At 38.2% G+C, this 137766-nt stretch overlaps 2 protein-coding genes and 1 long non-coding RNA gene across 4 annotated transcripts; 1 reads left to right on the forward strand and 2 right to left on the reverse strand.

Annotated features, from left to right (window-relative positions):
- Positions 1–4397: 4397 nt before the first annotated feature.
- Positions 4398–45022, reverse strand: LOC140529761 (dimethylaniline monooxygenase [N-oxide-forming] 2-like). Its single transcript, XM_072648667.1, has 9 exons — positions 44928–45022; positions 44428–44565; positions 21153–21341; positions 14389–14551; positions 11284–11426; positions 10955–11154; positions 9946–10298; positions 8101–8173; positions 4398–6398 (listed from the first exon to the last, which is right to left on the reverse strand). Exons 2-9 carry the CDS (start codon positions 44557–44559, stop codon positions 6053–6055), a joined length of 1599 nt encoding a protein of 532 aa, XP_072504768.1. The 5' UTR covers positions 44560–44565; positions 44928–45022; the 3' UTR covers positions 4398–6052.
- On the forward strand, positions 10208–67230 carry LOC140529764 (uncharacterized). Of its 2 annotated transcripts, XR_011975669.1 has the most exons (4): positions 10208–10294; positions 10965–21357; positions 36817–43364; positions 58724–67230. It is a non-coding gene; the product is annotated as an uncharacterized lncRNA (long non-coding RNA). The 2 variants fall into 2 exon arrangements; XR_011975668.1 differs by lacking the exons at positions 36817–43364; positions 58724–67230 and adding an exon at positions 25430–26359.
- A 13530-nt stretch (positions 67231–80760) lies between these two features.
- On the reverse strand, positions 80761–111140 carry LOC140529762 (putative dimethylaniline monooxygenase [N-oxide-forming] 6). Its single transcript, XM_072648668.1, has 8 exons — positions 110807–111140; positions 106825–107013; positions 102886–103048; positions 96416–96558; positions 93399–93598; positions 89185–89540; positions 86296–86368; positions 80761–83700 (listed from the first exon to the last, which is right to left on the reverse strand). Exons 1-8 carry the CDS (start codon positions 110936–110938, stop codon positions 83358–83360), a joined length of 1599 nt encoding a protein of 532 aa, XP_072504769.1. The 5' UTR covers positions 110939–111140; the 3' UTR covers positions 80761–83357.
- Between the last annotated feature and the right edge of the window lie 26626 nt (positions 111141–137766).

The raw sequence follows: 137766 nt of genomic DNA on the forward strand, positions 1-137766 counted from the left end.
CTTCCACCTGCTCCATTCTAATTTTTAAAGAACTATTTTCTTCAGTGAGGTTTTGAATCTCCTTTTCCATTTGGCTAATTCTGCTTTTTAAAGCATTCTTCTCTTCATTGGTTTTTTTGGGTCTCTTTTGCCATTTGAATTAGTCTATTTTTAAAGGTGTTATTTTCTTCAGCATTTTTTGGGGTCTCCTTTAGCGAGTTGTTGACTTGCTTTTCATGATTTTCATGTATCACTCTCATTTCTCTTCCCAGTTTTTCCTCCACCTTTCTTACTTGATTTTCAAAATCCTTTTTGAGCTCTTCCATGGCCTGAGACCATTGCATATTTATTTGGGAGGTTTTGGATGCAGAAGCCTTGACTTTTATGTCTTCCTCTGATGGTATCCATTGTTCTTCCAAAAGGATGGAAGAAAATACCTGTTCACCAAGATAGTAACCTTCTATAGTCTAATTTTTTCCCCCTTTTTGGGCATTTTCCCAGCCAGTTACTTGACTTTTGAGTCCTTTGTCAGGAAGAAGGTATACTCTGGGGACCTGTAAGTTCTCAGTTCCTCCAAGGTGGCACAATCAAGGGAGAGGAGTTTACTCCTCTCCTGGCTTGTGCTCTGGACTGGGAGCTACCAAAGCTTTTCTGCCCAGGATCTACAAATAGAATTCCCTTTCCAGTGCCTCCACCAGCTCCACTATGCCAGCACTCTTCCTCACCCCAGGACCTCCACTCAGGGCTGAGACTCAGATCAGCAGCTCAATTCCCCCAGGGTCTTTAGTCTGGCAGCTCCAAAATGGACATTCCTGCTGCTTCTGCCTGGGGCTAGAGCTAGCAGAAAACCCTCCTCCCTTCTCACCCAGGTGTAAAAGCTTTCTTACTGACCTTTGAAGCTGTCTTTGGCATTTGTGGGTTGATGGATCTGGGAACTGCAGCCACTGCCAAGGATTCCACCATGAGACCTGCTCTGGTCCTCTTCCTGATGGTGCTGCGCCACCAAGTCTGGGCTAGGCTCCAGGGTCTGTGGTCTGCTCCCAGTGTGATAGACCTTTCCTATCAGCTTTCCAGGCTGCCTTGGGCTGGAAATCTCTTTCATTCAGTCATTTTGCAATTTCTGCTGCTCTAGAATTTGTGTAGAGTCATTTTTTACAGATATTTTATGGGCTGTGGGGAAAGAGCTGTAGTAGATGCATCTTTCTACTGTGCCATCTTGGCGCCCCCCCCCCCCCCCAAACTTTTTGCTTTTATCATTGTTGTATTGTTCCATTTTGGGATATTTTCATAGTTCCTTGTGGTGGTGGGGAGCTGTACCCTTGTAAGTTTAATGTAAAGCTAATGGTGGATGAAGGGAAGAGTTAAAGATCTTCCCCATCCACTAATAGGCCTTAGATATCTTTTGTTAATTTCTAATGAGGCACAGGTCAAGATGGTTGTGTTCTCCAGCCCTAAAAATGAGTATATATATGCTGAGATGAAATTTTGCCTTGGGGCTTACCATTTTAAAGCCCCCTGACTTTAAAAACCCAGATGTTGGTGCTTCTCTCTCTGGTAATAATGTATGTATTGTCTATGATTAGACAATTGGAAGTAAGTCTTTCTGTTTGTGATTTCTGCTTGCAATTTCTGTTTGTATTTTCTCTGAAGTTCTGGGTGCTGACTTTTTCCTCTGAACTAAGTGAATGGTACATGTGCTTAATTAAAATAGATTGTTGAACCCTCAAAAGTTGCTTTCCTCTTAGAAAAACAGATATAAGAACTTGTACAACAAGCCCTTCTGTGTATGCCAGGGTCCTTGCTATTACAACCCTATGTTTCTTTTCACTCCCCCATCTTTTTAGGATTCCAAATACAGGTAAACACAGCCTATTGGGGCTCCTACCCAGAGTTCCTTGACCTCCTAAGAATACAAGGCAGGATGTGTACATGTGTGTGTGCATGCACACACATGCCAGTCACAAATGGCTTGGTCAAATAAGAGATAGAAATTTACTTAATAGGTCATTTAGAGAGATGGACCTCGGCCTACTTAATAAGACACTGCATGTTGAGAATTTCCTAGTATATATGGTACTTCCTGTCTCATTGTTACAACTCTGAAATTGTGCTAAGTTCTTATTCTTCAATAACTTTTTCATAAAGATTCTGATTGGCAGTTTGTTTTTGATCTACAGTATCAGAAGAATCTTTGACCCTGATTCAATTAGACTCTGGTTGACTGGCCCCAGCAGGGTTGGCAGCTGAGAACAACATGATTATACTGCACCTCTTGTATGCAATGTAAATCTTGCATTTCCTTTTGCTAAGTGGCCACACTTACAGGAACATATGTTAAAAGCTGAAAGGGACCTATCAGTAATTTGGTCCAACTCCTTTACAGACAAGGAAACTAAGGCCCCAAAAGGTGAAGTCTGTTGTTTAGATAAGTTGCAGAGTAATATTTGTACATAAGTTTTCTGACTCCAAACCCAACACCCTTCCTATTGTCTTTCCATGTTGAACCTTCCCAGTTCTGAAGACTGGTTTCAAAGTAACCCTGGTAGATTGTAAGCTGCTTGAGGAAAGAGAGTGTCTTTTGCCTTTCTTTGTATCTCCAGTGATTAGCACAGTGTCTGACATATAGGAGACACTTATTGAATGACTAAATAGACTTGAATTTGTTTACTTCTTATTGGGTCCTATATCCAGGAACTGTGGGATATATCCTTGTTATCTGCTACTATGAATTCTTGCCAGTTTCTGTAGCCACCAAGGTCTGGATCAGTGATTATTTCTTCAGGCTTCCAGTCTCTTACTTTCTCATCCCTGCATATACCACACAATACCATATGAGGCTTATGCCCCCCAAATCCCAGATCTGCTCCATTTTCTACTTGCCTCCTTAGGCAATATGGTAGCCATCTGTTCCTGGGGGCTCACTATATTAATACTGAACTTAGTATAGGCACCTGATCAATTCACTCTATTACCACTTAAAACTCTTGAATTCGAGATCCTCTATCCTCTGCCACTCAGAAACTGGGATTACAACATGTACCACTATGACCAGTGGTATTGATTTAATCTTTAAATGTTCTTTTATGATAAGAAGAAGCTTGTTTTCTTTTCTCCTCTGCAGACTTGTGATGTTGGTAAATGTGGGGACCTTAAGTGTCTTTCCAAGGTTCACAAGGCCAGAATATTTCAGAAGCACATTTCCTAAGATCCAAGGTGGGTTTCCACTATACCACAATGTATCTCAAAATAGCCTAGAGCTGGATTTGTTATTTCATTGATATAGGGAACTCCCTGATGAGAAGTCATCCTCTACCAATACAGATCTCTACCTTCTCTGTGATTTATGGTCTTGAAGAGTTACTGAAGCCTGTAAAAGTTTATTGACTTCCTTGTCCATAGACAGTCTGAAGACACTAGCAACACCTCAGACTGCAAGAAATGGGAGTTAGCTATAAGAATGAATTTGGCATTGAGGGTTAGAAAAGATGACTGAAGAATTTGTGGACTCATTTTTTCATTAACAGGGGGAAAAAAATCTACCTGGCATGGTTTGGGAATTGGTGTTATCATAAGATAGGGAGATAGAAACTTAGGAGAGGCAGCATTCTGTAATGCATAGAGGGCTGGATTTGGTGTCATGAAGATTTGATGTCACTTAGCATTTTTGTGACTGTAAGCAAATCATTCAACCACTGGGGATAAGATCTGTAGCATTTCCAGGGTTAGCATGGAGCTGCAAAATGTAATCTTACACATAATCAAATATTATATGGCATCAGCCAAGTTATTGTTAAATGGACCTTAGGCCTATCAATTTTTGTATCATATAAAAACAGGGCTGTTTTCCAGAAATAAAGCCCCTGTGCTTTGCAAAACGCCATGTATTCCACATGCTTGGAAAGATTTTTAAGGATTTCTCTCTCTTCCTGAAAGATTTCTGGAAGAGAAAGTTTGATTAGGTTGAGTGAATGGCATTCTTTCTGAAATATGCATTTCCTTTCTTTTCTTGTCCTATTAATACTGTGTCAAAATGTCAGCACTTAATTGCAGTATATGTTGAACATGAACATTAATAGGATTTATATTTAATAATTGGCCAAGCAGTTTTTCGTCAAGAAACAACCACATATACCATTTGCACTTTTCCCCACATGTCCAAATATCCAGTCTCACCTCTTCTGCATGCCAAAATGTTGCAAAAAAAGGATCTCTCTCTGAATAATCAAAAATACATATACACAGCTGCTTTGAAGCCTCAACAGAAGAAGCCCAGGTCAAAATTATGAATAATTTCAACCAAAGCTTTGGTGAACTGAAGAGAGAGTTTTGCTCTGACCTCAGACATCTCTATGCTTTAACCCGTCTTGGAAGTATTTCTATGAATGGCTCTAAAAATAAGTCATAGATGACGACAACAATTTAATATTTTCAAGTTTATTGACACGTGAAACCTACAAAAAGCATTGGAGGCATGATTGCAAATATAATTAAGTGCTCTGTTGATCAAATTATTTTTTAACAAAGTGCTCCATTAACAATAGTGAGGTTTATTAATGGTGATTGTCAATACCTTCTTCTCCCCCAATAATTAAATACTTATTAGGTACCAGCAGACACTGTGCTAAGTGCTGGGAATACAGATACAAGTAGAAAGAAAAATTATCTGTGCCTTCAAATAGTTTACATTCTGATGGAGGAAGACAAAACAAAAAGAAGGTTAAAAGGAAGAGACAAAAAGGTGCCCAAGGGGGCTGGGAAAGGAAGTCTAGAGTGGAGCCTGGAGAAGAATGAGACATAACTGGCCTGAGTGCCCTCTGGTAAGAGCTATCCCATCAGAGGGAGAGGCTACAGTGACAGAAGGCACTTCCAATTTGGGAATTCCAGGGGTGGAACATAGTTTCAAGATGAAGAGCTGGGGCATGGTAGAGGAAGTCTAGAATGCATAGCATCATAGATTTAGACCTGGAAGGAACTTGAGAGATAATTTCATCTGACCCCTCATTATATTATATTTGAAGAAACAGAGACCCAGGAAGATTAATGTAGGTATGCCCCAGGTAAGACATAGCAGAACTGGCTTCTGAGCCCCAATCTTATGATCCCCATTCAGTTCTCTTTTGATTGTACTCTGCCTATTCATGTGTGCTGCTAAATGACATATAAAAAACAGCAGGTATTCTTGCGCCCGAAATTGAAAGAATGTGATGATTTATTAAACATTAAAGATTAGGTGAAAAGATGAAATGGGTCCTTCTCATCGATTTCTGTTCATCTGTATAGTCTCTGTTCAAATATTTCCCTTCACTGTTTTAGAGACTTTGCCCAGAACTTGATTTTGGCTTCAGAACAGAGAGGAATTTATCAGATGGGCACCAGATTGGAAGGCTGTCAAGAATGTGACCGAAGAGAAATTGTTGCTAAATAATCTTCTACTCTTTTGATTATCTTACAACTTAGAATTAAGGGATGTGTATGATCTATGGCTTTTTCTCCTATAACCACTACATGCTCATGGCTGGAAATAATAGCTATTATGCTCTATGCTAAAAAAAAGGATAACATTTTAAACTTTTGTCACTCACTGTGGGAAGGATGGAATGGTAAAATATTTCTATGTTATAATTAGTTTTTAATATATTATCTATAAAGCTGGTTTATAAAAATAACTCACTAATTTTCCTCATCATCATTTTTACATATCTTTTATCATGATAAAATTGGGTATATAGTCAGAAAGTTTTCAAGCATTTTTTCCACATATATATTTATGCATGTATATCTATATAGATATATATTTGTCTTCAATTCGACAACAAATATTTGTTAAACTACAAGCTCTTTGAGAACAAGGACTGCCATTTGCCTTTCTTTATCTCCTCAGTCCTCAGAAAATTGACTCGCATACAGTAGGTGCTTAATAAATACTTGTTAAGCTGATTTGACTTGATATTAGGCACTTGGTTGAGAAAGATAAAAAAAAACACAGAATAGTACTTATCCTCAAGGAACTTATATTCTTTCTACTAAAATCCAGCAATCTGCCTCCCCCACCTTTCATAACTAGGGCCCAGACTTAATGAATATTGAAAAAAATGGCCAACAGAACAGTAATTAGGGCCAGGACTTTCAGCAAAGAAGCAATAGAAGCCATGGAAGAATCCTTCACCACGCGAGTCTTCAGAGGTTTCAAAATCCTCTTCTCCTGGGTAAAGATGGCATTTCTGGCTTCCTTCCACTTCCCAGGGCCATCAAGGCGATACTGATATGGATTACAGGGTCCAAAGTAAATTTTCAGGGCCAGTTTAGGGTCTTTCATAAAGAGTGAGAGAATGTCAGGTTTGACTCCTATCTCTGTGGCAAGTTCATCCAAGTAGTCTATGTGATTGGTTTGCAACGTCTGGCTCAGGCTTTTTCCAAACCTTAATGCAGAATAAAAAAAATACAAGTATCATAGGTTATATTCAGAAGTATCCAAAAAGATTTCACTCTTTGAATTATTAATTTCCTTTTTTTCATACCCAATAGAAGGTATGAGGCTCTTACATAGTTACATCACATAATCGATACCTTTCATTGATGACTCTAAGGGAAAGCAGCTATTTCTATGAAATAATTAATTTGGTAGCCATGAATCAATTCAATTAAAAATCACTTAACCTGCATTTATTAGGCACTTACCTATGTGTCAGGTAACAACATTTATTAAGCAACGTTCAGTGCTAGGCACTTGGAGAAACAAAAAACAAAATGAAAAACATTGCTTTTTTCTAAAGATTTGGCCACAACCTTCATCTTGTGGGATTATTTAATGGTGTAGAATTATTAGTCATTCATATGATTCTCATTCACCATAGTCATTACCCTTAAAGACCTCCTTGTACTGCACCTTTCATATTGTGTCTACTCAGTTTCTTTTCTTGGTCTCAGAAATGTGACATGGAAAATTTGCATCTAAACATTCTTTTGAATAGCTTATCATAAGGTCAGGATCTGTTTACTTTGTTCCCTCAACTTTTTAAATCTCTTTATGAGGACACAAGGGTTTCCAAAGCATTACATCCCAAAGTGCCATATCCAATAGAATGTAAGCTCCTCGAGGGAATAATTTCTTTTTTGTCTTTGTCTTCCTAGTGTTCAGCACATTTCCTGGCTCAGTGATGTGCTCAATAAATACTTATTGATTGTATTGTATTGTATGGTACTGTATTACATTCTATTGTATTGTATTGTACTCTAGAGTAGGGATGATTACTGGAACCTCTGTTTGGCTTGATACGTTTTCTGGCCACGTAGGATTACAGGACATGGACCTTTGTTAAATTGCAAAACCTCTCTTGGAATGGGATGTGGAACAGGCTGCTCCTGGCTGAAAGACATGAACCCTTCTCATTGGTTCCTAGTTACTAGAGCTATCTCTTCATGGTAGAGTTGTGGAGAAGAAAGAGATCTGCCTGCCCCCTTTCCATTTTGGATAACGTCACCAGAGAAAACCAAGTTAAGTCCTTAATAATTGAAAACTTCAGAAAGAGGTAGCCATCTTATTTTCCTGTATCAAGAAGGGGTATGGCTCATCTTAAGTCAGCTGATCATTAGGAGTCCCATCAGTTGTCTTGTGTCCCATCAGTTGTCTTGGTCCCAAACCTATAATCTCCTCAGTTTGGTTGGGGAAACTCTTTCCCAGACAATTATAATGGCTGATACCATATATTCTTTGATCAGGGACTCCCATGATCCACCCTTTTCACTTGTATCATATGCAAATTTTAAGGACAGTCACCTTTCAATGGAGTCTCAAGGACCATAGAGCATTTTTTGTAAGCAACAAAATTCTTGCCAAAAAAGGCAAAGATGATCATGTTACTTGAAAGTTGAATCCAAAAGCCTAAAATATCTGACCCCAGCCCTCTACTCTTAATTCCTCATGACACCCAAAGGCATATTTCCTAGAAACTTTACTTTAGCCTAACCTCCCTCCACTCCCCAAAACTCTATGAAACTTTCTCCAATTTAAGCTTCAAGCATCAGAGGTAAGGGAATTGAAGGAAAGCTTTCATTCTCAACAGGAGTTAACATCTCTAAGCCAAATGGACTTTAATTGATTAGTCACATGCTATTCCTTACAGTTCAATTCTTTTTTCATTTCTCTTCTCAATGCTTGTCCTCATAGCGCTTTCTGAGGGTAGTGTACACAGCCCTAGAACAGAAAAGGTAGATTTGTGATGATTTGATCCCGTAAAGATACTTACTGTGCAAGTTGGTCATACTTAAATCTTTTTGTAGTCACAAGTTAGGAATGTAGGTTCATAGTGACAGAGGACCACAATGTACCTGCCGAATTTCTCTCATCTAAAGAGATGCACCAGCAGTGACACTTCAGAATGTCTGAAAGCCAAGTTAAACTGGGCCAATAGTCAGAAATGTCTGATGACAAAAACTTTTAATTCTACAGAAACAATATACAACCAATATTATAATTAAAGGGCAGCTGAGTGGCACATCAGATAGAATTCTGGGCCTGGAATCAGGAAGAATCATCTTTCTGAGTTCAAATCTGACCCTAGACATTTACTAGCTGTGTGGCTCTGAGCAAGTAATTTAACCCTGTTTACCTCAGTTTCCTCAGCTATAAGATGAGCTAGAGAAATGGCAAACTACTTCAGTATCTTTGCCAGGAAAACCCCAAGTGGGGTCACGAAGAATTGAAGATAACTGAAAACAACTAAGCAAAAATACAACTAATCAATGTGACAAATCCTCTCATGGGGCTTTCATAGGTAGTTGAGTGAGATTGTAATAGCGAATACCTCCTGCAGAATGGAGTGAATTCTGTGGCTATTTTCTGGGTGACCATTGAACCTTTATACAATAGTGGCTGGGCTTCAAATGGATGACTATCTCAAAAAGCAAGAAGTCAAGAATGGCCATACTCCTGGATCTCTTGATTCTAAGATAATCCAAAGAATTTGCAGAAATCAAAGAGCCCAGATTTTGAGATTCAAATGATAATTCTTGTCAACTGGAATCCTAGGCTTTCATAGTACACCTGAATGGATTCTATGCTCCTTCTGATGATTTCCCCTTTTGAAAGGAATGATGATAGCTGAGTTACAGAGCAATAAGTGGTTATCGAACTGACCTCTAAGCCTCTATGCAAATCCCCCCCCCCCCCCCCCCCCCCGCTCCTTACCATGCCCAAGTCCCTCAATTTCTCAGAGCCCCAAGCCTCTCTCTAAGACCAGGCGTGTCAAACTGGAGGCAAGCAGGCCCCCAGGGCCTACAAAATTCCCAAAGAAATGCTTAACAAAAATCAATAAAAATACAGGGCAACACAGATAATGTTAATTTGTGGTTTTCTAAGCCAATATGCAGCCCACAAATATAATTTCTACTAGGGTTTGATACCATTGGCTAAGGTTCCTTTGCAGAGAAAGTGTTGACTTTCAGGAGTTCCATACATCAATGATCCTATGGCTCCATTCCCTCTCTCCAATTATAACGGACATTTCTAGAGTGACGTGCAGTTTAAAACTACTTTGCAGAAATTATCTCATTTGAGTTTTATAACCACCATGAGGCAAGTATGAGAGTTACTAATATGCTCATCTTACAGATTAGGAAATTGAGTCTCAGACTCAAGTTCAAACAAACAACTAGTAAGTGTCATCCATGGAATATGACCCCAAATTTTCCTTATTCCAAGTCCAATACTTTATCTTCTATGAAACACTATCTCCCTCACAATTGTAGCGATAGCATCTCTACTGGGGCCAGCAAAAAAACACATGAGTTTTCCTGTAAGTGATAAGTACAGACACAGCAATAATGCACAGCATGATATTCCTTCTTGTGGGTTGTTCAGGTAGGCAGAAATGCACCTTTATGGTGCCCACCTATTAAGCAATGTTTTTGCTTTTTACTTTTAATTTCTGGATTTTAATTCCTAACCACAATTGTATGCTCATTCACCTTTGAAAACTCTTGTCACCCAGCGAGCTTGGAGTTCAGAGGTTGGGAAGATGGATCCCAGGGGCTGGATGAGGCCAATGAATGCTAGAGTTGGTTTCTCCAGGTCCGGAGGGAAAATGTATTTGTACAGTTTCACCTGGTTGTGCTCCACTTTGAAAATGGACTCATCAAGGAAAGGAAAAGAAATCTGATATCCTGTGGCAAAGACAATCACATCAATGTCTTCTGTACTTCCATCCTCAAAGATGGCAGAGGTTTCTGTGAGCTCCTTTACTGTGGTTTTTACTTTGATGTCCCCATAGAGGATTCGGCTGGGAAGATCATCATTCAACACTGGCTCTTTCATCAGGTACCTAAAGCACACCGAACAAAACACAACAAAACAGGATAGTTTATTTGCTGAAATGGTTCAAGCTCATTTTATCTTATAGGAGATAGGCCCTGAAAAAGTTTTCTCGAAAATCCCTAAAACTCTTTATAATTTGCTCAGTTTCCACCAGCCCTTATGATCTAGTTCAAGTTGTGTCCCATGTGCCCTGTGCTTCTGCTCCATTAAAAGGGGGTGATAAAGAGGATAAAAAAAATAAATTATTTTTAATAAAATGAAAAATAATAAAATTGTATAAATAATACATAAATGTTTTATATATTATCTATACTTGTATATAGATTATATATTTATATAAAAATAAATTTAAATTAAAAGCAAAACAAATAACAAAAATAAAATAAAAGAGGATAAATAAAGAAAAATGATGGCTATAAATATCAGGACAAATTTATCCCCTGAAAGTACTGAGGAAGAATGCCAGTGTATACTCTTGATTATCAGTTTGGGAGTAATTGAAGTACTTATGTGCTACCCTTCCTTCTGATGCCTGCCTCTGCAAGGAACAGAAGCCTCTAAAGGCTAGCATCTGGGAGAGGGTCATTGGTGCTCTTTATCCTACAGATACTAGTGTGTTTGCCTGTCAGGGAACTTATCAAAGGAAAGTAAAAATCACTCTACTTGTTTTCAGGTACCAAGCCATAGTTTTCATGGTCAAACCACCGATTCATCTGCGTCTCCATCATCCATTTCACAATCTTCAGTGGGAGGGTATTTCTGAGCATGGTGCTGAATCTGGTGTGGAACACCATGTCCCAAGGATAGCCATGGTCAGAAATTCGGCTCATGACCCATGAGCCATGCCTGGTACTCATAAATACCTGAAAAGCAATACCAAGTAGGGCTGAACATAGGCCAATTTGGTCTGTACCACTCAGGTGACAAATCCCAAATTAGGTTTTGCCTCCAGATTTTCACTGAGACAAATAAGGTTATCTAAAACATCACACCTGATCAGCCTTCTCACATAGCTCAACTGCAATATCTGAGCCTGAATTTCCAGATCCAATCACCAGAATTCTCTTTCCCTCGAATCCTTCTGGATTCTTGTATTGGCGGCTATGGAAATACTGGCCTTTAAACCTCTCAATACCTGTAAGGGAAGGAAAAGAAAAAAATATGAATCTCTTGGTAGTCCAATTAGGTCAATGTGATATCATTTTCTTGTAAACCAATTTCCATTTCTGTTTTTGCCTTCTAGGTTCAGTAAGCATTCTCTCCCTCACCCCCTCTCCCTCCCCGTATCTGTTCTTCAAGTTAAAACTTCAACAATGCCAACAGACAAATGCAAAGAGTTAACCCCAGAGCCAATATTTGAGCCTGAGGTGTGTTTGCCCTTTTGAATCTCTGGACTTTTAACTTGTGTCCTGGGGAACACAGAGTCAGAACTCAAGGACTGAGGTTTATATTTTTACTAGGAATAAGCAAACATTCTTAATCTGAGGCCAAAATCAAATCCTTGCTCTGTACATTAAACTCAGCCTGTTCTCAATTGGCCTGCTACTTAAACTTATCCCTTAAATGTTTCAGAGCCCTCTCTAAAATGGGATCCCATTTAATACAATATTCTTGTGAAATAGGAAATTGAGCAGATGCTATTACTATTCTCATTTTGCATGAGGGAAAAAACTCAGGAACAGAGAGGTCACATGATTATCTCAAGCTCATGCAGAAAATTAGTGACAAAGTAGTGAGGTCAGGTGAGCTCCTTGAGGGCAGAGACTGTGTGTTGTTTTGCCTTTCTATGTCCAGAATTGTAGTGTACTAGATAAAGATCTGACCTTAAGAAATCAGCTGGCCTCAGAAAAGTAAGAACCCTGGCTTCAAGTTCTATTTCTAATACCTTCTGAGTGTATGACGCTAATAAAATCATTTGTTGTTCAGTTTTATTTTTTCAGTCCTGTCTAACTCTTCCTGACCCATTTTGGGGTTTTCTTGGCAAAGATATTGGAAGTAGTGTACCATTTCCTTCTGCAGCTCATTTTACAGATGAGAAAACTGAGGCAAACAGGGTAAAGTGACTTGCCCATGGTCATACAGCTAGTAAGTATCTGAGATCACATTTGAACTCAGAAAGATGACTTTTCTTGATTCTAAGCTCAGTATGCTGTGCTCTATGGTGACACCTGGATGCTAAATAAAATTGTAGGTCCTGTAAGGCTTAAAAAAAATCACCAGTATTAGAAACCATATAATGTCTTACACAAAGGACCATACATTTAGAGTAAGAAGGGATCTTAGAAGTAATTTAGCCCTACCTCTCTCATTTTACAGGTGACAAGACTGAGAGGCGGGAATGATTTACCAATCTAGGTAGGATGCAGTAGAACAAGGATTTGAATCTAGGTACCCTGAATCTAAATCTAGTGCTCTTTCCATGGTCCCATGAAAATAGGAGGGAGCTGCTTACTAAATATTTATCAAATTGGATTAAAGATGCCTTTCCTTTTGCCATCCATCAGTGTGGTAGTTGTTCAGTCATTTATAGTTGTGTCTGATTCTTCCTGACCCCATTTGGAGTTTTCTTGGGAAAGATACTGGAGTGGTTTCCCATTCCTTCTCCAGTTCATTTTATAAATAAGGAAACTGAAGCAAACAGGGTAAAGTGACTTGCTTAGGGTCACACAGCTGGTAAGTATATGAGACAAGATTTGGATGAGCCTTCCTAACTCCAGACCCAGCTCTGTATCGATCTACTGTGCCACTTACTTACTTCTCGGTATCAGAGTAGAATCCTATAAAATACAGATTTCTTTGATGGTTATTCACTGTTTCTCTGAAGAGAGTAGAAATCAGCTCCTTGAGGACAGGTTTTCCATCAGTTATATCTTTATAATTCCCTGTACCTTGCACTTAATAGGTTATTAACATTTAAAATGTTTTTTTTTTAAACTTGAAAAGCTGAATGAGACCATTTTAGATTATATCTAGTTATTTCCCTGATAGCCCACAGGAATCCTATGAACTGTTGGAAGAAAATGGTGGAAAGTAATGATAGCCAGCTGTCAGCAGCAATTATCCTCCCTCTCTCTGACATTACATAATATCACCCTCAGTCCCTAATCCTCTCCTCTTTCAGGAGTCTCTTCTAGAAATTCGACTTCTTCCCAGCCTGAGTATATTCCCATGGGCAGAGGTTGTGCTTGCTCTCTTCCCTTCTCTAAAGAACCCATTAGACTGTCAAGTACTTATGCATGTTTTTGGGGAGAAGGAGAAAGGTCAGAAAAACACATGGTTCAAAAGATAACCACATTTCAAAATTGACATAGGAGAGGGATCTTAGAGCCCTTAGGGATGCTTTTTGGCCTTGGATAAAGGCTGCTGGTGAAATGTCTTACCACTTGATGACTCAGTGAAATCTGATGACCCAGACGTTTCAACTGAACTACATGAAGAGTTTATAGTGGTAAATCATTGAGCGGAAACCACTGAATCACACATAAAATCAAGTAGCCTGGAGGAATTTCAGTGGGTTAGGAAAATCAAATCCTTCTTTGTGTTTTCCCCCTTGAACAACAAGGGGATTGGAACTTTCTTGTACCTTTCTGTGCTTATCCCTAACTCCAACATGATTCCTGTAATGGCTAAGGTCCAAAAGCTGCTTGTCCATATCCATGTCAGAGTTTAAAAAAACAACAACAAATAGGTCCCAGGAAAATCTCTTTACATGATTAAGTACTTTCTCCTTGTATGTTCAGGACTCAAGTAAGCAAAAAGAAAGAAAGCTAGAAAATTGAAAATGTTTTATATGATCTACAGAAGTCCAATGATGAAGTTGACAACTTATCTATAAAAGAAGAGAAATCCCATAAATAATATCCTAGGGAGTGGTCTGAAGCATTATGGAGATTAAGTGACTTTCCTCAGGGTCCAACACTAACTTCACAGGTTCAATACCTCACAGGTAGGATTCAAACCAAGGACTTCTTTATGCACTAAACAACATCCCATGCTACCTTTTCCAGCTTTAACATTGTGAGGTTTATCTGTTGCCCCAAACACAAACCAGTTGCACATATATACTTGAAAAGAGTTTTAGAAAATTCAAGGCTCACCTGGAAATGAGCTTAGTGGTATGTTGGAGAGTATGTGATGACCGCTACATACCATAACTGCATCAAAGGTAGTTGACTCCTCCTTCCCATTTCTCTCAGTAATAACATCCCATTTGCCAGTAGAAGAAAAATTGTTGTGTTTTTTTACATTACGCACAGTAGTCTGGAATAAACAGAAAAAAAAAGTTCTGTTATTCACCAGTTCTCTAGACAAGGGGACAAATCTAGCCTACAGCCTGTTTTTGTGTGATCCACTTCCTGTTTTAGTATTACCCACATACTTAGAATGGTTTTTACATTTAAAAATAAAGTTTATTGGGAGCCAAGATGGCAAAGTACAAGTAGCAACACAGCAAACTGTCCTAATATTTCCCTTCAAACAACTTTATAATAACTCTTCACATCAAATTTTGGAGCAGCAGAGCCAAAAAAAGGTCAGAGTAAGACATTTTTCCAGCCTAAGACAATGTAGGAAGTTTACAAGAAAGGTCTATGACACCAGGGCAGGATCTTGCCTGAGGTGAGGCAGGAGCACCAATGGTGGGCCTTGTAAGTGGCTCAGAAAATGGCAAAGGCAGCAGCAGCAGTAGCAACAGTTTTGGAACTCTCAGCCTAGAGAAAGTAAGGGGGTCAGACAACTGGTCAGAAAGTGATTTGCCCAAAGGGACCCTTTGCTGGCACTGAATACAAGTGGTGATGATTGGCAACTGTATTGCCCATACATAATTCTAGGTTGCAGTTTTAGGGCAGAGAGGAATGCCTTTTGCTGATCACAAGGGAATAGGGGCTCTGGTCACAGTTCCAGGGCCAAGAAAAGTGCTAGTGTTTGTGGCTACAGAGGGGTAGGATCCCTTCCTGGGTAAAGACCGGAGTACAGACCCGGAAAGCAGTGACCTCACTTCTCCTTGGAACACACATTGGAAGCATCAAAAATTTGAAAACTTGAATTATCTCTGAAAACAGCAGCATGAAAAAAGCCTAAAACTTGGGACAGTGCCTCCCCGTCACCAGGTGAGCTGAGTCCAACTTTAACATAAAGCTCAAAGTCAAGAAATAGGCTGGAAAAATAAGCGAACAACAACAGAAGAACTTGATCATAAAAAGCTACTATGATGTCAGGGGAGACCAAGACATAAACTCAGAAGATGATGATAATGTGAAAAGAGCAACAAACAAAGCCTCAAAGAAAAATGCCAGTTGGACCAAAGCCCAACAATAATTCCTGGAAGCATTAAAGAGTTAAGAATAGTAGAGGAACAATTGGGAAAGAAAATCATGCAAGAGAATTTTGAAAAGGGAATTTACAGCTTGGTAAAATAGGCACAAAAAAATACTTTAGGCAAGAACACCTTAAAAAATGGAATTAGCCTATTGGTAAAAGTGGCACAAAAATTAACTGAGGAAAAGAACTCCTTAAAAGCAGAATCAGCCAAATGGAAGAGGAGATATAAAAACTCATGGAAGGAAAGAACTAATTAAATAAGCAGAATTTGCTAAATAGAAAAAAAAAGGTACAAAAACTCACTGACAAAATTTCCTTCAATATTAGAGTTGGGCAATCAGAAGCTAATATTCCAAAAGACATCAAAAAACAATTAAACAAAGTCAAAAGAATAAGAAAATAGAAGAAAATGTGAACTATTTCATGGGCAAAACAACTGACCTGGAAAATAGATGGAAGAGAAATAATTTAAAAATTATTGGACTTCCTAAAAGCCATGATCAAAAAAAAAAAAAAAAGAGCATAGGTATCATATTTCAAGACATTATAAAGGAAAATGTCCTAGTATCTTACATCCAGAGATTATTATAGAAATTTAAAGAATCCACCCATCACTTCCTAAAAGAGATCCCCAAATGAAAACTTCCAGGAACATTATAGTTAAATTCTGGAGCTCCCAGGCCAAGGAGATAATATTACAAACAGTTTGAAAAAATTCAAATATTGTGGAATCATAGTGAGGATCACACAAGATTTAGCAGCTTCTACGTTAAAGGAGGAGAGGGCTTAGAATATGATATTCTAGAAGGTAAAGAAGCTAAGATTATAACCAAGAATAACTTACCCAGGAAACTGAATATAATCCAGAGGAAAAAAAAATAGATCATCAATGAAATAGAGGACTTTCAAGCATTCCTAATGAAAATGCCAGAGCTGAATAGAAAATATAGCATTCAAACTCAAGACTCAGAAGAATACAAAGGTAAATGTGAAAGAGAAAATCTTAAGAGACTCAATAAAGTTTAATTGTTTATATTTCTACAGGGGAATATTATATTTGTAACTCCTAAGAACTTTATCATTATTAAGTTAGTTAGAAGAAGTCTATATCAACAGAGGGTATGAGTGTCAATAAATTATGTTGGGATGATCTTAAGAAACATGAGGAGGTGAGAAAGAAGGATGCCTTGGGAGAAGGGGGAAAGGAAAAGGAGAACAGGGAAAATTATTTCACATAAAAGAGGCACAAAAGGAAGAATGTTTACAATGAAGAGGAAAATAGGAAGTTGGGGGGCATTGCTTGAACTTCACTGCCCTCAGAATTGGTTCAAAAGAGATAGCCCCCTGGAAGAACTGGCACCTTAGGGTAGACAGAAAAAGACAGTGGGACTGGATTTGGCTCCCGAGCTATGGCTTGCCAACCTCTGCTCTAGACCAATATCTATATGGTTTATTATAATAACGCTTTCACCAGTCTCTCTGACTCTAGTTTTCTCTGATGCCAACAATCCTTCACAAATTACTCAAAAGACTGTTTCTTTTATCTATTTTCCCAAGGCCTATCATGATATCTGGCACATATTAAGTGCTTAATAAATGCTTGTTGATTGATTAATGCACAGGGTCATAAACTAAGAGGCTGTAAGGATTTTAGATGTGCTTATTTTACATATGAGAAAACTAACGCCTAGGAAGTGATTGTCATACAAGGAGCAGGTATCAGAACCAAGCTTCAGACCCAGATCCAGATTTCAAATATAGTACTCTTTCTTCCATACTATGTTGTATCTAACTGGTTGGTTCCTTCTAGAATGTCCATTCTAAGGAAAACACTCAGGCTAGGCATATCTTCATTCTTCTCTAGGCTCCACTCCTGACTTTCTGGACTTTCTCCACCAGCTCACAGAAACCTCCTCACCCTGGAAGTTCTTTCCTACCCCATGGTCCCTTTTTCTGATTGGCTGGTTCCTCCTAGAGTGTTCATCTTAAGGAGAGTACACAGGTTAGTCATATCTTCTTTCTTCTCCAGGCTCCACTTCTATGTCTCTCTAGTACCTTCTCCCTCCCTTCCATTCCCCCCAAATTTAACTTTCTAGGTATTCAATTATGAGAGGCAATACGGACTGAGTTACCTTTTCAATTACCTTCCCTTTATGCATTATCTTTCCCCATTAGAAGGTATTGAGGGCAAGGACTTTATTTGTATTGTATTTTCATCTCTTAGCACAGTGTATAGCACACCACAATACTTAATAAATACTTGTTGATCACTTTTATTGCACTATTGCCCTGCTTAACAATCTTCAATGGTTCCCTCTGGCACGCAGGATCAAAACAAACTTCATAGCCTGTCTTTTAAGACCTTTTCTAGCTTTATCTCACACTATTCCCCTTAATTCATTCCGTGTTCCAGACAGACTAGACCACTAGATGCTGTGTGATCTCATCCTACCCTCTATGACCTTTTAGCATTCACAAACGATGCACCCCATGCCTAATACGTCTCCTTCTACACCTTCCATTAGTTGAAATCTTTCTCTTCCTGCTGAGACCAGCTCTTCCAGGGGACATTCTCACATTAAGTCAACAGCTACTATTTACCAGGTACTGTGCTAAGTCCTGGGGATGCAAAGAGCCAAAAGCATGGTCTCTGACCTCAAGAGTCCACCTTCTAATGGGTGTGACAATATGCAAACAGTCATGTTACATACGGATAGGGTAAATTTGAGGCAATATCAGAAGAAAGGCAGGGAGAAGGGAAAAAAAGTAAGGGGAACCAGAGATGACTACTTCTTCCTTAGAAGGAGTCTGAATCTCTCCATTTCTCCATTACATTCTACCTTTATTTGTAAGGACTTGGATATATGTCTTATCCCTACTAGTCTGTAACTTTATAATGACAAGAACCATGCTATTTTTCATCTTTGCATCCTCAGTGCCTAGCATAATTCATGTACATATTGGGTAATTAATAAGTTTGCTGAATTGTCCCACATCCTATTCTGGCAGGAGGGAGAGATATAAAGCTCTGATGGCTTTTTATCTGAGTCAGTTTCAGATTGATTAGAAAAGAGACCAATGAGTGAACTCTCCTCAGTTCTTAAAATATTAGAGCAGGCAGGGATTTCAGAGAACATCCTATGGAGAGATTCTTAATTGGAGGATCCATGAACTTTTTTTTTATTAAAAAATTGACAACTATTTAAACACAACTGGTTTTGTTTGTTATTGTGTTTTATTTTATTCATTTAGAAGTGTCATTCTGAGAAGGTGCGCGTAGGCTTTACTAGACTATCAAAGTAGTTCACGACCCCCAAAAGCTAAAGAACTCCTACTCTAGTTGGACCCTTCACTTTAACCTTGAAGAAAGACAAGCAAAGAGTGGTGAAATTATTTGCCAAAGGGGTCATAGCGTACTGAACCAACAGTAAGGTCATCAAATATACATCATTTGTTAGATAAAAGAGACCAGTATTTTGCAATACTTCAACAAATAGTGTTGCAGCAGGAATTACTCTTTTAATCTACAGTTAATGACTGTCCAGTGTTTGCAGGATACTATATTAAGACCTGGGGGAGTAGTAAATGTAAGAAAGTAATAGCTTATTCCTTTAGGAGATTACATTCTGGTTGGAGAGACAGTAGCAATCAGTCAACAATGGCCAGCCCTATGACTGGTGCTATAGGCAAGGAGACTTTTAAAGAGCAAAAAGCAGGTGAAATGCTACTTAAATGAGCTTGATAAGAAATAATTGCTACACTGTACACACATCTCATTAAAATAGTGCTACTTTCTTCAAAAGAGTCATGGTTTCATTGGTATGAGCATGCTCTTTACTGATGGAGATTAGAGATGGTGGGGAGAGAGGGAAGGAGAGAGAGAGACAGACAGTGTGAGAGGGAGAGAGAGAGAGAGAAGAGGAAAGGGAGTAAGAGCTTTTTTTTTCCTGGTTATTGGTTTAAAGCTTTGAGGAAGGGTTATAAAAACTGCATGTCTTATAGTGATATTGGGAGCACTAAATATTTATAAATAACTATACATCTGTTATGGCAGATATTTACAAAGTATTATATAGCCCTTCCAAGCTTGCCTCCAACCTGAACTGACTCCTGGCCCTACCACAGGATTTAGAGCTAGAAGAAACCTCAGAAACCATTGAGGCCAATCTGCTCATTTGCAGATGAAGGAAATGGGTACCTGAGAGATTCAATCACTTGTTAAGTCCACTTAGGTAGTTGTTAATGGCCAAGTGGGAGTCTACTTTGATCTGGAGTCAGTGTTTCTTAGGTGTCTAAGGAGTTTTAGGTGTCTAAGTAGTGATTCTTATAATTAAAAAATCTTCCTTGTGTTGCTAATATGGTTGTGTATGTATGTTTGTGTATGTGTGCATATATGGATATTCTGCCAATTTATTAGTCATTACTGTAACTTAAATTGTTACCTTCCTTACAGGATGGTTGGGATGAAAAGCTTTGTTAAACCTTAAAGTACTTCAGAAATGAGAGCCATTAGTATTATGATTCCTTGAATGAGGACAAACCACTTAACTTTCTAGAACATCAGTTTTCTCATCCATAAAATGGGGATGATAAGCATGCTTATAACATCTCCCTTATAGAGGTCTTGTGGAGAAGGTATATTGCAAAGTGTTCTAAAAAGTCATCATATTATGCCAATATGAACAATGATTAAAGAATGGATTTAGTCATCAGATTTCTAAGACACCACCTGTATGTCAGGATTTCATGGAAAATGCAAAAAAATGGCCCATTCATGTGATTTTTAAAATAGTTACCTTCAGTGAAAGTCAAGCTAAAATCTTTTGGTGGGAACATCGGTAATAACCTGAACAATATTGGTTTAAATAAAAATGATGTTTGTAGAGTAATTTACAGCTTCCCCATAATAATTTCCTAGTTTGATCTTCACAGCAATCTTGTGAAGTAGATAGTGAAAGCATTATTCCCATTTAACAGATGAGGAAATGGAGCCCCAAGAAGGAAAATATCATGAAGTTAGGAAGTAATGGAGAAAAGACTAGTCTTCTGAGTCCTAGTCTTGCTCAAGCCACCATATACTATTGTCTCCTACAATGGGAACTGTAATTAAATGAATAGCCTTACTTTTCACTTCCTTTCTTCCTCTCTCAGGATTTAGTTCTAGCATCTCTCCTGAGCTCCTATCCCGCATTGTCAATGGCCTTTTGGATATTTTCAGTTGGATGCCTTACAGACCTTGCAAACTCATTATGTTCAAAATGGAATTCATTATGCTTTCTTCCTAATTTTTGCATTTTTCTTACAGACATCAATATCTTTTTAGACTTCCAGTTGTACTACAATAGAGATGAAATGAGTTCTGTATGGGTACACATGTAGACAGTGGCTGATCTAGGCTTCAAATCTGACATCTTTTATTCTTAGTTCAGGATTTTTTCCCTTTGTTCTATTCCCTTGTAGAATCCTTAATATAGAACATAGCTCTATTTAAATAGGAACAGAGCTTAAATATATAAGACATTCCTTCCAATATGTAGGGTACCTGAAACTGAATATATTTCAGGAGATCAAACTTCTGAGCAAAAATCCGGAAATATTCCAAGAGCTTAGAGTTGGGTAGGAAGTTTGGAAAATCATCAGGCATTGGAAAGTCACTGAAACAGGACATTTCTTTGCAGGTGTTGGTGATAACAGACTTATAGATGCTAGCACGGCCTTCCTCCACTTCTTCCTATAGACAAAAAAAAGTGAGTATGATTAAAATAAATACGAAACATTCAGAACATTGATAAATTGTTTTAAATAATGGTAGGCCCCAATTATATGGTAATTTAGAGTCAGTACAGCATTGTGGATAGACTACTGAACATAACATCCATAAATTAGTCAATCAATAAACATTTATTAAATACCTTGTATGTGCCATGTACTGTGCTAAGTGCTGGGGACAGAAAAAGAGATAAATTACAATCCCTTCCCTCAAGGAGTTTACCCTTCACTGGGAGACAACATGCAAATAGGTATATACAAAGCAATCTATATACAGGATAAATAGGAAATTATTATCAGAGGAAAGGCAGGAAGATCCAGGTCTGATTCTTGTCTCTTAAACCTAAATATCTATGTGATCATGGAGCAATGAACAATGAACCATATAAACTCTCTGGACTCCAGTTTCCTAATCTCCAAATGAGGATACTGATACTACAGTTCTGACCTCATAGGGATTTTTCCTCCCATTTTTACAAATGAGGAAACCGAGGGACACAGTGCAGCTACATGATTTATAGAATCATAGATTCATAGCCCTTTAGAGTCAAAGGAAGCCTTAGAGATCATCCCGTCTAAACTTTTCATTATATATGTGCTCTTAGAGGCAGTAAGTAGGAATCAGAAGTCCTAGATTCAAATCCCATCTTCAGCACTTAACTATTCATGTAACAGATCACCCAAGATTACACATCCAGAAGGTGACGTACTAGACTTAAAGTCAGGTCTGCCAAATAATTGTGATGTTTCTTGAAAAAAAATTAAAACTTAAAGGTCAACCAAAGAGACACTTATCAACAAGACCCAAATAGTTTTCCTAGCAGTCCCTACCCCAAAATGTAGCGCGCCAAAAGTTTATTGATGTTATTAGAAAGGAAGCATGAATGTTTTGATTTTGATAGTATAACGTTGACCATGGTTTTATTGCCTTTATGAATCGATTTTATTTGCATTGTTATAGTTCTTGTGTATTTTTCATAATCTGATTTCTTTATTCCAAAACTTTTTATAACAACATGCAATCTCCCTAGTTTTGTTTTATTTTTTATTAAGAAAGAAATGTGATTTGTTGACCTAGGACTCCATGCTTGGTCCATTATGCTTTCTTCTACATAGAAGGATCCTGAGGGACATGGTTCACTCATAAACCAAAAGTCTATTCTACATTCAGTTGATAAAACAGCCATTTCTAGGTACCTTGACTTGTTGTTGCTGTTGAGAATTCAGTTGTATCTGACTTTTAGTGACTCCATGGACCATAGCGTAACAGTTTCTTCTATCCTCCATCATTTCCCAAAGTCTGCCCAAGCTCACGTTTGCTGCTTCTACTACACCATCCATCTCATCCTCTGTTATCCCCTTTTCCTTTTGCAATTAATCTTTCCTCTCATCAGGGGCTTTTCCCATCTTCTCATTATGTGGCCAAAGTATTTAAACTTCAGTTTCAGCATTTGACCTTCCAGTGAATAGTCTGAATTAATTTCTTTAAGTATTGATTAAGTTAGCCTCTTTGTTGTTCAAGGGACTCTCAAGTGTCTTCTCCAGCACCACAATTCAAAAAGAGTTGATTCTGCAGTGCTCAGCTATCCTTATAGTCCAACTCTTACAGTTATACGTTGCTACTGAAAAAAAACATATCTTTTACTCTATGGACCTTTGTCAGTAAGGTATATCTTTATGTCTCTGCTTTTTCAGTATGCTGCCCAAATTTGCCATGGCTGCCCTTCCAAGGAACAAGTATTTTTTAATTTCATGGCTACAGTTACCATCTGCAATGATCTTTGAGCCCAAGAATATCAACTCTGCATATCTTCCATTTCTTCTTATATTTGCCAGGAAGTGATGGGACCTGTTGCCAAGATCTTAGTTTTTTGATGTTAAACTTCAAGCCAGCTTTACACTCTCTTCCTCTTTCACCCACATCAAGAGGCTTGTTAATCTCAACTTTCTGCCTTCAGAATCATCTGCATCTGACATTGTTGATATTTCTTTTGATAACCTTAATTCTAGCTTTTGATTTACCTAGTCTGGCGTTTTGTATCATGTACTTTACGTAAACATTAAATAAATAGGGTAACAATATGCAGCCTTATCATACTCCTTAAAGTTGTTCCATGTTCAGTTGTAACTGTTGCTTCTTGGTCCATATACAGGTTCCTCAGGAGTCAATTAAGATGATCACTGTCTCTTTGAAGTTCTGCCACTTTTTTTGTGATCCACACAGTCAAAGGCTCTAGTGTAGTCAATGAAGTAGAAAGAGTTTGGTAATTTGAACATTCCTTGGTGTTGTTCCTCTTTAGGAGCAATCCAGTGGCCACTGCCAAGTTGTCCAAATTTACTGGAATACTGAGTACAGCCTTTAACAGCATCATCTTTTAGTATTTTAAACAGCTCAGCTCTAATGCCATCACCTCCACTAAACTTATTGTTATCAAAGCTTCCTAAGGCCTCCTTGATTTCATTTTCCAGGATGTCTGACTCTAGATTAGTAACCACACCATGATGGTCATCAGCAATGTTAAGATTTTTCTTGTATAGTTCTTTTGTATATTATTGCCACGTATTCTTAATTTCTTCTGCTTCCGTTGTCTCTAGGTTTCATCTTCCATATTACGAGGAACAATTTTTTTAAAAGTAGTTTGATAAGACTTCTAGAATTTATGTTTTTATGGCATAGACTTAGGGAACCCAGAATCACTTTTGCATCACTACTGGGCATTGCACTAGGACTTTAAGGAAGGTTCCTGGTCTCTGTAAGGAAAGCAATCACTCATCTATTTATTCAATAATTTGTAATGGATGACTGACCAATGAGGCCCCAATCCTTAAAGTATATACTTGTTATCATCTTGCTTGCAATCCAGTCCCAAGGAATTCTGGGGAGCCTTCTTTAGGTCCTGAAGCATAGAGGGGCAGGTGATATGTCAATGTGAAGAGTTTTCCCTCCAACCTCTCCTGCCCCCCATTTATTCTATTCTCTCTTTTGACCTTGCCCCTCCCCAAAAGTATTTACTTGTAATTGTTCCTTCCTCCCACTTGCCCTCTCTTCTACCATCCCTCCCCACTTATCCCTTTCTCCTCTACTTTCCTGTAGTGTAAAATAGATTTTCATACCAGATTGAGTGTGCATTTTATTCCCTCCTTAAGCCAAATGTGATGAGAGTAAGCTCCACTTTTCCCCTCTCACCTTACCCCTTCTCCCCTCCATTGAAAAAACTTTCTCTTGCCCCTTTTATGAGAGATAATTTGCCCCATTCCCTTTCTCCTTCCAATATATTTCTCTCTCACCCCTTAATTTTATTTTTTTAGATATCATCCCTTCTTATTCAACTCACCCTGTGCCCTCTGTCTATATATATGTATACAATCCCTCCAACTACCCAAATACTAAGAAAAGTCTCAAGAGTTACAAATATTATCTTTTCATGTAGGAATGTAAACAGTTCCACTTTAGTAAGTCCCTTATGATTTCTCTTTCCTGTTTACCTTTTCATTCTTCTCTTGATTCTTGTGTTTGAAAGTCAGATTTTCTATTCAGCTCTAGTTGTTTCATCAAGAATGCTTGACAGTCTTCTATTCCATTGAATGACCATTTTTTCCCCTGAAATATTATACTCAGTTTTGCTGGGTAGGTGATTCTTGGTTTTAATCCTATCTCCTTTGACCTCTGGAATATCATATTTGAAGCCCTTTGATCCCCTAGTGTAGAAGCTGCCAAATCCTGATTGTATTTCCACAATATTCAAATTGTGTTTTTCTGGCTGCTTGCCATATTTGCTCTTTGACTTGGGAACTCTGGAATTTGGCTACAAATTCCTAGGAGTTTTTCTTTTCAGATCTCTTTCAGGAAGTAATCAGTGAATTCTTTCAATATTTATTTTACTGTGTGTGTTTCTTAAATGGTGTAGGTTACATCCATTCAAAGGCCAAGGTCCTATAATCTCTCAAGTTAATTAAGGAATTCCTTTCAAACTGCTGAGTTTGAATCATTGAAGAACACCTTAATGCCTCTTTCACACTGTTTTATATATACTTTATGATTATATTTAGACCTTCTGTGACTTCATAAGCTGAATTGGCAGGCAGAGGAGGGACTCATACCCTGAACAAAAGGAGGAATCTGAGAAGTCATTGTTGAGAACTTATTCCCACCTCCAAACTACACAGAAGATAATTGCCTTGGAGATGCACATTCTAGGTCAGTTTGGAAACAACATCCTTTCTGGAATCTCATTTGGATGCATGAATTCTCTTTTTGTACTCTTCCTGATTTCTCTTCATTTGGATGCTGGTTTACTATATAATTACTCATTTTGAGAGCCATTTATCTTCAAACGTGGGAATTAACACGCATAGAAGAACTTGATTAAGTCTTTTGTTCATTTTTAAAGGAAAAAAATTCCACAAACCTAGAAAACAGTACTATTTTACTCAGATAGTCAATCAACAAGCACTTAGTAAGCACACTGTGCTACAAAGAACAAACAATTAGTATTATCAAATCCTTTACATTTTAATGGGGGATATAACTCAGCCTTGGACTCTTACTAGCTGTGTGATCCTGGACCAGTCACCTAACTTCTGTCTATCTCAATTCATCATCTGTAAAATAGGGATAATAATAGCACTTACCATCCAGGATTGTTGGGAAGATAAAATGAGATAATATTTGTAAAGTGCTTTGCAAATCTCTTATCATCATCTTCATTATTATTATCATCATTATTTTATGTGTTTTAAAAATAAATAAAATGCAGATAAATACAGGTATGAAATTCCACATGAACAGACTTTCTGGCAAGAAGTCATATTATTTCTAATGGGGCATAATTAAACAGTACATTCTGAATTTAATCACCAAAAAAATGGGTACTTTCATAAGTCAAATAGAAAAACAATATCATACGCAAAACTAAATTTCTATTGTATAGCTTGCATTTCTTTTCAAATGCATAATAAATTCAATATGTAACTTTTAAAGCTGTCTGCTTATTTGTGCTTTCTTCTGGCCTTTGTTTTTTTTCTCTGTGCATTTTAAAAAGAGGCATTATCATTTTTGACTCATCATAGTAAGTAGAAAGGGGGAAGTGGGGAAGGAAGGAGGAGTAAGAAAAGGTTGCCTACAGGGTTCTGAAGACCTCATTTGGGCAATGCTTTTCACACTTGAGGTCGTCTTCAAAGAAGTGTGAAGCTTGTTCTTATGTACAACGTTCACCATGGACCTTACCTTTTTTTATGATTTAAATCCAATATTGACTGTGAATAATCTAAATTATTTTAGAGCAGAAGTCTTCTGTTTATTATTTTATTATTTATTTATTTTGAACAGAAGTCTTAAAAAACTTAGCTTGTTTTTTAAAAAATATGTTCATAATTGTGTATCGATGTAATTGTCTTCCTTTGCAATCCTGTATATTTTATTCTTGAAGGGATGCTCTAGAATGCTCAAGTATTTCATGATACTGAAAAGGTTAAGAACCCTCCTTCTAGATAAAGGTACTTGGTTACTGAGACTGGGTGATCTATGTGCATATGGACTTTAGAAAATAAATCTCAATTGCATTTGACTATTAACAACCACATTTTGGGGGTTTTCTTGGCAAAGATCCTGGAATGGTTTGTCATTTCCTTCTCCCACTCATTTCGCAGGTGAGGACACTGAGGCAAACAGGGTTAAGTGACTTTCCCAGGTCCACACATCTAGTAAGCATCTGAGGACAGATTTGAATGCATGGAGATGAGTCTTCCTGATTCCAAGCATAGTGTTCTATCCACTGGTTTATTTGCCCTCAAGTAAATCTGGGGACAGATCTACAAAGAGCGAATTATGTACACTGTCAGATGTGGTCTTGGTGTGAAATATTTTTTGTTGGATTGTTTCTTTGTCACAAGAGAGAATTCAATCTTGTCGGGTGGAGAATGGGAAACAACTATGGTGTACAGATAAAAGGCATCATTAAATTGTAGTTCTAAAGAAGTAAGCCTGATGAATCCAACATGTCTCTCCTTCCACTGGAACAATGGTTCATGTTATTTTGACCTCACAGTGTGATACACCAATTCACAAGCATTCCCAAGAGGACTTCTCAAACCTAGAAGAATGTCGACTCACTATTTCTCACTCAGAAACTTCCTTTTTTAGTATAGAAATGGCATTCACTGACAATGGTTAGGACCACAGCTGGCTAGGTCTCCATATAACCTAATCAGTGTCATCCCTTGGTTATTTGTCTACAAGCTTTTCATGCTGCTTAGAACAACAAACAGAATCTTAGCTCAAAACTGGCCTGAGTTTGCAGTCACTTTCCAAAACAAACAGAGTCATAAAATGATTGTTTTCCCCTGAACTGAGTTATGAAACTTCATTTCTACCCACAGCTGCATGTTCTTATCCATTATTTCTTGCCTTTGTCCCACTTTCCACTGAGGCTGCTCCAAGCCCCATCTCTCCTAAAGGCTCCATTACCTTTCCCTTATTCCTGTCTCTCAGCACATAGTCTCTTATCCTATTTTCCTAACGAAGTTGAAGCCATTGGTTGCATGCATATTTTTCCAAGGGCAATGTGACTGGGATTATCTGCTAGGATGTCGAAATTTAGAGGGTATTGATAGCAGCCCTTACCTGTCTTAGCACCTAGTCAGCAAAAATTGTCCATTCAAATAGGAAGCCCCAAGAGCTTTCACCCTCCTAGAGGCCATTTCTGGCCCCAGTCCATCCTCACCTCCCGCCAAATAATCTCAAAGTGGCCTGGGGTCATTTCTTGACTCGCTACCACTCTCCCCCACCAACTTTGGCACTTTTAAATATTTTCTTCTCCCTTGTTTTCTCCTATCACCCTTCCTATCTGTCTGATGGATTCTTGGAATATTTTTCTCATTTATTATCCTTCTTCTGTTCCCAAGTATTGGTATTCTCCAAGGCATCTTCCTGAGCTCTCTTATCTTTATCCTCTCCATTTGTTATATATGCCTAAATTTCTCTCAACTCCAGTTTCACATCTATAACTGTCTGCAGCATTTGTTATTTAGTTGTTTTAAGTCATGTCTGAGTGTTCATGACCCCTTTTATGGAGTTTTCTTGGCAAAGATACTGGAGTAGTTTTGCCATTTCCTTTTCTAGTTCATTTTACTGGTGAGGAAACTGAGGCAGAGTTAAGAGACTTGTCCAGGGTCTCACAGCTAATAAGTGTCTGAAGCTAGATTTGAACTCAAGTCTTTCCAACTCCAGTCCTGGTGCTCTATCTAGCTGCCCTAGCCTGTAGCAGAGCATAGTGGATAGAGACTGCAGCTGGAGCCAAGGAGACATGGGTTCATATCCTACTTCAGATATTTACTAGTTATGGGACCATGGACATGGTCCTGGCACGCAGTTACCTCATTTGAGGGGGTTGGATTTAGTGTCCTTTAATACCCCACAGAGCTCTCAAATTCAACAGGTACAAAATGAATTTCTCAGATTTTCTCCTAATCTTGTTCTTTGTAACTTCCCTATTGATGATACTAAAATAATGGTTTGGAGCTAGTTGTGATTCTTTCTTCTCCTTCACAATCATATCTAATCAGTTGCCATATTATCTCCATTTGTATGGCCGTCATACTTGTTTAAGCTCTCATCACCTCTCATTTGGCATATTGCAATAATCTCCTGATTGACTTCCCTATTTCCAGTTTCTTTTTCCAATTCATCCTAAATACTGCTACCAAATTAACCTTCCTAAGGCACAGGACAGACCATGTCATTTCTTTCACCTAAACCTATGGTAGTTCCTTATTGATTTATTCATATTAAGAAACATCATTATGTTTAATAATGTTATTACAACATTTAATTGGTGGCATCTACTAACAATAATAAATCAATATTTATTAATATTAATATATATTGACTTATTAATCAATAAAATCATTGAGTACCTTATCCTGGGACTCAATCAACCAACAAATGTTAATTAAGCACCTACTACATGCCAGTCACTGTACTGGATGCTTGGAACACAAAGACACGAGTTCTCTGCCCTCAAAGAGCTTACATGCTACAAAAGGAGAGAAATGTGCATAGAAATGAACACAAAACATTGAGGAGAGAGGAAGTAGGCACTAGCATTGGGGGAGTCAGGAAAGGCTTTATATAGAAGATGGTACAGGAGATATATCTAGGAGAAACTAGGAATTCTAAGAAGCAGAGGTGAGGAAGATACATTCCAGGCATGGGGGCTGAGGGGAGTGTTGTGTATGAGACAGTCAGAGAAAAGGCCAGTTTGACTGGACCACAGAGTGTATGAAGGTGAGTTAATATATTATAAGGAAGGGTAAATCTTCTTTTCTTTCAAAGCTAATTTTATTTAGATGTGACCTTCTCCACAAAGTCTCCCCAATGGCTCCTATTGAAAGTACTCACTTCCTCTACCAATTTTCCTGAAGATCTTTATCTGGCTGTCTCCAATGTCTCTATCACTTCCTACCTCAAATTGTACTTAATCTATATATGATATATGTATATATATATATGTACAATTCTCTTTCCCCCTAGTGCTTGTAGAATGTGAAAGTTCCTTTGTGGGCAGAGATGTACTTGTTTAAATGTTTGTATCCCCAGAACCTAGTAAATGTCTTGACTTAATAAATATTTGTTAAATGTGTGAATTCCATGAACAATAACTTCTTTGAACTTTGCCAAGGTTTAGTATGACAGTAAAGCCACATGAAATCCTCAGTACATTGTAATATAAATAATAAAATGATGACATTGTTTTCCAGGTGGTGGGAATCTAGTGTTCTTGTGAGGTATGTTCAGGTATTAGAGTCTGAAGGAAAGTGACAGCCATGCTGAAGGATAGCAGTTGGACTCTGAATGAACCAAATGTGATGTTTTAAAGTTTGTACTCTGCTAAGCTAAAATGTTATTTGTAAATGAAATCTTTTCTGTTGAGCAAGAATCACCAGCAACTATGCCCTTGGCAAAGTTGAGGTGGGAGTTACTTACATAACCTATCTTCCCAAAATGGAAATATTTCATGAAGAGCAAAAATTCTTGTCTCTTCAAGTCCTGATAATTTTTACTGAGCTAAAATGATTTATTATTCTCATTATATTTTAAATTACCTTTAAAGAGGATGGTAGAAATGGGAGCAACCTCCTGTAGTAATTGACAGTCCTCCCTTTCCCCACTTTTTTTAAACAAAGCAGAAGAATCATTGTTTAAAAGGGAAAGAGACACTCTCTCCCTTTCCTCTATTTTTCTCCTTTGCCTTCATAGAGGAAAGCTGATAGAATGGCATTACCTCACCCTAAGTGAGTACCTGAATAGACCTTGGCCTAAAGGGGCCAAGGTCTCCCATTGATTCCTGGGTCATCTCTAGTTATCCTGATGAATATCTATCTGGTCACTGGATTCACATGGCTTCAGAGGATAAGTGAGGCTGGTGACCTTGCATAGACCTCCCTCACTCAAAACAAAGCCAAGTACAAGTCATGTCATCATTTCTCTGATGGCATGGTCTTCTTCGGCAATGAAGGATGAACACAGCATATGAAGTGGCAGATTTAATAAGTATATTGATAGTAAATGTCATACTAATATGACATATATAAAAATAATATATGGCAGCAAATAATATTTATTTTACCAACTTCACATAATTTCTGTATCAAACGGGATAATAGATGTGAATGGGATTTAAAAGTATAAAGCATTCTATGTACACGAAATTAAAAAAAAAAGTTTTTATTTATTTCTTGCGACCAAGAGATACAAAAGTCATTTATCATGACTTATTTTCTGCCCTTTATTAGCTGAAGGATAAAATCAGTTTCCGCAGTGATCTGGCCAGGAGTGTTTTATTTTCCATCATCCAATTTGGGGAATTCTATTGCCTTAAAAATTTCTGAGCTAAAATATCCTTTTTGGAACCCTTGCCATAAAATCTTATGCAACTTTTAGTGTAACAAGTGGCTGTGAGGAGTACAGCCTCTCAATTCAGCCAATCAAAAGAGAGAGTCTCAAACATTTGTGTTTTCAATTGCAAGTTTCTGAAAACAAACACTTCTCTGAATCCTTCCAAGGACAAAAACATTTGATGTTTATAACTGTTTATAATCTTTTTATTATTTTTAATTTGTTTGTCTTTAACAAGTGAACAGTCTAAGAACTCTTGAGGACAGTGCTAGTATTTATCAAGGGATCTTGAAGAGGTTGGCCAGACAAGTCTATTACTATGGAGGGGTCCTAAATCCCATAAAATAAATCTCCAGAATCCCTGTACTTAAATTTTATGTTCCAGTGCCCTAAACAATTCTTTTTAAGACTATAATTTGCAGGGATGATGCCCACCTGCTTTGGTAGAGGGAATTTGCTGTATCAAAGAAATCATAGTTTCTATTCTTATTTATTCCCATTTATTCCCATACATTCCTGTTGTCTGTCTCCCCCATTGGAATGTAAGGTCCTTGAGAATAGAATTTATTTCATTCTTTGTATCTGTATTCCCAGTGCATGGGACAAAACAGGTAATTTAGTAAATGCTTATAGATTATCTCTTACATGTGGTATGTATAGTAGTAGCAGTAGTAGTGGTAGTAGTGGTGGTGGTGCTGATGGTGGTGTAGGGATTTTCTTTAAGGGAGAGATTTTCTTTAAAAAGAATCATATAGTTCATTCCAAAGGTAAGGATTTGGATTATCCCTGTCCAATGTTTATTCAATTATACTGGATAATTGAGAGCTGATTGTATATGTTTTTAATGGTGAAACTGGATCTACAAAAGAATACTATTTACAAATAACTGGACAAAACATTTTGGGGGCTCATATAGGTTATCATTCAGGCTTCTATCCTCTCCTGGCTATAGTTCTAAAATCCCAGAGAACTTTGACCTAAGGGCATGGAGAAGGGTAAGAATCTATTCAGATGAAATTTTTGATATGCAGTAAGTTTCCACATGAAAAAGAATGTTTTGAGACTTCCTTTAGTGTAAAAATTTTGTTCTTTGATTTCTCCAATATCATATAAGGTTGGGGTAGCTAGGTGGTGAAGTGGATAGAGCACCAGTGCAGGAGTCAGGAGGACCTGAGTTCAAATCTCATCTCAGACACTTGACACTCACTAGCTGTGTGATCTTGGGCAAGTCACTTAACCCCAATTGCCTCATCCTGGGTCATCTCCAGTCATCCTTATGAATATCTGGTCACTGGATTCAGATGGCACTGCAGGAGAAGTGAGGCTGGTGACCTGCACGGTCTTCCCTCATGCAAAGCAAAAGCCAAGTGCAAGTCATGTCATCATTTCTGTGATGGCATGGTCTTCTTTGGCAACGAAGGATGAACACACACACACCATATAAGGTTAATTATCATGGGACAGTTACTCAAAAGGATATCATGGCTTAAAGGGGACTGCTATGTGCAGGTACAGAATTCTTTTTTTAAAGGTATTTTTCAATGCTGCAAGGTCTATGAATTTATTATTGTGGATACTCCTTTGCCAATGCAAATCAAAACTCCTCAATGCCTTTTTAGATAGCCTTTGTGAGTTAAGATAGTCTACAAATTCATTTTCCTGCTGCTGATGACCCTTCTCTGATTGAAGCTTGCCTGTTCAAGATAGAAATCTGTAGCCTGGCTCATACTCAGAGCCATTCCAGGTAGGTAGGATTTGTAAGAGTAGGTGCTCTGCTGGAATATCCTTCAAGCACCTAGGGATCACTACATGGTAAACCCTAGGACTTTAGTGGGAGCTGTTTTTAAAAAAAAAGGATGTTATTTTTATAAATCATGAAAAATTTGGGGAATGTGTCACAGATGGCTTTGACATTTTAAAAAATACTGGTATATTTGAATGTCAAAGTGGCATAGTGATTAGAGAATTGATCTCAGAACCATGAAGACCTGTTTTCAAGTATTGCCTCCTACCCATATTGGTTGAGCCTGGGAAAGTAAGTTGACTTTTCAGTGCTCTGGACAACCCTTAAAAACTATAGATTGTCCAGGAAGTGATTGGCAGAAGGAGTTCTCTCACCTAGAATTTGTCAAATAGGGTAGGACAAAATTGTATAGTGGGTGCATCATCTTGCTTTGAATTTCTATTGACAGCTGGGATGTGAATATAACATACGAGTCCAAATAAATCTGATGTACGAGGTGACATCCTAGACTCTTAGATTTAGAATGGACCTCAGAAGCCACCTAGTCTAATCCATGCTAAAAAAGGAATTCCCCCAATGAGATTATCTGCTTGACATCTTCAGTGATGGGGAAACTACCACCTCTTGAAGTCACACATATGAGTAGATCCTAAAAAAGTAACACTTTTTATAGGTTGCATTTAGGTTTAATAAAAGTCAGAATTGGGAGTAATATGTGCCCCAAATTTGGATCAAGATGATAAATTGCACACTTCTGAAATCTGAAGATGACACAAGGTTGAGAAAGATAATGTCTTAAATAGAGATTCAGGATGTGGAAAGACTTCAACAGACTAGGACAATGAGTCAGATTTAACAAAATGAAATTGAATAGTAATAGATTATAAAGTCCTGCACTACCTAAGTACAGAGAATAAGACAGAGGAGATCTACCATGGCATATATGTATCGTATATATGTGTGTGTATGTGTGTGTAACTGTATCTGTCACTATTTAATTTTGTTAGATTTGGTATATACATACACATGTATATATGTGAATACCCCCACATAGATGAGGGTATATCTGCGTGAGTGCGTGTGTGTGTGTATATGAATGTGTGTGTATGTGTGTGTGCACGTATGTTTGTGTATAAATAAAAAAAATCTGGGCTTTTTGTTTTCTTTGTAAAATGTAATCTCAGTACAGAGCAATGTGAAATTGCTTCCAAAAAACCTTAAGAGTTTCTCAGGCTATATTAATTACAATTTAGCATCTAAATCAAGGCAAACCATAATCCCACAATATGCAAGTAAAACCCCTAGATTTTAAGGTCCTTATTGGAGCTAATTCACTAAGTTCTCCTGGACACTGTAAATATTTATCAAATGAATGAATGAACCAACAAATGGACACCATGTTTCAAGAGGTACTTGGTTCACATTCACAAAATTGAACCAGTTCAGAAGAGGAAAACCAAGATCACAGAGGGAGGGTAGCTAAAACCATTTCATATAAGGGAAAGCTGAAGGAGCTGGAAGTATTTCACTTAGAGAAGTATCAGATAGAGCATTAGTGTCTTCTTCAAGTATCTGAAAGTCTGTTATCTAAAAGAATTAGGCTTGGTCCATGTATTTCTAGATGAAGTAACTAGGATTAGTGGATGGAATTTATAAGGAAGTAAATTTTGACTCAGGAGATACAATAACTTTGTTATAATTATAATGGTTATTACAAGACTTAACCTTCTATAGGAAGCTTTTTCCTAACCCTTCTTAATTGTAGTACCTTCCCTCTATTATTTCCACTTTGTCCTAGATTTAGCTTGCTTTGTGTATATTTATTTGCATGTTGTCACCTGAGTTAGGCTGTAAGTTCTTTGAGGGCAGGGCTGTTTTTCGCTTCTCTTTGTATCCCTAGCACTTAGCTCAATGCCTGACACATTGTAGGAGTTAATAAATGTTTATTGATTGATTTAAATAAAATTACATATAATTATAGCAATAATTATAGTCACTAGACCTGCCTAACAAATGGAATGATTTTGTTTTTAACTGACTATCCTCGTCTTTCCCGGGTTAGAAGGGTAGGGACTAATAATGGCTTTGATTTTATTTCTTATCAGTGTGAAGCTCTGTTTCTGACCTGGTTTGGTTTAACTGTCCTTAGGAAACCTGCAACAGAATCCCCCCTGCAACACACACACACACACACACACACACACACACACACACACACACACACTCCTAGAGGCAATTGGTGGCACAATGGGCCTGGAATCAGGAAGACTTGAGTTCAAATTCAGCCTCAGACACTTCCTACCTGTATGACCCTGGACAAATCACTTAACTTGCCTACCGCAATTTCTTGAACTACAAAATGGGAGTTCACCCCATGAATGCGGAACTTAGTGCAGATGCCCAACTGGCTTAGCCAATCTCAGAACTCCCGAGCTCAAGAGATCAGCCAGCCTCAGTCTCCTAATAACTAGGATTATAGGTGTACCACCACACCCTACTACAAATAGAATAGTTTGATAAGCCTCTGGTCACTAAAAGTATTTAAGTGGAGGCTCCTACTTCCGGAGTGATATAGAAGGTATTGCTTAGCTGGTTAGAAACTGAGCTAGATGACTGCCACTTAAGTTCCCTTTAAGTATTAAGACTCTTTCTAAGCAGACACAACAAACCGAGCTTCTATAAGTAATTATTTTTAATGAGATTACACACTTAATAATATTATGTGTCAGGTGGAGGCTGTGTTTTATGCTCTAAATAGATCAAATGATTAGGTGCTTCTTACTCAATACTCACTATTTCCCCTGCTTGAATGCTGTCCCTCCTGCACTCTGCCTCCTGTCTCCCTTCAAGGCTCAACCCACATCCGACCTTCTTCTGCAAGAGACCTTTCTCAGTTCCCAAGACTGCTAGTGCCTTCCCTTTGAGATTACATTCTATTTATTGTATTTATTTTGTATGTACGGTTATTTGCATTGCTATTCAAATGTGAGATCCTTCAGGGAAGGGAATGCATTTTTACCTTTTTTTGTACCCCTAGTGTTTAGTAATAATAATAATAAAATTTATTTAATGATAATTAGAAATAGTAATTATTAGTAATAATAAACTTAAATAATAAGTACTTGTTAATTAACTGAAGTCACTTCAGTTTCCTCATAAAGCGCAATATATTGTTCAGTCATTCAGTTGTATCCAATTTGTCATGACTTGTGGACCATAGCATGCCAAACCCTTCTGCCCTCTACTATCTCCCAAAGTCTATCCAAGCTCATGTCTATTGCTTCCATGACACTCTCTCTCCATCTCAACTTCTGCCATTCCCTTTTCCTTTTGCCTTCAAGTTTTCCCTACATCAAGGTCTTTTCCAAAATGTCTTGTTTTCTTAATATGCGACCAAAATATTTAAACTTCAGTTTCAGTATTTGACCTTCCAATGAATAGTTTGAATTAAAATTTTCAAATGTTGACTGATTTGATCTCCTTACTGTCCAAGGAACTCTCAAAAGGTCTTCTCCAGAACCATAATTCAAAAGCATTGATTCGGTGGTGCTCAACTTTCCTCGTAGTCCAAATCTCACAGTCATACGTTACCAGTGGAAAACCCTAGCTTTGACCATATGGACCTTTGAAAGCAAGATGATATCCCTGCTTTTTAGTGTCCTGTCCAGATCTGCCATAGCTTTCGTTCTAAGGAGCAAGAGTCTTTTAATTTCTTGTCCATAGTCACTGTTTACCCTGATTTTTGAGCCCATGAGTATAAAATCTTCTGCTTCCATTTCTTATCCCTTTATTTTCCAGGAAGTAATGGGATAAGTTGCCATAATCTTTGTTAAACTTCAAGCCACCTTTTATGCACTCCTCTTTCACCCTCATCAAGAGACTTCTGAATTCTTCTTCACTTTCTGCCGTCAGAGTGGTATCCTCTGAATATCGAAGATGGTTGATACTTCTTCCAGCAACTTTAATCCATCTTTGGATTCATCCAGCCTGGAATTTCACAAAATGTACTCTACATATAAGTTAAGTAAATAAGATGACAATACAGTCTTGTGGTATTCCTTTTCCAATCTTGAACCAATCAGTTATTCCATATTGGGTTCTAACTGTTGCTTCTTGGCCAGATAGTTTCCTCAGGAGACAAAGAAGATGATATGATACTCCCATCTCTTTGAGAACTTGCTACACTTTATTGTGGTCCATACAGTTAAAAACTTTTTTAATGAATTGAAGGCCATAGCTTAAATACCAGCTATTACTGAATTCAGTTTCATGACATACCACAGGATTGACATTACTATGGAAAGAATCTCTAAGATGTCATATGCAGATCATTTGAAAGGACTAGGAATGTTTAATGTGGAGAAGCAAAGATTTAAGGGGAACATGAAGAGTCTTTTGTAATATCTGGAGGACTGCCAGGTGGAAGAATGATTCAGTTTATTCTGTGTGATCCCAGTGGGGGAAAACACAGGCCAATCAATCTGAAAACATTTATTAAGCATGAATATGTTCCAGTGGGGTGGTGAGGTGGTGTAGGGGGTAGAGCACTGGACCTGGAAGCAGGAGGACCTGAGTTCAAATTCAGGCTCAGACACTCGCTGGGTGATTCTGGGCTTTTTAACTAAACTTTAACTTAACCCTTTTTGCCTCAGTTTTCTCATCTGTCAAATGAACTGGAGAAAGAAATGGCAAATGGGGTCATGAAGAGTCAGACATGACTGAAAATGACTAAACAACCACAACATGTGCTAGGTGTGAACCCCAGATGGAAGCTATAAGAAGTTTAAAAACAAGGAAATACTGAATAACAGTTAATACTTTTCTGAGTCAGAGGATCATGGGTTTAGGGGGAGGTCAGTTAGTCTATGCCCCTCATTTTACAGATGAGAAAATTGAGGATCAGCGAGTTCATTGACTTGCCCAAGGTCACACAGATAGTATGAGTAAGGGTGGGGCAAAGATTTGACCCCCCGTCCCTCGGACTTCAAACCTAGCGTTCTTTCCAAAGGACTCGTTAAGTAGTATTTAAGCAATGGTTTGATTAGCTGGTGATGCTATAGATGGGGTTTATGCTTCAATTAGAAGTTGGACTAGATCATTTCTAAGGTAACTTCTGCTTCTAATTCTCTAACCAACTATGAATTTCACAAACTCTAGTAGCCTCATATCACTTGTTTGAATCTTAAAAATGAAAACTAATCAGGTTGGGGGCCATGAAAGAAAAGGGTCAACGCACTAACAAGCCCAAGAACCCTGAATTTGGAATCAGAAGACATGAGTCTACATGCTGTCTCTGGGACTTTTCTATATGACCTGCACTTCTCTGAAACTCAGTTTTGTCCTCTGTAAAATGGGAAACTTGGATTCTATTTATTCCTCTATAGCCCTTTCCAGAGTGAAATCCTATAAATGGTTCTGTCAGCTGCTTATTTTTGGTCAAGATCTGCACAGCCAAGAGAAAGGGTAAGTCATGGTTAACTTTCCTAGAAGCCTTGGGTACCAGCCGTAAGTTGGTGAGCTAGTATGAGATGGAGTATGGGAATATAGATACTAAGTACTGTACTGTGCATAAATTCTGCTCTCTGAGGTACATACAATACCAAAATTCACTAGGAGGTGCCAGAGAGCCACGAAGGAGATCTCTCAGTTTGAGTTTGAGACATTTTTTTTTTTTTGGTTTGAGGTGTTTTCATGATTAAAATGTTGAGTGTTCCAGAAATACATACATACATACTTACATACATACATATATATTTTAAATAAATGAATACTATCTATTAAGTGTCAATGCTGGAAACCCCTGTCCCCATATTTTTACAAAGCATATTATAGATTAAGAGCATGTTCCTAGTATCAGCATTTGGAAAAGGTTACAGAAGCATTATTTGCCAACATTTTGGAAAAGGGAATAGATAACAAGGAGTTAAGGGACTTGCTCACAGTCACAAAGGCACCTAGGTGATGCCCTAGAACATAGAACTCTGGGTCTTAGTTCAAATTTGACCTCAGACACTTACTAGCTGGGTGACCCTTGTTAAGCTTGTTTGGCTCAGTTTCCTCATCTGTCACATGAGCTGGAGAAGGAAATGGCAAACCACTCTAGTATCTTTGCCAAGAAAACCTCCAATGGGGTCATGAAGATTTGGACACAACAGAACAACTTAAATAAACATAGATATAAAAGCAGAAAGTGGCAGATAGAATGGGAGACATTTCCAATGGTGGCATTTCAAACCTCAGGGACAGGCTAATAGAGAAAACAATGTAGAGAAGAAAGGCCTGCCCAGCACCCCTCAAATTAGATCATGAAGATGAAGGCTTGCATACGTTATTGGTTTTGTCTGCTCTCTTGAAAGCCCATTCATGATGAAAATTTAATTTACTGAATATTTGAAATGTTATTGAAATATATGAAAATCATAATGAAAATTTAATAAAATTTAATTAAAACTTTTTGTTTGAACTTGATCGGAAGGCAACAGATGGTGCAATGGGCCGTGTTGGACCTAACATATGGAAGAATCAAGTTCAAATCCTGCCTCAGATACCTGCCATCTGACTCTGGGGAAGTCATTTATCTTGTCTGCCTCAGTTTCCTTACCTGTAAAATGGGGATAACAATTGTACCTTCCTCCTAGGATTGTTGTTAAGATCTAATAAGAATACTTTTAAAGTGCTTCCCAGACTTTAAATAAATGCTAGCTATTATCATTACTCTTGATCCTTTCAAGCCAGTTAATAATTTAGCAAGTAAATAAGTATTTCTTAAGCACCTGCTTTGTGCCAGGCACTGTGCTAAATGCTGGGGATACACAAAGAGGCAAGAAACTCAGGATCCAATGGAGGAGATGACAAGAAAATACACAAACAAGCTATATATGGAAATAATTAACAGAGGAAGGCACTGTCATTAACAGAAGTTTGGGAAGGTTTCCTGTAGAAGGTGGGATTTTAGTTGGGACTTAAAAGAAGACAGGGAGGTCAGTAGGTGGAGATGAAGGAGAGTGTTCCAGGCATGGAGGACAACCAGTGAACATGCTCAGAGCTGTCTTGTTCATGGAACAGCTAGAAGGCCCTTGTCACTAGATCAAAGAATGTGTTGTAGGGAATGAGTTAAAAGAAGGCTGGAAAAGGGGTGGTGGTGGAAGAGGTTATGAAAGGCTTTGAATGACAAACAGTGAACTTTGTATTTGATCCTGAAGTAGAATGGAAGCTATTATTGGTGTTTATTGTCTAGAGGGTGACAAGGGCAGGCCTGAACTTTAGGAAAATCACTTTAGTGATTGAATGTAGACTGGATTGGAATGGGAAGAGACTTGAGGCAGGTAGACCCACTAGCAGGATATTGCAGTAATCAAGATGTGGTAGCCATGTCAGAGGAGAGAAAGGGGCTTCTTCCAGAGATGGTCTAAAGGTGAAAGTGACAGACTTTGGCAGCAGCTTAGAAATGGGGGGAGTGGTAGAAGTTAGTGAGGAGTTGGAGATGACACCAAGGTAAGCATGGAGGAGCTCATAACCAGAAGGTCACTCATCGGATGGCTCATCTTTTTTCGCCACAGCTACTAGTGAACATAATCTACTAAGATGTAAAGAGGGTAGACTGTGCTAATGAAGGACATACCCATACCAATGACATCTCACATCTTTTGAAATGAATCATTTGAGTTGCTGGAAAACTAACAAGCTTTGTCCCTGTTCCTCCTGCCTGAGGAAGCCTAGGGAAGCCCTGAGCTGACCCAAGTTTTGAAGTCTAGAAACTGTAGGACTATTAAGCTGGTGTCCAGGGAACGCTGAAGGCACAGTGTCCACCAAGCTAGTTTTTGAGGGCCGGGGCAAGCAGGACAGTTAGCCTTTCCTCCCCACTCCCTTCTTCATGTTTTTAGAGAAAAGAAGTATAAATTCTCTTTTCCACTTAAGCCAAACTTTAAGAAATGGAATGTCTAGTCAAAAGACTCTTATTACATGAGAAAATTGGGGTGAGGTGGGGGATAGTTCATCCTATCTTCCATGATGAATGTAGGAGGCTTCACATCCTCCTGAGAAATGTTAGAGAAGGAATGAGAGTGGAGAAGAGACTTCACTCTCAGAAGAGATGGTTTTCCAGCCAAGGTGGGGCTCCCTTCTCCTTCCCCCATTTTCCCCTCCAAAATACTGTTTCTAGCCTTGACCTGCTCTCTGTGCTAGGCATGCAACGATCAGCTCAGTGACCTCAGGCTCCCTCCCTGGGGATCATGAAACATTTTAAAGGGAGGATCTCTCCTTATGCTATTGATCAGCCAGGCTCTGCCCTGCCTGTTCTGGTCTTGTTCTTCACTCAAGGTAAGGTTCTGTCCCAAATGCTGCAAGGGCTCCCACTCACTCTTTTATTCCATTCAGGTGACCCATGCTCTGTCATGGTTCCCCCTTCATGGCACAACTGGACCCTAAGGTGGGATGATTCCTTCTTTATATACTCACTGCATCATCCCTAACCAGAAATATCTTGGCAGCCATGGCTATAGTTAATGAGAGTCTAAATAAATGTGTGTATTTGGAAAAAAAGAGACAGTAATAAAAAAATTTGGAGGTTTGGATCTATTGATTGTAGGTTTTGTACCGGATATCCAGTTTGAGATGTCTGAAAGGAAGTTAGAAATGCAAGACTTGGGGTCAGCAGAGAGGTTAGAATAATATAGATAGATGTGAGAATCATCATCATAGAGATGGTAATTAAATCCATGGCAAGTGACAAGATCACTAAGTAGAGTAGTATAAAGGGGGAAGAGGAGAGGACGGAACCCTGGGGGACACCTATGGTTAGAGGAGGTGACCTGGATGAGGAACCACCGAAAGGGACGGTTCTGCCCTTTGACACTCTTTCACTCTAACCCCCCAAAAGAAAGCTCACTGAATTATAAAACAGGTAATAATAAAACACACCAGTGTGTGTGTGTGTGTGTGTGTGTGTGTGTGTGTTTGTCCTTCATTGCCAAAGAAGACCATGCCATTAGAGAAATGATGACATGACTTGCACTTAACTTTGTTTTGAGTGAGGTAGGGCTGTGCAGGTCACCAGCCTCACTTCTCTTCCACAGCCACCTAATCCAGTGACCAGATATTCATCAGGATGACTAGAGATGACCCAGGATGAGGCTATTGGGGTTAAGTGACTTGCCCAAGGTCACACAGCTAGTGAGTGTCAAGTGTCTGAGGTGAGATTTGAACTCAGGTCCTGCACTGGTGCTCTATCCACTGTACCACCTAACTGCCCCAAACACACACACACACACACACACACACACACACACACACACACACACACACACATACTGATGCATCATTATCAAGTCCATATTTCATAATGAAATTTATTGGGGTCAAGAATGATCCTGACTGGATTCTCTGGCCTTATGCAGGTCAAGAAGAAGGATTATACTTTCACATAGATGGTCCAAGTATTAAAACAGGGGTGATGATCATATTCCCAGTCTTCCTAATACTTGACCAAGAACAGTCACAACTTTGAGGCAGTTGTTTGGCAAGCCAATACCATGTGGAAATAAAAAACAAAAGCAATTGACTGAAATCTCTGGAGAACAAGGAATGAAATATACTTCCTTCCTGGGTGGTGCAGTAGATAGAGCACTGGGCCTAGAACCAGGAAGACCTGAATTCAAATCTGACTTGAAACACTAGCTATGTGACCCTGGGCAAGTCACTTAACCCTATTTGCCTTGGTAAAATGAGCTGGAGAAGGAAATGGCAAGCCACTCCTGGATCTTTGCTAAGAAGACCCTAAATGGGGTCACACAGAGTGAGACACAATTGAAAAACAAGTGAACAGCAACTTATCAGAGCCTCAGTGTCAATTGGAGTTATACTGAATAATCCCTAAGGTTTCTCCCAACATTAAATCATATGATTTATCAGAGAAAAGGCCCAATAACAAGAACAATATACTGTTCAACTGTGTAAAAGTATTTGTTAGTGATTTTTCTGGACAAGAGAAAAGTTTAAAATAATCATTGTAATTTTGGTTGAATAGAAGCCATTTGTATTCCAGTGAAGTTGTATAAAGACTTTGTAATTACAAGTTCTTAGAGAGGTATGTTGGTAAAACAACAGGCTATCCCAGTATAACATCCTCTTAAGTTTGATCTTCATTATTAACTTTTCATCCATCACTTTCTTTCTCTCTCTCTTTTTTTTTTGGAGGGGGAAGCAGTTGGAGTTAAGTGATTTGTCCAAGTTTACACAGCTAATGTCTGAGGCTGGATTTGAACTCAGGTCTTCCCGACTCTAGGGACAGCGATCGATTCACTTCACCACCTAGTTCACCCTCAACTCCATCACTTTCTTCAATCTAGGTAATCAATAAAACAATAAATTATGTCTTGATTTGTAGCATGTGCTGATTTCTGAGCTGTGAGTGTTCACACTGAAAATTTACTAATCAAGTCTCAAGACATAGTTCTAATTCATTTTAATACTTCTGGCTGGGAGGGACTTTTGGTCCAACTCATACTTGATCCGAAATTTATTCCACAAAATATTCAAAAGGTGGCTGTCCAGCTTTCACTTAACCCTATTAGCTCCTCAGATAGCACATTTCTCTTACAAACAGCTTCGGTTATTAAGTCTTGTCCCTTATATCTAGCTGAAATCTGTATCTCATCAGCTTGCACCCACTCATCCTAGTACCATCCTCTGCAACCAAGCAAAATAAATCTTCAAATACAAGCAGAGAGTTTTCAGATTTCCTTTGTTTATTCTCTTATCCAAATAAATATCCCTAAGATCTTTTAACCTCATCTGGTCAAAAAAGGAAATTTGATTAGTGTGCAACATGAGCTGTTCATAATGAAACCATCTGACTATTAATGATTGCCAGTTTCTGGTTAAACTGCTACCTGAAACAAACATTCATTTCTTCTCCAACACGACTAATGATTGTCTGAGGCATTGATCTGTTAGGTGACGTCTTTAAATAATATTCAGGATGTCAGAAGTGGCTCTTGAACTCTAGTCTTCTTGATTGTTAGGCGTCATCTATCTGGCCACCATTCCATAGATATAATGATTCTTCACTTTGTAGCTGAGGAAACTGAGGCATGGAGAGGTCAAATCATAATAAAAAAATATAACTTGCTACTTGAAAACTTAGCAGGAATTGGAAACTCACTACTTTTTAAACTTAAGTCCAAGTCAGATGTAGGTTGTGGTCTGCTGCTGGACTTAAGTCCTTTGCTAACTTGTCTTACCTAGGTAAGGTGACTGAAAACTTATTAAAATATGCCGATATGACTTGTGGCTCATGGAAGTACTGGAAAGACATCTGCTTGAAACCACCTTTCAAAATCTTTTATTAGGGCTAATCAGCCTACAAACAAACAACCTACCACACTTAGTAAGCTAGGAGATGCCACTTACTTTGAACCTCCACAGACCCCCTATGTCTTCTGTTCTCTCGAAGCAAGTGGGCTGAAGTCCTTCATCCAGGCAGCACTTCAGAGAGATCAGCCCACTGACCCCAGCTCCGATGATGGCCACGTTCTTCGCCATAGTCTCCTGTGTCAACAGGTGGATTAAGGAGAGCCTCTTAACTGTGGGGAAATGCTTCAATGGGATGCTTTAGATGTTGAGATTTTAGTATCCCAAATGTCCAATATAATCCCTCCTTCAGCCCAAACCTGAGCTCCCTTTGGAGAAGCATATTTCCTAAACTAAGCTGGAAATCTTTTGTTTTAAGCATTGTCTGGAGGACCTGGGCTTAATGTTGAGTAGTACTGCCAAACCATTCATTAGCATGAATAGGAACAGAAGCCAAGTTGCCAGAGTCTTGTTTTGTATTTCTTCTTCCACCTCCCTCCACCCGCACTTCCTCCACACCCATCCACATTCTTGCTTTGAGAAATGGGTATCATTCTTACCTCTTGTCTTTATCTTTCCTCACTCTGGTTGGAATGAGCTGCTCTCTCCTTCGCCCAGAATGTCAGATGAAAGGCAGACGGAATCATTTTAAAAGTATGAGCAGCATTTGAGAAATGGGAGGAGCTTCTCTCTCCTCCTCCAGCATCTTGCTGACCAGGCTCTGCCTCCTAGAATTAGGCAAGGGGCTGGTGACCTAAGATGAGAGGGCATTAAAACCTACTATGGGATAAAGTCCTCAGGTCAGGTTCATAGTATGCATTTAAATTTTTTATGTATTTAATTTTTAATTTATAGGGTACAACAAGCATTTCCATAACGTAGTATACTAAAAAAAAAAAAAAAAGATTGCCCATGAAACTGCATATCTATTATGTGTTTTCTATTCCTTTTAAATATTTAATAAAGTTACCCTGTATATTTCTTTTTTTTCTCCCTCCCTTCCCCTTGGAGATGGCTTCCATTAGACACAAATACATATGTATGTGTGTATATAGAAAGATAAAATCATTCTATCCATATTACTACTTATCAGTTCTTTCTTTGTATAGAAAGCATCTTCCTTCATATGCCCTTTGTAATTAGAGTATTTATAATAGTCAAAAACAACTTATTTGCTCAAAGTTGTTCTTAAAACAATGTTGTTGTTACCGTACTTTGCTCTTCAATATTTCATGCAAGTCATAGTACTCATTTAAATGCTTAGAGACCAATGATAACTGCACATTTTATGTGTTTTCCAGTTTGCCAAATGCTTTCACATTGACTGCTTCATGTGATCACAACATGTGGGCTTGGTAGATGTGTGTGTATGTATATGTATATTGTGCATGTGTGTAGACAAACAAGGATCATATAGATTTATACATATATACATAAATATATCTCTGAGGGCATCTGTGATTTCATCCATGTAGGGAGTCCCTCATGCGGTAACTCCTTTCTCTGATGCAGATAAACACCTGCTCTCCAACTTTGACTCTTAGAAAGTTGCCCAAGGCACTAGGATGTTTAAACACCAGCTCAGGGTTGGTCACATAGCCAGTGTGTGTGTGTGCCACAGGTAAGACTTGAACACAGGTGTCCTGACTCTGAGGCTATCTATCCACTAGATAAGGGGAAGTATTATTTCTCATTTTATATCTGAGGAAACTGAGACTTGAGGAGGATTAATCATAATAATCATATTTACATAGTGCCTTAAGGTTTGCACAGTGCTTTACAAATAGTAGCTCATTTGATCCTCACAACAGCCCTCTGAAGTAGGAGCTATTGTTATCCCCATTTTACAGTTGAGGGAACTGAGGTCGGTAGAAGTTGAATGACTTGCTTAGTTAGTAAATGTCTCAGGCATGATTTGAACTTAGGTCTTCTTGACTCCTAGTCCGGAGCTCTATCCATGGAGTCATCTAATTAATAATAAGACAAAATATTAGTGGCTGGACTCAAAGCATCATTGTTAATGTTTTATTGTTTACATGGTAGAAGAACCTCAATGGAGTAAGTACCCCAAGCATTTTTGTTTTCTTGTTTTTCAATCATTTCAGTCATGTCTGACTCTTAATGTTATTTAGGATTTTCTTGGTGAAGATACTGGAGTGATTTGCCATTTCTTTCTTCAGCTTCTTTTATAGATGAGGAAACTGAGGCAAACTTGCTCAGGGTCACACAGCTATTAAATATCTGAGGCTGGATTTGAATTTAGGTCTTCCTGACTCCAGGCTTGATCCTCTAACTAATGTACCACCTAGCTGTTTGACCCTGGGTTTTTTAGCATTTTAACTGATGACTTGGATAAGGAAACAGACCTTATATTCATCAGCTTTGCACATAACAGAAAACTGGGATGGATATTTAACACATTGGCTAACAAAATCTGAATCCAAAAATATTAGATCAGGGTATAACATTGGGCTGAATGAAAAAAGATGAAATTCAATACAGATAAATGTTGACTTGGGTATAAAAAAAGCAATTTGATAATTACAAAATTGGAGGACATATGGCTAGACGAAGAAGAAAGATCTGCAGTGTGTAGCGGGCTTTAAGATCAATAGGAGTCAGTAATATCAGCAATGATACACAGAAAGTTAATACAAAAAAGTTAATGCCAGCTTAGGATTCATTAAGATAGCTTCCAGAAATGAGAGAGAGAGAGAGAGAGAGAGAGAGAGAGAGAGAGAGAGAGAGAGAGAGAGAGAGAGAGAGAGAGAGGAGAATAATTGTCTCACTGTTGTCTTCTCTTCTCAGATCTCAAATAGAGTATTATATTCAATTCTTAGCCGCACCGTAAAAGACAGAAATTGATCAGTCTTCCGCTGTTGTCCTTCCAGACCAGTGGTATGTAGTCTTCAGCTGTTCATCGTCCTGAGCTGAGAGCTTGCCTGTGAGCCAAAGGGCCAAGAAGAGAAAGGGCCAAGTGAGATAAATTCTAAGTTTCATTGTTTTCATCTTAAAAAGAAAAAGACATTCCATTCCATGCCTTGGTCCTGTATCTTCTGTCTTGGAAAGAGCCTTGAGTAAAAAACAAATCTCATGCTAATGTGAAGCTTTTCACATGTAGGAAAAGTTCTTGAGGCTGTGTCTGAGTGTTGTAACTTTAATCAGCTACTTAATGAGATTTACGTGTTATAGAGAGAAAGCGCAACTGGTTGGTTGTTCCTGGGAGGGCTTGGTTATTAGTACTAAGGCTAAAATAATTACTGACAGCCTGGATTGCCAGGCAGATTGGGAGTAGGGAAATTAGGGATACAAGGTAATAAAGATAAGGATAACTAGACCCTACTTTTTAGACCTTCAGCAAATCAGAAGTAATTAATTCATCACCATCAGAGGCTACTCCATTTCATAATATTAATGAAGTGGTTTCCCATATCTGTTGAGTTATTAAGGTTCTTTGTGGAGAACTAATTAATAATAATTGAATTGCCTGGTCATTAAAGGAATGGCCTAGTAATTGAAAACTCATTTTTACCCTTATTCCAACATTTTCAAAGTATTAATGAAGTGACTTCCCATATTTATTTGGGTTGTCAATCCTCTACAGAGAACTAAATAATAGTGATTGAAATATCTGATCATTAAAGGGATGGCCTGTTAATTAAAAACTGATATTATATTTAGGGGTAGGTGGGAGTGACAGTTGATCAAGACTTGGAACAGTAAAGGATAGAGGCCATTGTTCTTTTATTTTACAGCATTTTTTGTATTACATAAATCCATATTAGACTTTAAGTCCTCTCGAAGGCAGAATGTTTGTCTGTGTCATTCTTTGTATCTTGGCATGGTGCCCAGCGCTGTGACTTTCTTACTAAAGGTGTTCAATAAATGTTGAGTCTTCCTGAAAAGAAAAAGAAAAAAAAGACATTGATAAACTAGGCAGTGTTCAAAGGATAGTAGTCAGGATGATAAAAGGGTTTGAGTCTGTGAGGATTGACTGAAGGAACTGAACACATGTAATCTAGAAAAGACTTTGGGAGTGGGTGGGACATGATAATTTGGTTCAAGTTGAAGGGTTTTCATTTGGAAGGGGGACTACATTTGTTGAATTTGACCTTAGAGACCAGAACTAGGAGCTATGGGTGGAAGTTACAAAGAAATAAATTTAAACTAGATATCAGGAAAAATTTCCTGACAAAACTGTCTACAAGTGAAATGGACTATCTGAAGAAGTGGGGGGTGGACTCCCCCTTCTTGGTGGTCTTCAAAAAGAGACTGGATGACCACTTATTGGGTACGTAATAGTGGAGGATTTTTGAGTATGAATTTTATTAGGTGGTCAATGGAATCCTTTCCAATTGATATATATTGTGATAATATTGATTATTATGGAAAGAAGTGGAAAGAAGATTGGATCTAGTAGGGATCTGGTCAGTAGGGATCTGGTTTTATATTTTAATTCTGACACTAACAGTATGACCATTGGCAAGTCAATTAAATTCTATAGACCTCATTCTTCATCTGTAAAATCAAAATAATAATACCTGTAATAACTAGCACATAGGATTTGGTGAGGATCAAACGAGTTAATGTATTTTATAAACTTTGGAACTATACAAGAGGATAGAGTCAAGATGGTGGAGTAAAGGCAGGGACTTACTTGAGCACTCCCAAATTCCCCTCCTAACACTGTCTCAAATCAAATTCTGGTGTGGAAGAAGTCAAGGTAAACAATTTTCCAGCCAAAAACAACTTAGTCAGCAAGACAGGTTTGTCTCTTGGGGTGGTAGTCAACCCTGGAGTATAAAGCATCTGAGGCTGAACCCGGCAAGCCAGCAGCAGGATGTGGGGGCAGCTACATTGGAGGTGGCTTCTGGAGCTCTCAATCTATACATGGTAAGAGAGTCAGATAACTGGTCAGAAGGAGATTACAGATCATCTTTTGCTGGTGCTGGGTGCAGGATTCTGCTGCATTGCCCATAAGCAGTTCTGGATCTCAGATTCAGGGCAAGGAGGAACACTAGGATACCAGAGTTTGCAGCTGCAGGGGGTCACAATTCCAGGGTGGAGAAGAGTGCTTGTAATCACTCACAGGGAGCTGGGGGAGGAGTGTTAAAGAGCACTGATGTTTGTAACCTCAGGAAAGCAGGAATCTGAGTCATAGTTCCAGAGTCATAAGGAATGAAAGCACTTGCAGCCATAGGGGAGCAGAGGCCATGGCCACAGATTTGTGGCTACTCACAGAAAGAGCACAGACCAGGAGAACAGTGACCACACCTCTTTTTATATCATCCCATCTTGTACCCCCAGAACTAACCCTGAAAACAACAGCATGAAAAACCTGAAGCTTGGGGTAATATACCCTGTATCCAAGGAGGAGAGCCCAATTTTAATATAAAATTAAAAATCAAGAAATAGGCTGGAAAAATGACCAAACAACATCAACATCAACAAATTTCACCATAGAAAGTTCCTGTTGTCATAGGGAAGATCAAGACACAAACTCAGAAGGCAATGCAATCAAAACAATTACAAGCAAAGCTTCAAAGAAATATGTGACTTGGTCACAGACCCAAAAAAGAATTCCCAGAAGAGCTCAGAAAGGATTTAAAAATTGAATAAGAGAGGTAGAGGAAACATTGGGAAAAGAAATGAGCATGATGCATGACAATTATGAAAAGAGAGCCAACAGCTTGATGAAGGACACACAAAAATTACTGAAGAAAATAATACTGTAAAAAACAGAATTGACCTAATGGTAAAAGAGGCACAAAAATCCACTGAAGAGAAAAAGATAAAAAAACTCTTTACAAAGCAGAACTGGCCAAATGGGGAAAAGGTACAAAAACTCACTACGGAAAATAATTCCTTAAAAATTAGAATGGAGCAAGTGGAAACTAATGACTCTATGAGATATCAAAAAACAATAAAACCAGTCAAAAGAATGAAAAAATAGAAGAAAATATGAAATAACTCATTGAAAAACAACTGCTCTGGAAAATAGATTGAAGAGAGGTAATTTGAAAATTACTGGACTACTTAAAAGCCATGATCAAAAAAAGGACCTAGACATCATATTTCAAGAAATTTTCAAGGAAATTAATTTACTTATTCAATGACATTCCAGTCAACCAATCAAAGGACTACCTGATAGAACTAGAGAAAATAATAAAATTCACGTGGAGGAAAAAAAGGCCAAGAATCAAAAGAGAAATAATGATGTGAAGAGAACATCTGCTGTGATGTTGTAGAACCAGAGAAATTGAAACAGAAATTGAAGGAATTCAGTGTACCTCCTGAAAGAGATCCCAAAATCTCAGGTTAAAAGAAGATGAAATAGAATAATTAAATACCCCTCTCTTAGAAAAAAGAAGTTGAACAAGCCATAAATGAGCTGCCTAAGAAAAGACCACAGGACCAGATGGATTCACAAGTGAATTCTACCAAACATTTAAAGAACAATTAATCCTAATGTTATATAAACTATTTGAAAAAATAGACAACAAATGAGTTCTACAAAATTACTTTTATAGCACAAGAATTGTGCTGATACCCAAACCAGAAAGAAAATTATAGACCATTTTCTCTAATAAATGTTGGCACAAAAATTGAAAACAAAATGATACTAAGGAGATTACAGCAATATATCACAAAGACCATGTATTATGACCTGGTGGGATTTATATCAGGAATGCAGGGCTGATTCAGTATTAGAAAAACTATCAATTTTATTGATTATATTAATAACAAAACCAACAGAAATCATATGAATATATCAATATATGCAGAAAATTTTTTTGACAAAATGCAATACATTCTTATTATAAACATGAGAAAGCACAGAATTGGAGCTTTCCTTAAAATGATAAGTACTATCTATCTAAAATTATTAGGAAGCATTATTTGTAATGGGGATAAGCTACAAGTCTTTCCAATGAAATCAGGAAAGAAGCTAGGATTCTCATGATCACAACTATTATTTAATATTGTATAAGAAATGCTAGCTATAGCACTAAGAGAGGAAGAAATTGAAGAAATTAGGATAGGCAATGAGGAAAGAAAGCTATCACGCTACAGATGACATGATGGTTTGCTTGGTGAATCCTAAACAATTAGCTGAAATAATGAACAACTTTCAAACAGTTTCAGGATATAAAGTAAACCCATAGAAACCATCAGAATTTCTGTATATTACTAACAAAGTACAGCAGCAAGAAACAGAAATAGAAATTCCCATTAAAATAACTGTAGATAATATAAAATACTTGGATGTCTACCTGCCAAGACAAACCCTGAAAATACAAAACCACTTGTCATGCAAATAAAGTCATATTTAACAATTGAAGAATATTAATTGGTCTTGGGTTTTTGTTTTTTTTTGTGGTGGTTGTTTAGTTGTTTTTCAGTCGTGTCCAAATCTCTGTGGCCCCATTTGGGGTTTTCTTGGCAAAGACTCTGGGGTGGTTTGCCATATCCTTATCTAGTTCATTTTACAGATGAGGAAACTGAAGTAAATAGGTTTAAGGTACTTGCCCTGGGTCACATAGCTAGAAAGTGTGTGAATCCAGATTTGAACTCAGGAAGATGGGTCTTCCTGACTCCAGGCCAGGCAGTCCGTCCACTGCACCACCTAGCTATTCAGTCATGAGTAGGCTGAGCTGATATAATAAAAATTACAATTCCACTTATATTAATTTATTTAATGCCATGCCAATTAAACTACCAAAAATTATTTTATAGAGCTAGAAAAATAATAACAAAAAATTTCATCTGGGAGAACAAAAGATCAAGAATTTCAAGAGAATTGATGAAAAAAAAAAGTGTGGAGGATGGTGACCTAGCAACATCAGATCTTAAACTGCATTAAAAAGTGCTAATCTCTCCAATTGATAAATGGTCAAAGGATATGAACAGGCAATTTTCAGAGGAAGAAATTAAAGCTATCGATAGTCCTATGAAAAAATGTTCTAAATCACTATTGATTAGAGAAATGCAGATCAAAACAACTCTGAGGTACCACATCACACCTATCAGATTGGCTAACATGACAAAACAGGAAGATGATATATGTTAGAGAAGATGTGGGAGAACTGGAACACTAATTCGTTGTTGGTGGAGCTGTGAGCTGATCCAACCATTCTGGAGAGCAGTTTGGAACTAGGCCCAAAGGGCTACAAAAATGTGCATATCGTTTGACCCAGCAATGTTGCTTTTAGGACTGTATCCCAAAGAGATCATAAAAATGGGGAAAGGTCCCATATGTACAAAAATATTTATAGCAACTCTCTTTGTGGTGGCCAAGAACTGGAAATTGAGGGGATGCCCATCAATTGGGGAATAGCTGAACAAGTTGTGGTATATGAATGTAATGGAATACTACTGTGCTACAAGAAATGATGAACAGGAAGACTTCAGAGAGGCCTGGAAGGACTTATATGAACTGATGCTGAGTGAAAGGAGCAGAACCAGGAGAATATTTACACAGTAACAGTCACAGTGTGTGAGGACTGTTTGTGATAGATTTAGCCCTTCACAGAAATGCAAGGACCTAAAATTACCAAAGGACTCATGAGGCAAAATGTCATCCACATCCAGAGAAAGAACTATGGAATCAGAAAGCAAAATGAAGCAGAATATTTTCTCTTGTGTTATGTTTTGCTTTGGTTTGGTTTTTCTCATTGTTTCTTCTATTCATTTAAATTCTTCTATGCAACATGACTAATGTGAAAGTGTGGTTAATGAGAATGTATGTGTAGAACCCCTATAAGACTGCATGGCATCTTGGGGGGGGGGAAGGGAAGGGGAGAAAATCTAAGATTCATGGAAATGATTGTAGAAAACTGAAAACAAATTAATTAAAAAATAATTTTTTTTTAAAAAGTGATAATCATTAAAACAGGGCAGCTAGAGCTAAAGAAGGAAATGGGAAACCACTCTAATATCTTTGCCAAGAAAAACTCAAATGGGGACACAAAGTGTGGGACAAGATTGGAAAATAACTGAAAAACAGCAACGTCTCAAAACAATCTGACACTGGCTAAAAAAAAAAAAAATAGAGTCATGGATCAGTGGGATAGATTAGGTACATAATAAACAGTAGCAAGTGACCGTAGTAATCTAGGGTTTAATAAACACAAAGATCCAGGCTTTTAGGACTAGAACTCATTAATTGACAAAAATGCCTGGGAAAACTGGAAAGCAGTTTGACAAAAGCTAGGTATAGACCAACATTTAATACTGTATACCAAGATAAGGTCAAAATCGGTACCTGATGTAGACAGAAAAGGTGATATAAGCAAATTAGGGGAGCATGGAATATTTTACCTGTCAACTTTATGGATAAGGGAAGAATTTAGGACCAAACAAGAGATATAGAGCTTTGCAGAATGTAAAGTGGATAATTTTGATTACATGAAGTTTTGCACAAACAAAACCAGTGCAGCCAAGATTAGAAGGAAAGCACAACACTGGAGAAAAATTTTTACAGCAAGTTTTTCTGATAGAGGAACCATTTCTCAAATATATAGAGAACTGAGTTGTTTATAAAAATATGAGTGGTTCCCCAACTGATAGATGGTCAAACAATACGAACAGGCAGTTTTCAGACAAAGAAATCAAATCTATATGGTCATATTAAAAATGTGCTAAATCACTATTGATTAGAAACATGCAAATTAAAACAACTCTGAGGGGGGGGCGGAACCAAGATGGCGGAGTAGAAAGACGCACATACACATAGCTCCGAACCCACAACCCACAACCCACAGAACGGCTAGAGGGGACCAACTCACTGTGAATTCTGCACCCAGAGGCCACGGAATATTGGAGCGAGGGAGATTTCTGTTCCGGAGAGACCTGCAAACCTCTCGCAGGGGGTCCTTCGCGCTGTGGACTGGGCGCCGGGACTGGGAGCTGAGTGCAGCCCTGCAGCGGCCGCGACACCGTGAGAAAAGATCCGAGCGGGCTACGGGGACGGGATCTCCAGCGGCCACGCGGGTCCCTCCACCCACAGAGGAACCTGCAAACCTCTCGCAAAAGGTCCGTCGCGCTGCCGACGCGGAGCCCAGCCCAGACCTGTGGCGGCCGCGGCTCTGAGAGGTACAGATCCGAGCAGGCTTCAGGAATGGGATCTCCAGCAGTGGCACAAGCCCCTCCACCCACAGGTGACGGGGGTCGGTGAGAGAGTCTCTTTGGCGGGTTGAGAGGGGAGTGGGGTTCCCCCATGGCTCGGGCCCCCCGGGAGATAGAAGCTGAGAGGCGGTTGCAGACAGGGGCTTCCCAAGCGGGCGGGAGCCTGGATCCATTGTGGAAGGTCTCTGCATAAACCCCCTGAGGGAACGGAGCCTGAGAGGCGGCCCTGCCCCACCTGACCATCTGAACTTAATTCTCACACTGAATAACAGCCCTGCCCCCACCAAAAGCCCTAAGGCGGGAAGCAGCATTTGAATCCCAGTCCCCAAACGCTGGCTGGGAGGACCAGGAGGTGAGGTGGGTGTGAGGAGAATATTCAGAGGTCAAGTCACTGGCTGGGGAGAATGTCCAGAAAAGGGAAAAGAAATAAAACTATTGATGGCTACTTTCTTGGAGAACAGACATTTCCTCCCTTCCTTTCTGATGAGGAAGAACAATGCTTACCATCAGACAAAGACACAGAAATCAAGGATTCTGTGTCCCAGCCCACCCAATGGGCTCAGGCCATGGAAGAGCTCAAAAAGAATTTTGAAAATCAAGTTAGAGAGGTGGAGGAAAAACTGGGAAGAGAAATGAGAGGGATGAAAGAGAAGCATGAAAAGCAGATCAGCTCCCTGCTAAAGGAGAACCAAAAAAATGTTGAAGAAATTAACACCTTGAAAACTAGCCTAACTCAATTGGCAAAAGAGGTTCAAAAAGCCAATGAGGAGAAGAATGCTTTCAAAAGCAGAATTAGCCAAATGGAAAAGCAGATTCAAAAGCTCACTGAAGAAAATAGTTCTTTCAAAACTAGAATGGCACAGATGGACGCTAAGGACTTTATGAGAAAGACAGATATCACAGAACATAGCGAGAAGATTAGAAAAATGGAAGATAATGTGAAATATCTTATTGGAAAAACAACTGACCTGGAAAATAGATTCAGGAGAGACAATGTAAAAATTCTGGGACTACCTGAAAACCATAATCAAAAGAAGAGCCTAGACATCATCTTGCATGAAATTATCAAGGAAAACTGCCCTGAGATTCTAGAACCAGAGGGCAAAATAAATATTCAAGGAATCCACAGAACACCGCATGAAAGAGATCCAAAAAGAGAAACTCCTAGGAACATTGTGGCCAAATTCCAGAATTCCCAGGTGAAAGAGAAAATATTGCAAGCAGCTAGAAAGAAACAATTCAAGTATTGTGGAAATACAATCAGGATAACACAAGATCGAGCACCCTCTACATTAAGGGATCAAAGGGAATGGAATAGGATATTGCAGAAGTCAAAGGAACTAGGACTAAAACCAAGAATCACCTACCCAGCAAAACTGAGTATAATACTTCAGGAGAAAAAATGGTCTTTCAATGAAATGGAGGATTTTCAGGTTTTCTTGATGAAAAGACCAGAGCTGAAAAGAAAATTTGACTTCCAAACACAAGAATGAAGAGAAGCATAAAAAGGTGAACAGCAAAGAGAAGTCATAAGGGACTTAATAAAGTTGAACTGTTTACATTCCTACATGGAAAGACAATATTTGTAACTCTTGAAACTTTTCAGTATCTGGGTACTGGGTGGGATTATACACACACACATGCACACATGCACAAATACATAGAGACAGAGTGCACAGAGTGAATTGAAGAGGATGGAATCATATCTTAAAAAAAAATGAAATCAAGCAGTGAGAGAGAAATATATTGGGAGGAGAAAGAGAGAAATTGAATGGGGCAAATTATCTCTCATAAAAGAGGCAAGCAAAGATTTATTAGTGGAGGGATAAAGGGGGGAGGCGAGAGAAAATCATGAAGTCTACTCTGATCACATTCCACTAAAGGAAAGAACAAAATGCACACTCATTTTGATAGGAAAATCTATCTCACAATACAGGAGAGTGGGGGACAAGGGCATAAGCAGGGTGGGGGGGAGGATAGAAGGGAGGGCATGGGGAGGAGAATGCAATCCGAGGTCGACACTCATGGGGAGGGAAAGGATCATAAGAGAACAGAAGTAATGGGGGACAGGATAGGATGGAGGGAAATATAGTTAGTCCTATACAACACAACTAGTATGGAAATCATTTGCAAAACTACACAGATTTGGCCTATATTGAATTGCTTGTCCTCCAAAGGGAAGGGGTGGAGAGGGAGGGAGCTAAAGAAGTTGGAACTCAAAGTGTTAGGATCAAATGTAATGTTCTTACCACTAGGAAATAAGAAATACAGGTTAAGGGGTAAAGAAAGCTATCTGGCCCTACAGGACAAAAGAGAAGACGGAGACAAGGGCAGAGAGGGATGATAGAAGAGAGAGCAGATTGGTCACAGGGGCAATTAGAATGCTTGGGTTTGGGGGGGGGAGGTGATAAAAGGGGAGAAAATTTGTAACCCAAAACTTTGTGAAAATAAATGTTAAAAGTTAAAAAAAAAACCAAAAAAAACCAACTCTGAGGTACTATCTGACACAGATTGGTTAATATGGCGGAAAAGGAAAATGGTACAGGTTAGAAGGGATGTGGATACATTGAGACACTAAGGCACTTTTGGTGAAATATGCTGATTCGAGACCATTCTGTAGAGAAATTTGGAACTATGCCCAAAGGGCTATAAAACTGTGTATAATCTTTGATATAGAAATACCAGTACCTGGTCTATATCCCGAAGAAATTTTCTTTTTAAAAAAGGAAAAGGATCTATATGTACAAAAATATTTACAGTACTTCTTTTTGTGGTGGCAAAGAATCAGAAATTGAGGGGATGCCCTCAGTTGGGGAATGACTGAACAAACTGTGGAATATTCTTATGATGGAACACTATTGTGCAATGAAGAGTAGAATGGTTTCAGGAAAACATGGAAAGACTAATATGAATTGATTGAAAGTGAAGTGAGCAGGACCAGGAGAAGTGGCACACAGGAAAGACAATACTGTATGATGCTCAGCTATGAAGCACTTAGTTATTCTCAGCAACACAAAGATCCAAGATAATATCAAAGGACTTATGATAGAAAATGCTAGCCATCTGCAGAGAAAGAACTGATAGAGTTTGAATATAGATCAAAGCACGCTTTTAAAAATTTTCTGTTTTGTTTTTTTTTCTGTCTACATAGCTAATATGGAAATATGTTTTCCACTCAAGGAGGGGAAGAGGAAGAAGGGAGGGAATTTGGAACTCAAAATTTAAGAAAACAAATATTAAAAAATTGTTTTTACATGTAAGTGGAAAAAATATAAAAATTTTCAAAAAAAAGTATACAAATGTGAGGCATTATTAGTAGAACAGTTAGTTAGTGCAGGTCCAGAGTCAGGAAGACCCAAGTTCAAATTCAGCTTCAAATACCTTACTAGCCATATGACCTTGGGAAAATCACTTAAACCTCTGCCTCAGTTTCCTCATCTGTAATTGGGGATAATAGCACCTGTTTCACAGAGTTATTTTGAGGATCAAATAAGATAATAATGGCAAAGCACTTAGTACAATGTAGGCACTACATGAATGCTGGCTATTATTAAGTGGGGGCAATAATACTTACCTTGAGAGTTGTTGGAAGGTACATTTGAGACTGGGTTAGGAATAGAGACTAGCTTTGTGATTTCATCGGTAGAAGCAATTCCCAGATGAGGAGACTACTCCAACCAATAAAGATCAGAAACTTTTGGTAATTTGTAGTCTTAGGGGTCTGCCTACAGCATTGAGATGTCAGACTTACCCAGGGTCACACACAAGGTAAGACTTGAACTCACATCTTAGATTCAAGGTTGGCTCACTGTTTCCTGTACCATGGAGACAAAATAAAGTGATTCTAAAACTTTAAAGCATTACAGAAATATCAGCTATAATCATATCATATTAAGATATACATATTAGATATAATGTTATACATATCATATTACTACGTTCCAATCTATAGTATAATTGTTGGTGTATATGTCTGTGTGTATATGTCTTATCTCTGAGGGTAGGGATTAGTTCTTGTATCTTTTTCCCCTCTACACCTCAGACCAAAATTCTAGCAAGGTGCTTTATGGGAAGGAAGAAACTTCTACTAGTGTGATCACAAAGAAATATTTCAGTGAGCAGAAAAGAGTGATTTCTAACTAGATTATCAGTTATTTCATGTAAATGAAACAAATGTTGATATGTTAGAGTGCTAAAGTGTCTGACTGCATTTTTTTCTCTTAAATAGATAAAATGTTTATCTGAAAATTCTGCCACTTACACCTCTGCCCAGTCTCTCCTCCATCCAAGGCATATTCAGTGAATGCAGGGACAATGTCATTTTTCTTTGTCATCGGAGTACTTAACACAGTACCTAGCACGTAGCAGGTGCTTAATTAGAACTTGTTGGTTGATTTATTGATTGAAACTTTAAAAAAAATAAAGCTTAAAAAACTACATTTAACCCTTGGTTCCTGATTAGTGGGTATTATATTAATGAAAGTTTACTGTATTTTCAAAGCTCCTTTTGAGAATGTTGTCTAATGTCTAATAAACTATGATTACACTATCTGGACTTTTTCAGATATTCTTGAATGTTTGAATGACCAACAATTCACAAAACACATCCTTTGTGGATATTTTTGACATTATTTCCATATATACTTATCTATAGTATCCCAATTCTCTTACTTTGATCTTCATAAAGTTTATTATAACATCCTCATTAAATACATGTTCTTTGCCATATCAGTACTCCCTTATGAATATCAACCTCCATAAATTGATATGATTTATTCAAACCCCATTCTCATATCTTCACAATATTTTCCCACAATGCAAGTAGTTACCCAACCACCAAAGAACAAGAGGAAAATTGACCAAACCATTTGACCACTTCCAACAAGTTATTAGAATTAGAAATAGTCACAACAGCAACAGTTATCACCAGGATATAGAAATTACAATGGTGTTTCTGAGGCATAGGAATGATAATCTTTCTGATAAAAATGCTTAAAATATCACGCTTGAATAATAATATGGGCAACTCTACTTCAGAAGAAGCCAAATGAAAGAAGAAGGAAAAACTAAAACTTTATTATAGGATTTAATTTAAACTCCCAAGCAGAGGGAACAAATGGAAAGAAAAAAATTAATCTGAGATGAGATTCCCAATTTGTAACACCTCCATGGAGTGTCAGAGGATGGACTCTTTGCCAGAATTTGTATTTATATCTATCTCTAACTGCTGGCCTCTTTGAAGTTGAGACAAAATTCAGTTTAAGGTAAATATTTGGGTTATGAAATAGAATATAATATTAGATATATAATGTTTATGGCTGAACAGCACTGGGAGGGGAAGTTGGGGAAAGATCAGAGCTTTATCTTAACTTGGGTGGGGTTGAGTAAATGTTACCCTACCCTTGTCCATCATGGAATGTTACAAGCAGGAGAGGTCTTAGAAATCACCTAGTCAAACTTCCTCATTTTTATAGATGTAGAAACTAAATCACAGAAAAGTATGATTAGAGAAATCTAAATTAGGGAAATCTGAATTAGAAAATGTTAGAAGCATTTAAAAAAAAGAAATGTGATTTACTTATTTTGTATATTTTCGTGTACTTGCATGCTGACTTCCCTAATAGAATATAATCTCCTTGAGGACAGGGACTTTTCATCTTGTCTTTTTCCCCGCATAATTTAGTATTAACGCCTAGCACTTGGTATTGGTGCCTGATATATACTAACTGATGGATTGTTTGTTGCTGGGAAAGAGTTTGTAATTAGAATTAGTACCTTAGTTCATATCATTGCTTTCTTCCTTACTAATCGTGTTACGATATGCAAGTTACTAAGACTTCCAGGTTTCCAAATTCTTTATTTGTAAGATAAAGGGGTTGAATCAGATCAAAAAGATCCTGGCAGCCTTTAAAGTCTTTTAACCACGACTTAAACAAACAAACTTTAACCTGAAGGATGCTAACAAATTGTTGCCTAGTAGAAGTCTTTTGGGATATGCTTAGTGAATGAATGAAAGTTATGTGTATCAGCATAGTAGCTATCAAAGTGTGGTCTCTTTGATAGCCTAATCTGTTTGGTAAAGTTTGGATTCAGTCAAAGAGCCTCACTTGAGGACCTTGAGGACAACATGTGGCCTCAAGGCCATAGGTTCCTCACCCTGGCCTACATACTCATCCTACAGTCCTAGATACTAATACCCACAGCAAACTCCTCTTTCTTCAAACAAAAGTGGAATTCTGCTCTCCTCCTGTCCAAACAATCATTTGGTAGAGTCTCAAATTATGAAGTTTGACTTCATTTTGCAAGCATTCTTTATAAAGTCCGCTACTCAATGAGGCTACTAAAGATATAGAATATACTTTTCTTGCCTTTAAGCTATTTAAGAGAGACAGTGTGGCCCAGTGGAGAGAGAGAGAGCCAACCTTGGGGTAGGGAAAATGTGAGTTCCAATCTGGCCTCTGACATAAAGAGGTTATGTGGGGCTGAGTAAGTCATTTACCCTCTTAGTGATCAAGTTTTTAAGACTTGTTTAAGTCTTTACAACTTATTTAAGACTCTACAACACAAGTTGTACAAAAGGTACCTGCCCACACTGGGTAGAGGGAATTTCTTTCTTTTTCTTTGTTTGTTTTGTTGACCTGAAAACTTGGTTAAAGAAAAGGCAACAGGCTAAATGCATACATTTTATGATTTAAGTAATTAATTAATCAATTCCCTATTAAAGAAAACAGTAACATAATGCATTATGGAGTCAGAAAAATATTCTGGCTACCCAGTACAGAAATCTTCTGGCTTATGTACATTTTACCATGAGAAAGGAACTCTCTTAGTTGAACAAATCATAAATTTAGTAAGACAAGACAATTAACAAAGTAGTGTCGGTTGGGTCTTGCCTTTCCAGGCTGTGTAAACATATGTGTCTGTGACATACGATAAGAAGAAAATCCCACTAGGCTTCCTGTCCTAAACAGGGACTCAAAATAGCTGACATAGGAAAGGGTAAACAAAGTTTCAATTGAAATTACAACTCAGGACATCTGTGTTTTTACTTATCACTAAGATGCCAGGAGAAGGGTCTCCTAAGGAAGTTACTAAGTCAACACTATTTGCTTTTTTGACAAAGGGCATTTCCCAAGTTTACTTAACAAGGGAGACTCTTAGGTTCAGACTCTTCTTAATTCAAGCTTTGGCCCTTATTAAAGTCCAGAATTTATATTAAATATTATCAGTTTGTTTCTTTCCTTCTTTCTGAAACTTAAATACATAATAAGCAAAGGAAAAAAGCATGGCATGTGCACAGCAGAACATAAGATAGGATTGAAAATATATAGCAATAAATTTCCATTTCAAGAAAGCCTATATAATAAATACTCTGCATTGTGTTGAGAGCTGTCGCGTCTTTGCTTTCTTGTCAGTTTTTTTTGTTCTCTGCTGTGCCAGAGAATTTCTTATGACAATGAAATCCCAAATTCTCTCCTAAAAAGGAATTTAGGATAAAATTTAGGAGACAAAGCACTTGTGAGTTGGGGCCAGGATCTTTTCCACTCTCCGACTCTCAAAATGGATAGTGTTCCCATGGGGAATGTCCCTGAGGATCTAGAGTAGTGATGCCCTTTGCCCTCCATCTTTTGGAATGCTGGTACCTCGCATAGATTGTTCACAGCTTAGTGTTTTGAATCACATCCATTTGTTTAATATAGCGTTTTCAGTATTCCAGAAAGACAATGAGGGAGAAGTGGGGATATTGTATTGGTTCCTGACCAAACAGGGAGACCTCAGTCAGGCAACATAGTATCACAGAATGTGGGAGTCGGAGTCTGAAAGACATGGGCTTAATTTTCAATTCTGATACTTAGTATTTCCAAGACTTTGCACAGAAGTGGGTGGTTTTATTTCTCTGGGCCTTTATTTCCTTATTAATAAAATGAGAGTAAGAATACTTATAGTGCTTGTCCTATAGGGCAGTTTTGAGGATCAGATGAGACTATGCATGTTGCAAAACACCATATAAATGCCAATTATTATTAACGCAGCCCTTATTAGCTCTGAGGATCTTCATCTTAACTTCCTTGGACTAAGTCAGCCACCCCACTCAAAGTAAGTTTACTTCTTCCTAGGGTCCTAGGGATATCCCTGTAGGGTTGGGATTATCTAATGTAATGAATTCATTCCAATGTGTTTTTCCTATTATCAACCACCAGTAATTAACGTCTCAGCTTCATTTAACCCATTAGCATCAATATAGCAAGGATAGAAATACATACTTTGCCCTCAACATCTGGGGACCCCTTGTCCCTTGTACCACTTCAGTCCCTGGAGAGGGTGGGCTCAAACATAAAGCAGTTTCTAAATAGCATTTATCCTATAACACTCACTTCTAAATTTCACATAACTCTGGAATTATGCCAAAACAGTTATAAAACTTTGTATACCCTTTGACCAGCAATGCCACCATTAAGCATTTTTTTCCCAAGATGATTAAGAAAAAAGAAAATAGCTTATATGTTCTAAAATATTTATGGCAGCTTTCTTTGTGGTGGCAAAAAAACTGGAAATTGAGGGGATGCCCATCAGTTGGGGAATAGCTAAACAAGCTGTGACATATGATTGTGACGGAATACTATTGTGCTATAAAAAAGTATGAGCTTGTTAGGTTTAGAAAAACATAGAAAAACCTGCATGAAATAATCAAGAGTGAAATGAGCAAAATCAAGAGAAAGTTGTATACAGTAACAGTAATTTTGTTTGAAGGACAACCGTGAATTACTAAGTTATTGAATATTATAATATACAAATCAACTGCAAGGGACCCATGAAGGAAGATGCTATCTATCTCCAGAGAAAGAACTGATAAATAGAAGTATGTATAGCATGTGTATACATGTGCATACCATATATATACATGCACACATATATGTACACATACTTATGGTATATATGTGTATGTGTGTGTAAAATGGTGGCCTTCTCTGGTGCATGAGAGGGAGGGAGACATTCAGAACTTAAATTATAGCAAAAAAAATTAAATAAAAATAAATTTCATATAGCTTAATTAGTTGCTGTATGTCCCTCTTGCTGAAAGAATTGCTGTAACTGAGCTCCCATTTATACTGGGTTAAACAAATCATTTGGGGCTTTGGGACTATATTCCTCACCATCTGGGCTCACTGTAAAACCCAGCATTGGCTGTGGCTCCTGGATCTCTGATGGGCCACCATTTTGTCCTCTTGAAGCTCATCACAGCTGTGTCCAATGGTCCTTTACCCAAGATAAAGGAAGAATAAATGCAAAGTGTCAAATAACAGAGGCTCATACTCACAAGTTACCTGTTGGCCTCAGGTGGGAAGGTCCTAAAGTCTCTCCATATTGAGTGGTATACAGCATTATCTCTCTCACCTGAAAATGAAGAGGAGTAAGAATTGGCCTCACCTTGGCCAGCTAGTGACTTTTGGAAACCCTCAAGTAGCCAATCATCAGTTTTTCTATTTAATGCATGGTTAACAGAACATAATTAATTACAATGCTAGCAAGTGCTATGTGAATCAGAGAGCAGGACCATCTACTATATGTAATTGTCTTTCTGGAAGCAATATCCCAAGCTTCTTCCATGTAGACTGGCAGCAGGCAGAGAGTACTACACATAGGTTGAGGATGGAGCTTCATTGACCAGGCTACCACTACATACAAATAATAATAATATCTAATATCTGGATAGCTAGCATTTTACATGATATCTCATTTGAACTTTACAACAGTCCTGTGAGACTGGTGGTATTGTCACTGTTTTATAGATAAGCGAACTGAGGCAGACAGAGATTAAGTGACTTGCTGAGGGTCCCACAAGTAGCAAGTGTCTGAGGCTAATTTGAAGTAAGGTCTTCCTTATTTTCTTCAAGCCCAGTGCTCTGTCACTAAGGCACCTAGTTGCCTATGAAAAGATACTTTTTTATTTTCTTCCCTACTTTGTCAAGCACTAGGCTTGTAGTCAGGAAGACCTAGGTTTGAATCTCACTTCAGACATTCACTAGCTTTGTGACCCTGGAAAAACCACTCAATCTCTCAGTTTCCTTATTCATAAAATTAGGGAACAGGATTAAGTTATCTCAAAGGTTCCTTTCAGTTCCAAAGTTATGTTCCTCTGGTCTATTGTCACCATATCTAAAGTTGGTGTTGTATGGCAGCGTCTCTTGAACTGTAACCCAGGGAAACTCTACAAGGCCATCTGGGAAGAATGCTGTTCACCTGAGGAAAAACTTCTAATTGGTTCAGGATCCAATAAAACATCTCAATTTCTCCCTTGACGATTGAAGAATTTCTCCTGTAATAGATAGCACAAAATATCTATGCCCATTTGATGAGCAGATCTCTGTGCCTTGGGTCAGACGCTCTCATTATGTTGAAAAGCCAAAGGAGAAAAGAGATGAGAAGAGACATAATATATCTCTTGGCTAGCAGACATTTTAGCTAAATGGCTCAAGGTCACAGAGGAGAGGGACAGAAGAAACAAGATAGTAATTAGAGTGGAGAGAGTTTCTCTCAGCGACTAACCTGCCCTTGTCTATTTCCCCACATTAGGATGGATAGAGAAGATATTGGCCAGGTAAACAGCAGTCAGGGGAACATCAGGTTTTTTCTCAGTCTATACCCTGAACTAGGAGTAGCTGAAATCTGGTTCAGAAGTCCTGAATCCCTCATCTAGGGACTGGTGGATGCATGAGTCAAATTGGGAACTTTGTTGTTTTTCTCATACTTCTTTCCCTACTTCAAAAGGTGGAGGCCCTGAGATAATGGTTAGGTTGAATAAAGTCCTGAAGTAAGGAAGACCTGAGTTCAAATCTAGCCTCAGGCATTTATTAGTTGTATGATCCTGGGTAAGTCACAACCCCAATTTCTTCAATTGTAAAATGAAGATAATAGCACCTACTTCACAGGGTTGTTATGAGAATCAAATGATATAGTAAGCGTCTGGAACATATTAGGCATCATATAAATACTTATTCTCTTCCCCTCCCCCTCCAGATGAGTAAATAAACAGAACTGTATATTCCTGAGAATTCCACATTGTTGATTTACCAGTTGAGGGCATTTTGGTTCCAGGATGATCTGTAGGCTTAGTCACATGGTAAATTTTTTAAAATGTAGTATCATTGTATCCCTTTTTGATAAAAAGTTCAACACAAAGAAGGAAAACCCTGCATACAGACTCTAACACTCTTTGTAAGGAGTTGACTTATCATTCCAATAGCACAGTGTAAATACAGAAAGTTGAAGGAAAAGCCTGGGTTGGTTGAAGGTGAGGGCTCAACAGTTTTGGTTGCATGAGTTCACAAAACCTGCTCTCTAGGATAATGAGTCTGGCAGCCATCCAAAGAGAAGAGGCATGATGCTGATGAAGGGTGGTGGTGATGAGATCTTCCACTCCTTGAGAACCAAAAACTTCCTCAAAGATTCTGTTCATTGGGGTGGAATGCTCAACCTCCAGGATGAATGTGAAATGTGTCTCACTCCTTGCAGAACAGGACCAGGTTTGTGGACAGTAACTCCACCTTTCTAGTTCAGTTGTTTTTCAGTTCAGGTTTTTCAGTCAACTCTTTATGACCCATTTGCAGTTTTCTTGGCAGAGATATTGGAGTGGTTCACCATTTCCTTCTCCAGGTCATTTTACAGTTGAGGAAACCAAGGCAAACAGGGTGAAGTGACTTGCCCAGGGTCACAAAGCTAGTTAGTGTCTGAGGCCAGACTTGAACTCAAGAAGATGAATGTTCCTGACTCCAGCTCTGATACTCTATCCACTGCACTATCTGGCTGTCCAATTCCACCCAGGGTTAAATCTATAAGCAACTGAGTGAGACTTCAAATTCTCCAATGATATCAGTAATCTCTGCTATTTGCCAATGTGGCTAAAAGTTGAAAGTGATGGCATGAAAATGGCATGTGAGGAGTGGAATTTGCTTTTCCAGGTTCTCAGTGTATTCTGTCTCAAAAACCCTTAGCATGGGACTGCTCTCAGTGGTAGAAATTGCACTTATTAGAGGAATATTGTGCAACCAGACTTTGAGACTCAGATTACATCAGGAATGTATTCTCTTGGAAGAATGACATTCATTTTGAGAGCTTGGAAAGCAGTAAAGGTTTCAGTGACATCTACATACCAAAAGGGGCAGCTAGGTGATGCAGTGGCTAGAGCACCAGTGCAGGAGTCAGGAGGACCTGAGTTCAAATCTCACCTCAGATACTTGACACTCACTAGCTGTGTGACCTTGGGCAAGTCACTTAATCCCCATTGCCTCATCCTGGGTCATTTCCAGTCATCCTGATGAATATCTGATCACTGGATTCAGATGGCTCTGGTGGAGAAGTGAGGCTGGTGACTTGAGGCTGATGACCTGCGCAGCCCTCCCTCACTCAAAGTCAAGTGCAAGTCATGTCATCATTTTTCTGATGGCATGGTCTTCTTCAGCAACAAAGGATGAACACACACACACACACACACACACACACACACACACACACACACACACCCCAAAATGAATGGGTCTAAGGAGAAACATAGCAGGTTAATTTTGTACCCAAGGCAATGGTCTGAAATTTCATCCCCTTATATAATGATATGGCATGGCATGTTTGAGAAAGTAGGTTATGTTTAGGTGAAATTTTATATAATTTTTCCTGAATCTTTGAAGTAGACACTTTTATACCATCTTTATTCCAGCACAGAATCTAAATGCATACATACATATGTGTATGTATATATGTGTATATATACATACATATACATATATATATAGACTGCTAGAATTGTGATAGTCAATACTTGTCATTTGCATATATACACATATATACACATACACATATAAGTCTATCCGCTAGGCTCAGAAATTCAAAATTTCCACCTGGATACCTGCTAACATCTCCAATTTAACATAACTCTAAGTGAAAAATACCATTTTCCTGAGCAAAATTAGTTCATTTTTCTGACTTCCTTATTTCTGTTGGCACTGTCATTCTCCCCATCATGCAGGTTGAAAACTTTGAAGTCCTCTTTGACTCTTCTCCCTCACCCCATCTATCTAATCAAGTCTGGAAATTATTCATTTATCATTTCCATCATGTCTGCTTTCCTTTCTGTTCCCAGTGCTTTTTGGTTACGTGAAAATCTTGCAAAAGGCTCCTGATTGGTGCCCTTGTCTCCAGTGTCTGTCCTCTAGTGATTGCTTTACCCACTGCTGCAAGATTTATTTTTCCACAGCAATTAGCATTTTTCTACAGCAATTACATATTTCTACATTTCTACAGCACTAATTGTACCATTTCTTTCTTCAAACTCTTTTAGAGGGTCCTCATTGTCTATAAACTAAAGTTCAGATTCCAGAGGCTATTATTCAAAGCCTTCTACCTTTGGTACCAATTGATTTTTCCATCTATATCTCATATTCCTTTCCTCACAAATCGACCTCCAGCCACTCTGAATACTTTCCACTTCCTGACCATGTTAAATGCTTTCCCGCATCTGGGTCTTTTTTTTTTTTTTTAACTAATTCTGTTTCCTCTGCCTGGAATACCAGGTGAAATTCCCAGGTAAGTAGTACAGTGGATAGAGTGCTGGATCTAGCATCAGGAGGACCTGAGTTCAAATTTAACCCTGGACACTTACTAGCTGTGTGACCCTGGGAAGGTCACTTAACCTCTGTCTGCCTTAGTTTCCTCAACTATAAAATGGGAGTAATAATCATACCTAACTCCCAGTGCTACTGTGAGGATTGAATGAGATAATATCTGTAAGGCTCTTTGCAAATCTTAGATCAATATACTAATATTGTCTGCTATTTTTATTGCCTTTCATCCCGTGTTTGTTTGTTGACATGCTACTGATTTTGTAAGGTCCAACTTAACTGTGTCCTCATCCATGAAGCCTTCCCTGATTACTTCATGAGAAAGTTTTTTCTGAACTTTTACAGCACTAATGTCTTTACCATTCATAGAGCATCTATTATATGCTGCTATGTAATATAATATCTAAGGCAGCACGGGTATGGAGTCAGAAAGACCGTAGTTCAAATCCAACCTCAAACACTTCGTAGCTATGTGACCCTGAGCAAGTCACTTAACCCTGTTTGCCTCATTTTCCTAATCTGTAAAATGAGCCAGAGAAGCAAATGACAAACTGCTCCAAGTATCTTTGCCAAGAAAGCCTCAGATGGGGTCATAGAAGAGTGAAAGACATGACTGAAATAACTGAACATGAGGAAGTTATGTGGGTGGGTCTGTGTTATCTCTGCTAGTCTAAAGCATAAGCTCCTTGAAAACCTATGGAGAGTCTTACTGTTTATATTTTCCTCAGTTCTTTGTATTTACTAAGTGTTCAAATAAATATTAGTTGGATAAACAAACAAATGAATGAATGAAAAATATTTGCCGAAGTAATTCAGAGTAAGCAACACCTTAGTGTTGCATAAGGTTAGTCTGGGAAAACTTTATGGAAGAAATAACCCTTGAATAAAGCAGCCTAAAGGGAAATAGAGAATTTGAATTATTGAAGAAAAAGGGAGTGGGCATTTCAGATGGGGGTAGGGCACAGGCCAAGGCAGAGGTGAGATGAGCCTGGTACAAGTAGGTTTGTGTTTGGGAGTGGGGCAGGTGGAGGGTGGCATCAAGGACATTGTCCTGATTCTAGAAAGATGAAATGAGATAAGTGGTATGAGCATTGAACTGAAATGGAAGGACTTTGAATGGCCAAAGATTTTTGATTTCGTCATCCAAATAGGAGGAAGCCTTTGTAGATTCGTGAATAGCCCAGGGATATGAAATTGGGTTTTTTTGTTTTGTTTTTTTGCTGGCGAGGGTACAGCGTAGGATATTCGATACAGTTGGTTGTGAGGATGCCTACTGTTGAGGAAGCTGAAGCTGGTAGATCTCTTGAACTGTGGGGTTCTGAACTGCAGTAGGATCAGTGCTAACTGAGGATGCACTCTAATTCCATCATCCATACAATGAGCTGTGCCTGGGGGTGGATGCCTAAGAAGGGGCAAAGAGATTCAGATAAGAAACAGCATGCCAATCATTAATGGGAATGGGGCTCATGAGTGGCCACTGCACTTCCAATCTGGTTGAGTAGGGAGACTCTGTCCCTAAAAAACAAACAAACAAATGAACACATAAATAAACAACAATACCAGACAAAACAACAGCCAAAAAATGCCCCCAACCAGTCAGAGATGTCAAGGTGTGATGGGAAGGATAGTCATAGTTGCAAGTTCATTCTGGCCAGGTCATTTTCCTCCTTGGTGAGATTAGAAGCCCATCTAACCACTAACAAAGGGAGATTTACGCAGCCCTATCTAGAAGGGGAAAGATACTCAACAAGAATATTCAGGGAAGAATCTGCTTCCCTACTTCCGAATTGCTCATGACTAGGAGGTCAAGCATCAGGGAGGTGTTGAAGTTCTTCATGTTTGTTTTTTTGCATACTAAGGCACCAGGCTAAGTCTTTAATTCTCTTAATCTCTGGAGCCAATTAATTCTTAATGACAGTTTCAACAGCTTTTAAAGAAAAGAACTGTCCCAGTCTACTCTCCTCTCCTCCCATGGTGGGGGAAGTAGAGAAGGGGACTAAAATCTTAGCACTGTGTGACCTTAGATGAGGCAATTAACCTTGTTACGTCTCAGTATCCTCACCTGAGGTATGAAAATGGTCTAGCTCTTAACCAGGAACTCACGGACCCATGAAGTTCAGGATGGCAAAAAGGAAAAGAATCACGGTTTTATTTTCACTAACTTCTAACAGAAATTTAGCATTTCCTATTATTATTCCTATTTCTAATGCTAATTTCTATGTTCTTATCATTTCTAAGATATTTCTCTGGAAAAGAGTGCATAGACTTTCCCAGAATGCCCAAGGGGTCAGGATATAAACAAGGTTAGGAACTCTTGGTAACTGTCTCCATGGTCCTTTTAAACTTCAAAATCCTATGAATCTAGAGGTTAGGAAAATGACAACTCAGTCAGTCAATGAGCTTTATTATGTGCCCACTGTGTGACAGGCACTATGCTAAGTCCTACGAATACAGAGAAAGGTAAAAGACAGTAATGCTCTCAAAGAGACCACAATGTAATGTAAACAAGCTATAGACAGGATAAATTGGAAATAATCAACGGAGGGGAGGCAGTTGAATTAAAGGGATCCAGAAAGGTTTCTTGTAGAGGTGGGAATTTACCTACAACTTGGAGGGGGCAGGAGAAGTTGAAGCATGCAAGGTCTAAGAAGACTGGAAATACAAGGGGTGGGCCAATTTATGAATGAAATATAGAATGACAGAAAGAGGGTTTTATAAGTAAAGGTTTAAGATGACCATGGTCAAGAAAAGGGCACTTGGTATTGCTCATGTAAGCCAGGGAAGAGGCATTGTGAAGGTAGACAGAAAGGGTACAATAACTAGTATTTACATAGTGTGTTAAGATTTGACAAAATGCTTTGCAAATATGATGTCATCTCATTCTCACCACAATCCTTGGGATGTAGGTGCTATTTTTGTCTCCATTTTATAGATGGTGAAACTGAGGCAGAGGATAAACTAGGAAGTATCTGAAGTTGGATTTTAACTGAGATCTTTTGCATTCCAGGTCCAATGATCTATCCATTGTCTTACCTTGTTCTTTGTCTTTGGTTCTCGGAGAGAACTATGACATCAGGAAGGTGATGCCTTGACTTGCAAGTGAACTGGACAGAGGGCAGTGCAAAGTAACCAGCTTTACTCTCTTCTCCAGAGTCATCTGGATTCAGTGGCAAGATATAGATCAGGACAACTGGAGATGCAATGGGAGACCTTGGTCTTTTTAAGTTAAGGTCTTTCCCAGGTCTCAGTTTGATTGAAGAAAAGCCTAGTTAGTGATTAAGACTAGGTAAGAAATGAGGCAAAGAATGGTCAATTTTACCTAGTTAAAAAAATCAATCCAGGAATTGAAGACCTTCAGGGTTTTCTGATAAAAACAGAAACAATTGCTATTTATTTACACTCAATCTACTAACTAGTTGTCAGGGTGTCTACTAGCAGTGATTTATTTTCTTCTTGAAGTTTGTTCTGGATGCTTTTTTCAATTTCATTTTAGCTTACTTCAATCTCATTTCACTTCATGGGAAGTGAGCAGCTGAGAGATAAGGAGCATATTGTGACTGGCCTTGGGTCTAGCCTTAGTCATGTAACTCCCAAAGTTTGGTCCCATCTATAGGACTTGGTGCCTTATTGGCCATGAACGTGGGATCTGGATGAAGGTGAGAGAACTGTTGTGTCACTGGCAGATGTTTCAAGGAGGGGAAGAGCAATTAGTTTGGAAGGAGAAGAGACGAAGAGTTCTGTTTGGAGACAAGCTGCCCCAGTGTGTGAGTTGCTCTTCCTCCTCACTGCTACCTCTCAAGACCCCTAGTTTCCTTCAAGGCTCACTTTGAGAATTCCTTCCTCTACAAGACCTTTCTTGACTGCTCCTGATTTTAGAGCTTATCCTCTCTCCCAACCACTTTGTTTTTATTTTGCATTTATTTTCTGTTTTATGTACTACTAATGTATATGCTTGTTATATCCTCTTCGACCTTTTCACATTGTGGAATGTAAATTCCTTGTGCAGGAGATCTGATTTATTTTTGTCTCTGCCTCAACAGCCCAGATTAGTCCCTTGCACACAGCTTGAAAGAAATACTTCCTGAATTGAATTCAGTTGAATTGGAGACTTGGTGAGCTGGAGGCTACAAAGCACATCCAAGAAGGGGAGTCCTACAGTGGCATAGAGATTAATAACTGAATCTGCATTGAGGCCTGCCCTGGAGATTTAGTTTCAGAAATCATTAGCACAGGGATGAGAGTTGAAACTGAGAGAGAGGGGGGGAGAGAGAGAGAGAGAGAGAGAGAGAGAGAGAGAGAGAGAGAGAGAGTAATGTTTTCAAAGGTGACCTCTCTGAAGGTACAAAGATAGAGAGGTAAGAACAGAGACCTCAGTACCATATCACATCTATCAGACTGACTAACATGACAAAACAGGAAGATGATAAATGTTGGAGAAGATGTGAGAGAGCTGGAACACTAATTCATTGTTGGTGGAGCTGTGAGCTGATCCAACCATTCTGGAGAGCAATTAGGAACTATGCCCAAAGGGCTACAAAAACGTGCATACCCTTTGACCCAGCAATATCGCTTCTAGGATCGTATCCCAAAGGGATCATAAAAATGGGAAAGGGCCCCACATGTACAAAAATATTTATAGCAGCTCTTTGTGGTGGCCAAGAACTGGAAATCGAGGAGATGCCCATCAACTGGGGCATGACTGAATAAGTTATGGTATATCAATGTAATGGGATACTATTGTGCTATAAGAAATGATGAACAGGAAGATTTCAGAGTGGCCTGGAAGGACTTATATGATCTGATGCTGAGTGAAAGGGGCAGAACCAGGAGAACTTTGTATGCAGCAACAGCCACAGTGTGCAAGGAATTTTTCTAGATTTTGTCATTGACAGGAATACAGGGACTTAAAACATTTCCAAAGGACTCTTGAGGCAAAATACCATCCACATCCAGAGAAAGAACTATGGAACTGGAACACAGAATGAAGCAGAATATTTTCTCTTGTGTTATGTTTTGTTTTGTTTTTTCTCATAGTTTCCCCCATTCATTTTAATTTCTCTATGCAACATGACTAGAGTGAAAATGTGCTTAATAAGAATGTTTGTATAGAAACCATATAAGAATGCATGCTGGCTTGGGAAGGAAGAGAGGAAGGAAGGGGAGAAAATCTAAGATTTATGGAAGTGATTGTAGAAAACTAAAAACAAATAAATTAATAAAAAAAATTCAAAAAAATAATCATTGAAAATTAAAAAAAATGAAAGAACGGAAACCTCAGGACTGAGCCTCAGGGCAAAAATTAGAACTGGGTTTTGGCCTAGACAAAGTGGGAGACTGTCCACATATTTGTGATTTCAGGAATTCTGGTAAGTTCCTGCCCAAACAAGTACCTCCCACAGACCCACTTGAAACCTGAGATTTCAGTGGGAGAACTTCATTCCTTTATCTCAAGGATCCAGGTTCAGATGCCTAGTCTTGCACAAAATAAAGGCTCAATGAGTATTTCCTGATTTTTGAGGATCAAAAGAGAGAGAGAGAGACAGACAATATTTGTAAAAGTGCTTAGCATAATACCTTGCGCTGTAAGTACTTAGTAAATGTTTATTCCCTTTTCCACCTTGCTGCTTTACCTGGATGCCACTAATGTGTCAATGTAGATGGAACAATTTATTCATTCAACAATTAGAAATAGATCGATTAAGTATGTACTATGTGCAAAGAGTAAAGCACCAAAGGAAACTGGGGAAAAGGAGAGAGGTATTTAGGTAATCTAGGCAGAGGCAGAACAGGCTGGAAGATGAACTGGAAGTGAGTTGTGTGGCAAGGTATGCTGTTTCCAGGCTAGGACTCATCAATCATTTTTGTTTTTGTCACATTAATTCAGGAATTTCTGGATATACATCCTTCTGCTCTCCATCAAAACTCTTCTTTTAACAAATATTTATTTTACACATCATGTATTAGATATTTTGGGGAATACAAAGAAGGACAAAAGATGCTCTTTAATTTTCTTTGAGCTTCTAACTGGGTGAGAAAGAAAAGACAAGGTGAAATGAAAACTAACAAAGTAAAGCAGTTAAAGAGAATCAAAATGGGAGGGTTCTATGAAGCCTCATGTGGGGTATCTGTACTTTTGGTATACTGGGATGTATTGGGATTGTGTGATTTTTTTCCTTTAGGTGTAGTGAAGGGCAGAGCAGGGAGATATGTTAGTTGCTCTGGGTTCACCTGGGCATAAGTGGGTAGTGACATAAATAATGGTTAACCATATGAGGTTGGAGCACCCAAAGCCTATTATTAATGAGCAAGTTCAATATTGCCAAATGGACAAATCTATTTTGCTTAGAGGACTTGGCCAGCTCAGTCAGATCACTAGTGAAAATGTCTTTTGGAGAGTTATCTATCTGTAGGATCTTTCACATAGACTGGATAGGGCATGATGCTTGTTGACTACCCATTTACTGCTGGCTAGAATATTTTTAGATGCACTTTTGATGAACTTTACCTTCTTATTGATAATACCTCATTTACTCTTTCCTCTTGTAAATAAATGCCCTGGGAAAAACAGACGCAGTCTAGAGTGTGTGGTAAAGGCTAATGGCAGTAATAAGAGGTGTTGGAATCCAAAGCCAGGCCACTCAGGTATGGTAATGGTGGGGGGAGTACTTTTTACCCAAGCTGAGAAAATTACAGTTCTGGATCAAAACTAAAACCACCCAGTGAAATAGACAGAAAAACCAGGAGAACCTTAATGATGTGGGCATCAGTTTCCTCATCTGTAAAAAGAGAGGATTAGACGTAATAATAATTAAAGTCCTGGCTAGATTTAAATTTATGACCCTGAATAGCAAAGAGGCAGATTTCTGCTTCAGGTAAGGAAAAGTCTTTCTAACAATTAGAGCTAACTAAAAATGGAACATTTTCTATTTTGGAAGGTTATAGATTTCCCCTCACTAGGGAATGTCAATCAAAGTCTAGATGACTAATTAATTGCCAGGAATGTTGTAAAGAAAATTTCATTGTCAAGTTCAAGTTGAATCACAAGGTACCTTCCAAATGTGAAAGTCTGTGATTCTGTGATGTGGGGCCCGCAGGGGAGAGAATGCCCTGTCTCTGGTTTCTTTACGTCTCTCAGCAGTGATGGGCCATGTCTGTTTCACACAACAGCATTAAGGTACATTCTCAAACCCATTTTCATTGCTGCCTATCTTGTTGAGTTATTGAATTTCTACTGATCTCTTCTGAGTGGCACTTCTGTATTGTGTTTGTTTTGGCAGTCGTCTGGATTCTTTGACCAAGGGTTGTGCTGGAGCCAAAGCTAACTGAATTCTGAAAACTGTTTGCTAAATTTTCCGTGGGAGAATTTGCATCTCAAAGATCAGCAGTTGCTACTAATCATTGTTTGCCTTACTGTTTTGTTCATTGTACAGATTTAAGAAAGTATTAATGATACAGATTTAAACTTAAAAGTATGTGTGCATTTTTTTTTCTGGAGATTATGATTGTTAAATGTTTATCGATGCACCCATGTATTGCTCTATAAACATAACTTTAGCTCAACATGAATAAAGTAGGCTTGGCTGTTGCTGTTCAGTCTTATCCAGCTCATTGTGATCCCATTTGAGGTTTTACTGGTTTGCCATTACCTTCTCCAGCTCATTTGATAGGTGAAGAAATTGAGGCAGAGTGAAGTGACTTGCCCAAGGTCATCCAGCTAGTAAGTGCCTGAGGCCTGATTGAACTCAGGAAATGAATCTTCTTGACTGCAGGTCCAGTGCTCTGTCCACTGTGCCACCTAGGGGAATGCAACTAGCTAGTGTAGGGATAATGCCCCAGGAAAGAACTAAGGAGCTGAGGAAGTCATAATAAGGATGAAGAAGATAGTTCACGGTTGTACAATAGAGGAAGAAGTAGAATGACCCCAGGGATCAGAGTTCATAAAGATGGAAGTGGGACATTGTGTGTTATGGAAAAATCAAGATGACCATCTCTGTGTGTGACTAAAGGGAAGTAAAGGAGTAGGTCATGGAAAATGAGCAAGTTGAGGTAAGAGTGGTAAAGGAGATAAAGGTGTTGGGGGAATATCAGCATGTATGTTGAAGTCTGCTTGTATGGAGGGCAGGTGTTGAAAATGAGAGAATGGCTGTTAACTAGGCATGGAATTCACTGAGAAAAGGAGAGTGTTGCAGAGTTTGGTAGACAACAGCCATCAGAATTTTGATTGGGTGGTAGACAGAAAATGAGTAAATTTTCCCTACTTTGACCAGTGAGTCAGGAAAAAAAAAATCAACCATTAATGGAAAAGGTGGCCAGGGAGGCTATGTCATCAGGAAGGAATTAAGATTTCAGTAAGTAGGTGAAAGGAGTGAGAAAGGAAAATGTTTAATCTGAAACAATTTTGTTACCTATGAAGCAAACATTCCAGAGAGCATAGTAGAAGGGGTGGTTAGCCTTAGAGCATGATACCATATTGGCTATGGAGATTGGTTGAAGGAGATGAGAATAAGGGAGAGGGCAGTGGGGGATGGAGAACAGGTTTGAATGACAGCCTATGGGATGGGAAGACTTTGGTAGGGTGGGAGTTTGTTAATCACTGATGAATGAATTCAAGTCAGTTATCGGCATTCATGTAGGGCTTGGCCTCAGAGTGAATTCTCAAAGGGTGTTAGGCAGCTCAGCCACAGGGACCAATATGGGGAACTAATGGACTGACTGTCCAATTCCCATCATCCTTAACCTTAAGTTTTGCTGTCCTGATACCTTTTGCCTGTAGTTCTATAACTGCTTGGCTATTTACTTATCTCTGGTGCATTTTTGCCTCCCATTTTGCCCCGTCTTGTCAAGCTTTTTATGTTTGGTTAACTTGAGAAGTAGCTTGCTCTGTCAAAGGATGGGGGTCCAGTCAGCTCCACCAAAGCCATGATTCTCTTCTGGGATAACACAATGAACATTTGCAATGTAATTTCCAGGAGTCCATCAGCCTTAAGAGAGAATACTAATATGAAGTCTTAGGCTAACAAGCTAGCATAGATAGCTACACAGAATAGCAGGAAAAATGATTTAAGGTTGAGCCTGCTCCCCACATGACAGCCTTGGTGGCCAAGTATTACAAAAAGAACATTGGACCTAAATTCAAAGGAACTGTTAGGTCACAGTTCTGGCTTAGCCTCTTGTGGCACATTCATTCTTTGGCAAGTCATTTAAGCTCAGTTAAGTGGGCAAGTTCCTCTGAGCCTCAGCATTCTCATCCACTAAATGGGGAGGCCAATCTTGTGAGGGAAACATTTTGTCAGCTATTAAGTTCTGAATAAATGTGAACTACTTTAAAGAGGTAGGTCATTGGACTCTTCTCATCAGAGGTTCACTGATCATGGGAGCTCATTATATTCTCTCATGGCTGAATTATTTCTCTTTTGAACTCAGTAGTGTAACTAAAGTTTGGCTTGGAAATTTATCCCTTAAGAATCCGAGTAGATGGAAACCGACATATACCCACTTTGTGAGTGCTAGGCAGGTGGAGACTTCTCAGTGACCCCAGGCAACTCCCTATGACTGTAGGGAAGCTGCTTAGCTGTGTTTGTCAGGGGCGGGGTCTTCCCACACTGAGAGTTCTTTGTGATAATAAATCACAGGTTTAGAATAACCTCCTCCAACACAATTTTTTTTTGTTTAAGTTTGAGTTCTTCTTAATGATCAGAGGATCATAGGTTTAGAGTTGGAAGGGATATAAGAAAGCTTGCTTTCTTGTATATGTATCCTTATTGCTTAGTTTGGTGCCTGGCACACAATAAGTAATCAACAAATCATTCATTCTATCACTATCTATAATATCTGTCATAACCATAATTCATTCATTCATCTTGGCATTCAAGAGTTCGTAAACAGTTTTTGGTGTGTCATGGACTCCATTGTCAATCTGGTGAAGATTATGAGCCCCAACTCAGAATAATTTTTTAAATGCATAAAATAAATAGAGGAGAAAGGAATGGTCATTTAAATTGCCTACTATGTGCTAGGCACTGTGTTAAGCTCTTTATAAATATTATCTCATTTGATCCTCAATACAACCCTAGGAGGTAGGTACTATTATCAATACCATATAATGGCTGAGGAAACTGAGGCAGGCAGAAGTTAAATGACTTGCCTAGTGTCACACAGCTAGTAATTTTCTGAGGTTGCATTTGAACTCAGCTCTTCCTGATTACAGACCCAGTACACTACTCACTATACTACTTAGCTGCTGCTAATACATACGATTGCATAGAAAACCAATTATACAGCTGTCAAGTTATTAAAACAAAAAAAGTTCATGGACCCCAGGCTAAGAACTACTGAATCTAATCTCTTTATTTTACACATGAGGAAACTGAAGCCAAGAGAGGTTAAGCCTACAGTCACACAATGAGTAAATCACAGGAGCAATTTTGAACACAGGTGCTCTGACAATAAAATTGGCGTTCTTTCCACTGTACCTGAATAAGTCTCTCATTAACAAATTAATCTTTCATAATTCACTTTTTTCCAACATGATTACAATGCCACATCATGATTGCCAATCCCAAGTTAACAGTTTCGTTTCTGCTTTGGAAGTACTGTTTATTATACAAGATGCAAAAGTGTGCTCACTTTGTGAGGATAATGGTAGTTCTGAGTGTGGGATTCATGAGCCCTGAAAATGGTCTTTCCTTCATTGTCAAAGGGGGTCAATAATGTCACAAAGGTGATGTCTTGGTTTGCTCTTAAATTTGATTTAAGTGAGGTAGAGCTGTGAAGTTATCAGCCTCACTCTCTTCTCCAGAATCATCAAAGTCCAAAAAAAAAAGTTAAGATGACTGGTGATGTCTTGAGATGCAGTGGATGATCTTGGTCTTTCTAAATTAAACTCTTTCCCAGGCCTCATTCTCCCTGCCAAAGGGAGAAGCTAAGGGACTTAGAAGACGGTGACATCTTAATGGGGCCAGGTCTTCCTTAGCAATAGTATTTTAAAAGCCTTATGGTAGGCACTGTGTATGTACTACAAATGCTAGTCAGTCATTAGACCATAGATAGGAAGTTGCAAGAGAGCTCAGAGGTGTATCTCTCTCTCTCTCTCTCTCTCTCTCTCTCTCTCTCTCTCTCTCTCTCTCTCTCTCTCTCTCTCACACACACACACACACACACACACACACACACACACACTGACTATGAAGTAAAAAAGAAAGAATTCCAGCTATTTTCCACAGGAGAGAAAAAATAATGAGCAAAGTCATGAAGCAAAGTTCTATTGGGTTCTATTGGTATTTCTTTAGTGAAAGATATTAGCACAATAATTTGTAAACTCTATTCCATATCAGCACAGGAAAGCATCTGACAGGGTTTGGTTCCTTCCTCTGTACTTAGGACATGCTGAACTTGGACATGTTAAAGGTGCCAAATATCCCGCCCTGAAATTCATTTTGTTTAAAGTTGTTATAAAACACATGGGCGTGTGTCTCTTGAATCAGGAAATAATTGCAAAGAAGTACCCTTGGATTATATTTCTTTCCTTGTTTTTCGTTTAGGAGATTATATTTCTGGAGGCATACAGGTACTATTTATGAGATCTGGGTGTGTCTTACTGCGTGTATATAAATTATAGGTGGTTTGTTCCACTTGGATGCCCTCTTGCTACTTCTCTAATCCCCAGACGCTTGGTGGGTGCGAGAATTAGTTCTTTATTTCTTTTTTTTTTTATATAATCATTTAATTTATTTTTAATGTTCTACAATCACTACCATAAAACTTACATTTTTTCCCCCTAACTTGCCCCCCAGTACCCCGCTCCTTCCCCAAGACAACATACAATTCTATATAGGATCTACACATACATTCCTATTGAATACATTTTCACTATAGTCATGCTGTGTAGAAGAACTAAAATAAACGGGAGAAATCATATAACAAACCAAAACATAATACATACACACACACACACACACACACACACACACACACACACAGATAGCTGAATTGTGAAGACTGAGTAGACTTTTAACAGGAGGAGATGAGAAAAAGCATTCTAGGAAATAGAAACAACCTACTTACAGATGCCTAGGCAGGAAGGTGCTCGGTGTGGGATTGTAGACAGTAGTCTTTTAATGGGGTTCTAGTCATGCATAATGAACAACAGTGGGAGATGAAGCATAAGAGGTAGACTGAGGTCACCTTAGGGAGGATCTTCCACATGATGCTTCAATGTCATCTGGGACTTTAGTTCCATTTAGTGGGAAATATCTGAGTATTCAGAAGTCTAGTTTTCATTGCTGGGCAACGAAGGTTTAAAAGGAGGGAGTGACGTAAGCAGTGTAAGAATTTTAGGAAAATTACTCAGGCTCATGGGAACTCTTTGGGTTCTCATTGCATGTTATCTACATTTCTCTTTGGCAATTTCAACATTTTCCTTTGTATAACATTTTTAAGGTGACTTATATTCTTACTAGATCATAAGGTCTTTGAGAGCAAAGGTTATGTTTTGGCTCTATTCAAAACATCAAGTGCCTGCTCGGTGAAAATCAAAGGATTTAAAAAAGAAAGGTAAATAGAACACAGGCACTTGATGTTTTGAATAGAGCCAAAAAAAAGGATGAGGTGCATTTCTTATGGGTTTTGTAACTCAAAAAAATCCAGAGAAACATTATATACTTTAGGTTTTTTAATTGTAAATTAAAATAAGCCAACATTTTCCACATTCATCATTTCAGACATGGCTTTTGTATAATGCCGCCTTCCTTAATATGTTGCTTTAATAACATTTTGATAAATTATCACTAAATCCACTGAAATATCACAGAATCTGATTTTTATCATCATTGAGCAGATTGCCCAAGAAATCAGTTAAATAGTTGGTGACAAAGATGACTCTGTGTGTGTGTGTGTGTCTACACACACACACACACACACACACACACACATATATAGACTCTCTGTCTCTCTAAAACTAAAACTCTCTCTCTCCACTCTCTATAAATCCAGCCTATATATAGCCAGCCTATATTTAACTCTATTTCTCCATCACTGAATATCAACTGGAGGGCTCTATCTGCATTCTCTATCAGCATCTCAAATGCATCTTATCCAAAATGGAGCTCATCATTTCCTTCCTAAATCTTCCTTTCCTTCTAATTAATGTCTATTCAGCACCAACTATGTGCAAAGCATTGTGCTAGTCACTATATGAAGATAAAAATAAATAGGTCCTGTACTCAAAGAATGTGCTATGGGGTATAAAATAAATACACAAATAAGTACCATATAAGCAAAACTGAGATTAGAGAGAGCACCATTCCTTTGGAGGACCTCACCATTTTCTGAGTCAGGTGTATAACCTAGAAGACACCCTAGTGTCTTCGTCGAACACTTCCTTATACTCCATATCCAGCTAGGTGCCAAGTCTTATTCATTTAATTTTTCACATCCACACCTTTCTCTGCATCTATGTCCATAACCATCAAACTCTCATGTATTATCGTAGTAATTAGTCTTTAATTAGTCTAATTAGTCTCCCTACTTCCAGTTCCTTCCATCACCAATCCATCCACCACATAACTGCCAAAATAATCTTCCTGTGGAGTAGATCTGAGTAAGTCACTCCCTTGCCTCAGATGACAACAGGAGCAGCAGCAGCAACAAGCCATAGTGGCTTTCCATTGCTTCTAGCATAAACTTCTCATTCTGGTATTTTGAACTCTCCACTCACCAACTCCAGCCTACCTTTTCAGTCTTGGTTTATATTTTCCCCTTCCATATATTCTTTGCTCCTGCTAAATTGGACCACTGGTTATTCTTTGAACTTGGCATTGTAGCTCCTACCTCCAAAGAAACTGTCCATCGACACTTGAAATGTTTTCCTTCCTCCATTCATCAGCTGAGCCTCTCTGAATCCTTCTTCACTGTCAAGACTTGGTTTAGGTACTTCCTTCTCAGTAGCACCTGATCTAATACTCTGTCCCTTCTTAAAGTAATTTGAGTCCTTGTATTTCAGCCCTCCCCAACTCAAATCAAAGTCAACTGCAAGTCATGTCATCATCTTGATGTCATGGTTCTTTTTGAGAACGAAGGACAAACACAACGACAACCCAGTTTTGTATTTACTTCTCTGAGGACACTTTCCAGACCTTACCACTACCAGTCCCAGTAGAATGAGAGGCCCTTGAAAGTTGGGGACTACTTCGTTTTCTTTTTGCTTCCATATACATAGTCCCTAGGACAGTGCACACTGTCACAGAAGCATACACAGAAGATACTTGACAAATGTTTGTTGAATTGAGTTAAACTACCATTCTCTAAAGCTCTTTTACTGGAACCCAGCAGTGACATTACTTGGGGTAAACCTGTATTCATGGGAGCTCATGAAGAGACTAGTTGCTTTTCAAACAGCTAAATTCATGGCAACCCAGCCAGAAACCCAACACTAATTTTTCCAATCTATTGGGTTAGTTTGTGGGTTATATTTATGGGGATCAACTTTTTCTGTATTCAGAAAATGGGGCTTATCAAAAATCAATTCAGTAAAAATGCTCAGGAGAAGGAATGTGGCACAGTCCCATTCCACAGCTTATCAAAACACTGTCAAACAGCCTTCAGAAAGCTGAAAATCTCAGAGATGTGCTTCCCATCATTTAATACTTCCCCTCTTTTCCTCTGAGAAAGTGTGCTGGATTTGGAATTTGGGAACTTGTGTCTGGATTTTTCTTTTTCTGTAAAATCAGAGGGTTGGATGAGATGGCCTCTAAGATTCTTAATCGTAATCCTATGATTCTGTCATCCTAATTACAGTGGATTACCCTTGTCATCAGGCTGCATGACACACTTACAAAACAAGGTCATTCCTTGGGGCAGATCCTCATTACTCTTGTCAAACATAGACTCCCATCAAACCAGATAAAAAGGAAGTAGAGACAACAGGTGGGGTACACTAAATTCCTTATGAATCTACTTTTTGCTAGTCTCTGCTTGATTTCTTTTAGTTCTTGACATATCTGCTAAATGATAAGAAAGGAATCAAAGGAAAAACGTTGGAAAACTGAATGTGAGATCTTTGCTCCAGGCACCTAATACATGTTAACTGATTGATTGATTAATTGAACTAGGGGTAATATTTGTAACTGCTACCTCATAACCATCTTAGCCAGAAGGAGTGCTAGCATATTGTAAAATGTTTGGATTATTCTTTGTAGTGGAGGGGATGTTAACCTTTGAGAATGTTCTATAAACTCTGGAAGTGATTGGGTATTAATGGTATACAAAGAGAACAGCTAGAAGGAGTATAGAGAGGGAGAGTATTTTAAGCAAACGATAAAAAGGTTGTGGTCTTTGGGAATCACCGACAATCCTTGACCTGGTTGGCTTCACTGTCCGGTCCCACTGGGTCAAGATGGCATTTCTGGCTCCATCCCACTTCCCTGGCCCAGTCAGACGGAACTGGTAAGGGCTGCAGGGGCCAAAGTAAACTTCCACCGCCAGTTTGGGGTCTGTTAGAAAAAGCCACAATACATTGGGCTTTGTTCCTATAAAGGAGGCAAGTTCATCCATATATGTGATGTAGTCAGTCTGTAAAGTCTGACTCTGGCCAAACCTTGAAAGAGAAAAGAATGTTGTAGTAGACTTTAAGACAGTACTCAGAAGTACAGCTTACCATCTATGAATGAGGTGAGGCAGCTAGGTGGAACTGTGGACCTAGACCTGGAGTCAGGAAGATCTGAGTTGAAAATTAGCCTTAGATACTAGCTGTATGATCCTGGGCAAGTCATTTAACCATTTAACCAGCCTCAGTTTCCTCAACTGTAGAGGGATATCACAATAGCACCAACCTCACAAGGTTGTTATGAGGATCAAATGAGATAATATTAGTAAAGTGCTTACTGCAATGCCTGGCACCATAGTAGGCAAGGCACTTAATAAATGTCTATTCCCTTCCCCTACCATTACTGTTCTACAACTTTGCTTGAGAAACCAAGGTAAGGCCTACCCTCAGGACAGTGATTGATTAAGCAACTGAATCAAAGAGATAACTTAGATAATTAAATTCCACAAATAATCTAAATACCACCAAGCTCTTCTCCAGAAGGGTTAATGCATAATTCTTTCTTTCTACACCCTTAAGCATGGATAGAGTAGGGGCTTTGAATTCTAAACACTTTGCAAGACACTAGCATTCCTGGCTGTGAATTGGATTTAAGTGAAGGAGGGCTATATAAAGTCACCAGCCTCACTCTATCCTCCAGAACTGTCTGGATCCAGTGGCAAGATATAGATCAGGATGACTGGGGATAACCCTGGATGAAGTGGGAGACCTTGGCCTTTTTAAGGTAAGGTTTTTCTCAACACTCACTCAGTGATTAAAGCTAGGTAAGAAATGAGGCAAAGAATAACCCTTTTTTAACCTAGGTGATTAATAAATGTAATGAAGAAGTGACTCCTCTGCCTTCTATCTCCCCTCATCCCATTGCCACATGCCAGCTCTCCTCTGTTCTAGAGCTATTCCCGGATCTTTTTTGTCTCCTGAGTTAGGTCCCAGGTCCATCTCTGGGCATTACAGGCTCTCCGCTCTCTGGCTCCAAACTCCCCTTCTGGTTCATTCTCCTTGCACTACTTCTCCACATGGACTTGACGCTCCAGTCAAGCCAGACTACTTGTGCTCCTCACCTCACAACCTTGGGAAGAAAGCTGTTTGTAAACTTAGGGTATCATAGCAAGGCATGTTGTTGTTATTCTCCAGCTACCTACCACCCTTTCCTGCCTGCATGCCTCTGCTCGTTTCATCTCCCACACTTGGAATGCACTACCCATGGCCTCTGTTTGTAGAAAACCCTTCTGTTCTCTAAAAGCAAGCTCAGGTATCACTTCATGCACGAAGCCTTTGCCATTTCCTTCTTCTCAAACACTTATCTGAACCCAGTTTTCCTCATCTGTGTAACAGATATAACAATACTCGGACTTCTTAATCATAGGAGCATAGATTGGGACCTAGAAGAGACCTCAGAGTTCATTCAGTCCAGGCACTCATTTTGCAAATGAGGAAACTGGAACCCTGAGAGACTGTGACTTGCCCAAAGTCACTCAGCTAGTACACAGCTGAGCTGGGATATGAATCTATGTCCTAGCACTTTAGGTGCAGTGTTCTGTTCTCTGTTTTACCTTTCTACCTTGTAATGAAAGTGCCTTGTAAACTGCAAAGTGCATTTGTAAAATGAGCGACTTGGATCAGATAATCTCTAAGATCATTCTCAACTCTATAATTCTGTGATTCTTTTACTTCCTCCAGGATGAAGTCTTGGAATTAAAAATCCTTAAAAATTTAAACCCAATCTACATTTCTAAGTTTATCTCCCCCTTTTGTGGACTCAGAAATCCTTTGATGGAAGGACCAGTCAGTAGAATGAGCTATGTCAAAGGTGAGCACCAGAAGATCAAAGAAGAGAATGAAGTCAGCAGTTTCTGACTCCAATTTAGATGACATCTAGTTTTTAAAATCTAGCCTCTTGCCTTTGAAGTAGTTAGGAGGCACTGTGGAGTTGGGAAGCCCTGTGTCTGACCCTCTCTTCTTCAGGACGCTCATTTCCTGTCCTACTAAAGGTCAGAAAGAGTCAAGTCACTTCCTAAGATGCTTAAGACCTACCTTGAGCATGGCTTACTTATCCAGGTGTGATCTATTACATTATTATTCTTTCGAAACCTTTCTAAAACATCACTTTGGAAAGATCACTCCCTTTCCAGGAGCATCACCATGAAAAAAAAATCATTTAAATGTGGAGTGTCAAGTCACAGAACTGGTTCCTACTGATCCCTATGTAAACCTGAGTCATTGCTATTAATATGTAGATCTGCAGGAGTATATGGAACGAACTGGATTTGGACTCAGATGACCTAGTATAATCCTGATTCTGCTAAGCACTAGTCAAGTAACAACAGACAAGTCACTCAACATCTCTGGCTCTCAGTTTTCTCATCTTATAATATGAGGGGGTTAGGCTAGATGACCTCGAAGGGTCCTTCCAATTTTGTATATCTGATCCTCTGATCTCAGACATAGAATCTTCCTGTAGGACATACCCTATGGAAATGGAACAGCTATCACTCCCCATAATGACTGGGTGAAAATTACTGTGCTCTGATTTGTAGACAAAGGATAACTTCAGGAATTATTTCCTTAACATATGCATTCACCTACCACTTCAGCTTTTTCCCCATTTTCTCATCAATGTCATCCATCATGGCACTGAAAGGAGGCAGAGTACAAGAACCTAGAGAGAAATGGAGAAAGAAATGTTCATAAATGGTCTCCCCCCAAATGAGAACTAGATGAAGGTCTCTGGTTACATATGTGTTTTTCCTTTTTGAGCACTTAGTCTGTGGCCTGTTCAGTCTGTGGATAAGGCCTGCCTTGCCCTGTCCTTCCCTGGTGATGAAAGCCAATGGTAGCCAACACCATTCTGTTTGCTTTGAAACAGTGCCTGAAAATCATAATCATATTTGTCTGTCTATGTTCACTACTGCTAGCTGTAACCACAGAATGTTCCACAGACTTTTTGCCAAAATACCCTGTGTTTCATAAGCTATATGTATGCATCAAGGAGTGTGTCTCATTTCCCCGCTTCCATTGATACTCTGTGTCCCCAAATACTTGGAACTCCTCTGGCTCTGCTTTGAGAAAATCAGAATCTCAAATTGGCAACTTACAGAACAGATGAATTATAGATAGTGAAACACATGACAAAGGATTGTTCAAGTTCCCAAACTATTTATTGCAGAAGTTTTTCAAATAGTGACTTCTGCATATTTATCTATCTATCATCTATCTATCTATCTACCTATCTATCTATCATCTATCTACCTACCTACCTACCTACCTACCTGTCTGTCTGTCTCTCTGTCTGTCTCTGTCTGTCTGTCTAATATTCTTTTAACTCTTTGGTCTGGAAGTATGATTTTTTCCTTGTAAGGAACCGCTTCTGTAGAAATTTCTTGTGCTAATACATCTCAGCGACTTGGCTGTAACTTTTTCTGTAATCTTAGAGAGTTGACTGAAACACCAAGAGGGTGGCTTGTCTATGGTCACATACCATATACAAAAATATAGATATGGTTATGTGTATACTTATATATTTATATACATATATATACCCCATGCTAATATGTCTAGTTATATATACATGTACACATATATGTGTGTAGACATACATATCAAGATATTTACATATTTATATGCATATATTAACAAACTCTCAGAAAAAAAAAGAAAAAAAGGATAAATCCATGACATTTTTTTAAGTTAAACCTTGATTATTAACATCTTCTTCATTAATGTTTTAAGTCTAGAATCCATGTTTATAACTCTCTTTCTCTCTGTCTCTCTCTTTTTCTCTCTCTCTGTCTCTCTGTCTCTGTCTCTGTCTCTCTCTCTCTCATCTATCTCTAAAGCAGGATCTGAACCTCAGTACTTCTCAGTCGTTTCCAAATTTTCATACTATGCTCTAGTCATCTTCTTCCTTTTCATCCCTCTTCCATTGGATCTTGGATTCTGCCCCTGAGATCTTGGGCTCTGATAGGCGAGCCTTTGCCTTATCTTGCCTAGAACCAGATCTTCACCTTATTCCCTGGCCATTTCTGAGCCCTGCTGCAGAGCATGTGTACTCCATGCTGCTTTTTAGTTTCCTCTTATGTGCTGTCTTTCCTCTTTGGAATCTAAGTTCCTTTGTGACAGAATTAACTTGCTTGTTTTTGTTTGTATCCCCAGCTCTTACAAAATGCCTGGCACCTAATAAGCAAGAAATACTTTATCATTCATTCATCATTTATTCCTGATTGTGACACCAACGCCTCTATTCAAATGTATCTCTTTACTTATGCTAAATTCTTATGGACTCTACAGAGTTAGGAAAATAATGGTTAAAGGGTTGAATAAAGAAATGAACAGAAGACAAGTCACTCCATAGGCTCAGCTTCCTCAGCTGTCATATGAAAGGGAGTGACCTCTATCGATGATATCTGAGTTGCCCTCAGATATGGTGGAGATTTGTACAGGCTCTTGAGAGTGTTCAGAATGTTCAGTATGAATATTTACACCTCAGAAGCTGGCAAACATTGCAAATCAGGGTTGGGCTATTGTTTTGTTGACTGTCTGGACTTAAGAAAATGAAAAGAAGATGTGAACAATAAAGATTTAACTTAAAAGTGTACCATGGGTTTATTTTTTTGGATGGGAAGTGAGCAGAACCGGTACACTCCTGGCTTAAGGTCTTTTCAGTTCAAACATTTTATGATTCTGTTGTAGAAATGAAGCATACTGAGATTAGCCAAGTCCTTTGAGTTCTTAAATAAAATGATTCTTTACACTTGGTTATTATTATTAGTTATGGAATTATTTTAACATTAATTATAGAGTTATAGGACATATTAATTATGAAATTATAGAGAATTATTAATATTCTTAGAGTGACAGAAGTCAGTTTATTTAAGACATTGCCTTCCCTCATCCAGACCATGTTTTCTTTGTTTACCCTCATAGGGACAGCTATATGCATTCATCCTTCATTGCCAAAGAAGACCATGCCATCAGAGAAATAATGACATGACTTGCACTTGACTTTGTTTTGAGTGAGGGAGGGCTGTGCAGGTCACCAGCCTCATTTCTCCTCCAGAGCCATCTGAATCCAGTGACCAGATATTCATAAGGATGATTGGAGATGACCCAGGATGAGGCAATTGGGGTTAAGTGACTTGCCCAAGGTCACATAGCTAGTGAGTGTCAAGTGTCTGAGGTGAGATTTGAACTCAGGTCCTCCTGACTCCTGCACTGGTGCTCTATCCACTGAACCACCTAGGTTACTAACAAAGGTAAGGGTGAGGTTGAAAACCAGATAGTGTTTTAAGGAAAACCTTCTTTTGACACATACTGACTTTTTCTTCAGAATGCATTTACACACATGTATACATGTATAATACATATACATATATGTATTATACATACATATGTGTGTGTGTGTATGTGTGTGTGCTCCTTTGGTCTGCCTCCAACTTCTTTTTGAGTCTGTGACTTGGAAGTTATGGTACTGTGTACCTGAAAGAACTTTAACAGCCCAGCGGGCTTGTAGGTCAGTTGTGGGGATGGCAGCACCGAGGGACTGGACGAGACCAATCACAGCCAGGGTTGGCTTCTCAAGAGGAGGAGGGAAGATGCCTTTATACAATGTCACCTCATTGTTTCTGCTTTTGATGATTGAGTCATCAAGGAAAGGGTAGGCATAACCATAGCCAGTTGCAAAAATGACGAAGTCAATGGGCCCAAACTCTGTCCCATCCTGAAACACTGCAGATGTCTCCGTAAATTCCTTCACATCGGGCTTGATGGATACTGCGCCACAGATGATACGGGCTGGAAGCTCATCATTGAATACAGGCTCTTTTCTCAAGGTTCTGCATGGAAAGGATAAATAAATAAATATACAGGAACCTTATAAAAGTCTATAGACCATGGAGCTGAATTTTAGAAGGCAAAAATAGACATTTGGGGTTATAATAATGATGATGATAAGCATTAATATGGATTTACTGTGTCCCAAACCCTGTACTAAGTTCTTCAATTTTTATCTCAGTTGATCCTAACAAAATTGTGTTCCTTTGTGATGATTCTGCTCTTATTTTCCATAATAATCCACATTTCTACTCTCTGTGCCGCTCATATAGGGTATTTGCCTGACTATTTCCCAAATGGATGAGAATAAAGAGTGACCACAGCTATGAAAGTGCCTTGAAATCTAAAATCTTGTTGCACTTGTAAGGGAGCTTCAGTGGCATCCTCACTGATCTCCCTCACCTTCACCCTCATCCTCACTGGCCTGAAGAGAGTGGATTAACATGCGGTGACTTTTGGTTTATTTTCTTCAGTTTAACATAAAACTAGCTGTCATTTTTTAAAATAGCATTTGATTTTCCTCCAGTTGCATGTAAAAATGATTTTCACCATGGATTTTTAAAAATTTTGTGTTCTAAATTCTCTCACTCCCTCCTCTCCACCCCTCCTTGAGGCACTAAGCAATCTAATGTAGGTTATATGTGTGCAATCAGTTGTCGTGGCTTCATGTTGCAATTTCACCGGATAAAATCTGCATGTCTAACAATAATAACAAAAATAATACCTAGTATTTATATGGTAATTTAAATTTTGCAAAGCACTTTGCAAATATTATCTCATTTTATCCTTACAACAACCCTGCCTGACCCAGAAAGTGGTTAGATGACTTGCCTATGGACAATAACAATAAAAACAGTAATATTTTATAGTGTCTACTATGTTTCAGATACTGTGTTAAGTGCTTTACAATTATTAACTCATTGATCCTCACAATAACCCTGAAAGGAAGGTGCTATTATTATCTCTATTTTACCAAATGAGGAGACTGAGGCAGACAGAGATTAAGTGACTTGTCCAAGGTCACACAACTGATACATATCTGAGGTTGGATTTGAACTCAGATTTTCCTGATTTCAAGTCCAGAACTCTAATCCCTACACTTCTTAGCCCCTTTAATACTCTCATTCTCAGGGGAGTCTAATGTTTTCCTCCTTCTGCTTCAGAGCCCCAAATGAAATGAAGTTTTACAAACCGTGGGATTTCTCTTTGTACCTCAGCAGCTAGATGGCATAGTTGAGAGAGTTCTTTTGTACTAGGACTCAGGAAGATGAGGTCAAATCCAACCTTAGATACTTCCTATCTGTATGACCCTGGGGAAATAACTTAATCTCTGTTTGCCTCAGTTCCTTTGACCATAAAATGGGGATAATAATAGCACCTATCTTCCCTTGTGGTTATGAGGATCAAATGAGATGATATTTGTAAGTCATTTAGCACATAGTAGGTGCTTAATAAATGCTTGTTCTTGATGCTGAGTGAACAGAACCAGAAGATCGCTATACACAGTAACAGCAACATTGTGTCATGTTCGACTTTGATGGACTTACTTCTTCTCAGCAATGTAATGGTCTAAGACAATTCTGAAAGATTCATGATGGAAAATGCTATCCACATACAGAGAAAGAACTAGAGAGTTTGAATGCATATCTAAGCATACTATTCTCTCTTTTTTTCCTTGTGATTTTCCTTTTTTTGTTCTGATTCTTTGTTTATAACATGACTAATGTGAAAATACGTTTAACATGATTGTACATGTATAACCTATATCAGATTGCATGCTATCTTGGGGAGAGGAGAAAAAAGGGAGGTGGGAAATTTAGAACTCAAAATCTTATAAAGGTGAATGTTGAAAACTGAAAATAAATTGATTTTAAAAAGTATTAATTATGTAAAAAACCTGGGCAATGAACTAAGGAGGAATGGACATAGTTTATTTGGAAAGTCTACCCAATCAAGGAAGATCAATCAATCAACAAACATTTATTAAATGTCTATTATATTAAAAAAAATAAATACTTGTTTTCTTTTCCTTCTCCTCTACTTTCATAATTTGGAAATACAAATTTATTTCACCTCTGGAAACCATGTAATCTCATTTCTCACACCTTAGAAGATAATAAATAGCTTGTGATAACTTTTTGCCTTTTTTATGATGGAGATAGAGACGTATGAGAAAATATTAAAAAGCAAATCGTGATAGTATGACATAGTGGATGGTGATCTGGCTACTGTGGAACCAGGAAGGTCTGTGTTCAATCCTACTTTGTCACATCCTGGCTGTGTGACCCTTCAGACTAAGTATCCTGAACCCGCAATACCCTATGTGACTCTACTGTTCTAACTTGCAGAGAATGCACTGATCCACTTTGGTAGGGGGAGTTCTTTGCACCAATGAAATTACTGGTTAAACTCCTACTCCTACAATGAGAAGGGAAATGTAAGACTTTTCAGTGCTAAATTTCCAAACCCAGAATTTGTCACCCACAAGTCTGTGCAAAAAGGGAATTTGTTTTAATTGAACTTGGGTACAAAATCTGCCCCAGGTCTCTGGAGCTTAATCATCTGGGAAAATTCCAGACTGTTTAAGTCTTGTTTGGAGAAAAATAAAATAAAGTGAAATGGTAAATGATCTAACCTTGAGGAACTCCCTTGGCAAAATGCCCTCCCTGAGGTTGATTGCTATCTATATGGCTTAAGAAGATAAGTTAATAAGCATTTTAAAAACATTTTTCTATATGCCAGGTACTGATAAGATAAGCCCTGGAGAGCTGCCTAAATCAGAAATGTAAAAGGACTTTCTTAAGATCACACAATTAATAGATGTCAGAAGCAATAGTTTAGAATTAAGATGAGCAAAAGTCAAAAAGCATTTATCTGGGATTACAAAAAAGGCAAAAAACCAAGGTTCCTATTCTGAAGGAGCTAACATTCTAATAGGGAAGATAAAAGGCAAGCAACTGGATACAAACAATATCTATCTCTATCTCTATCTCTATCAATCTCTATCTATCTGACAAATTAGAGAGAATCACAGGGGGAAGGTAATAAGATTAAGGAAAGATTTCTTGCACAAAGTGGGACATTTGCTGAGAGGTGAAGAAAGCCAGGGAAGGCAGAGGGCAGAGATAAGGAAAGAGAGAACTACAGGCATACTGGACAGTCAGTGAAATTGCCCAGAGCACCTCCCTTTTCAAACCTAACAGTCTATGCCACTACTATCTCATGAAATTAAAAAAAATATAAAATAAAACAGTTATTGGCTCTAAGAAGAGAATAACTTGCAAAGCTAGAAAAGGACATTGTGTAAGAGTGTCACACTTTCTTATTTTAAAGAAGGAATGCAATGATTTTTTTCTCTGAAAAATTAAATGCTTTCTTCCCCAGTAGATATGTGGTGGAAGAAAGTAAACAATTTTCAGAATAACTACAAACTGTAAATGACCCCTTAAAAACATGTTCCAAATCACTAATAATAAGAGAATACAAATGAAAACAATTTTGGATTTTTACCTTATATTTTGAAAATTTGCAAAATTGATTTCTCCTCTCCTCCCAAATAGGAAAAGTCAAGTTCGAAGGAAACACCCCTAGTGAAACTATGAATTGGTCTCAAGAAAGTCAAAGACAGAAGCAAAGGTCCAATATATATCAATATATGGATAGCAGCATTCTTTGTGGTAGCAAAGAACTGGAAACATTTAGTGTCCACAGGTTGAGGAATGGTCAGTATGGGATACATATGACCCTGGGTATGTTCCATATTACCCATCAAGTGGATCTTACTAGCTTGAATCAGGTACATGAGGAAACAGAGTTGTAGTCATAAGCCATCCCCTTACTTTTTAAACTATATAACATACCCATTGGAAGGCATCAGGCCATAGTTCTCATGTTTAAATCGTGAGTTCATCGTCTTAACATATAACCAGTCTGAGATAAAATTAGGGAGGAGATTCCAGAGAAAGTTTTTGAAACGAGTTATATACACCATATCCCAAGGGTAGCCATCATCCCAAACACGACTCATTACCCAAGAACCACTTCTTGTGCTAATAAAGACCTAGAGAGGGAAAAAAAAAGAAAAGTGATTTAAGTTTCAGTGATTAACTTGTGAAGAACAGAAAGAGAACCTTATAACTACATCCTGGGCAATCTCCATGCACCCCACTCAAACCTTGGTTAGAAACCTTTTCAAAGAAACTCCTGGAGTCAGCAGGAAAAATTCATAGTTAAAACCGGATAGGAGAATACTTAGCTTCTTCAAGTCCTGAAAGTTCACCAGCTGGTATTGGGACTCAATAAATACTTAGTGAAATGGATTCATTAATGGATTTTTAAATTGAATTGAATTAGGTTAAACTAAAATATGATGAATGTAATGTTCAGTGAGGGTCAACTGTCTATATGCTTTGGGGATGGGCTGAGTTTAGAAGGATACCCCTATCCTCCCCTACAGAGAATTTTGCCTGAATTTGAAAAAGAGCAATAGTGTGTAATGAAATGACTATTCGACTGATGAGGGGTGAGGCAGAAGAGGGAGGCAATGGGTGAAGAGATCTGGGCTCTAGTATAGGACCCACTGGGAAAACATGGGTGATTGTAGGCCAGTCAATTTACAGAATGAAAGGATTGGACTAATATAAATAGCATACAGATCCTTTGGAGACATTATTTTATTTGATCCTCACAACCATTCTGAGCAGTTCACATATCATGATTTGATTTTACTTTTTAGTATATCCATGATTTAATTGGTAAAGAGAGCACTCAATGAGGAATTCCCTCTACTAATGCAGATTAATGCCCGTGTTGCCACTCATAGTCTTTGAAAGTTGTCTGAGCCATTGACAGGTTAACTGACACGTAGCCAGTACGTATGTAAAGGCAGAATTTAAATCCAGGTCTTTCTGTCTCTCTATCTACCACACAATGATTGCCTCTCATTCTCATTTTATATATGAAGAAACAAACAGAGAGTTTGTGTGACCTATCCAAGGACAAAAAGTTAGAAAGTAGCAGAGCTGGGGGAGTTAATGGTAATTTTTTTTTCACAATTAGATATTGCTGTAATGTTTACAAAGTGTTTTGTATACATAATCTCATTCAAATCCCCACAACAATCCCCATGAGGTGTGGGATGAAGTAGTTATCACGCCCATTTTGCTGATGAGAAAACTGAATCCAAATGGGTACATGATTTAGATATAAAGAGTGACATAATAAATTAGAGAAACATGGAAGAAATTTCCTGTCAGATCTACAGATTAGGGAGAAATTTGTGAGCAAACAGAAGGTAAAAAGGACAATTTTGATTATATAAAATCATTTTTTACACAAACAAAATCAATTTTATTATAAATTAGGTGATTTTCCAGCTTATTTTTTGTTGTTGTTGAGTCATTTCAGTCACATCTGACTCTGTGACCCCAGTTGGGATTTTCTTTGCAAAGATAGAAGAGTGATTTGCCAATTCCTTCTCCAGCTCATTTTACAGATGGAGATCTGAGGCAGATAAGATTAAGTGACTTGTCCAGGGTCACATAGCTAGTAAGTGCATTTAGAGACTGGATTTAAACTCAGGTCATCATGATTCCAGACCTAGACTTGAGATGTCACATATCCCCAAAAGTTAAGTCCCTTATTTTCACCCACATGTGCTAATCTTGTTTTTATGACAAACCTTCTCTTCTCTCACCCATCTCTCTATCTCATTGGAAATTCCTTGAGGAGAGGAACCATGATTTGTGTGTCTTTATATTTTTTACAGGGTCTAGTTGTTGCCTTACCTATAAGCAATGTTCAGTAAATAAGTATTAAATGACTTAGGGATGGCAAATCCCTACAAAGCAGTGTGGTATAGTAGAGAGTGTATTGAACGTGAAGCCAGAAGAAAACTGGGTTCAAGTCTTTCCTCTGACACTTGCTCCTCTGTAAAATGGGGGCAGTAATACCCGTGATATTTGCTTCTCTTATAGAATTGTTGTGAAAAGCAAATGAAGAAATGTATGGATAATGCTTTGAAAATCTGAAAGCGTTATACAAATAATGAATACCTAGGACTTAGCATGATGCCTAGCATAAATAAATAAAAGTTAATAATACAGTTCCTGTGACTAGGTATGCCTTTCCCCTAAAAATGATGGTCAATCTGATCTATTTACATGTGAATTTAGGCATTCTTTGATTATGCATTTTAGGGGAGACGTAAAGATAAATAGACTTTATCAAGGAGTTTACAAACTAATCAGGGTGATAAGTTATACCAAAATAATGCAACATAAAATATTTAGAAGTAAGTAAAGGTTGAGATCTGGAGGAAATTGAGGTTGGTGGGTAGCTAGGTGGTGCAGTGGATAGAGCACTGGTTCTGGAATCAGAAAGATTCAGCTTTATGAGTTCAAATCCAGCCTTTGACACTTTTTAGTTGTATGACCTTGGGCAAGTCATTTAACCCTATTTGCCTCAGCTCCTCATCTGTAAAATGAGCTGGGAAAGAAAATGACAAACCCCTTACCTCTGCCAGGTAAATTCCAAATGGTGTCCCAGAAAGTTGGACATTACTGAAAAAATGACTTAATGGCAACAAGAGAAGGGAGGACTCTGTGAAAGAGGTGTGTCTTTTGATCTTCAACTTCAATAGCATGTGAGGCCTTCAAATATGTGAATTTTCATGAAAATATCTACAGAATTTACTTGCTTATTGGTGAATATCACCTGATCAAACTTTCCTATGGAAAATTGATTAGGTTGTAAAAGATCAGAAAAGTGGATGAATCTTTCCCGGTGACAGGGTTTGCCCCATCACTAATCTTTAGCAATCCATCGGTTAGAGTAGAAAGAGTCTAAGTTCTTTCCTGAAAGCTTTTTGTTTCCATACCTGTGATGCTGTGTGACTGAGCTCAACGGCAATATCTGATCCAGAATTCCCTAGGCCAATCACAAGCACTCTCTTCCCCTTGAAGATTTCTGGACCCTTATATTCCCAGCTGTGGATATAGCTGCCTTGGAATTTTGTTAGTCCTGTGAGGGGAATGGGAAGCAAATTGAATTTTTAGACATTTCCAAACCAGTTTCCTGGCTGTCTCCTCAGCCTCCTGCTATTGCATCCAGGCCTCACTTCGTATTTCAAAATTTTGTATATATCCTTCCCTTCTTCCTTTCCCTGCCTGTCTTTGATGTGTTGTCTTATAAGATTTTTAAGGACAGGACTTGGCTTGTATTTGTATCTCCAGTGCTTAGTACAACACCTGGTTCGTAGAAAGCACTTACTCATTCATCTGCTAAAGGCATTATGGAGAAATCAAACTATTTTGGGCTGTACATTTGCTTTAAAATTCTAGTTACCCTAATGATTAAAAAAACACACACAAAATACATGAAGATGTGCCTTTGCAGCTTGTGGTTTTTGACAGAGAAGTCAAAGGGATGTTTGTCAAACGGTCACTAGAATTTGCATATTATTCCATTCAGGTGCTTTCATGATTTCAAATTTTAGATAGAATCTGAAAATAATATTTTTATCTTTTTGTTGTTGCCCTGGATTTGGAGTCAGAAGACCTGGGTTTGAATCCCTACTTACTGCCTGTATTTTCTTAAATGGCCAGGTAATCTGTCAACAAGCATTTCTGGATGCATGTTGCTACTGGGTCCCAAGGAGATACAAAGACAAAACTGACACATTCCCTGCCTAAAGGAGTTGCAGTCTATCAGAGGGGACAGTAGGTACATATGCGAATGTTACAGGGTAATCAGACAAAGTCAGAATCCTCCATGGATAGGGACAATATTCTGAAGCTTAAATGGATCTTGGTACTTGTAATTTAAAGGACAATTCCCTTCTAGCCCTGAGAGAGACTGACTGTGCTTTGCATTTGGAGAGAGGAGATCTACCCACCTGGAAGTTTTGAACACATCTGGACAAAGCTGAGGGGGCAGCAGGGATAGCAACAGCAGAGATGACCATCAGGTCTCCCAGTAGAAATCTTCTAACGTGTGTTTTGGAACTTAGAACTGAGGATAGTAGGTTGAGCTCAGAGCCAAACCTTGTCTTTATGAAACGAAGAACCCCTCCTGAGGCTCTCTGGTGACTGTCTCTTTATGAACTAAGGCAACTATCCAAAGAAAAGTTTTATTCTTTAATTCTTCCCTCTCCTCATGTCTGTTGCTCTTCTGATTTTCTCACCATTCCTTTAAGTTGTTTCTTTATCTATAATTTTTGCTACACATAAAACTATAGTCAATCACCAGTTGGTGAATCCCTGCCCTGGATCACCACTTCTCAAGGAGCCCCAATCCTGCTTCTCACTTCACTCCTGGCTCAGTCCCCTCTCCAGAATGCCTTCTCCTTCCTCTCTACTTTCCAACTCTCCTGTGTGTTTTGTTATATCTTGTTAGAATATAAGCTCCTTTTGAGAGCAAGGACCGTCGGTTTGGGGCATTTTTATCCCCAGCATTTAGCACAGTGCCTGACATATAGTCATCATAGTAAAAATGGTATGTATCTATTTATCTGTCAATCATTTCTATCTATATACATCCACGTATCACTATACATCTCTCTACCAATCTAATTATCTATCTATCTATCTATCTATCTATCTATCTATCTATCTATCTATATATCTATCATCTATCTATCTAGCTACCTATCTATTCATCTATCTATCTATCATCTATCTATCTATCATCTATCTACCACCTATCTAGCTAGCTAGCTACCTATCTATTCATCTATCTATCTATCTATCTATCTATCTATCTATCTATCTATCTATCTGTCTGTCTATCTACCTCTCTATCTACCTACCTACTTATCTTTCTATCCTGAGTAATTTGTACTGTATGTACTTGTTTTGGGAAAAGGGAAATGGAGAAGCAGGTAGCTGAATGGAAATATACAGAAATGAAATGGGTCAGGTAATTCACTAGGTATTCTCAGCAGGAGGAAAGAGGTGTGGCTTGGGAGAATTCAGTCCCACCTTTTTCCAATAGGGCAGTACTGGAAAGAAACAACTATGCAGACAACTTTTCCCCACAGCAACACTGCTGGTTGTAAGTATACCCAGAATACATACAAAATAATTACATGATAGCTTTTGGAGGAAGAACCAGAGCAGTTAGGGAGGAGGGAGAAAGGCTTCATGGAAAAGATGGTTCTTGAACCAGAATTTGAAGGGAACAAGAAATTTCAAGAGCAAATTGCTCAACTGCCTCAGATTCGTCTTCAGTAAAATGAACAGGTTGGATGAGATGAATTTTAAGTTTCATTTTAATCCTAAAATCTATTATAATGTTAATAATTAATAGTAACTAAAATAATACTTAGCATATACATAATGCTTAGGTTTACAAAGTACTTTATAAATATCTTATTTGATCCTCACAAAAATTCTGGGGGGTAGATGTTAATATCTCCATTTTACAGATGACAAAACTGAGGCAGACAGAGGGGAAGTGCATTGCCAGGGTTACATAGCTAGTACATTTCTGAGGCCAGGTTTAAACTCAACTCATCCTGACTCCAGGTCCAGCATTCTAACCACTGTGCCACCTACCTGCCTCTACGATCACTGGTCATATATGGGCATTGCAGACAAAAACATGGATGACGGTAGTAGTCACAATGATCAATTTGCTTTGTTGCTAAGGACTAAATGTCATATGATTGATATAATTGCAATGACTCAGAGTGACTATAAAGACTGATGATGACCATCTCGTATCTGAGAGACTAGAAGCGATCTATGACTTCTTTCCCAAATTTCATACTATAAAAACTGATAATCAATCAATAATAATTTATTAAGCTCCTACTCTGTGCAAGGCACTATACTGGGTGCCAGGAATCCAAAGCCAAAAATGAAGCAGTCTCTACCTTCAGATAGCTTATATTCTGTCAGGGGAGACAACATGCAAGCATATACAAAAATATACAAGCATCTACAAAATGAAAAGTCATGTTTTTTTTCAGTCAATCACCCTTGGTGTGGATGGGCACTACCAGTAGGGAGGATAAAAATCGATAAGATGATCTATGAGGAGGCACAGGGCTCACAGTCCTACTCAAGACCCTGGTCAGACCCAAGGTTGGACACAAGATGCGTACCCTTGCCAAATCACACCATGTGCTCTGGATTGTCCTACCTCTCCTGTACCCATCTTTATACAGGTTGACCTACTTGCCATTTTTCAGTAACATTAACGTATTATAGTCAACTGCACCATAATATTATGAAAACTGGTTTATTTGGGGTTTGGCTTTCCTTTTAGTTAATGGCCTACAAAAGAAAACTGATTAGGTTATTCTATGTAATTTTGCAAGGAGACACAAGAAATGTCAGGGGACTGAAAACTTAGCATGCCTTCCTTGGAAATGCTCCAAAGTATATCTGGCCTCTTCTTCTGGTAATGTGAAAGAAGAATAACTCTGGAAATACCTGTTATACTTGTGCTCTTGAGCTAATGCATGGTTCTCTGGTGATAATTCTGACATTCCTTTTGAATTATTTTTCCTGTAGAATTTTGGCTGATACATATTTTCTTATATATGTTCCTGGGAGAAACTCCAGTACATTCATTTGCACTATGGCTGGATGAGGTTGGGGCACAGTCTAGAACCCAGCTGTTTATAATGGACATTAAACTTGGAACCTAAGCCTCATTGTTCTCCAACCCCTGAATGAACAGACTCAAAGGTGTGGTACAAGATGTTTTCCCTCTCTCTTCTTGCCCTCTTCCTTATCTCACATCACTAAAATGTTTTCACATATCATCTCTTCCTTCACCCTTTTATCCCATGGCAAGGCAAACCCCTCTAAATACCAAAGTGATACCATTTCATCCCATCTTCTCCAGAAGATTGCCACTTCTCTCATTTCTCCTTTCACTAATATTCAATATTTTCTTGTCTACCAGCTGCTTCCCTACTGCTAATTATATGCCCATGTCTTCCCCATCCTCAAAAAACCCTCAATTAATGGATGTGTCCATCTTCACTAGTGATAACCCTATACCTTTCCTCACTTCTGTGGCTAAACTACTTGAGAAAAATGTCTACAAAAGTTGCCTCCCCTTTTTCCCCTATTACTCTTGTCTTAACTCTCTAAAGTCTGCCTTCTAACTTCATCGTTTAACTGGGACTTCCATTTCCAAAATTACCATGATCTCTATGGCCAGATCTGATGGCCTTTTCATAATCCTCACACATCTCTTGACCTCCCCAGCCTTTGACACTATCAGTCAACTTCTCCTTGAGAATCCCTTTTCTTCAGGTTTTCCTGACACTTCTCTCTTCTGGGTTCTCCTCCTGTCTATTTGTTGACTTGACTTTTCAAATCTTCCTCTGCATAAACACAGAGTCAATAGTAATGGGAGATTTGGAAGATTTGCCTTAGAGAATCCATAAAAGGGCAAGTAGGCTTCTTCCTTCTTGGACCAGTGAATTTCCTCCCACAAACACAGTTAAAGCCTTGCTTGCAGGCTGCAACAACCCCTTTCCCAAGATTGTAATGGTGCCTCTTATCCCAGGGCTCTCTATTCCCTCCCACCTACACAGAGGGGAAGAATGGTGTGTCTTTCCTGGCACCTGCCTGAACTGTTTTCATTCCAGGTGAGAAAAAAATGTCTATTTCCATATCTGGGTAACTATGAATTGCTATAATGATTATATATTAAAAGGCAGTATAAAGTCCTGCAATAAGTAGAAAGCTGGCTTTGAAGTCAGGAAGACCTGAGTTAAAATCCTACCTTTGACACACACACTGGCTTTGTGACCTTGGGCAAGTCACTTAACCTTTTAGTAACCTAGGTAACTTTCTAAGACTGTAAGTTGCAGATACTTACTGATTTATACTGATAGAGGGAGTTAATTCATTTACCTAGAGTTCTTGATATCAATGGAATCATAATCTTGCAAAAAAAAAGTGTGCTATCTTCTGTATCCTCTGTATTCCATACTTAGTCATGAATTTTTCTCCTATCCATAGTTCTGATAAGTAAGTTTGTCCATGTTTCTCTAATTTGTTAGTGATGTGTCCTTTTATATCTAGATCACATACATATTTAGATCATACCTTTGTATAAAGTATTGGTCTAGATCTATTTTCTTCCTTACTCCTCTCCCATTTTACCAGAAGTTTTTGTCGAATAGTGAGACTTTATTCCATTACTTGGAGTCTTTGCGTTAATTGGACATTGTGGTATTAGAAGCATTTGCTTCAGTGTGTTGTATTCCTAATTTGTTTCAGTGACTGAGCTCTTTATTTTTATTTTTTTTAAAAAAACATTACCCTATTGTTTATCATTAGTGCTTTGAAGAATACTTTGAGGTCTAGACCCCCTTCATTTCCATTTCTTTTCATTGTTTCTCTTTTGATTCTTGACCTTTTTTTCCTCCACTTGAATTTTATTATTTTCTCTAGTTCTGTCAAGTAATCCTTGATTGGTTGATTGGAACATCATTGAATAAGTAAATTAATTTCAGGAGTTTTGTCATGTTTATTACATGGGTTCATCCTACCCATAAATCATTAATATTTTTCTAATTGCATAGGTCTTTATTTCTGTAAACAGTTGCTTGTAGTTGTATTTAATGTAGCTTTTATGTGTCCCCTGTAAGATAGACTCCAAGGTGGTATACATTCCATAATAATATTATATGGGATATCTTTTTCTACCTCTTTCTACTGGATTTCACTGCTCTTACAGAAAAGATGATGATTATTGTGGATTGAGAGTTGGGTCTGAATTCAAATCTGACCTCAGACACTTATTAGCTGTGTGACTCTGGGCAAGTCACTTAACCCTGTTTGTCTCAGTTTCATCATCTGTCAAAGGAGGTGAAAAAGGCAATGACAAACCACTCCAGTATCTTTGCCCAGAAAACCCCATATAGGGGTCACAAAGAGTGAGACGCAACTGCAATGACTAAGCAACAACTGACCACAATGTAGTGATGTCATTTTGGTCCTATTTGAGAATGAAGGACAACCAAATCAATACACACATACACACACATATACACATATATATACACACATACATACCTATATACATACACATGCATATATACATATAAATACATATACATACATACACATATGTGTGTGTGTATATATTTAAACATACACACTGTGTATCACTTGGAGAAAATGCCCATTTATTCCTATGTTTTCTAGTATTTTAAAGAGAAATGTAGATGTTTGAAATATAAACATAGAAAATGACAGTAAAGCTTAATTTTTACAAAAGTATGCTCTCTTTTTCTCTTTGCAACATATTTGTTACCTGTGCAGAAATTGCTGGGTTTTATGGAAGTTGTATGGGAAACTCTGTATCTTTCCTACTTACCAGGAAAGGAATCAGCTGGCAGATTGGGGTACACATGGTGTCCTGAGCAAATCAGCACAGCGTCAAATACAGATGATTCCTTATTTCCATCCTTTTCAGTAATAACATCCCACTGACCAGTGACTGAGAAATTGGCATGTTTCTTTATGCTAATAACCGCTGTCTTAAAGGAATCCAGAGGGGAAAAAAACCCATATAAATACATCCACATGCATGTGAAGGTATACATACATACACGTGCACAGAAATATGTAATTCTATGATCTCTGCAGTGTTTCTGCGGTTAAATGACATATTTTTTTTGCTTTGTCCTGAACATTAGGAGATGGATTACGTGATTAAATAATCATCGAACAATCTATATGTTTAAAATAGAAATCACTGTGGCTAAAATGCCTTAAAATTCTCTGAAAATAAATCCCTCATGGAAAGATAGTCTTACTTCTTCCTGTCTGACCCTAACCTCCTATCCTTTCCACCCCATTTCCTTTGCTTTCCTCATGACCTCTGTCTTTTCACTTCTCAACATTTTATCAATTACGCCTGCTCAGACTTCACTTTTGTCCCTTCCTAATCTTCATCCTATAGTTAACCCATTCCACCCCACACTATCCTCAACTTCTTCAGCCCCTTTATCCTATAGCTGCCCATTCCTTACCAAACTCTAACTGAACTGCTCCCATTATCTACCTGCTTTACTTCTCCTGTGCTGCTAGATGAACTTACCCTACTCTACCAGGGTCCTTAGGACACCAAGGTGACCCCTTTATTCCTCTCTAATTGCCTCTTTATCTCCTTCCACACCAAAGCTATTCCAAAACTTTGCTTGTCTCCTCAAGCCTCCCTTACCTCCCTTTCCCCATTCTCTCAGTTGAGGATCTCTCCTCTTATTCTACTGAGAATACTGAAACCATTTTTTTCCTGATCTCTCTCTTCTCAAAGTCTCTTCATTTCAAAACCTCTTGGCATCATCCTCTCTTAATTTATCTTCCTTTTCTCCCAGTCTCTGATAACAAGGTGGCCCTTCTCCTTATCATGATATACCTTTCTCCATATGCCCTTGATCTCATGTCTTTTATCGGCTCCAGCAGATTGTCCCTTAAATCATCTCTTCTCTCTGTAATCTCCTACTTCTCCCAATCTACTGTTTCCTCTCCCTGTCCAATTCAAACATTTCCAAGTCTCTTCCTTAAAATAAATAAAAACCTTTCAAATCCTTTCACAACTTGGACCTCTCTTAGTTTCCAGCCTAATTATATATTACTCCCCTTCCTGGACCCTGCAATCCCTCCAAACTGGCTTTCTTAACATTCTCCACACAAGGCACCATCTCCCACCTCCTGTGCCTTTGCACTGGCATCCTTATAATGCACACCTTCCTCTCCTCTACCTTAGAGAATATGTCTTCCTTCAAGCTCAAACATCACTGTCTGCATACCTTTGTAAGAGTCAACCAATCAATGGACATCTATTAAGTGTCTATGATATGTCAGGTATAATGCTAGGCCCTGGGGGTAAAAAAGAAAAAAATCAAATAGTCCTTGTCCTCAGGTAGCTTCTATTCAAATGGGAGAGATAACATGTAACTATATATAGATAAAAAAATATACAAGATAACCTTGGTATGGGTGGCAGAGACAGGGTTGACAATACTTGACTACTTAGTAGATGTGATGGATGAGGGAGAAGAAAGAGTTGAAGATGACTCTACAGTTGTGAATATAGGTGACTAAAAGATAGTGGTCTCTTCAACCAAAATAAAAATCATTGAAAGAATTGTGGGTTTGGATGGGAGAGGAAATAAGGTGGGAAGTGGCAAGATAATGAGTTCTACTTTGGACATGTTGATTTTGAGTTGTATCACCACTTGGTGATATGTGATTGGAATTTAGGGATAGAGGCTGGGCCTTGTGAATATGGGAGCTGTTAGCATAAAGAGGACAGTTGAAATTACAAGAGGTGATGTAATTACTGAAAGCATATGTAGGGAGAAGAGAGCCCAGGACAGAGTCATACGGGGCACACATTCTTGGGGAATGGGGTCAAGATCAACAACTCTGCAGAAGACACTAGTAATAAATGACCAGACAGCTAGGAGGAGAATCAGGAGAAAGAAGTATGATAAAAATCCAGAGAGGAGAGACTAGTGTATTAAAATCCGGAAGAAGAGTAGTCAACAGGGTCAAATGCTTCACAGAGATCAAGAAGAATTAGTACTGAGAAAAGAACACTGAATTTGGCCATTAATAGATTATTGGTGAACGTAGAGAAAATAGTTTCATCTGAATAAGGGAGTTGCAATCCAGATTATAAGAGACACAGAGATGAACGCTTAGGGAGAGTATGGAGGTGAGTAAAAATAGTTTTTTCTATGAATTTGACTATGAAAGGAAGGGGAAATATAGAATGATAACTTGAGCAGTTGTTAGGATTTAGTGAAGGCTTGTTTAAGGTCAGTGAGGATCAAAGGATGTCTGTAAGCAGTAGGGAAGGAGTCATTGTATAAGGAAAAATTAAAAATTAGGGAAAGATGAGATGAAACAAGGTGTAAGCTTTCAGAGGATACAGGAGAGGCAAGAGAGAGTACAAATTCAAGTTGGTGTCTGCTAGAAGAAGCATCACCTCTTTCTCTGAGACTTGGATTAAAGTAGAAGAGAGTAGTTAATTGAGTCATCTAAGCGGATACCGTCCCAGATAACTTTGATCATCTCACAAGTGGATCAATATGGCTAAAACTGTACAACAAATTCAGAAACAAGTCAGTAATTAGAACCTCACTGTTCCCCAAGCCTTGAATGCCCTCCTCCTCATCTCTATCTTTCCCTTCTATCTCTCTTCTTCAGGGTGACTTTTCCAGTTCCTTCAACTACGAATCAGATTAGCAGCTCTGAGACGATGTTCCATCTACTCTGCATATATTTTGTATGTACATAATTGCATGTTCTGTTTTCCATTAGAATGTGAACTCCTGGAACACAAAGACAATTTTTTGTCTTTCTCTATATCCCTAGTGCTTATCTCAACTCCTGGCACATAGTAACTGTTTAATAAATATTTTTTGATTGCTTGATAAGCTGCCTACAGACTGTGACATTCATAGCTCTTATGTTTGGCATGAGAGTATATTGTTGATTGTGGACAAAGAACTTTTATCTCCTACTCACTCAATGAATGGCTTTGTGGGGCAAAGTTTCTTTATAATCTGAATTTAATTAAAATCAGTAAAGACAATTTAATCTGTGATACATCCTGGAACACTTGGTTTTAGCACTATGTTGGTTAATAAACCAAGTAGAAGGATTATCCTTCACAGAAAAGTATAAGCAGAAACCCAATATATGACTCAGAAAGTTTTTTCCCCAACATTGTTTTTTTTATATTAAATTGGTAAAGAGTTCCAAGAACATATCAAAAGTTAGTATCATTTCTTGGAATAATTCATGTATTTTACTCCTCTGGCTCTGTGTGTGGGTGAAATTCACTAATTTAGTGAAAGATAAAGAAAACAAGTAGTTTCATCACTTGTCTAAATTTTTTGTCATTTAGTGACACAATCCCCATTAGGTGACATATTCCTTTGAACCAACACCTATTAGAAGGGAGCCCAGAGCTAGCCTTTCTTGATAGCAATCTAAACCACTATTCAAAAGTTCTTGGGTTATTCTTGGAAGATCAGGGCCACACAGGTATTACGCCAACTGTGTCTGTGTGTCTCTTCATGTTATTTTTCTATTGTTTGTCAGTATACTTTGATTCCAGTGTGGAAGGGAATGTTCCACTAAAGAATTGTCACATGAATTAATCTATAGGTGACAGATCAAATTCATGTTAGGTCTGTGAAGGGTACGAACATTTAGCCTCTATTACTATATCAAATGTGCTTGCCTCATTCTATACATTTCAATGTTAAGAAAAACAAGCAGATAATGGAAGTCTTACCTCAAATTGTATATATTTTAAAAGATTTTTCTTTTGAGCAAACATCTTTATGTATTTCTGGAGTTCAGTGTTATGCATATAGTTCGGATAGTCGTCAGGATAAGGGAAGTCTGGGAAACACATCATTTCTTTGCAAGAGTTAGTGAATACAGATTGGTAAATGCTGGCCCTTCCTTCTTCTGCATGATCCTAGTAAGAAAAACACAGTTTAGAGAATAAATCAGCAGGAAACTTTATGGAGTTGTTGAACATTAAAGCTGGAAAGAATTTTATTTATTATTTAATCTAGTCCCCTTGTTTATCAGATGAGGGAACTGAGGTGCAGAGGAAGAAAATAAATTGCTTACGATTGCATAGGTGGGGATCTGGGGTTCAAATCCAGCTCTTGTCACTTAAATTCCAATGACTATTCATTCCACTGTGGAACACTGAAAAAGAGCTAGCTCACATCTATCACCTATCTTTTTTATTGATTTCTCTGTTTTGTGGTTATTCAGTTATTTTCAGTCACGTCCTACTCTTTGTGACCCCTTGGGGTTTTCTCAGCAAAGATGCTGGAGTGGTTTGCCATTTCCTTCTCCAGCTCATTTTACAGGTGAGGAAACTGAGGCAAACAGGGTTAAGTGCCTTGTTCAGGGTCACACAGTTGGTAAGTGTCCGAGGCCAGATTTGAACCCAAGAAGAGGAGTCTTCCTGACTCCAGAACTGAAGCTCTAGCCATTGTGCAATCTCGCTGTCCCTCTGTGTAACACTTACTTTTAGGTATTCATAGGCAATAACAGTCTGTGTCTTACTTCCACATAGCAACATAAGTAAAATGTTTGTTTCTAAAAAAAAGACCTTTGCTTTCATGAGAAACTTGGGACTGGCAAAAAAAGTGTTGTAATTTCTAGAAAATAATCTGACCTTTTATCATCCTTCTATTCAACTCTGAATGCTTAGCTAGGTGATGCAGTAGGTAGATACTGGGCTTGGAGTCAGGAAGACTCCTCTTCTTGAGTTCAAATGTGGGCCCAGACACTTAGTAGTTGTGTGACCCTAGGCAAGTCACTTAACCCTGTTTGCCTCAGTTTCCTCATCTGTGAAATGAGCTGGAGAGGGAAATTGCCAACCACTCCAATATCTCTGCCATGAAAACCCCAAATGGGGTCACAGAGAGTCAGACACAACTGAAATGACAGAACAGCATTTAACTCTGAACCTAGCTTCTTGTTCACCTGAATTATCTGTTCCAGTTACATATGCTTTGTATTGGTTATAATAACATATAACCAATGTGGAATGCTGAAAAGTAGGCGATTGATTACTGAATTTAGAAGTATTAAGGTCTTGCCTCGAATTGAATCTCTTCAGAAGAATCTCTTTAGTTCTTGCTATGTGTTATGAAAGAAACTAAGCTTCGGCTGTCTTACCTAACTTTGATTGCTGCAAAGATCACGAAGGAGGAAGAATTATCCCCAATGGGGTCTTGCCACTTCTTTCCTTCTCCTTTGATCCAGTGTTTTGTGGGACACGGTGTGTGTAAAAAGGGGGCAAGGAAAGATGTTTTCCATTGGCTGATGGAGAAGGAAGCCATTATTCTGGAATGATCTTGTAAGAATATAAGAAACTGCCTTGTAGACTCTTGGGCACATGGAACACAGAGTCCAAGCTAATTTTTGCATTGTAAAGTAAAAGTCTATCTCTCTGGCCAATCACTAAACAACTCTCTCGATTTTTTCTATCAAAATGATGCTTCTGCAGACCAAAGGCAAACTGTCATCCGCATCCTCCTCTTCATCATCTCGTAGATTTTTATGAGAAAGGAACCTCAGAGGTCAACCAGGTCAATCCTCTTATTTTACAGATAGAAAACTAAGGCTAGTAAGGGTTAAATGAAATGTCCAAGATCAGTGTGAGAGGTAAGATGGAAACCAAGTGCTTTGACTCTAGAATCACTAGATTTCTTGGCACTAGTTTGCATTTATATTGTATCTTACCGCTTATAAAGCACATTCTTCAAAACAATTCTATATAAATATTTTTATCCCCATTTTATGGATGACAAAACTGGATGTAAGACAAGTAATGTGACTTGCCTATATTAACATAATTCACAAGTATCAGAATCCAGAATCATCTGACTCTAAATCCCATTGATCTCCCATTTGACTAGGCTGTCAATGAGAAATGAATTTATCAAAGGTCAAACATTTGTCTTTTTTTAGCTTATCAGGGTGATTTACCTAAATTTCATAAATGAAAACAATACCCCTGGGGCTCACGAGCTGTCAATTACTCTTTCCAGACCCAAGCAGGTGCAACTTTGGGATAGATCTAAGCAAACCAGCCTTTGTCAAACATCATTGCTGTTGTTGTCGTTGAATTATTTCAGTTGTATCCAACTCTTCATGACCCCATTTGGGGTTTTCTTGGCAGAGATACTAGAGTGATTTGTCATTTCCTTCTCCAATTCACTTTACAGATGAGGAAACTGAGGCAAGCAGGGTGAAGTGACTTGCTCAGGGTCACATGGCTAGGAAGTGTCTGAGGTTGACTTTGTACTCAAAAAAGTGAGTTTTCCTGACTCCAGGCTTGATATCCTATCCACTGTACTACCTTGCTGACCTTCAAATATCACCAGGTGTCTCCCTTTCATGACTCCTTAATTTTCATTGTCCTCTGCTTTGCTGTAGAGTTCATAGAAGCATCTCTGACCTTTTCTGCTAAGGCTGGTTGCAGACATCTTCATTGCTGTGAGGGTTCAAGGTGGCAGCTGGGAACTCCTGGCATACGCCTGATCTTCTGGCCATTTTGGTGCTGTTTTCCAAAGCCCTTTTTGCCCATGACTCTTGGGTTTAGTTTTTCCCTCAGTAAAGTAGGCAGGTTTGAATTTGGCAAGGGACTGTCACTGTCCTGACTTGGAATCTTAAATCCATCATGCCACCATGTGTCAGCCTCAAAGGATCCCCACTAGTGAGCTTACTTTGTGGCATTAGTCCAAATACACTGAATTTCCCCCAAAGCCACTGAAAATAGAGGTTTCCCCTTACATGGGTACCCTGGTTTTCAGCTGCCTGTTGAAGTAAATTATTCTTTTTCCTAGACAAGAATCCAAGCTTCAACAGTAGAAAATCAATTTTGTCTTCCCTAAAGTTCATACCTAAAGCTTTTGGCTCTCAGTTTAATCTATTATGGGTTAGCCCTTCAAACTTGCAAGAGGTTGGGCCCTGTATTAGGGCCCCAAATCCATCTTGCCAGCAAAGTGCTAATCCTTACAAGTTTGAAAGGCCTCACTTAGAGGCTCAGTGACAGAGAGTGTATATCTGATCTGAGGATGAGCCTAGTTAAGTTTGGAGATACGTTACTGAAAGGTTGGCCAAGAGGCAATGATTTTTTTTTTCCAACAGCAAGTCACAAACACAATTTACTAAAGAGTTGGAGAGAATTTCAATCAATGTCCATGGTACAATTAAAGAGACAATTTGATATAATGGAAAAAAACAAACAAACATTGACTGCAGTCAGAAAACCTGAGTTCAAATCCTGCTTCCCTCTGTAAAATAGTCAATTCACTTATCTTTTCTGAACCTCCAAAACGAGGCAGTTGATCTTGATGGCTTTTGAAGACCCTTCTGGTTGTAAATCCATGATCTTTTGTTTTTTTTTAAGAAATAGATTTGGGCAATTCCCCTAAAACTCCATCTCATTAGTAGCTATAGTAATGTTTTAGCCTTCATAGTGCCGTAAGGTTTACAAAACACATTCTCTATGTCATCTCATTTAATCCTCACAGCAACCCTAGTAGTAGCAACCCTATAACTCCCATCTTATAGGAGAGGAAACTGAAAATGAGAAACAAAGTCATTTGTTTAAAGGGTGGCACAGCCTTTCCCTTTGCCTTTTGGAAGCTTTTACCATCTCTCAAACAAAGTTTACACTTTGTTTTGCCATAAAAACCCTTCTTCAAGTCCCCAGTGTGGTGTCATGAAATTCAACTCACTGTGTATTTCCACAGGCCCCCAACATCATCACTCTTCTCAAAGCAGGTCGGCTCAAGCCCTTCTTCCAAACATGCCCTGATGGAAGCCAGGCCGCTCACTCCAGCTCCAATGATTGCTACTGTCTTCCTCATGGTCTATACAGGAAGCAGAAGTCCAAGCAGTTTGTTCAGCAGCATTATCACTTAAGGCTTGGTAGGAAAGGACAAAATTGTTTTATACACTAAGCTATGACTCATCTGCATCCTCCCTACATAGTAGCATATACTTATGCTCACATACTAACAAACTCAATTCTATTAAATCTTACCCCTCCTGGGTCAATGAAAGAGACAGAGATAGTGGACTGGAGGTTGAGTGGACTGAACAATAAACTCGGAATCGAAAGTCTAAGAGTTAGAGAGGAGCTCGGAAATCATTTCCTCAAGCTTTCTCATTTTACAGATGACAAAACTTACCTAAGGGCACAGGCACAGTAAATAGCAGAACCAAGATTTTTAACCCGATTATTTTTATTCTGAATACAGAGGTGTTTTTTAAAATTTGTTTGCTTTTCTGTATTTCATCACAGGTCTAGTTTTAGTCCTATCTAGGGACTTCATATAAGACCTACCTGTATCCTTCCAGCAAAGCCTGAAAAATGAAGAAATTTGACCAGTTACCTCATCCATAAAGCGAAGATAATGCCTTGTCTCTCTAAAGGCAGAAATATGGACCAGATAACTGGTGAAAATCCATACGATCTATGTTTCTCTGATTTCTTATGATACTACATGATTTGAGAAGCTCTTTTAGGTTTGAATATGCCAAAAGTCTAAACACTGACCAGAGCTGTATATGCTGATAATTTGTTGTTAACTTCCTGGGATGCTATTCTGCCCAAGTAGGAAGGATTCCTGGCTTTTCTCTTTGGACTTCTGTGTTCTTACCTTTGAATCAATCACCTTCCTTCTTAGAGATCATGAGCAGGTCTAAAAAGGCAGTAGGAAAAAAAATGTGATTTTAATGGGTTTCGACATAGAAATTTGGGAACAGGGAGGAGTTACTCTTAAAAAAAACTGTCCCTTTCACTTTTTGTTTTATATAAAGCAAGTAATAGCAAAACCTGTGGTTGAGGAATAAGACTCTGGACATAATTGCGGATTTAATAAGTACCCATGGATTATAATTGTAGAGAATAAATATAGTCATTTCCTGGCAATGCCAGAATTGTAAATTGAGATATGTAGGAGATTAAGGGTACAGCCATTCTTTTGTTAATTAATGCTTTGGAACAATGAAGTATACAAACACAGGTGCTGCACCTGGATTCTAAAGACAGATCTCATTGTACAGTGCAATGAAAAGAAGTTTTGTTTTCTTTGCCTCTGGGATGTCTAGATTGTTGTGTTACTGACAGTTTGGCAAAAGTAATAACCCAGAAGGCATGACCAGGGCCAGTCCTGGGCAAAATTACAAAATAAGCCAGGTTGACCTTGAAGCAGTCTTGTACTTTTCTCCTTAAGCTTAGGTTTTCTCCTCCATTCCTTTTGGCCATCAAGTGCCCCTCTGTTTCACTCTTGTAGGACACTGTCCTTACTGTCACTGTTGAATGTTAATCTCTGATTCAACATCCCCTGGCTTTCACTTATTGCCAATTTCACCTAAATCACCTATTGCCAATCTCCAGTAGGGTCTGCATTTTACTGAACCATTTTTAATAGCCTAGGAAGTAAATCTCTAATGGTGTACATTTAGACAAGCCAGAAAAGGAATCCTTCAAATCATACTGGGTAGGCATCTACCCACTCTGCTTACTTGTAAAGCCAGCATTGGGCATTAGCCATTGAGATGTTGAGGTTCCTCAGGAAGAACACTTCTTATCTGAAGGATATTTCATTTGTTATTTTCATAATTAATTCTGGTAGGAATCAGTGAATGAAAGGAACAGTATTTCAGTATAAGAGTTTTTCTGTGTGTTCATCCTTCATTGTCAAAGAAGACCATGCCATCAGAGAAATGATGACATGACTTGCACTTGACTTTGTTTTGAGTAAGGGAGGGCTGTGCAGGTCACCAGCCTCACTTCTCCTCCACAGCCATCTGAATCCAGTGACCAAATATTCGTCAGGATGATTGGAGATGACCCAGGAGGTGGCAATTGGGGTTAAGTGACTTGCCCAAAGTCACCCAGCTAGTGAGTGTCAAGTGTCTGAGGTGAGATTTGAACTCAGGTCCTCCTGACTCCTGCACTGGTGCTCTGACCACTGCACCACCTAGCTGCTCCCTAAGAGTTTTTCCAGTGATGAGGGGTAGGTCTAGGACTTGTGATTTCAATAGGTTAGGGAACTCCCCAGTGAGGACACTCTCTCTACTAATGCAGGTTGGTACCTTTTCTATAACTTAGAGTCTTAGAGAGTTCCTCACAACACTGAGAAGCTTAGTAATTTGTCCTGGATCACACAACGAGAATTTATCGGAAGTAAGTCTTGGGCTCAAGTTTTTCTAACTCCAAGTTCATCTCTCTCCACTATAATGCACTGCTTTTCATTGTGGATTTCATTGATATTGGGATTTCTATGATAAAGAAATCCCTCTACCAATTAACAGATTAACAGTGCAATTAGCAGACTGTTCTGCCTAGGGTAGAGGTATAAAACATATGGCCTACTATGCTCCAGGGTATGGCTCAAACCAGATTAAAATATAATTGAGTAATATGTAACAAAATAAAGAAAAATATAGCAAAAGCTAGATAATATTAATTTGTGGTTTTCTGAATCAATATGTGGCCCACATGGATCCTTATGTATATATGGTTTAGTGGTCCATTTTTATTGGAGTTTGACACCACTGCCCTATAACATTGATAGGATAAGTGACATGTCTAGGGTCACTCAGTCAGCAATGTGTCAGGAGGAGGACTTGCACCCAACTCTGAGGACAGATCTCTATATACTATGCTATGCTGCTTCTCAAACAATTAGAGTTAAGCAAAATGGAATGGGGTACCTTGTGAAGTGGCGAGCCCCTCACCGCTGGAAGGATTCAGGCACAGTTCAGAGGCTGTTAATTAGATTTGGAATCTATGTCTTTGGCCTGAATCCTGGCTTGTCAACTCACTTTGGACCTTAGTTTCCTTGTTTTATGATGAGAGATTGGACCAAATGATCAATTAAGGTTCCTCTAGCTCTAAAGTCTGGATTCTAATGTTTCAGTAAACTTTTTGTTTAGGAAGTAAAAAAAAAGCATTGCAGATACAGACTATTTCAATGACCAGAAAATTTCTTTTGTTCTATGTGGTTGGTCATTAAGATGGGGATTTATTGGAGAGTTGAAAGTTAACTTGTCAGAAATTACTAAAAATGGGCACCTATGTGGCATTGTGGATAGAGCTCCAGACCCAGAGTCAGGAAGATCTGAGTTGAAATCTAGCCTCAGACACTCACTAGTTGTGTGACCCTGGGCAAATCACTTAAACCATGTTTGCCTCTGAAATACAAGCTCTGGTTCCTCTGAAGCAAAGATATGTTGTGGCTGTTATCCAATGTCCAGCCGAGGTAAATTAGGAAAATTAGCTTTCTCCAGAACATTAGCCAACTGGAGATAGACTTTTTTGGTCTTTGAAACTCATGAATAACATTTATTAAAGCTTAGATAATGACTAGGGAATTGAACTATTGGAAGGAGTACACACACTGGAGGTTCTTGATGTATCTGAAGTATAGCATGCATGTGTATCTTGGAGAGGCAACATTTCCCAGGACCATGAAATTTAGGATACATGTGCCTACTTTTGGCTTAAGACCAGCTTGGTTTTTAATGGACTAGTTCTATAGTACTGTCACTAGAATCACTTACTCAGAAGTGAAGGAGCTTAGAAATCATCTACTCCAACAATTTTAAGTTGCCTAGAGATGTGAAGTGACTTACCAGGTCACAGTTAGTAGGTGACAGAGCCAATATTTGTACGCAGGTGCTCTACCTATATCCAATGCTCTTCAACTGAAACATTTTTTGAATACCTAGTAAATGCAAGGCTTTGAGAAAGCTACAAAGCAAATAAGATGTAGTTTTCTATGCCCCTCAGTACTCTCAAGAGTATTGTAGAAGAGACAAGACCTGTATATCAGTGAAAATGACCTACTTATTATTCCTCATACATGACTTTCTGACTTTAACCTTTGCTTCAGGCTGTCCCATTATGCGTGGAATATCTTCCCTCCTCAGGTCCAACTCCTTTGTTATTTTTCCCCTTTCTTCCCACCAAACCACCACCTCAAGGCTACAATTGAGCATGGGTATATTTACATATAATTATTAATATATGCATACATGTATACATATATTCACATATGTACATACATATACATACATAAATATATACTTTCCCTAAGAGATTCTACTCCTAATCTTGTTTTTATGTTTGTGCAAATCTCTTTTTTTCCTCTCTCTCCTAACTCCTCCACTTTACTTGTTCCTGCTACCTTGCCCTCCTATTATTTAACCTACCCCCACTCCTGCAATCTCTCCCTTATTCTCCCATTCTCCTGAATCTAAACACCCTTCTGTACCCCCTTTTAACCTATTCTCTCATCCTCGTCTCTAAAGATCCCTCCTTTATCCTCTCCCCTTCCCTATCCCTTTACTTTTATTTCTTTTTTTAAATTTAGAAGACCTCTATACTCTTCTAGATATATACGTATTTTCACCTCTTAAATTCCCAATGAAAGTAGATTTCCAGAACTAACAACCCCCTTTCCCCATCTAGTTTCTCTGTATTGTTTCTTCTTCTTGCACTTCATTTGTATAAAGTAAGTACTCTTTTAGGTGTTCTTGAAGTCATATCATACTCAGGTCTACCCCAGTCTTTCTTATAAACATCCTAATTACTGGTAACAGTCTTAGGTATAGATTTTACATTTTCCATACGTCAAAGGCAAATATTCTATCCTTATTGAGCCCCTTGTAATTGATCATTGATATGTGCCTTATATTTCTCTTGTCTCTCATATGTCAAACCTTCTATTGAGTTCAGGTTTTGTGTGTTTTTTAACAGTCCTGAAAGTCTGAGAGTTGATCAAGTGTCCATTTTTTTTCATTCAAAATTATGCTTAGCTTTGCTGGGTACGTTATTTTCAGTCAGATGTCCAGTTCTTTTGCTCTTCAATATATGATGTTCCAACACTTAACGATCTTTTAGTGTTGCCAACACTAGGTCTTGTGTGATTCTAATTGTGGCACCATCACATGTACTTATTTTCTTATTGCTCATAATATTTTGTCCTTGTTCTGGGAGTTTCAGAATTTAACCATTATATTCCTGTGAGTTTTCTTTGTAGGGTCTTTCAGGTGGTGATTGGTGGATTTTTTTCTATTTCTACTTTCCCCTCTTGTTCTAATGCTTATGGACAATTTAAATATTTCTTGTATGATTGTTTTTATTGATCAGAACTTTCAGGTAATCTAATTGTTCTTATGTTTTCTCTTCTTAATTTGTTCTCTAGATCCGTTGTTTTTCTTATGATATGTTTCACATTCTCTTCAGTTTTTTCATTCTTTGTATTTTGTTTTTTTTTTTATTTCTTCATCTCTTATAACTTCATTGGCTTCCCCTTGCCCAGTTTTGATTTTCAAGAAGTCATTTTCTTCCTTAAGATTCTGAATCTCCCTTTCTAATTGGTTGACTTCTTGTCATAATCTTTATTTTGGAATTATTTTCATTTTTCTTTTTAATTTTTTCCTTAATGTCTCTCATTTGATTTTTAAAGTCTCTATAAAGTTCTTCAATGAATTCTCTTTGGGCAGGTGACCATTTGACATTACTCTTTGGGGTAAAAGAGGGTTTCTTTGCTTTGGTATCCTCCTCTGAATATGAATCCCAGTCTTCTCTATTCCCATAATAGCCCTTGATGGTTAGATTCTTTCTCCTTTGACTGTGCATTTTTTTTGGTAATAGTTTAGTTTTTATAATCACCTCCAGTCCTGGGGTATGAGATAATGGTGCCTCTAGCCTCTGAACTCTGAACTCTTCAGTTCTCCTCTCTGACCTTGAACTCAGACCAATATTTCCATCCTCCTGTAAAGTGCCCACAGTCAGCAGTGTCTCTGTCCCATTGTTTCTGCACTCACCAGGACTGTGTTGGTTCCTTCTTGCCCTTGCAACTTTGCAGCACAGCTGAGTCTAGCATTTCTTGTCAGCAGAGGTTCCCTAATCTTCCCCAGGTTAGACCTCCAACTCCTCTAGGAGGTAATTTCCAGGGATAAAAGTTCCTGTGGCCAGGGTGGAGACAACCTCCCAACCCAGCTAATATCAGGCCTTGCCTCTTGTTTAAGCAGCTGGCCCCTAGATGTTAAAATGGACCCTAACCTGGAGGTTTACTCTTTACCAGGAGGAAATATCATCCTGGGAATTTCTTCAGATTGTCCCAAGAGGTCCACTGTTCTGCCCCTACTCTTACATGTTTCCATGGCTCCATGTTCTCCCAGAGATGCTATTTTATTTCTTTGGTGGAGGAAAATCTTGAGAGCTTAAAATTTTCTGACCTACTCTGCCATCTTCTCAGAAACTTCTACCTCACTTTTGCTTAATATGTAGTTCCTGGCAAATCTAGTAGTAGACATTTAATAAATACTGGTTTTTTGCTTGATAATTGAAAATTAGAATCTGATAAGAGAGAGTAGAAAAAGTGCTAAGAAATTTGTGAGAGGGAAGATGCCATTATAGACAGCTTTTGAAAGGTTACTTGCTTATGGATTCTATTGGACGAAACCTGACATTTCTTCAGAATAAGGAATTGCTGATGAGGTGATGATAAAAGTCCTTGTAGCAAGTCAGATTAGCACCAACTGCCATTTGAAGCCTTAGAGAGTTGTCTGATGCACAGGAGCAGACAGCCAGTATATGCTGGAAATTGTATTATTGTTTCAAGGTTCTTTTATTGATCTGAACTTTCAGGTAATCTAATTGTTCTTATATTTTCTCTTCTTGATTTGTTCTCTAGATCCTTTGTTTTTCTTATGAGATGTTTCACATTCTCTTCAATTTTTTCATTCTTTATATTTTGGTTTTTTTTTTTTTTTATTTCTTCATCTCTTATAACTTCATTAGCTTTCCCTTCTCCAGTTCTGATTTTCAAGAATTCAGGTTTTCTTTACTACAGGTTGACTCGCTATCCTCTAAGGCTGCCCCTCCTTTATAGGTAAATGTGACAATAGTATAATTAACCATTGGCACCACTTTATATTTAGTTGATTGGAAAGAACATAAGGGTCATGAAGGAAAGATGTCAATGCCTATCTCCTCACTCATGAGTCTCTACCAGAACAAAAAGGCTTGGCCAAGGGACATCACTGAGAGGATGACTGGATAGAAATGAGAGTTTTCTGGCCTTTTGTACAGCCAAGACCCAACTAATGACTTGGGTCTTAGAATGTGAAGGCATGGTTTTTCAATCTGACCATGAGAAGTCTTTGGGAATGAGGGCACAGAGAGTACTCATTCTGTTCAATTCAACAATAGACTTTTTTTTAAAAAAATAGGAAGCTTTTTATTTTTGTCCAATTACAAGTAAAGATAACTTTTTCCCTCTCAATTCATAGTCATTTATTTTAAAATTTATTTAGTATTTTGTTTTTCCCCAGTTACATGTTAAAACAATTTTTAACATTCATTTTTAAAACTTTGAGTTTCAAATTCTCTTCTTTCCTCCTTCCCAACCCCTCTCAGGGAGAAGGCAAGCAATTCAATATAGTTTATACATGTGTAGTTACATAAAACATTTTCATAAGTCATGTTGTGAAAGAAAACATAGACCAAAAAAAAAAAAAATCCAACCTTAAGCCAAAAAAACCCTCAAGAAAAATAAAGTAAAAAAAAGGTATGCTTCAGTCTGTATTAAGACTTTCTCTGGGGATGGATAGCACTTTTCATCATAAGTCTAAATAGCATTTTTAATATTCTTTTTTTTAAAATTTGAGTTCCAAATTTTCTTCTTCTTCCCTACGATGTTAAGATGATTTAGAGTACATATGTGTAATCATCAACAAAGATTTTTTTAAGTCACTACTAAAAGGAAAGATCTCAGGAATTTAAAGAAATAAATTTAAATATCAGTAGTAAGAGAACTTGAAATGACCTGCATAACTATAAAACAAGTTAGAGAATGATTAAGTATATTTCTTGAAATGTGTTCCTTCCAAGACATACTGAGTCCAGAAATTGGTAATAGGGATGGTGGGGTTTGTCAGAATCCCTTACATGGGACTTGTAGCCAGATGGAATGTGGTAGAAAAAAATAAAACAGGAAGGTTTAAGACCAACAAACAAATAGCAACGATGGCAATGGCAGCTAACGTTTATATAGACATTTAAGATCTGCAAAATGTTTTACATATATTATCCTTGTGACAACCTTGGGAGGTAGGTACTATCGCTCCCATTTTACAGATTTAGGTCACAAAGAAAGTCAATGTCTGAGGGAGAATATGAACTCATGTTTTTCTAATTTCATCCAGTACTTTACCTACCATGCCATCATTCAAGTTAGAAGCACAAATATTTCTGATCCTTCTCTCTCTGTTTGATTTATTCCTCATTCTTTCTTTTTCTCAAGTCTCTTGTGCCTTTCCTCTGTCTATTATTTTGTGTCAGTTTTTCAATTTCTTGATTTTTCCTTTTTTTCTTTTCGTCTTATGGTTTGAGGTCTTGGAGATGCTAAGTTACTGGACCTTGTATTCACCTAATTCATTGCTGTCATTTCTACTTTTATATTCATTCCCAACCTTTTTGACTGGATTTTGAGTGCTTAATAATAAAAAGTAGATTCTCCCTCCATACCAAGGATGGGGAGCCTGTGACCTCAAGGCCACATGTGGCGCTCTAAGTCCTCAAGCGTGGCCCTTTGACTGAATCCAAATTTCACAGAACAAATTCCCTTAATAAAAGAATTTATTCTGTAAAACTTGGACTCAGTAGAAAGGCCACATCCGAGGACCTAGAAGGTCACATGTGGCCTCAAGGCTGTAGGTCCCCCACCCTTCATATAGGCCATTTTGATAGATTTGGTTTTATATTCAGCTAATATATTCCCAAAATATTTAAGATGTGTTATTCATTCCTTTATGTTTTACAAATTCCTTACTTTCTACTTTTTTCCCCCAAATTCCAAAGAGACCTGTATATGTATGAAATTTATTTGGGGGTGGGGAGTTTGGGAGGGAGAAGTGATCGTGTCTATTGGAATCTCCTATGTGGGGTCATCTTAGAAGCAGAGAGTTTTAGAGGTCTACTTCTCTGTCTCCAGTGGTTCTGAAGTTGAGGTAATGCTTGATTAGAAAATAGGGTAGCCACTCTCTCTCTCCCCAAGATTCCCCATACCAGTACACTGGGCACTTGAGCAGGCCATATAATGAGAGAGAAGAATGATGAGGAGCTAAAGGAATATTTCTCTGGGAAAGGGACTCCTGAGTCAGTCTAAAAGAGATCTTGGAGCGATTCTGCTATCAAACAAAAGATAACTAGTTAAACTTTTTTTAAAAAATTTTTTGGGGGTTCCAAGAATAATTCTACATAGTTGGGAAACAGAAGGGATTGAGGATCTGCCAAAGAAAATGTTTTTTTTTAATTAAACCAATAGTTTGAGTAAGCTTTATGTAACTTTGCCTTCTGACCTTGAACAAAGTCCAGATTTGACTTGAATTCCTGTGTGTGTTTGTGTATGAGTGGGTAAGTGAGTGAGTGAGTGTGTCAGTGTGATCACTTAAGTGAGAGAGAAGGAAAGATGGGCTCCAAGTTGATTTTCCTCTTTTTCTATGCCTTGCCAGTCATATGCATTCTAGTACCTTTGCCAAGAAAATGCCAAATGGGGTCACAAAGAATTGGACACGACTGAAATGACTGAACAAACAAACAACAAAAACTGAACATACATACATGAAGACATACTTATGAGTGAAAATAATCAACTTCGCAATTAAAAGATCAGGGAAGCATGTTAAAGATTAGGTTTGAAAAAAAGGAAGAACAGCTATGTAGATAGATAGAGGACTAGCTCTTGAGTCAAGAGGACCTGAATTCAAATTTGACCTCATGTATTGTCTAGCTGTGTGACCCTGGGCATGTCACTTAACCCCATAACAAAACAAACAAATAAAAAAAAAACAAGCAGGTTTGTTAGTAAAGGAGCTGGGGTGCTGTAATGATCTGCAAGCTAAATTGGCCAGCTGTTTGATATGACAGCCAAAACAGCTAAAGCTATTATTGTATGCTACAGTGAGACAGACACGGTTTCCATGAAAAAGAGGTGATAGTTCCATTGAATTCTGGGTGCTGAGACTATATCTAGATAATTGTGTTAGTTCTAAGTACCATTTTTAAATGAAAAAATACACAAACAGCGTTTTATATATATTACATATATAACTATTGCCTTTTCCCCCCAGAATAACTCATTTTGATGCCTCCCCACTCCCACCCCTGAGCTACTCCAAAGAGGAATTGACTCCCTCAGGAAGGAGTATTTTACCCCTTATGAAACATCTTTGAGTAAAATATGAATGATCACTTCATGGGGGTGTACAGTAATCAGATTCCTTATAAAGTATGGGTTATGTTAAAAGACTACTGAGTCCATTTATAATTCTGTCATTCATTGATGTTGACTGAGTATGAATTGCTACTGAAGAAAAACCCATACTCTGCATTTAACTGTTTTTTCTCCAATGTGAATTCTGAGGGCAACATGGTGAAATGGAAAGAAAACTGGATTTGCCTCTGATCTCAGTTCCAAATCTAGAGCTGCTACTTAATGCCTGTGAGATGCTGAGGAACTCATGTTGCTTCCTTTCCAAATCAAGGGACTAGAATACATGAATTCAAAAGTCATTTCTAACTCTAAACCCTCCAATTCTATGATTAAGCATTCAGTAATTTTTCCACTTTAGGCGAAAACTTTGCCACGTTCATTACATGATAAATAAAAAATGTTTTGTAGCTGAAGTCTTTCAATATTCATTCTATTAAAATGATTTTATCTAATATAAATTCTCTGATGTACAGCAAGGTATCCAGTCTTTCTGAAGACTTTCCCATATTTGTAACATTTATAGGATTTCTCTTTAGTATGAATTCTGTGATGTTTATTAAGGTTTCCCCTATGGCTGAAGGCTTTTCTACATTCATTACATTTATAGGATTTCCCTCCTGTATGCTTTTTTTATATTTGGTAAGATTTCCTTTCTGGCTGAAGGCTTTCCCACATTCAATAAACATATATGGTGACCCATAATCCCTAGAATCCGTGGTTAAAAACCCAGAACTTAACATAGAATCATAGGGTTTCAGGATAGAAAAGTTCTCAGAGATTATGTAGTCTAACCTCATTTTGTAGATGAGGAAGGAGAGCAGGGTGACAAGTATGTTCTTGAGAATTCAGGGATTGATCCTCCAGCTTATGGCTTGTTCAGAGCCCTTTGTTTCTCGTTTTTCCCACCATTTGCCTAAAGACCTCTAATGAAATTGAGCCCATTAACTACTCAGTAGCCTTTTCAATTTATGGATTGCTCTAATTATTAAGAAGGATTTTTTTTTCCAACATGGAGACTAAATTTCCCCCTTCACAACAACTACTCATTGGTTCTGGTTCTGCCCACTGGGTCAAACATGAAGTCTGATCCCTTTTCCACATGATAGTCTTTAAGATATCTGAATATGGCTCCCATGTTTGCTCTTAACCCTTCTCTTCTTCAGGCCAAACATCTCCATTTAACTGATCCCTATTAGATTTATGTGCCTTTGCTATTTTGTTTGGTCTCCTCTGAACCCTCTCTAACTTACCAATGTTTTTCCTACGTTGTGATACCCAGTAGAGATCACAATATTGCAGAGAACAGGGGTCATATCAGACTAACCTTATTTCTTTCTTTGACAGTTGCAGATATAGTTTAACCTAGGTTTTTAGTAAAGTGTTCAATTAAGTGTTCTTGTGGAAAATATGGCAAGGGTTTGGAATTACTTGGATGGCCAAAGTCGAATTTCAATTCATGATTCATCTCATATTTTCACATGTTTTCCCCACATTAGACTGTGAGCTCCTTGAGAACAGGAACTGTTATTGTTTTCCCTTTGTAGTTCTATTGATTATCACAGTGCCTAGAATTTAGTAAGTGCTTAATAAATGCCTGTTGACTGATTCATGAATCTTTACTGTCTCAATAAATCATGTCAATAGTAGGGCTGGTCAGTTCCAGATTCCTTGTACCCGTATGACATGACTTTTAGCTGCAGATTTATCTCCTCTTAACAATCTTCTTCATTATCCAAAAAACACATTGCTAAGAAAATTCCAACTCCAATTCTATAAACTCCTTTTGGGGCCTGTGGGAAGAGGGCATTTCAAGCTCTTCATTACCTGCCCTAACCTTTCCAGTCATCTTACACTTGATTCTTCTCAGGAGATTCAACTAAACTGACTTATTTGCATTTCCTTGAACACAATACTCCACCTCCAATGTCCGTTTCTTTGCCTTGGTTGTAACCTCTGCCTAGAATGTAGTACCTCCTCATTTCTGCCTCTCTGTTTCCCTAACTTTCTTCAAGACTAAGGGGCCCTTATTCCTCTTCCCAGTCTTTCAAGGACTTTTTGATGATTACTAGCATCTCTACCACAAAAGAAGGGAGAGGAAACCCCAATCTACTAACCTGGTTCCTTATTGGCAGTTTTAATACAAATTTTGATGGAGGGGGAAGGGACAGGTAACATATAAGTCTTGTGTATTTTGTGGATTTCACTTAACTACTACCCTATTGACACAGGTAACTAAGAGTTGGATATATCATGGGCTAAATAGGATCATGGAACTTTGACCATAAAAGATTATCTAATTACTTTGTTTTTTAAGTGAAGAAAGTGAGGATCAGATAGGTTAGGGGTTTTGTCCAAGGACATGCAGTGAGAGACCAGAGCCAGGAATAGAATTAGACTTTATGACTCCCAATCTAATGCTTAGGTTAGAATGAGAAAAGGAAATATATTGATTTATCCTCTGGATTGAGAGTCAGAGGACCTAAGTGATTTTAAGCAAAGACCTCAATTTCTCAGGGACTCCATTACCTCTTCTATAAAAAGGAGAGATGAACTCTAAGGCTCTTTCCATCTATAAATCCTCTGATCTTAGAACCTTTTTGGAACAGTATGTCACTAACCTGCAGCTTTGGTGGTCAGCAAAAACTAGGGTGCAAATAAGCTGATCATGACATCATTTAGGTTATTTATCACAATTTGGAGAGAAGATCTAGGTCTTCTCCTAGAACACTAATATCTGACAGGCTGTTCCACCCTGTCCTAGAGTCAGTAGAGTTATGTGGAGGCAGAATTCTCCAGCAGTTGTTTTCCAGGACAGTTTTGCATCTATCTTGGTTGAAGGTCTTGAAGCTGAAATGAAAACATACCTAATATGCTTTCTACCATTCTGCTGGAGGCAAGAGGACTTAGGATGACCCATTTCTTGACATTTCTAGACCTTGATTTATCAATCTTCCAGCACTGGATATTTGTTCAAATCCCCCTTGTTCTTCTTGGACTCTACCACTGACCATTTGTTTATTTCCATATCTTGACCAGTGCAGAGCTGGCTTACTCTTTCTGGGAGGGGGAGACCCCTAATCTCCTTCCTAGAAGATTCTATCAAAAACAGGATGTGCTTTTATATTACTATAGTCTTGTAACCTCTGAGGGCAGTGAGGAGCAACTTCCAGTTTGGAAGAGACCCTGGAAAGCGGAGACATCAAGAAGGATGTGTTCTTTCCCTTTTTTTCTCATTTCCTTCAATTCCCTATTTTGTTTGTCACATATCTACATTTTTCGGTGGGGCTTAACCCAAAGCTTTTAAGAAATGCTAAGCATCGCCTTTCAAAGAACACAGGATCATACAACTTAGAGGGGAAAGAAATCTTCTAGTATATCTCCCTTCCTTCAGGTAGGTAAAGTATTAGTGATGTAACCATAGACCAAAGAGTAACACAAAATAAGAGTGAATGAGTAGGTTAAGTTAGCCTAAAGAGATAAGAAAATTTCAGGCTAAAATATAATCTGATTTCCCTCAGAAGAAAGTTTCAATGATTATTACTGACATTTCCCTTTTAGAGCATTTTACATACATTATTTCACTTGAACCTCACAAGAAGGAATGGTGATATGTATCATCTCTTTTTTATAGATGGAAAGACTGATGTCAAGTGCCTTGCCCAGATTCACATAGCCAAAAGTTCTACTGGGGGGATTTGAACTTAGGTTTTCTTGAATCCAAGTGTAGCACTCCACCTACTACATCATGTTGCCTGTCTTGTCTTCACCACCACCAACAAAAAAACATTCATAATATTCAGCAGCTAATTGTACAAGATGTTTATTCTAGGTACAACTAAAAATTCACTCTCTTGGCCTAGGTCCTGTCATTTACAAATCTTCCTTCCTCAAAATGACTTTTGGCTTAGTTTGAGCAATATGTGGTGGGCAGGATCTGTAGTCAAATAGCAATCACTAAATTATTTTAAGATTCACGAGTTCACAAATATATTATTTAAATTTTTATGTTAACCATAAATATGTAATCAAAACCATACCAAATCCTAAATGAAACCCTTAGCATTTAATCAGTTAATTAAGTAATAAGCACTTATTAAACGCCTATCACATGCCTGGTCCTGGGTTAAGCACTGGAGATAAAACCACAAAAATATGTTTCTGCCTTTTTTCTGGGAGGATACAGCATATTTAGGAGATATTGACTATTGTATATAGAATTATATATTGTGATTTGTGTGTGTATGTGAGACAGGAATTAACAAATGAGAGGATCAGGAAAAGTCTTTGGAAGGAAATAGAATTTGAATTGAGCCTGAAAGTAAACTGGGGTAGAACCCAAAGAATTAATAAGTAACAAGCAAATAAAAATATGATTTGAGGTCTATTTGAAATTCCTTCCTTCCTTCCTTCCTTCCTTCCTTCCTTCCTTCCTTCCTTCCTTCCTTCCTTCCTTCCTCCCTCCCTCCCTCCCTTCCTTCCTTCCTTCCTTCCTTCCTTCCTTCCTTCCTTCCTTCCTTCCTTCCTTCCTTCCTTCCTTCCTTCCTTCCTTCCTTCCTTCTTTCCTTCCTTCCTTCCTTCCTTCCTCCCTCCCTCCCTCCCTCCCTCCCTCTCTCCCTTCCTTCCTTCCTTCCTTCCTTCCTCCCTCCCTCCCTCCCTCCCTCCCTCCCTTCCTTCCTTCCTTCCTTCCTTCCTTCCTTCCTTCCTTCCTTCCTTCCTTCCTTCCTTCCTTCTTTCCTTCCTTCCTTCCTTCCTTCCTCCCTCCCTCCCTCCCTCCCTCCCTCCCTTCCTTCCTTCCTTCCTTCCTTCCTTCCTTCCTTCCTTCCTTCCTTCCTTCCTTCCTTCTTTTTTCTTCTATTTCTGACTATTATTTATTCTCCAATTATTGGACATATGAGATTGTCTTCAATTTTTACTACTGCATCTAAAACACCTATAAAGGTATTTGAAAAGCTTGGTTCTTCCCCCCTCCCCCCATTTTGTGACTTTTTTAGAATAAAGTTCAAAGAATGGATGACTGGATTGAAAGGTATAATCAGTTCTGTGAATCACTGAATTTTGCCATATTGCTTTCTAAAATATTTGGAGTGGCAAAACTTCAGGGACAGTGAATTCATCTAAGGCAGTTTGGCCAAAATATACATAAATGATAAATAAAATCAAAAGGATAAATGAAATAGTAACTGTAAAATAACAGACAATAATTGTTATTAGAAATTGTGTTCAATAATATTTTTCTGGGGAGAATAAAGTTGATATTTTTAATGATGTTAAAATTGGCACCTTTCCTCAAGTGTCCTTCTGATGCAGGAACAATGGGCCTCAGGAATCTTCCAGAAGATTAATTTTCCTAAATGATTGCTTTTACCTTGTCACCTCCTACTTGGTATGTAGTTTACTATGTTCAAATTCAGACAAACACAAACCTCTTCACAAATTCTGTGAAGCAAGGCTGAGTTTGTAGTTCCTTTGTGTTATCACTTGTTTCTGTCTCTTACTAATTGAATGTAAACAGAGCTCCTGTCAGATAAAATTTTAATTTTTCTACCACATTGCCACGATGGCGACACAGGACTGAAGGCTGCTACATATTTTTCTTTGTTTCATGAGTTTCCATGGTCAAAGAATCCACCACCAAGTGACCTGTCTGGCTGATGATGAGCCAGTGAACACTTAGTTTGGTACACTCAAAGGTTTTCCAGCATTGTAGATTCTACCATAGCTTGTGTTGATCATCTCCAGGCCATGATAGGCTAGTCAAGTGGCAAGAGTGAATAATGTAGCTTCTAGAATAGATTGTGTACTCCACTACCAAGTCAAGAGGAAGTGAGCGATGGTCCCAGCATGTTGGATGGCTTCTGGGTGGCAAACTTATCACAATGCAAAGACAAGAAGCTCACAGGTGAACAGGCATGGAAAAGGTGCTATCTTCATCTCTGAAAGGAAACAACCACATTTATGGGATTGAAGATCATTGAATATTTGAATTCTCTTTCCCCTTTAAGATGTAAACTCCTTGAAAGCAAGTCTGGAATTATGTTCCAATATCTCCTATTTTCATCCACTAAAATAGTGTCTTGCACATAGTGTCTTGCTTCAGCAATATTTATTGAATTGAAATATACAAGCATTACTGGAAAAGTAACTGAAAAAAACATACCTTATTACTAAGAGATCATTAGCATTATTTTCATACATAACTATTATCAGGTTCAATTTACTGTACTTGAACAAACAAGTTTGCTGGATGAGATCTGGAGGACACTATGCTGAATTCAAATAGTTATACACTAGGATCAAGTTCATGTTTGTGAACAGAGAATGGGGAATTTATTCTCCTCCTTCTCCTTCTACTCCTTGTTCTTCTCCTTCATCTCCTTCTTCCTTTTCTTCCTCCTCTTTCTCCTTATTCTCCTTTTTCCTGCTATTTCTTTTTCTGAATGGGGTGTCTAGAATTGTAGGTCAGGTGAAAGCTGTAGAAATAGTTTACTCAGATTTCAGCAAAACATATGAGGATGTTGTTTATTGTGCCTTTTCAAGGCATAATGAGGAGACAGTCCAAGGGATCTATTGGTATCCTGGTGATGTCAGCAGAAAGTGAGGAAAGCCTCCAGCATGTCTTCTCGACCTCTTGTGGCAAACTTATGGGCACAATAGACAAGAGTGGCACAAGATGAGCAACTATGGGTGAGTTGCCATGTCTATCATGGAAGAGAACATCCAAATTGGTGGGAACACAAAGTCATTTGAGTATTTGAGTGTATAAGACTAGGAAATTTTGGTAAGACCACATTTGGCATATTTTATTTGTGTCTGGGCACTACATTTTAAAAATGATATAAATAAATGAAATAGCATCCAGAGAAAAAAGACCAAGATGGTGAATGATCTTGAAGTTATGCCACAGGAAAATCGGGTGGGGTAGTGGTACCAAGCAGAACAGATTTAATTTTTCTTCCATATGACTGTCCTTTAAATACTTAAAGAGAGATAACATATTCTAGCCTCCTCCCCACACTGGTACTCCAGGTTACTCTTCCTCAGGTTTACCATTTTTAGTTCATTCAACCAATCAAGCAGAAATCTTTCTCACTGAAATTTTAATTCACGGCTTCTATTTCTGCTTAATTGAAGAGGAAAAATGAAATTTCTAAATGCCAAAAATGGACCTTGTAGATGTTACCTATTAGAGTCCTTTAAGCTAAGGCTACTCAGGCTCTTTTGCAGCAAATTGTAGAGAGGATTCTTCCTTGGCTACAGCTTGTTTCTAGATGGCCCTTCTGAGGCCCCTTCCAGCTTAGATTTTGTGAGAACCCAGGATCATCTTCATGCCAAGCTGAGACAGCAGGGAGGCCATTAGTGGAGGAAAAAAAATATCTTGTATCTTTCTAATTTATTAGCCATTGCTTCCCAACTGCATCACTGTTGCCCATGACTTTTTATCTCTTCTATGGAAGTTATGACATTTTGTCTTGCCCTGTAATTGTTATTTGTGCCCTTTCCTTATCCTCTTTGCCAGACTCTACAAGCTCATTAAAAGTAGGGTCAATGCCTTTTTCATCTTCATATTCCCTCAGTGCCTTACATAACCCAATTACTGCTGAATTGAACTGATGGAAGAGAATATGCCTCACCATTACAGACAAAGCTTTTCCAAAGGTTTTTTCAGATGGGAATTTATCTGCCTTTAAATTTTCCCATGGATTTTGCATCGAAGTCACCATATAGCAGGACCTCTATTAACACAGCTGACAACTGAGAAGTAAAGGTGGGCCACCTCCGAGGGCTGACATTCAGGGAGCTTGCTTGGATCTCCTGAAACTGTAATTGTCATTACAAAAGGAGAAAGAGGAGCATAGCTTCTTCAGTTTCCAAAAGAAGCCCACTTAAAACAGTTTGATTTTAGTACAATTTCAACTCAGTTGCAATTTATTTATTAAATTTTATTTTATTCCAATTCATGAAAATTTGATTTCTCTTCTGGTTCCCATTGAGAATGAAAAAAAAAAACCCACTACTCTGTTATGGACATGTGCAGTCAAGCAAAACACATTTCCACGTTGGCTATGGTCCAAAATCAATATTTCGGTTAGTATTCTGAGGCTATCATCTCTCTAGGCACCTTGTTTCATCAATATTTCTCCAAAATTATGGCTGATTATTATGTTGATCAGAGATCCTGAGTTTTTAAAAGTAGTTTGTTTTTTAATATTGTCATAATTTGTTAATCTGTTCACTTCATTTTACATCAGTTCATATAAGCCTTGCTAGGTTTCCTTGCAACAATATCCCTTATAATTTCTTACAGTTCAGTATTATTTTAAAATGGGGATAACGAGCACATGCTAGGCCTGGAGTAAGGAAGACTCATCTTCCTGAATTCAAATCTGGTCTCAGACACTTACTAGCTGTGTGACCCTGGGCAAGTCACTTAACTGTGTTTGCCTTAGTTTCCTCATATGTAAAATGATGTAGAGAAGAAAATGCAAACCACTCCAATATCTCTGCCAAGAAAATCCCAAATGGGATCACGAAGAATCAGACATGACTGAAACAAGTGAACAAACAACAATAACCCACAGTTGTGAAAATTAAATGAAATGTAAAGTGTTTAGCGTAGTGCTTGGCACATAATAGACTATATAAAAATCAGTAATTATTATTGTTCTGTTTTCAAGGAATGCAGGAAAAATTATTGCCTACTATATGCATTTTCTGAAAGTTGCAATTTTAGAAACTCATTCCTTTAGCTTAACTTTGTTCCCCTTTAAAAATGCCTACTCTCTGTTAAAAATTGTTCTTACATGTAATTGGGGAAAAAATGAAATATTATTTAAAAAATAGAAATGCCTCCTCCCTACAAAAACTTACAGTTCAAAGTTGTCACTATTATATCTTAGTGTAAATCAATTTCAGGTTCATTCCTGAGAGTATGAGGGATATTTAGGACATATTTGAGGGGGATAGGATTCTTTTTTTTTTTTTTTGACACTTGATAGCTGTTTTTCAATATAACTTGTTTCCTTTGTGGTTCTGTATATTTTATGCATTTAAAAACATGATTCTTAGAAGTCTTGCTTCACCAGACTGCCACAGATCTTTTTAATGAAAAAGGTTAAAACCTCCTATTTTAAGACCTCCAATGAAGGCAAATCTAGCATTCATTTCTTTAAATTTGAGTTTCAAGTTTTCTCTCTCCTTCCTTTACCTCTCCTTTCCCTGAGGCAGTAAGCAATTTGATATAGGTTATGCTTGTGTAGTCATGCAAACCATATTTTCATATTAGTCATATTGTGAAAGAAGATACAGACTAAAAGAAAAAAATACATTAAAAAAATACAGTGAAAAAAGTATGCTTCCATGTGTGTTCAGACTCTATCAGTTCTTCTGGATACGGATAGCATTTTTCATCATGAGTCCTTTGGAATTGTCTTGGATTGCTGAGAATAGCTAAGTCATTCACAGTTAATCATCATACAATGTTGCTATTACTATGTACAATTAGTGTTAAGTTTAAGTCTTTTCGGGTTTTTTCTGAAATCCACCTGCTCATAATTTCTTATAGCATAATTCCATTACAATCATGTACCACAACTTGTTCAGTCATCCCCCAATCAATGGGCATCCCCCCAATTTCCAATTTTTTGCCACCACCAAAGGAGCTGCTACAAATATTTTTATACAAATAGATCCTCCACCTCCTCTTTGGGATATAGACCTAGCTATAGGTTGCTGAATCAAAGGGGAAGCACAATTTTGTAGCCCTTTGGGCATGGTATCAAATTGCTCTCCAGAATGGTTTAATCTGTTCACAACTCCACCAACAATGCATTAGTATCCCAATTTTCCCGCTCCCATGGAGAGGATTCCTAATGAGGAAGAGATAGTAAGGGAAATTTGAGGGCCCACAAAACCCACTTCATTGAATTTGCCTAGAGCTAGAACAAATTTAAAATTTCTACAGTCTGGTTATCTGATCTCAGAATGTAAGTTTGCATAGTCATCGGAAACTCACAGTACAACTGCACAATGAAAGTAGGACACCTTGCATTTTCACCTGGGGTATCTTGTGATAACTTAATCTTCTTGGTAATGTGAGATATGTAATTATATTGTCCATTTTAGGAGTTCACCATAAGCCCTTCATTGTCAAGGTATCAGCTGTGTTAAATCTGGCGAAAGATCCCTTGAAAGGCTTGTACATAATAGTAGAGGCAAAGACTAGGAAAGTAAAAGTAGAGGGTGTATAGAGAATACTTTAGCACCTTTGTAATTTGCATATCGCTACCCTATTACAGGAATGGCCATCACCTCTTTTGTCAAATGAGGATACTTGAACTGAGGAATAATTATCCACCAGGGAACTAACTGGATTATTTGATATGATGAGAGGTAGTGTAGTACAGGGGAGAAAGGCAACTGGCTTCAAAGTCAGTGAACTTAGGTTCAAATTCTTCCTTTTAATGCAGTGACCTTGCAGGGTAGCTAGGTGGCACAATGGATAGAGCACGAGGTCTGAGTTCAAATCCAGCCTCAGATACTTACTAGCTGTGTGATCCTGGGCAAGTCACTTAAGCCTGTTTGCCTCAGTTTCTTCATCTATAAAATGAGCTGGAGAAGGACATGGCAAACCAGGTCAATATCTCTGCCAAGAAAACCCCAAATGTGGTCATGAACAGTGAGATACAACTGAAATGACAACAGTAATAACAAACTCACGACCTTGGGCAAGTTCTTAAGCTACTTGGGTCTCAGTTTCCTAATCTGTTAAATGGGGAGAGGGTTGGGCTAGATAGTCTGAGATCCTTTCCCATTCTCTTATCATTTCATGAGCTATGTTAGTCATCACAGCATCAATTTTAATATGCCTTATGATTAGTTATAAGATTAGGAAGAACACTTATCTGGACTTGTGGGTCCTTGGTTTTAGTCTCCTTTTAGCCATAAACTTGGCTATGTAATCTTGAGGAGACTATTTAATCTGTTGGGGACCCTGTATAATGGAGGTATAGATTTCACTAGAAATTTCATGCAGATTTTTCTGAAGATAAAAATGAGGCCATAAAGAAAGTCACTTTGAACGAATAAAGTTTACTAATGATCCTCTAATAAAGTCTGCTGGGTGGTTAAAGGGGTGATTTTGGATTCTTTTAGGAAGTTTTGAGTATGGACCCAGGGGTTCTCTATGTGCTGAGCTCTAACAACCATAGGATCAAGTGAAATTTTGCTCCAGGATACTGATGAAAATGGTGCTTTCTCCCCAAGGGGGCAGATTCTGCCCAAACTAACTACCCACTTCAAGGTTCAGGGCCAACCTGAATATAAAGGATCACATCATGAAAACAATAAAAAAAATGAGACCAAATGCCTTTCACAATTTTAGCTAGGGAGGGAATTCTTTAGTCAATCAGGAATAGAGATCAGTAAAGGTAATGGTTGTCAGAAATAAAATCAGTGTAACAAAAATAAGACAAACAGTGGATCTGGAAAAAACAAAAAAGAAATTTGCAACAAATATCTCTAAGAATATGATGTCCAAGATATATAAGGAATTAGCACAAATAGAAAAAGACCAAGATTTATTTCTCCACTCTTAAGTGGTCAAAGAATATGAATAAACAATTGTCAAAAGTTACCTTCCTCATCCATCCCCAGAGAAAGAACTGATAATGTCTGAATATAGATTGAAGCATACTTTTTTACTTAATTTTTCTTGAGTCTTTTTTTATCTGTGTTTTCTTTCACAGTGTGACTATTATGGAAATGTTTTGCATGGCTACACATATATAACCTATATTGAATTCCTTGCCTTGTCAATGAGGTGAGGTGAGGTGGGGAGGGAGGAAGGAAGAGAACTTGGAACTCATAATTTTTAAAATGAATGTTAAAATTGTATTTACATGTAACTGGGGAAAAATAAAATACCAAATAAAAAGTGATACTGCTGATTTTAAAAAGTTGCCTTCCTTCTTTTAAAAAATCTTTATTACAGGGAATGGCTTGCTAAGTAGAGGAAGGAGGAAAGATGAATTCCCAATAAATATTATATAAAAACAAAAAAGCATCAGTAAAGATAAAATTTTAAAGGTGTCAAAGGTAAGATAGGTCCAGGTTAGCAATATAAACTCCATGAGGTCTAAATAAGTCTTATTCTTCACAGTATTTTCAAAAATGATTTCTTACTATATGCCATAGGCTTATTTTTTACCAATGCATATTTGAGAGAGAAAAAAGAGTATAATTGTGAATTATTAGCAATCAAATAAAGTTTATTCCAAATCACCAATAATTAGGGAAGTCAAAATCAAAATAAATTGGAGGTTTCACCCAATACCCAACAAACTGGAAAAAATGACAAAAGATGGAAATAGTTAATATTTAAGAGGTTATAGAAAGACAAACTAATATGTTCTTGATGGAACTGAGAATTGATCTGATCATTCTTGCAATTTGGAATTAAGTTAAGAAAATGACTAAAATATCATAGATTTTGATCTGGAGATCTCTGCCCCAACGTGGTCAAAAATAGAAAGAATAAAACAGTATAAAAATATGGACAACAGCACTATTTGTGATAGCAAGGGACCAGAGCCAAAATAGATGCCCATCAGTAGGGGGATGGATAAACTAATTGTGGTACACGACTGTCGTGAAATATTGCTGTCCAGAGGAAAATAACAAATATAAACAATTCAGAGAAGCAAAATATGACTTACCAGAGTTAATGTAAAGTAAATGTGGATACAGTCAGAAAAACAATCATTTTGATTTTGGAACAGACTTATTATTTCATCAGTATATAGTACCCTGTCTACAACTCTTTTTACTGATGCAGATCAGCACCTGGTCAGCCATTTAAAGAGTATCATTGCAGCACTAATAGGTTAGGAGACTTGTCTAGGGTCACAGAGTCAAGATGTGTCATGACTGTATCTGCTCCAGGTTCTCTTTCATCCAATGTAAATTGAAATAATGACAACAAGATCTGAAGCCTGTATAACCGGGCTAGTTTAATGTGACTATGGAGATTTGAGGAAATGAATCCCTCCGTCTTGTTCTCTCATCCCTGACTAGGAGGTGGATGATTTTGCTTGGTAGGAGGTAATTGCCTTCAAAATATATTTGCCATAATGCAGAAGTTATAGAGGTAAAAACTTAGGTTTTGTTATTTTATGCTCAAGTAGAGATTCGGGACTCAGAGGAAACCTGAGCCCCCAGTGATATTCTGACACAGCTGCTTATAGACAGAACTGTCAGAATGAGAGAAATAATTCTTTTACATACTGCAATCTTGTACATTTCTCCTAGGCTATAAAAGTTTAAGAGAAGGTAGATCCTTGGTCCTCTACTTCCTCCAGTGTCATAAAAATTGAATAAACTTAGTTAAACAAAGTCATAGTCTTATACGTCCCCTAAAGAAACAAACCTCCTCAAACACACTCTAAAGATAAACTTTATATTATTGGATGTGGTTGATGTGTTGGCTAGTTTTACTGAACCGCTTATATTACCTCTCTTTTAAAATCTTTATTACAAGGGACAGCTTGCTAGGTAGGGGAAGGAAGAGGGAAGAATCCCAAAGGTAATGTAATATAAGGACAAAAAAATCAGTAAAGACAAAACTTTTAAAAAGATGCCAAAGGTAAGATTGGTCCATATTGGCAATATAGACTCCAGGAGGTCTGAATGGGTCTTTTTCTTAACTGTATTTTCAAAAATGATTTCTTACCATATGCCATAGGCTTATTTTTTACCAATGTACATTTGAAAGAGACAGAAAGAAAGAGAAGAAATAGAGAGGCAGAGACAGAGAGAGACAGACAAAAAGAGAGAGAAACAGAAATGGACAGAGAGAGATAGAGAGACACAGAGACAAAGACAGAGATGGATAGATGGAGAGAGAGAGAGAGGGGGAGAGAGAGAGAGAGAGAGAGAGAGAGAGAGAGAGAGAGAGAGAGAGAGAGAGAGAGAGAGAGAGAGAGAGAGAGAGGAAAATGCAATGAAGAAAAACATTGATTTAGTAGTAGAAGCTGTGAGAATATGATCACTCATTCTAAAGATTTTAAATCTGGCCCAGTGTCCCAGAAGATTAAGTTAAGCATTCAATTCACTGATTTTGGAGAGTAGCCCATTTCTACCTCTTTGTATTTACTACTGTTTGGGCAGTGTTTCTCTTGTTGCAGAGTATTAAAAAATGAGTTTTATCTTTGTTGGTTTTCAATCTGTTGTTAACTGCTTAGTTCCCTTCTTGGCTTTCTCTACTTCTGGCTGATTAAGTTTAATTTTATACAGTTATGTAATATTTATCTAGCTTGCACGCTATGTGCAGAAGCCAAGGTTTGGGGAAGTTTTGACTGGAAAATATTGTGTGAAAAATAAGGAAGATAAAACTCCAACGGCAAACTCTCCCTTGGTGACTTCAAACAGTTTGCAGAGGCAGCCAGTTTCTGAGTACTCACAGATATTTTGGGAAGAATCTTGGGGTCGCTCAACACATGGTGAAGTTTCTTAAAGGTGACAATCCAGCCACTCACTTCATCTTGTTCAGTTTAGAATCATAGAACCTGAGGGTTAGAAGAGCATCTAAGTCTTTGAGGCATTTGGGGTTAAATGACTTGCCTGGAATTACACAGCTAGTAAGTGTCTGTTGCTGGATTTGAGCTGAGATCCTTCTGACTCCAGAGCTAGTGCTCTTTCCATTGTATCCTAGCTGCCCCACCCCACTTTTTGGAGACAATCAGGGTTAATGTCTTATCCATTCTTAAAAGGAATCTCTAGGATAAACTACCTGACAAGTAATCAAAATCCCAGTGAGGGGGAACCTACCACCTCTCAAGGTAGTTCATTCCACTTTAGGGCAGCCCTAACTGTTGAGGTTCTCCAGATATCAAGTGTGAATCTGGATCTTAGCAAATCTACCCATTAGTCCTGATTCAATTAATCAATCAAAAGGCATTTATTAAGGGCTTAAAATGTGCCATACATTGTATGAAGCACTAGAGAGATGAAGAAAAAACAGTCCCTGGCTGCATGGAGGTTAAATTTTAATGAAGTAGATACAAAAAGAAGTAGTTATGTACAACAGTGGTAAAAACCTCAAGTAGAAATGGAGGCCACAAAACGTATCCGTATGAGGTGTATATTGACTTAGAAAACTATAAATGAGCTTTGTTTGTGCGTTTGTGTGTGTGTGCATGTGTGTGTGCATGTGTGCACGTGTGTGTGTGTGTGTGTGTGTGTGTGTGTGTAAGGAGTTTCCCATTCTTTCTTTCTATTTCTTGTTGGTCAGGCTCCACCAATATTCATTGTTCATTATTAAGACACTGGAACCTGGAAATAGAAAATTGCATTTATGTAAATGAATAATAGGAAATTATAATAAGTTTATGATACATGCTTAAATAATTTGAGGATTTGTGATTTCACTGATGAGAACTGTAGTGGAAAGCAACAAATTTATACATAGACAGAGTGCTGGATTTGTATCCAGGAAGATCTTGGTTAAAATATCACCTGAGACAGTCATTAGGTATAAAAACCTGGGCAAACCATGTAACCCTTTCTGTAGACCTCTGTTTAGAACTCATCTGTAAAATGAAGCAGTCAGAGCTGTACAAAATGACTCAAACCACAACAAAAGGAATTAAAATAAAAATTAGTTTGCATCAGTCTGTATTCAGACAATACCAGTTCTTTCTCTGGAGGCAGATAGCATGTTTCATCATGAATCCTTTGGGATTGTCTTAAGTTACTGTATTGCTGAAATTATCCAAGTCATTCACAGTTCTTCACTGTATAATATTGCTTTTATGGAGTATGACATTCTCCTGGATCTGCTCCCTTCACTTTGCATCGGTTCATTTAACTCTTCAGTTTTTCTGAAATCATCCTGCTTGTCATTTCTTGCAGCACAAAAGTATTCCATCACAATCATATACCACAACTTGTTCAGCCATTTCCTGGTGGATGGGTATCCCCTTGATTTCCAGTTCTTTGCCACCAGAAAAATAGCTGCTAGACTAGTTTTTGAACAATACTTATACAAATATCATCACCATCATAACAAATAGCTAATGTACATAGATCTCTTTTAAGATTTTCAAAGTGCTTTGCATTACTGGTCACCCTAGAGAAGTTCTAGGTTCCTTTCCAGTATGGAGGCTGCTCTGGGCTCTTGAAAATGTTGCTGGCAAAGTTAATGTTCTGGTAATTTCTACCAGACACAATAAGAAAGATTTCATTATGTTCAATGATTCAAGTACAGGCCTTGGGATAAATAAAAAAGGATATTTGATTTGAACTTCTAGAATCCTGGTTGTATAGGATCTCTAGAATTAATTAAATTTATTTTCCTTCCTTTCCTTCAGCACTGCTGATTTTAAACTGTCCCACTCAGAAAG

Source organism: Notamacropus eugenii, chromosome 2, assembly GCF_028372415.1.
Source record: "Notamacropus eugenii isolate mMacEug1 chromosome 2, mMacEug1.pri_v2, whole genome shotgun sequence".
In the NCBI taxonomy this organism is placed as follows: Eukaryota; Metazoa; Chordata; class Mammalia; order Diprotodontia; family Macropodidae; genus Notamacropus; species Notamacropus eugenii.

What these genes read in the sequence shown, in the direction of transcription:
- LOC140529761 (XM_072648667.1), bottom strand. Translation starts at nt 44,559, where the DNA reads ATGGCGAAGAACGTGGCCATCATCGGAGCTGGGGTCAGTGGGCTGATC. An exon ending in GGGGTCTGTGGAGGTTCAAA is followed by an intron (nt 21,342 to 44,427) that starts GTAAGTGGCATC and finishes TTTTGTCTATAG; the next exon opens with GAAGAAGTGGAGGAAGGCCG. An exon ending in GGTGACAAGAGTTTTCAAAG is followed by an intron (nt 8,174 to 9,945) that starts GTGAATGAGCAT and finishes TTTCTGTTCTAG; the next exon opens with GGCTGTGTACACTACCCTCA.
- LOC140529762 (XM_072648668.1), bottom strand. Translation starts at nt 110,938, where the DNA reads ATGAGGAAGACAGTAGCAATCATTGGAGCTGGAGTGAGCGGCCTGGCT. An exon ending in TAAAATATATACAATTTGAG is followed by an intron (nt 103,049 to 106,824) that starts GTAAGACTTCCA and finishes GATTCCTTTAAG; the next exon opens with ACAGCGGTTATTAGCATAAA. An exon ending in TCAGTCACACAGCATCACAG is followed by an intron (nt 93,599 to 96,415) that starts GTATGGAAACAA and finishes TTCCCTCTCTAG; the next exon opens with GTCTTTATTAGCACAAGAAG.